The sequence below is a fragment of the Chiloscyllium punctatum genome, chromosome 12, assembly GCF_047496795.1.
Source record: "Chiloscyllium punctatum isolate Juve2018m chromosome 12, sChiPun1.3, whole genome shotgun sequence".
Lineage (NCBI taxonomy): Eukaryota > Metazoa > Chordata > Chondrichthyes > Orectolobiformes > Hemiscylliidae > Chiloscyllium > Chiloscyllium punctatum.
In genome coordinates, this window is record NC_092750.1 from 68,370,842 (window position 1) to 68,515,020 (window position 144,179).

The 144,179-nt window shown below is 43.0% G+C and overlaps 1 protein-coding gene and 1 non-coding gene across 4 annotated transcripts; one reads left to right on the forward strand and one right to left on the reverse strand.

The window, feature by feature from the left end:
* The first annotated feature begins 8,397 nt into the window (after positions 1 to 8,397).
* Positions 8,398 to 113,311, forward strand: dag1 (dystroglycan 1). Of its 3 annotated transcripts, none has more exons than XM_072582707.1 (3): positions 8,398 to 8,416; positions 73,560 to 73,994; positions 109,105 to 113,311. In XM_072582707.1, the coding sequence occupies exons 2-3, from the start codon at positions 73,734 to 73,736 to the stop codon at positions 111,499 to 111,501; spliced, it is 2,658 nt and encodes an 885-aa protein (XP_072438808.1). In that variant the 5' UTR covers positions 8,398 to 8,416; positions 73,560 to 73,733; the 3' UTR covers positions 111,502 to 113,311. The 3 variants fall into 3 exon arrangements, with proteins under 3 accessions (XP_072438808.1, XP_072438806.1, XP_072438807.1); XM_072582705.1 differs by lacking the exon at positions 8,398 to 8,416 and adding an exon at positions 8,536 to 8,683; XM_072582706.1 differs by lacking the exon at positions 8,398 to 8,416 and adding an exon at positions 46,123 to 46,238.
* Positions 113,312 to 140,450: 27,139 nt separating this feature from the next.
* trnat-ugu (transfer RNA threonine (anticodon UGU)) lies at positions 140,451 to 140,523 on the reverse strand. Its single transcript has one exon. It is a non-coding gene; the product is annotated as a tRNA-Thr (tRNA).
* Between the last annotated feature and the right edge of the window lie 3,656 nt (positions 140,524 to 144,179).

A 144,179-nucleotide genomic window follows, 5' to 3' on the forward strand; every position in this document is an offset into this window, starting at 1 on the left:
GCCTTAGTTTGAATTCAACTCCTGGCCTTAGCGTGGATTCAACTCCCGGCCTTAGCATGGATTCAATTCCCGGCCTTAGTGTGGATTCAACTCCCAGTTTTAGCGTGAAATCAACTCCTGGCCTTAGCATGAATTCAACTCCCGGCCTTAGCATGAATTCAACACCCGGCCTTAGTGTGAATTCAACTCTCGGCCTTAGTGTGAAATCAACTCCCGGCCTTAGCATGAATTCAACTCCCAGCATTAGTGGTCTCTGACTCCTGGCCTTAGTGTGGATTCAACTCTCAGCTTTAGTGTGGATTCAACTCCTGGCCTTAGTGTGAATTCAACTCCCAGCCTTAGTGTGGATTCAACTCCCGGCATTAGTATGAATTAAACTCCCAGCCTTCATGTGGACTCAGACCCCTGGCCTTAGTGTGGATTCAACTCCTGGCCTTAGTGTGGATTCACCTCCCGGCCTTAGTGTGAATTCAACTCCCAGCCTTAGTGTCGATTCAACTACCGGGTTAGTATGAATTCAACTCCCAGCCTTAGTGTGAATTCAACTCCCAGTTTTAGCGTGAAATCAACTCCTGGCCTTAGCCTGAATTCAACTCCCAGTCTTAGTGTGAATTCAACTCCCGGCCTTAGTGTGGATTCAACTCCCGGCCTTAGTGTGGATTCAACTCCCGGCCTTCGTGTGGATTCAACTCCCGGCCTTCGTGTGGATTCAACTCCCGGCCTTAGTGTGGATTCAACTCCCGGCCTTAGTGTGGATTCAACTCCCGGCCTTAGCGTGGATTCAACTCCCGGCCCTAGTGTGAATTCAACACCCGGCCTTAGTGTGAATTCAACGTGCGGCCTTAGTGTGAATTCAACGCGCGGCCTTAGCCTGGATTCAACTCCCGGCCTTAGCGTGGATTCAACTCCCGGCCTTAGCGTGGATTCAACTCCCGGCCTTAACGTGGATTCAACTCCCGGCCTTAGCGTGGATTCAACACCCGGCTTTAGTGTGAATTCAACTCCCAGCCTTAGTATGAATTCAACTCCCGGCCTTATCGTGAATTCAACTCCCGGCCTTAGTGTGAATTCAACTCCCGGCCCTAGTGTGAATTCAACACCCGGCCTTAGTGTGAATTCAACGTGCGGCCTTAGTGTGAATTCAACGCGCGGCCTTAGCGTGAATTCAACTCCCAGCCTTAGTGTGAATTCAACTCCCGGCCTTAGTGTGAATTCAACTCCCGGCCTTAGTGTGAATTCAACTCCCGGCCTTAGTGTGAATTCAACTCCCGGCCCTAGTGTGAATTCAACTTCCGGCCTTAGTGTGAATTCAACACCCGGCCCTAGTGTGAATTCAACTCCCGGCCTTAGTGTGAATTCAACTCCCGGCCCTAGTGTGAATTCAACACCCGGCCTTAGTGTGAATTCAACGCGCGGCCTTAGCATGAATTCAACTCCCGGCTTTAGTGTGGATTCAACTCCCGGCCTTAGTGTGAATTCAACACCCAGCCCTAGTGTGAATTCAACTCCTGGCCTTAGAGTGAATTCAACTCCCAGCCTTCGTGTGTATTCAACTCCCTACCTTACTATGAATTCAACTCCCAGCCTTAGTGTGGACTCTGACTCCGGGCCTTAGCGTGGATTCAACACCCGGCTTTAGTGTGGATTCAACACCCGGCCTTAGCCTGAATTCAACTCCCGACCTTAGTGTGAATTCCACTCCAGGCCTTAGTGTGAATTCAACTCCCGGCCTTATCGTGAATTCAACTCCCGGCCTTAGTGTGAATTCAACTCCCGGCCCTAGTGTGAATTCAACACCCGGCCTTAGCGTGAATTCAACACGCGGCCTTAGTGTGAATTCAACGCGCGGCCTTAGCGTGAATTCAACTCCCAGCCTTAGTGTGAATTCAACTCCCGGCCTTAGTGTGAATTCAACTCCCGGCCTTAGTGTGAATTCAACTCCCGGCCTTAGCATGGATTCAACTCATGGACTTAGTGTGGGCTCTGACTTCTGGCCTTAGTGTTGACTCGACTCCCAGCCTCAAGGTGAAGCCTGGCGTGGTCTGGGTTGGAAGGGCTTGTATTCTGAACTCTTGATTTGTCCATTTTTCTAATTTATTGCCAGACTTCCTTTTTCTAATTCTTTCCCTAGGAATTTATACTTGAGAATCTGTATCTAGATACCTTAGACCTAAGTTGGCATTGTAAGTGGAGACTTGTAAACGTCTCACTGTACTCACGAGAGTACAAATGACAATAAAGCTAATTCTAATTCTAACTTGCAAGATACTCTCTAAGCCACTGACTATCATGTATATCGCCACTTCTTCACTGTTCTTAAGTTAAAATCCTAGAACTCCCTCACTAACTGTGGATGGCCCTCATGCAACGAGAACTACAGAGGTTCAAGAAAGAAATTTAGCACTAGGTTTTTCACGGCATTTAGGGATGCCTAATAAATGCTGGCCCAGTCAGCATTGCACACATCACATGAATGATAGGGGTGAGGTCAATTCTACAACTACAGACCTCTTAAGCTAGTACCCCTCATGTACAAACTCTTGGTATCCAAAATCAAACCTGTCAGCATTTCAACATGCATTGGTTCAGCAAACAGCCAGTTTGGATTTGTTCATGCCAAATCATGCCAGACAGATCTGAGATACAGTTTTGAAAAAATACTGACAGGGAAACATTAAAAATAAAATGTATATTGATTTTCAGATATTCTGTCAGGTTGCAGACAGGAGATTTAAGTTTGGGGTTGAGTATAGTTTTTGGATTGAAGAAAGGTTGGAGGTGGTGCATCCCATGGGTAAGTGCTGGGACTACTTTGCCATAAATTGTCAATATTGGCATCTGCTGTGATTACAGATATATGGTAATTAGAGAACAGTAAAAAGGGATTACAGAAGATATGAATGAAACAGAGACAGATTAGTGGAATGGGCAGACAGCCTGATACAATTTAAAGCTAATAAAGTTGAAGTCACGCATTTTGCCATGAAGGAAGAAAGGAGAACATAAGTTCAATAAAAAGGTGAAGAGAGTGTGGGAAAGAGAAGAATCTTTGGGTTCAAATAAATAATTTACTGAAAGTGAGATACAAGTAAACTCACTAAAAATGGTCAATTTCATTTTGGATGTTGCAAATAGGCTGAGAATAATAAAAATGATAGACTGTAAAATGCAATAGAGTCGAAGAGTGTGGTGCTGGAAAAGCACAGCAGGGGAAGGTGCCGGGAGTGGACCCTCCGCGACTCCGTTGTTAGATCCACACCCCCTACCAACCCTTTCCCTGGCACCACAAGAATTGCAAATCCTGCGCCCACACCTCTCCTCGCACCTCCATCCAAGGCCCTATAGGATCCTTCCTCATCCGACATAGATATACCTGTGCTTCCACACACGTCATCTACTGAGTCCGTTTCCCTCAATGTGGTCTCCTCTACAATGGGGAGACAGGACATCAAATTGTGGAACGTTTCAGAGAACATCTCTGGGACACACGCACTAAACAACCCCATTGCCCTGTGGCCGAACACTTTAACTCCCTAGCCCACTCCGCCAAGGAATGCAAGTCCTGGGCCTCCTCCACTGCCAAACTCTAGCCACCCGACAACTAGAGGAAGAACACCTCATCTTCCACCTTGAGACCCTCCAACCACATGGGATCAATGTGGGTTTCGCCAGTTTCCCCCATTTTCCCTCCCCCCCACCTTATTCCAGAATCAAACTTCCAACTGTCCATCTTCCTTCCCACCTATCTGCTCCATCTTCCTTTCCTACCTATCACCTTCATCTACTTATCGCATTCCCAACTACCCTCCCCCTCAGCCCCACCACCCCTTCCATTTACATCTCTCAACCTCTTCGGCAATACCCAACCACCCCTCTGCCCCCCCCCCCCCCCCCCCCCAATTCCTACGAAGAACTTCTGCTTGAAACGCCGATTCTCCAGCTCCTCAGATGTTGCCTGACCGGCTGTGCTTTTCCAGCATCTGCAGTCCTCACTTTCTTCCTATAAAATGCAATAGGCATAGTTAGGGTAGTGTAAGTAGTTTGGATGTCTTAATACAAAACTGGACATTACAGCGTAGGCTCAGCAGGGATAACAGGGTAAAAACGAGGACTACAGATGCTGGAAACCCGAGTCTGGATTAGAGTGCTGGAAAAGCACAGCATGTCAGGCAGCATCCAAGGAGCAGGAAAATTGACGTTTCGGGCAAAAGCCCTTCATCAGGAATAGAGGCAGGGAGCCTGTAGGGTGGAGAGATAAATGAGAGGGGGGTGGTGCCTGTCAGCAGGGATGACAAATCAGTGATGAGAGTCCTGATTACTGATGTTCCTACTTGATTGCACAAGCTTCTTTTGTTGGCACATTCTATCCAAAGCCAGTGAAGGCAATGGTAAAATAAAACAGAGAACTGCAGATGCTGGAGATCTGAAACGAGAAATGAAAATGCTAGCACTAACCCAGAGTGAAGTAAATGCTGAATGGGTGCTAATGCGAAGTGTAAATAATGTTAAATGGGTTGGCTGTGCTGGGAGCAACAGCACAGGACCTGTGGGTGTGGGGGATGTAATGAACATGGAGGAGGGTGCTCAAGCTCTGAAATTGTTAAACTCAATGCTGAGTCCTGAGGGCAGAAGATGAGGTGTTCCACCTTGCGTTGACCCTCACAGGAAGATATTTGAAACTTTGGGCTGAGTGGAGAGCAGGAAAGTGAAACGTGTTCATATTCATCGAGACACAATCAGAGGTGGTGGCCACTTCCTGCACTGTAAGTCCTTGTTTTAACCAGCACTTTATGAACCAGCATTCTCGATAAACTGGCAAGAATTATATACCTGAAACTTGACACTAAGCCAGTGTTATAGTGAAGAACTGATTCCTCATTTACCCTCTCTGTTTAAATATTAAGGCCTCTTTTGGTGTACTGATAGTATCCCTACCTATGGACCAGGAGTCCCAGGTTCCAAAGGTGTGTAGTAACATCACTGAACAGATTGAAAAGAAAATATCTTTTGTTAATTGCAGATCATGTGTGACGCCCATCATATTTTTCTCTTGCAATATAGAATATACTACACCAATAGACCAACAGCAACTCAAACTATTTTATCTGGTTCACTTACACATTTGATAAACACTTGCCAAATAATACAATGATACAGAATCAGTACAATACTTCGGAAAGATAAAATGAGAATTAGTCCTTGTGGAATTAATATGTCCTTTAGAGAACAAACCTTTTGTGGTGGGTGCAGCACTTTTTCAATGAATTAGCTCATTTGTCTATTGATAGACTTTAAAGAAATGATGATCATGCACAGTACAAAACTCATTCAAAGAATTCAGATTTTCTGTCAGAACTAAAAGTTCCAGTTAAGCTTTTATACTGATCTTAGCAGGGTGCTAGTACTCCTGGCTCCTAACTCACAGATCTCATGCAGCTGCTGGCAACACAAACTAAATTTGTCAGATTCATCAAGGTCAATTGTTAAAGAACCCACTAAGCTTGTTATTATGGGAAATTTTATCCAATCACAAGGTCTCAAGTCAGACCTGTCATTCCACTATAATGAAGACACAATGGTTGAACTACTCCACAGAATGTAATATATGGATTCTCACATAGTCTCTGGTTTCTAAGCGCTTGTCGATTTTTTAATTGAACAAAACAATCTTGAATATTATGTAATATCTTTCACATTCCAAAGTGCTTTACACCCAAAATACAGTTACTGTTCTTGTAAACACATTAAGTAGACGAGTAAGCAGTTAATTTGTTTCGATAGTGTTTGGTTGAAAAATGAATGTTGCTCAGGACGTTGGAAGAACTCCGAGCTCCTCTTTGAATAATGCCATGGGATCCTTTATGTTGTTTGAATGGACTGTAATTTGATTTAATGTTTCATCCAAAAGACAGCACTGTCAACAATGTAGCCTTCCACAACACTGCACTGCAGGTTCAAACGAAAGAAAGAAAGAAAAAGCTTGCATACATATATATTCATTAACTTTCATTAATGCAGGATGTCCCGAAGCACTTCACAGCCAATGAAGTACTTATGAAACATATTCATTGTGGTGATAATGTAAATACAGCAACCAATTTACATTCAGCAAACTCCCACAAACAAGGAGAAAGTGAGGACTGCAGATACTGGAGATCAGAGTCGAAGAATGTGGTGCTCGAAAAGCACAGCAGGTCAGGCACTATCTGAGGAGCAGGAGAATCAACGTTTCGGGCATTTCAATTCACCAGGAATCCCACAAGCAAGGTCAAAGAATTCATGTGATGTTAATTGTTGGATAAATATCTGTATGGACTTTGGGATTAATTTACGTACTTCCCCCTTCACAGAAATGCAGAGCATCCACTTCGGCTTCCAACAGTTTAAGTCCTGATTTTGTTCTCATGTTCTAGAATTAGAACTGGAATCCAGGGATAAGAGTACTACAAATCAGCCACTTCAGTTACCAAATCTCTGGGCCTTGGAGCGTGAAATAAACATACATTATTCAGACCCAAAGCTCAGTGAAACAACCAATAACTTAATTAACACGCAGAACCTGAACAATTTCCAGATAAACAACCTGATCTTGTACATGATTACTCTCTAGGCTTTAGTTCTGAAATTTTGTAATGGAAGAAATACTTCTATTTTTAACACTGTTTCAAAACAAATGCAACAACATGCAGATAAAGATTTCAAAACTGCAGGATGGACAATAGTTAAAGATTTGCAGTCCATAAAACCCTGGCTGTCCACTGGCAGAAACTGAAGATGGCTCTTTGACAAGGTCTCAACAGGCAAGACCCACTTTTAAAAAGAGAAACAGCATTTCCTGTGCCCAACAAGGCTGATCCAACCTGATCAGCTCGCACCAAAGATAGAGAGAGAAGCCAGAATGTAACTATGCAGAAATGCCCAAATGATGGTTTCTGTCACTGTTTAACAACAATTTACATTTAAAAAGCACAGCTAACCTGGTAAAATATCCTAAAGTATTTCACAAAAGCATTAATGAGGAAAAATTGACACCTAGCCACATAAAGAGATATTAAGTTTCAATAAACATGTTAAAAGAGGAGAGAGAGGCAGCAAGATAGGGAATACAACAATCTAAGGCCTTTTAAGGTTGTCGGCATGACAAAGCAAGGAAAATTTTGAGTACACAAAGGGGCAGACATGGAAGAACACAGACGTTTGGATGGGTGTCACAGCTCATGGAGATCATATAAACGTGCAGGGGCAAATATGTGGAGGAATTTGAAAACAAAGAAGATAGTTATTCCAAATTGCTAAGGCTTATATGGACCAGGAGACAGTTTCAGCCAGTAAGCACAGATGGACCAAACTGCCTCAGGTAAAAGATAAAATATAGGCAATGATATGGAGATGCCGGTGTTGGACTGCAGTGTAGAAAGTTAAAAATCACACAACACCAGGTTATAGTCCAGGTTATAGGTTTAATTGGAAGCACTAGCTTTCAGAGCGCTGCTCCTTCATCAGGTGGTTGTGGAGTACTACTGTTGGACAACCAGGACAACCTGGTGTTGTGTGATTTTTGACTTTATTGTGGCAAGTGGAGGTTGAGTGCTTGCACCAACTAGCAGAGTGTGCAGGTGTGGGGAGGTAGGAGATGGTCTTGTGGCAGGGGATGCGAGCAACCATGGCTGTGTAGGGAAAGCACAGCTGGAAACCGACACAGAAGAGGTCTCCAGGGTCGGTTTGGGAGAAGGGGCTGGACTGTGCTCATTGCCTTGGCACCTAAACCCCCGGTTTAACATTCACATTCTGGCTCCTTCTTCGGGGTTTAGTGCTCTAAATCCCTGCCCCCTCCTCACCCCCAACCGGCATACTCAACTCAGACCGACAAATAAAATGGGGGGGAGGGCGGGGGGAGCCAGTAATTTCTCAACACCATCAGGCAGAACCTGTGGGGAAACACAACTCGGCCGATGAAGGGTGAGGGACAGAGGCCGACACTCACCGAGCGGGAACACCGACAGGTGATCCACGCCAGATACCTCCCCCCCCGACTCGCCTGTCATTGGTCGCCCGGCTGTGAGTGACAGCGCAGGGTTAGCGAATGGCGATAGAGGGTCCCCGCACGCGCCTGGAATGACGGGATCAGTTGGAATGGACCTGGTTTGATTGACGCGCGGGTGGGCGGTTCACCGCCGCGGTTCTGGATTGGGATTGGTCGGTTGGGCTTGTGGGCAGGGCGGCGATCCTCCATTGGATCTCGCCGTCCTTTTGTGGACGGCGGCGGGCCCCTCAGCGATAGAAGATCCAGTGTGATTGACAGCGGAGGGCGGCCATGATCGCTGGGTCGGCTTGAATGACAAGCGAGTGGGTGGGGGCGGGACGGAGGCGGTCCCAAGGCTCTGCATTGCGATTGGCGGCTCATTGCGATTGACGGGTAGGTGGGCGGGGCGTGCGTCGAGCAACCCGTGCCGCGATTGGCGGAGCGCCGTGACTGACCGTCGGGTGGGCGGCGCACTTTGCGGGAGGCCGGCGGTGATTGGTGGGCCGCGCGGGAGGTGGAGGGTGTCGGTGTCGGGCCGCAGCTGCAGTCGGCGCAGTCGCGGCTGCGAGGGGAATGGATGTAGCGGCCGGGTCGGCAGGGAGACAGCGCTCGGTGGCCGGCGAGAGACACCCGCGGAGGCCCGGGGCAGCGTCCTACAAGGTAGCGGCGGGCTGTGCGGGTAGGAGGGGTGGGGAAGAAAGCAGAGGAAAGGCCCAGGCTGTGGGGCCTGACCTGGCCTGTGAGTCTCTTTCTGGGATCCGGCTTTTCCCTTTAAATCTGAGCCCGGGGCTGCCTGCTCCCTCCCTCCCTCAGCCCTTGGCCGGCAGCCAGCGGCACCCACCGCTCGGGTTTTCCGCTGTCGTTCAGCTGCCGCCCCCATCCCTCCCGGGGCGTCAGTTTTCAAATCAACTGCTTGTTTTCTGTCGCGACCGAGTTTTAAACCCCCCCCCCCCCCCCAACCACCACCACATCAATCCCCACCGCCACCCAACCTCCTCCCGTTTCAAAGTGACCTCCAGCCGGTACAAGTTTTGTCAAGTGCCCGCGATTGAAGGGGAGCCGGGCCGTATCACCCAGAGTGGCGGTACTCCTGCTCTCTCCCTACACGGAGAGTTTAACACTCCCGGGCAAGCCCAGCCCCAACACCGCAAACTTGGATTTGTATCGGGAGGGAGCTGCTGGGGAGGGGGGGAAAGAGTGTGGGAGGGCATGGTGGACGCTGTCCCCCTGCTTGGCAGAGGCTGGAGGGTGGTGTCTACCCTCCCACTAGGGTGGGACACTGGTGTGTAGCGAGGGGTGATGGCCATTCCTGGGCAGTGGGATAGAAGAGGGTGGGAAGTGTGGGCTGTTCGTGCTGGGGGTGTGGTGCCTCCGGGGTGGCGGGCGGGGTGGTTGGGTGAGTGAAAGGAGCGAAGGTCCCTGTGTCTCTGGGGAGGGGTGTTCGCGGCTCTCTGAGATTGTAAAGGGGTGGGGTGTGCTTCTGTGCCTGGCGATGAGGAGGGGTAAAGGGTAGCTGTGTCTGACTTCAGGTGTTTGATGTCTGTGTCTGAAAGCAGAGAGGGTTTTGGTGTCTTTTGCTAGGTGATAGAATATTAAGTAGATTGTGTCTGACACAAGAAAAGGGGCCCATTAACATTGGTTGTGTATTTGGTTGCCTCTGTTGTATTGGTATCAGTGTTCAAAGGAAGCCCAGTGAACAACTGTGTTAGGTAAGGAATATATTTACTGCTTAACTGATCCCCTAAAGATTACTTGGTTAATTAATTATCGATCTATTTCTCTCTCTTAATGAGCACTTGTGCAAATGTGGAACTTTTTGAAAGTGTTTCATCAAAGGCTTGTATTGAAGGTTTTGTTTGAGTTTATTTGGGGGGGGGTGTCTTGATCGACAAGATTAAACTGAGTTTCATGCTTCTTGCTGTAGCTTTTCTGTTTGAAGCTGCATGGTCATTTTTTTTTTCTTAGTCTTGACATTGAACCATTTGATCAACCAATGTTAAAGCAGAGATCTGTGATAGAGTTAGCAAAGTAGTGATCATGAAGTGTGAAATAACAAGGAGGTCACAGCAGCCTCTTAAACTATCCCACGATCAGAACCATTTAAAGTAACATAAAGACCAAGTTACCAGAAGTGATGAGGATTCTTTGTGTCTCTTTAAGCAATAAAGGGTTTGAAACGCATCAAAATGTGTGGTGGTGGGCATGTGAAGCAAAAATAGAAATTGCCAAATACTTATGCCAGTCAGTATCCGAACAGAATCATTGCTTCAGCAGGCTGTGGTTCTACCCCTGAAAAGTTCACTTTCCACAGATGCTGCTGACTGACCATCTAAGTGTTCTCAGCATTCGTTGTAGAAGTTACCAAGGTGACTTGGTAAGGAAATAAAATTGTTTTAACGTGGGTCATGATTTTCCTTCTAGGAAAAGAGAGACTCTTTGCAATTATCATTCTAGACTTGCTGTATTGTACCTTTGAGCAATCTATCTCCATTTGATGAACATATTTTATTTGTTTTTTAAAGTTGTTTCAGTAGGCAAAGTGAAGTGGCTATTTCAAAGTTTTTTTTGTAATTGTTTTAAAATAAACCCATGTATTCGCATCCTGGCCATCTAGTGCCAAAAAGATGGAATTCCTAAGAATCAGAGTTCTGGATCTCCGGTCCTGGCTGATGCTGAAGAGCCAAATAATAGCAAGAGTCTGGCTTGGAGGTGCAATGAAACCTTGCCTACCTCCTAGAAAGAGTGACCTTTGTAGTACCTTCATAATCTCAGGACATTCCAAACTGTTTCGCATTATTTAAATGCAGCACCAAATACAGTATATGCACCAGTCCCTGCAACCATAATGTACTAGTAACTGGGAAATCTAGTCGAGGGATAGAAATTGGCCAGGGGGATGCACCCCGCCCCCATTCTTTGAATAGTATATTGGATCTTTATCACCACCTGAGAAGTCATTCATCTGAAAGACAGCACCTCAAACACTGCAGTACTGCCCCTTATAGTGTGGTTGAGATGTAACTGAGCTGCAACAAACACTACTTTAATTGAATCTGTTGGTGGACTCCCAATATTGGAAGTGTCTGAACTGACCTGATTGTGTCAGTCACACAGAAAACAATCTTTTTCAGCTTCCTGTTTCCACCCGCAACCTCCAGCACTACCTAAGTGTGTGTGACTAGCCTTTTCTTGAACATTGTATGGGGAGTGGGTAGAGATCAGCAATGCTAGCTCATGTGTCGTACCTGTTACATGATGGACTGCAAGTAGAAGGTTTGGTGCAAAAAATGATGTATGAGTTGTGTGCTAGTGCAGTTTGGAGCCTGGCTGTGCTTAGCTCCCGGTGTTGCATGTTAATCTTACCATTTATGATACTGCATATCTGTCTTTGCAATTGTTGCTGTCAGTCTCCATTTAAAATCCTTGGATATTTTTTCAGTAGTAGTTCAGAGGAAATTAAAATTTTGAAACTTTGTTCAGTTAAGCACTAAACTCTTCTTTCTCAACCCTCCAAAAACGAAGTTATCCAATTTTGGTAGCTTGCTTCCCCTTTCTCAGTGACTCCATTTGTAGCAATACTTTCAGCTGTCTCCATGCTAGACCCCTACACCTGTCTCCCTTTTTAAGATACTCTTGAAGAACAACTTCTTTAACTAACATCTTGGTTACTTTCAGTTCAGATACATTATTGGGCTTCGTGGTGTCAGACTTTGGCTGTCCCCTGTGCAAGTGTTAGAGGATGATTCAGAATAAATTTGAATCATCGATACTAGGAGTATCTCTCCTTTTGAGTATGATATCTCTCAGTTTTTGTTTTGACTTGGAGAGAGGTTAACCAGGGGCAAAGTATAAACCTCCCTAGAGTTAGCAATGATGAAAGCTTTATAATCAAAATGTACATCTTAAAGTGCTGACGGAAAGTCAGCACACCTGCTTTCTGTCTGATTCCTATCATGCTCTTCTCTAGTAGAGAAATTAGTTTATGGAAAAATGAACCGCTATCTTGAGACAGTGTCAGAAGCCTGTACTTGAGCAGATGCTATTGGATTGGTCCTCTGCAAATTGGTGACACTTACATTTGGTCAGTTCTGTGGGCACAAGGGTATTTACACAATATATGAACAGAATATGAACACCAGTATCTGCCAATACCTTCCTATTGCGTTTTCTCCTTCCAGTTTTGTTTGACTTGTATCTGTAAAGTGCTTTGAGCTGAGGCACATAGGCTGAAGTATGGGTGGATATTGTGGAGTGGATGAATAATTTGAGATGCTCTCCAACGAAAAAAAATTCTCTCTAATGGAAGCAAGTTTGAGATTTCCACAGCCATGTGGAAGAACTATATTCTGATTTCAATCCTAAATGTTAGCTCTGGTTTTAAAATTGTGCCTTGTTCTTGGTTCCCCACCATAGTAAGTAATTTCACCATATCTACTGAATCAAATTCTTTTCTAATTTTAACAATCTTGATCTAATCTCTTTTAAACTCTAGCAAATACAGTCAAGTTTATGTAGCCTGTCTTCATGATTCATCCCCTTTTTAATCTTTGGCATCTACATGGTAAATATGCTACAGGTGACTTCCTGTCTCAGCTTGGTTCTTGAGAAAGCGAGTCGATCTTTCAACTGTAGCCAGTCTTTCTGTAAACAAGAATAAAAACACAAAATATTGCAATTACAAGGCAAATCAGGCTGGATCTGTGAAGAGAGAAACTGAATTAATATTGCAAGTTACCTTTTTGTCAGAAATGGAAAATATTGCAGATACAGCAGGTTTTAAGCCAGTACAAAGGCAGCAAAGGAATAACTGGAGAAGAAAGATTGAAAGGGAAGTTCTGTGGCAGAGTGTTGGTAGGGCTGATGATGCAAGACAAAAGTGAGTGGTATTGGGACAAGTAAAGACACAATTTGAGCCTGGGGAGGGTGTGAATTGCAACAGTCGAACTGTAACCGACACCTTTACTGTCTGAGAGCAACAATTACACGCTCTGTTTTGTTAATTTTGATTTGATTATCTAATCGGGAAGGCTATACTTTGCCTACTTGAAAGACGTGTGTTGTCCCTTCCATTGAGCTTCACTGAAACTGTTACAAGTAGAAGGCAAGAGTGGGATGGAGAATTTAAAATGGCACTTCACAGTAGCACCCAGTTGGGCTTATGGACTTGACTGTAAACTGCTGTCATTATAGCTGTTTGCGTGTATGTAGAGCAATCATGTCATTTTGGCCAGAGTGTTCAGGCAAAGCAGGCACGAGACAAGAGCAATGAGCCTTGCTCATTGTCATAGTAATACATTATAGTTGTTCAAGGAAGGACAACTGGGTGGAGAGGGGTCAGAAAACCTGTGGGAGGATAAGCAAGTGTTCTTGGGTTATCAGCGCTACACTCAGCTCCAAGCTAGAGAAGGCCGATCTTTTTCAAAGAACCAACACAGGCATGCTGGGTTGGTTTTCTAGCCACCTTGTGTTGTATCATTTTATCTGAAGCCACCTCAATTGGAAAATTCCTCTTCTTTATGTTCGCACCTTTCTCCTCCCACATAAAGTTGGTTTCCTACAAGAATTGCAACACACTTTAAATTGTCATGGAAACTGTGCAAATGACAAGTTCAAGGAAAAAGCAAAATGAAATAACTGGCTTAATTCCACCAAAGATGTAATTATATTATTTTATTAAAGAAAATTCAAGGCACTTCCAGCAAGGGCCTGCTTCTCTGTCTGATCTTTGGTATATTGGCAAATCCATAAATGTTTGAGTCTGTCTCATCATTTTTCCTCTGCTCACAAAGGATGGTGTCATCATTGAGAGCAATGGCTATAGCTCAGGACAGAAACAAGTTGAAACCAGATCGAAAGAAGTTGCGTGAGTTGGTGTTTAGGTGTAGGGATTTTTCAAAAGTCCGACATTATGGGAGATAAAGAATTCCAGAGTTTTGGTGTACTGAGGAGAAAGTGAACCTGCAAACAAAGTAACATCCCAAATGGTCTCACAAGGATACTGCATGATTTGAGCTTTGGTTTAATTTACCTTTGTCAGAAATGAAAGCTGACAGGAAAGCTAGCTCTTGTGTGTAGTTATAGAGTATAACATCTCTGAATAATTTGATTAGAAAGCATCTTATAGCATAGAAAAGAGTAAAAGGGCCATTTTGGTGCATGGTAGTGCCCTAACTCTGAGCCAGGAGACCTGAGTTGCTCCAGAGGTGTCATATCATCTCTGAACAGGTTGATTAGGAAAAGTATCCAACAGCATTGAAAGAGGCCCTTCAGTCTATCAAGTTTGTAGCAGTCATCAAAAACTTATCCACTCTCTAAGCCCCAGTACCAACACTTGGTCTATAGCCTTGGTTAGGTTACTGCAGATGTCAATTCATGTACCTTGTTTCCATCCATCTCTAACCATTAGGTGTCTCAACTGAGTATTTGGCCTCTAGTGGTTGAACTAAAGGCATTCAATGAATCCTTTGTAAAAAGCCTGTAACTGAAGTGGGAGTTTCATTTTCCACAAAAGCAATAGGCATAGGTGATGACTACTATAATCGCTCGTGGCCCCTGAATCATGGCCATAAGGGCAAGATGACAGTGGCTTGTTAGATTGTGGGTGCAATAGGAGTGGGGTAGATCATAGCCAAAGAGGTGCAGGTTAGGTGAATTGATCATGCTAAATTGCCCATAGTATTCATAGATGTGTAGGTAGGTTAGGTGCATTAGTCAGGGGTAAATGTAGAGTAATAAGGTAGGGGAATGGGGCTGGGTGGGATACTCTTCAGAGGGTCAGTGTGGACTTGGGCTGAAGGGCCTGTTTCCACACTGTAGGGATTCTAGGGATGTGTCACGGTGGCACAGTGGTTAGCACTGCTGCCTCACAGCGCCAGAGATCCGGGTTCAATTCCCGCCTCAGGCGACTCTCTGTGGAGTTTGCACGTTCTCCCCGTGTCTGCGTGGGTTTCCTCCGGGTGCTCCGGTTTCCTCCCACACTCCAAAGATGTGCAGGTCAGGTGGATTGGCCATACTAAGTTGCCCGTAGTGTTAGGTAAGGGGTAGATGTAGGGGTATGGGAGGGTTGCGCTTCGGCGGGTGCGGTGTGGGCTTGTTGGGCCGAAGGGCCTGTTTCCACACTGTAAGTAATCTAATCTAATCTAATCTAGTCAGTGTGCTGTTGTTTGAGACTTATTCTCTCAAGGTTGCGACAGCTCGAGGTGTGAGGAAGACTGAGCATTAAAGATTAAGGTGTGATCTAATTGAAGTGTTTAAGATGATCAAAAGAAATTAATAGTGTAATCTAGAGAGACGCTTTTACACTGGTGGGAAAAATCTTCAAATTAGAGCTAAGGCATTAGGAGGAAGTTTTAGGAAGCATTTCCTCTTTCCCAGCAGTGAAAACCTAGAACGCTTTCCACCAAAAAGCTAAAGTTGCTGGATCTATTTGAAGTTTTCAATACTGACTGATAGACTTTGTTGGGTAAACATGTCGAGATATGAGCAAAGGTGGATTAATTAATCAAGTCGAAATCTAGGTGAGCAGTGATAGAATAGAAAAGTGGGGCCAAATGGCCACCTTCAATTCCTTTGTTCCTGTCAATAGATGAAATCTTGTCAACTTTAGCTTCCAGGGTTACCTTACTTTTTTTTACGAGGCAATTTTTCATAATCCATTAACTACATAACAACAGGTACTTTTCAAGGACTCTTGCAAAGAGATTGGCTGGATAATGAAAGCAAAAAATGAAGAATGAGCTTCAGTCATGCTCGTTTGTTATTTCCCAAAAGCAAATATGGCTGACATTTTCTTGGCAAGCATTGAGAGTGGACTGAAGAGCAGTTCGTTTGACCTTTAGGATAAATGATAGAGCTGCAATTCCTCTTGTGCTACAATTACACTTGTGTAACCCAATGCGTAACTATAGAGAGCTTTATTGTATCTGGTTTATATCTCTTGAATGAGCTGTGTTAAGTCAAGGCAAATTATTTCCTCAGGTTTGCATGGTCTGTCGTCATCCCTCACTATAATGGTATAACACTTATCAAGACGGTGCAACAGAATGTTACATTACCCTCAAATGAAATAATGGTGACCCTTCTGGGGCGGCATGGTGGCACAGTGGTTAGCACTGCTGCCTCACAGCACCATAGACCCGGGTTCAATTCCTGTCTCAGGCGACTGTGTGGAGTTTGCACATTCTACCTTTGTCTGCGTGGGTTTCCTCCGGGTTCTCCGGTTTCCTCCCACAATCCAAAAATGTGCAGGTTAGGTGAATTGGCCATGCTAAATTGCCTGTAGTGTTAGGTGAAGGGGTAAATGTAGGGGAATGGGTCTGGGTGGGTTGCGGCGGGTCAGTGTGGACTTGTTGGGCTGAAGGGCCTGTTTCCACACTAAGTAATCTAATCTAATCTTCTACATGGCTGTGTGAAGTGCTATTGTGCAACTCAGTGCTGAAGTAGATTGTTTTCTCCATTAGCTGGCTTGAGATTTTTAATGGTGCAAGATCATGTCCAGATAGTTACCAATTGATTTCCGTTGCACGTGGAAGCACCAAGACCTAGTGTTGTCATCTGGTGTTGTCATCTACGCACTGTATATAGATCTAATTCAGTCCCCACTTTAACAGTATATGTTTCTTTTCATATTTGATTTGCTTTATGGCAGCTTAGTAAACAGAAGAGGGACATTTTCCTTTATGGTATAAATTGGGAAGATGGGAGACACAAAACTGAGGTGCAATAGCACAAGTGATGACGTGTAATTATGCTATATGACATGTTACCCGAGATGGTTCACATTATAAGTTTCCCTCTCAATCACAAGCGTTAGACCTCGGGCAGAATTCCAGACCAGTTCTGGCACACCATTGAGCTATTATCCCAATTTAATAAATGAACTCCCTAAACATGATCACTGGCAAGGGAATACTGAGATTCTCTTAAATTAAAGGATGTTTATTTCATTTTGTGCACAAATTGGCAATGTCTGCATATGCCATCAGTTGCTAACCTGTAACTCACCTCTGACTGTAATGGAAGCTTCAACAAAATGCCATCTGAATGAGCGTCAAATATGTACTTATGAGGAAAACACATTTCCACTGGTGATTTTGTACTCGAAAGTTTCCTATGACTTATTTGCTGTAGTGTATCATACTGATGAACAATTGAGCGTCCATTCTATAGAATGGAAGCACCTTTTTCTGTCTCTTCCCTATATCTTATCTGAAGATATTGGTTCTTCAGTAAGTTTTTGCTTGACATTGACAAACCTGTCATTGCTTTTGCCAAGCGTGTTCCCTTCATGTGATCCTTAGTAGTAAGCTTCAGCCTGCTCAACAGTGTGCTAATGCAATGGAACCAATCCTATATCTATCTGTGTGCTCACATGCGTACGTTTTTAGATGTTACTGGATTGCAGTAGGGAAGCTTGGCTTGTCAAAAGACCATCACACCATTCCTCCCCACAATACTGTATATAGCACTTTTAATGTAATAAGACATTTAGCACACATGTCTTTGTTGCTCACTCCTATGAGTATAGGAGGTGGGATTTCATGACTTACCAGGATGTTGCTGGGACTGGAGGGTTTGATTTTTTTTAAAGAAGCTAGATAGGCTGGGACTTTTTTCACTGGAGCATAGGAGGTTGAGGGGTGACCTCCTAGAGAATTATAAAATCGTGAGCGCTATAGATAAGATGTTTAGCAAAGGTCTTTTCTTGAGGGTATGGGAGTTCAAAACTAGGCAGCATATTTTTAAGGCAAAAGGGAGGATTGCAGATCAGTCAAGAGTGTGTACTCAAAGCACAGCAGGTCAGGCAACATCTGAGGAGTAGGAGAATTGATGTTTCGGGCAAAAGCCCTTCATATTTTTAAGGTCAGAGGAGAAAGATTTAAAACGGACTGAAGGGCAACTTTTTTCCTCGGTGAATTGAACTGCCAGAGGAAATGATTGCAGGTAAAGTTAACAATATTTAAAAGACATTTGGAACAGGTACGTGAATAGGAAAAGTTTAGAGGGATATGGGCCAAACGAAGGCAAGTGGGACCAGTTTAAATTGGGAAACTTAGCCATCATGGGTGAGTTGGACTGAAGGGTCTCTTTCTGTGCTGTATGACTCTTGTGCACTTCATGGAGCTTTATCAAACACAATTTGACGCCTTGACACATGAAGGAATCTTGGGCAAATGATCAGAAGCTTGATCAAAGAGGTAGTTTTTAATGAATATATTAAAATAGAGCGATGGAGCCTTTCAGGACAGGGATTCATGAGGCACCAGAATTGAGGATCTTTAAGGATTGGACACATGAAGTATGGCAGGACTGAGGTCATAGAGGGATTGGGAAAATGATCAAAATTCCAAAATCAAGAAGTACATTTACCAGGAGCTATTTAATCATGAAGTGATGGATTATGAAACTTGGTGAGAGTTAGGATATGAGCTAACAGAGAGTAAAGCATAGGAATTGACAGTGAAATTATGGGAGACTTGGCTAGGAATGTATTAAGCACATAAGTTTAAGAAGGTGCAGACTTGAGTGATCTTACAGGGCTGGAAATGCTTTCTTCATGTATATGGTTGTTAGCTGAACTTGACAATCAAATATGACACCAACGTTATGACCAGTGTGGTTCAGCCACAGGCAGTTGCCAAGGAAAGGGATGGGTTTCCTACCTAAGGAATTGAGTTTTTTGGAGGGAGTAAAACCATTATTCAGGTTGCAGGAAGTTTCTGCTAGCCCAATATTGAATATCAGACTACCAATCATACTTTGACTTCATCAATACAAATCTGAGATTTTCTGCAGCCCTGACAAGTGAACCTCCAGTCTCTCAAACTTTGAATGCAAGAGAACAGAAGGGTGATAGAATTCGTGCTAATTAAAGTGAGCAGTAGAAAGCATGGTCGAGAGGCTTGGATAATCTGTTTTTGGGTGGGGGTGGGGCTAGGCAATGAGAGGTTTTAAAGTAGCTGTGTTCAGTGATTAAAAGTATTCCAGGAAATTCATAGTGCTGATATTTTTAGAGTGGGCAGCTTGTAGTAAAGGAGCAGGTTTAAGCTACCTTATTTAAGTTACTCATTAATGCTAATGTATAAGGTTGGTATTCTCAGTGTCTTTGTGGTGATTTATTTATTCCTTTCTGTTTAACATTGAATAAAGCCTGAGAAACCACTTTAATTCTCCCACTTTCAAGGTTGCTAGTGTTTTGAGTTGAGTTGAATAGTTTAGTCTGGAACATGAAGGTGGATGGCCATAGTTAATAACTGCAGTTGATGCCACCTCAAATGATGCAGGTTGCCTTGGGGCCATCCCTCAGGGAGCTGAGTCCCCTCCATGTTAACTGCTGAGAGAAATTGTGATTATGCTTTCCTTTTCTACCTCCCCATTTATAAGACCCTCCCTCAAATCTACCACTGAAATGTTTGCTTATTCGCTTGGATTAGATTTTTATGATTTGGGGTCAAACTACGCTCCCATGAAATGCCTTGGGACACTGCATAAATGCAAGTTGTTGTCCACTGTGCTTTACTATCCCTATTAAATAATTATTTAATTTGTTAATTGAGGATGGGCTTAAAGGGAAAAAGGATCACAGTTGGTGAATATGATTTAGAGCTATCTGCTCATGTGGAGAGGGTTAATATGAACTTGGAATTGCTAACTTGCATGTTCTTTCCCCTCAAACTTCAATGTCTTTGCTTTGCGTCTAACACTGATATGGGGACTGCGATAGGATTAGGGTGACAACTGGTGTTTAACTGGAATTCTGAACATTTCTGCTCAAATGTGTTGTGGCACTGGGAGCAATTAGAAGCTGGGTTTAAGTGTTTAAAGTAGAGTTATTGTTATTATAAAGTATACATGGCATTAATTTGCTTCCCTATCCCTAACTACTGAAACACTTGTACATTGGTGTTTCTAAGTTTGTGAGAAGATTTGTAGCTCGGGTGCTCGTTGTTGTGGTTCTGTTTGCCGAGTTGGGAATTTGTGTTGCAGACGTTTCGTCCCCTGTCTAGGTGACATCCTCAGTGCTTGGGAGCCTCCTGTGAAGCGCTTCTGTGTTGTTTCCTCCGGCATTTATAGTGGTTTGAATCTGCTGGTTCCGGTTGTCAACCGGAAGCGGCAGATTCGAACCACTACAAATGGCGGAGGAAAGATCACAGAAGCGCTTCACAGGCTCCCAAGCACTGAGGATGTCACCTAGACAGGGGACGAAACGTCTGCAACACAAATTCCCAGCTCGGCAAACAGAACCACAACAATTGGTGTTGCTGTTTTTGTTTGAGCTAGAAGGCAATGGTGTGGAATTTGATTTGGAATGGTCAAAAAGTAATTTTGTGACAGTTGTGGTATTATTGTACGTGTCTCCTGCTCACTTGAAAGATGACCGCTTTGGTGCTGTGCAGTTCATGATGGTGCTGATAATGCCGTGTTCTCAGTGCACATTGGGCTATTCAGCTGAAGAATTGGACACTCCTATTAATGTCATACCTGTTCTGTGTCTATACTTGTAATCTGTATGTACAACACTTTACCTGCTTACATAGAGCTTATCCTGTGTGATCCTCCAGATCCTGCTAGATCTGGGGTTCCCGATCACCAGTGGCACACAGAGGTCACCATTTCTGATAGCGAGCAGCCCCCTTCTGATGTAATTTCTTCTGCAAATGCCTCAATCAGGGCAGCTTAGACTCACTGGATCAATGCCATCAAACAGAACAAGGCAAATAATGACCCCAAATTGCTTCTAAATTTCAGACATTTCAAGCAGTGTAAATGAGTAGGCTTGGGATGTTTGTGTACTGACAGCCACATGTGGAGTGTAGGAAAAACCATCTCAGCTGTACAGCTTCCTGGGAAGACAAATGGCAATTTCAAACCTTAAGATGCCTCTGTGCCTTCCTGTCTGCCTCGCAGGTTCTGCCAGCTGGGCAGGAAGTTCAGACGGGCACCTGTGTGAATGAGTATTTGTTTGGGAATGGGTGGATGGGAAGCGGGCTAAGTGGTGGGAGGGGGTGGTGGGAGAGAGTGAAGAGTCCGCTTCCAGTGTGTGCATGAGATGAGTGGGAGTGGCTTCACTGACCCTTCTGTTTTCAAGGAACATGGAGAGTTTGAAAACCCACACTGATTCATAAAATAACAATTCCACAAATGCTTTAAAGCCCCAGATTTTCAAATTGATCTATTATATGCTACACCGAGTGGTGCTATGTTTGGGTGAGACAATAAAACCGATGTTGTGTCTGCCTTCTAAAGTACATGTAATAGGTCCCTGGCACTCTTTTTGAAGAATCAGGAACATTTTTCAGGTATCCATGCCATTATTTATCCCCCAACCAAATTGGCAAAACAACTTAATTTAGTCTACCAGATAACTGCTATACCTAAATTTTCTGCCATGTTTCCTTACAGTATCTCAACAGTACATCACTGCCAGTAAAGTGCTTTGAGACGCCCTAGACATATGAAAGATGCTAGATAAATGCAAGAAAATACTTTCTTTCCTCTTACGCAGTTGTATATGGTCCTGAACTTTAACCATTGCCTTTGCTTTGTTTACCTTGACTTTGCTTTTTACCTCCACTGGGATCTTTAGATTAGATTCCCTACAGTGTGGAAACAGGTCCTTCGGCCCAACCTGTCCACAGCGACCCTCCGAAGAGAAACCCACCCAGACCCATTTCCCTCTGACTCGTGCACTTAACACTACCGGCAATTTAGCATGGCCAATCCACCTGACCTCCACATCTTTGGACTGTGGGAGGAAACCTACACAGACACCGGGAGAATGTGTGTGGAGTTTGCACAGTCACCCAAGGTTGGAACCGAACCTGGACCCTGGCGCTGTGAGGCAGCAGTGCTAACCACTGAGCTACTGTGCCTCCACAGTTTGATCTGATAGTGAGAGAAACAATCACTTGACTGCCTTGATTTAACTGCAAGTGTCGCATGAAGCCTGGCCAGCATGTTTCAATAGACAATAGTTGCAGGAGTAGGCCATTCTGCCTTTCGAGCCTGCACCACCATTCAATATGATCATGGCTGATCATCCTCAATCAGTATCCTGTTCCTGCCTTATTTCCATAACCCTTGATTCCACTACCCTTGAGAGCTCTGTCCAACTCTTTCTTAAACAAATCCAGAGACTGGGCCTCCACTGCCTTCTGGGGCAGAGCATTCCACACACCCACTACTCTCTGGGTGAAGAAGTTTCTCCTCATCTCTGTCCTAAATGGCCGACCCCTTATTTTTAAGCTGCGTCCTCTGGTTCGGCACTCGCCCATCAGCGGAAACATGTTTCCTGTCTCCAGAGTGTCCAATCCTTTAATAATCTTGTGTCTCAATGAGATCCCCTCTGTCTTCTAAACTCAAGAGTATGCAAGCTCAGTCGCTCCAATCTTTCAGTGTAAGATAGTCCTGCTATTCCAGAAATTGACCTTGAGAACCTACACTGCACTCCTTTGATAGCCAGAATGTCTTTCCTCAAATTTGGAGACCGGAACTGCACACAATATTCCAGGTGCGGTCTCACCAGGGCCCTGTACAGCTGCAGAAGAACCTCTTTGCTTCTATACTCCATTCCTCTTGTTCTGAAGGCCAGCGTGCTATTAGCTGCCTTCACTACCTGCTGTACCTGCATGCTTGCTTTCATTGACTGATGTATAAGAACACCTAGATCTCGTTGTACTGCCCCTTTACCTAACTTGACTCCATTTAGGTAGTAATCTGCCTTCATGTTCTTGCCACCAAAGTGGATAACCATACATTTATCCACATTAAACTGCATCTGTCCACTCACCTAACCTATCCAGGTCGCCCTGTAATCTCCTAACATCGTTCTCACATTTCACCCTGCCACCCAGCTTTGTATCATCAGCAAATTTGCTAATGTTACTATTAATACCACCTTCTATATCATTAATATATATTGTAAAAAGCTGCGGTCCCAGCACTGATCCCTGCGGTACCCCACTGATCACCGTCTGTCATTCCGAAAGGGAGCTGATTATCACTACTCTTTGTTTCCTGTCAGCCAACCAAATTTCAATCCAAGTCAGTACTTTGCCCCCAATACCATGCACCCTAATTTTGCTCACTAACCTCTGATTTGGGACTTTATCAAAAGCTTTCTGAAAGTCCAGGTGCACTACATCTCCACTGGATCTCCCTTGTCCATCTTCAGAGTTACATCCTCAAAAAATTCCAGAAGATTAGTCAAGCATGATTTTCCCTTCATAAATCCATGCTGACTCTGACCTATTCTGTTACTGCTATCCAGATGTCATAATTTCATCCTTTATAATAGACTCCAGCATCTTTCCCACTACTGAGGTCAGACTAACTGGTCTATAATTTCCTGCTTTCTTTCTCGCTCCTTTCTTAAAAAGTGGTACAACATTAGCCACCCTCCAATCCGCAGGAACTGATCCGGAATCTATCGAACTCTGGAAAATAATCACCAACGCATCCATGATTTCTCGAGCCACCTCCTTCAGTACCCTGGGATGTAGACCATCAGGCCCCAGGGACTTATCCACCTTCAGACCTAACAGTCTCTCCAATACCAATTCCTGGCAAATGTAAATTCCCTTAAATTCAGGTCCTTCAGCCACTGTTACCTCAGGGAGATTGCTTGTGTCTTCCCCAGTGAACACAGATCTGAAGTACCAATTCAACTCTTCTACCATTTCTTTGTTCCCCATAATATATTCCCCTGTTTCTGTCTTCAAGGGCCCAATTTTAGTCTTAACCATTTTTTTCCCTTTCACATACCTAAAAAAAGCTTTTACTATCCTCCTTTTATATTTTTGGCCAGTTTACCTTCGTACCTCTTTTTTTCTCTGCATATTTCCTTATTAGTAATCCTCTGTTCTTTAAAAGCTTCCCAGTCCTCCGTTTTCTCACTCATCTTTGCTATGTTATACTTTTTGTCTTTTGACTTTATATCTTTCTTAACTTCCCTCGTCAGCCATGGCCACCCCTGCCTCCTCATAGAATCTTCTTCCTTTTTGGAATGAACTGATCCTGCATCTTCTGCATTATACCCAGAAATACCTGACATTGTTCCTCCACTGTCATCCCTGCTAAGATATTGCACCATTGAACTTTGGCCAGCTCCTCCCTCATAGCTCCATAGTTCCCTTTTTATTCAACTGAAATATAGGGAAGGGCAGTGTTACGACCAAACAAGGGACTGTTCTACTTGCTGTTTTCTGCTGGTGTAAGTAGGTAACTTGAGTAACACTGATAACAGTGCCTCTCTTGCAGGGTTAGATTCTGAAGGTTTCAGCTGGGAGGGTGAGAACTGCTGCAGATTTACCTAACTGCCTTTGGTGGTTGGGAAATCTGTTCATAGATGCTTGCTTATTGAAGTGAAACTGCCAGCACACTGCTGTCTCACTCATTGTTATCAGCTGCTAGCCCCAGACATGGATCTATTGGTGTTAGCAAGAATTGCCTTTGTAACTAGAAACTGGGCCAACTGATAGCAGTAAGGTCAGTATTTGATGGCAGGACCTGGACATAGCAATGTTCATGCAGTCTTCATGAGATAGTGGGACTTGAGCCTAATCTCGTGTGTTGTCTACATTTGGTGCTAGAACCAGTGTCTAGAAGAGGAAAGGTCGTTGATGGGCTTGTTTAGTGTTTTGAGGATGTGAAAAAAAATCAGCTTTGGAGGGATATGGGCAGGGTGTTGGCAAGTGGGACTAGATTAGGTTGGGCTATCCGGTCAGCATGGATGAGTTGGACTGAAGCATCTGTTTCCGTACTGTACATCTCGATGACTTGCAGGTTGGGAAAAGACGTGAGTGAAAATGGTATTTGTGAGCAGGCAGGAAGAGTGCAGCTCTGGTATCTTAAATGATTGCATGCCAGATGAGCTTCTACTTGTGATCCTGCTGCAGGTGTCTCACTCCTCTATGTTGAGAGGCCCGCCAGCAGTGGGTGAAGCAATGCCATCATCCCCCTCCTACATACCCCAATATTTAGATTGGTTTAAGTTGGTGTTCAGGAAAGAGGACATTTGCAGCTCTGAGCATTAGTCTCAATGTGCATTCGTGCAGTGCCTTTGGAATTTTAAAATTCCAATGTGATAACAAGCAGCATGAATTTGTTCAACAGGTAACAAGTATCATTTAAGGAACATCAAGGTCTCCTCCTCCTCCTCCTCCTCCTCCTCCTCCTCCTCCTCCTCCTCCTCCTCCTCCTGATCTGCTCACATGGATCACAAAGACAACTCTAGCCACAACTCCGGCAACATTTGCCTCTGTAGGAGCTCTTTAGAATTGCATCATCCAGTTTCTCCTCCTTCATTCACATCTGTTAATCGTTTTCTCTTGCTTCCTTTTTGGTTTTTGGGCATGGTCATGTTTTTATGCCAATCTCTCATAGCCAGTGCAATCACTTCTATAGCTGAACCACTTCAAAGCTTAAGTCAACTGCATTGGGTGGGGACAGGGTAGAGTCATTCAGGTTGGATAGCTTCCATAATTATTTTTTCTCTCCCGTGCAACTGATATATCTCCTAGCTTGCATTGCTGTGAATTTAACATGGTCTTAGGGATACGCAACCAACACCATGACTAAATTGTAACATGCGTTGGGACATAGGGCTGCTGACTTCGGAATGTATTCCTGCACTCCTTGCCCTGACATCAGTGTCCATGGATGTTGCATGTGTTGCAAAAATAGACTCCACTTATTCAGCAGGAAAATCTTAATGATCAATCAAACATTCTTTTTCATCAATTTCTGATGTTTTTGTAGTGTTCATGTCATCTTTAAAAAAAATCACTTTATAAAGATCCAGGCAAAGTTTGTCTGATTATCACTGGTATAAACCTAGCCAAGGGTGGGGGACTTATTGTGTAGGGAGCACAATGAGCAAACCTTTGTGTGTTTGCTGGCACACTTTGTGAGGAGAGGGATGGGCCCTACATTCAAAGGCATCAACTGAAAGATCTGGCATCGAAAAGGTAAAGGGTGATGTCCTTCAGCCAGCGTTCCCAATATTCAGCTGTCGTTTGTTCCCTCCTTGATCCATATCGGTCTGTGAAGCACTGGTAGGTTCTGCTCATCCTCCAGCTAGCAGTGAGCTGTAGGATTTTAGCATCATCTAGACCAACTCCGGAGCATTACACTGTCAGGGGTGCTTGCTTTTGAAGAGACATTAAACTGAAGTTCAGTCTTCTCTTCCATTGTTGGTTGTGAAAGCTTGCAACGTACATTATTTGCTGCCACATTGCCGACTGGCTTATGTAGTTTGGGGTGCTGTCAAAATTTTTACTATAAATGCTTGTTCTCTTTGCTTCCTCCTTTATGGTGGTGATGCCTTTTGTTATCTCACCTGGGATCCCTGTAAACTTGGTTTACTATCGGCAGTATCTAGGAGATGCATCTGTAGCCTCAAGAGTAATCCTTGATCAGTTTGAGTTCTACCAGAGGGCTAGAGCCCAGGTCTGCACTGCAGTCTGCATCTACATTGTGCAGGACTGGCACTGGCTTACAATGAATCTCAGTTAGGAATAAAGCTGTAAAAACAATAACTGCAGATGCTGGAAATCAGATTCTGGATTAGTGGTGCTGGAAGAGCACAGCAGTTCAGGCAGCATCCAAGTAGCTTCGAAATCGACATTTCGGGCAAAAGCCCTTCATCAGGAATAAAGGCAGTGAGCCTGAAGCGTGGCGAGATAAGCTAGAGGAGGGTGGGGGTGGAGAGAAAGTAGCAGAGAGTACAATGGGTGAGTGGGGGAGAGAATGAAGGTGATAGGTCAAGGAGGAGAGGGTGGAGTGGATAGGTGGAAAAGAAGATAGGCAGGTAGGACAAGTCATGGGGACAGTTACTGAGCTGGAAGTTTGGAACTAGGGTGAGGTGGGGGAAGGGGAAATGAGGAAACTGTTGAAGTCCACATCGATGCCCTGGGTTTGAAGTGTTCCGAGGCGGAAGATGAGGCGTTCTTCCTCCAGGCGTCTGGTGGTGAGGGAGCAGCGGTGAAGGAGGCCCAGGACCTCCATGTCCTCGGCAAAGTGGGAGAGGGAGTTGAAATGTTGGGCCACGGGGCGGTGTGGTTGATTGGTGCGGGTGTCCCGGAAACGTTCCCTAAAGCGCTCTGCTAGGAGGCGCCCAGTCTCCCCAATGTAGAGAAGACCGCATCAGGAGCAACGGATACAATAAATGATATTAGTGGATGTGCAAGTAAAACTTTGGACATGGAAGGCTCCTTTAGGGCCTTGGATAGAGGTGAGGTAGGAGGTGTGGGCGCAGGTTTTATAGTTCCTGCAGTGGCAGGGGAAAGTGCCAGGATTGGAGGATGGGTTGCTTGGGGACGTGGACCTGACCAGGTAGTCGTAGAGGGAACGGTCTTTGCGGGAGATGGAAAGGGGTGGAGCGGGAAATATATCCCTGGTAGTGGGGTCTGTTTGGAGGTGGCGGAAATCCATGTGAAGAACTGGCTACCCAGCCTTGACAATTGTCAGGTTTAATCTTGAAATGAAGGAACAAAGAGGTTGCATTTCCATAGCACCTATCATCACCTCAGGATGTCCCAAAGTGCTTAACTACTTTTAGAAAATAACCACTTTTTATATAGTAAACAAATCAGACTTTCAAAAGCAGCTGAGAGTCAGTGGCCAGAGAATCAATGCAGTAATGTCAGTTGAGGCACGATAGCTACTTGAACATTTTTCAGATGTCATGATATACCTCCTGGAGCAGATAAACTTGAACTTCAAATAACACTAGGCTACAGAAGGCACAGACAGGTAGGTGAACCAGGGATATTAATATAGCGCTGGATTTGCTACAAGTAGCTAATTTCTTGAGAAGGCATCTCTGGCACTGTTTTGTATGGTAGTGCTGTACTGTGAGAGTTAGTCTAGTGTAGTTCCGGTGATTGTAAAACAAAATAAAATGGCCAAGAAATTACTGAAAAGGTTAATGTGCATGCTCAGTGCAGCCCCTCTGCCTGAAAACAATATCTCGATTGTTTTTGTTCAAGCTGTAACATTTGCAGTCCTTGTTTGTGAAGTAATACTTTTTCCCATAGTGTAAACAATTTAAATGGTGTTCCACAGAGAATTCCTGTGGTGTTAGATGTGGGTGTGTTCTTTCCACTGACTTTAAATATAGACATTAAAAGATCAGTTGCAGCTTATTGACTGAGAGAAAGCATCCCTAGGTGCTCCATCCAAGTGGAATCAAACAGCAATTCACATTAAGCCACCAAAGGTGATATTGGGAACGGTGCTTAAAAATCCAGTCAATGGTGGGTTTTAAGAAAGGGAGAGAGGGAAATGCGAGCTTTGGACTTTAGTTGCAGGCGCACCCTCCCTCTGTGGAGCAAAGGTAGTGGACTGTGTATCGGGCTGGAGTTGGAGGGTGGCTGAGTTTCACGAGTGCAATATGACTGCTAGTGGACTTTTATTTTATAAACTATATTCATTCATGAGATATTGGTGTAGCTGGCTAACATTGCATTTATTGCCCATCCCTAATCGCCAGGGAGAAGGAGGCGGTGAGTTACTTTCCTGAGCTGTTACTGTGTTTGAATTTGTAGGGACACCTACAGGACTGTTACGGCACTTCCAGGATTTTGACTTAGCACTGTTGCTATATTTCTAAGTCTGAATGTTGATAGTCAGTGATTTATTGGGATTGTCATTGAAGATCATGGGGAGATTCTCTTGTTTGATATGTTCATTGCCTGGTACTGATGTGCGAATGTTATCTGTCATTTATCACCCCAAACTTGGGGTTTCAGTCTTGTAGCAAATGGCCACGATTGCTTCAGTATCTGAAGTTGCAAATGGTGCTAAATGTTGTGTAATCAGCAATGAATATTCCCATTTCTGACCTTATGGAGGATGTTCATTGTTGAGGCAACTGAAGATAGTTGACCTAGGGCACTAAACTGAGGAACTTATGGAGTGATGCCCTGTGGTAAAGTTAAGGGTCTATATCAATGCAAATTGGGTTATTAGTTGTGGCAGTGTGTGTAGACCTCTACATGAATGAGCAGGCTGTGCGTTCAAGATCCACTTGAAATCTGAGCCTAAAAGTCTATACTGATGTTGCAGTCTAGTTCCTGAGCCTGTTAGAACAGACTCTTTTTTTCAGATGCGCTGTTAAACCGAAGCCCTGCTCTCTCTGTAGACACGAAAGATCCCATGGTGCTATTGCAAAGAAAAGCAGGGAGTTTGCTGTGTGAAGATTGTCTGCTTCCTCTGTGGTGTTACAAGTTACTTGAAAATAACTTAATTAGCTGTACATTGCTTTATGGTGCAAGAACTTTTTTGTTGTGCTTTGTGCCTCTCCTGCCCAAACGTTTAAAAATATCCCTATTGTTTTACTGTTGGATTGCTCCAGTTTGCTAATTCCTGAAGGTTGTCGGACCTCTTTCTCAGGTCATAGGTTTTCTGTGTCCTGTATGAGAGCCTATTTCAGTGATGGATGCCGAGCTGGATGCAGTATGAAGGGATTCTGCACTGAGAGGTGCTATTCTTCAAATGAAAAATTGAACTGAGACCCATCTACTTTCTTGAGTGAATGTAAAAGATTCCATGGCACTATTTCATAGACAAGGAGAGAAGATATTCACATTATTGTAATTTTCCTTCAATTGACATTGTAAACTATCTGATCATTAAAGTATTGCTACTTGTAGGAGCCTGCTGATTGTGAGTGGCTGCCAGATTTCCGGTGTTACAACTGTTTATACTCCATAAAGTACTTATGAAGTGTAAATACTTTGGGGTCTTGAAATATGCTATAGCAGTGCAATTTCATCTTTTGTTTTCTATAAGTTATCTAAAGTTATGGATCCATTTGGTCCCATGACTTTTCCTTCCTTCTTCCACAAGCCTGTGGCGACTCTGTGTGGAGTTTGCACGTTCTCTCTGGGTGCTCCGATTTCTTCCCACCGTCCAAAGATGTGCAGGGTAGGTGAATTGGCCATGCTAAATTGCCCATAGTGCTAGGTGCATTAGTCAGAGGGAAATGGGTCGGGGTGGGTTACTCTTCAAAGGTTCATTGTGGATTGGTTGGGCTGAATGGCCTGTTTCCGCACTGTAGGGAATCTAATCTAATCTACTCCAACAGCCACTGAACTCTGGACCAAGAGATAGGAAGGACTGAAGATGCTGGAAGTCAGTCGATTAAAATGTAGACCTGGAAAGGCACAGCAGGTCAGGCGGCATTGGAGGAGCGGGAAAGTCGACATTTCAAGTTGGGACCCTTCTTCAGCTCTGGACCAAGCTGCGTGGCAGTAGCAATTGGTGCTGTGGAGGGAGTGAAAAAGATCTGGGCTGAGGGGAAACCTGAAAATTAATTTTGTCTTTGAGACCATCAAAAGGGAAAGCTGCCAAATGTGATATTACTGCACTGACTGGGGACAGTTGTAATTAGGGCAATTGCAAAGGTAATGCTTGCATCTCTGTTCTGGCTGTGCACTACAAAATCAGTAAGCAAAGCTCGGTCAACAGAACCCAGTCAGGTGATAATCAGCTGACCGTTCTCATAATTGTAATTTAAGGAATTGTCACTCATCCATTCATTCAATCTTTATTAACCACCCTCAGCTTGGTATCCAGCTCTGCAGGTGTCAGCCAACCCATGGTAGCTCACTCAACATTAACATGCCAACAGAGAGAAAATGAGGACTGCAAGATGCTGGAGATCAGAGTTGAGCATTTGGTGTTGGAAAAGCACAGCTGGTCAGGCAGCACCCGAGGAGCAGGAGAATTGATACCTCGAGAAAGGGCTTATGCTTGAAACATCTCCTGCTCCTCAGATGCTGTCTGACCGGCTGTGCTTTGCCAGCACCACGCTCTCGACTCATTAACATCCCTTCTAAAGGCTAGTAACTGTTATAATGTAGGAAACCTGCTAGCCAATTTGTGCATAGCAAAATACAACAAATGCAAATTTCTGGAGTATAACCCATTGATGGTGTAAGTACCGCCATTGTTGCTATCTTGAATAGATTCCAGGAAATCGACCCATCCTGTAGCAGTGGTGTCATTAGGGTTTTCAGTAAAATGTAACAAGTTGTGCATATTTCATACCATGTTTGCTTAAAGTGTGAAAACCACCCACCTGCAGCGTCTGTAGCATGTTTTCAGCTGTCAAAAAGCTTTGACATTGTGCTTGTATTGTGGGGGCCACAGTTTGTATTCACTCTTTCATAGCGACAGGACCTTTGAACTGCTGAGAAACTGGATCTTGGGTTCTGCTGTTGGTTCAAAGAAGCTGAGGTATGAATTGCACAGCTCTGTGATGGAGGGGTAATTATGGGAGCAGTTTCAGGGAATGAATTGGGATCATACAATAGAATTATTTGTTGTACTCTACACCCCACCTACACATAAACACACTAGTTTATTTGAGGTTTTGAAAGACGCTATAGCAGTGCGATAGCATTGTTCTAATACAGGGTGAAAGTGGGTACTGCAGATGCTGGGGATTAGGGTCAAGATTAAAGTAGTGTTGGAAAAGCACAGTAGGTCAGGCAGCATCGAGGGAGCAGGAATACGATGTTTCGGACAAAAACCTTCAGAGTGAAACGTCGGTTTTCCTGCTCCCTGGATGCTGCCTGACCTGTGCTTTTCCATCGCTACTGTTATCTTGATTGTTCTAACACATCTAGATCCATTCTCAGGCTGAGGATGTGGCTGACAGGGCTACTACCATTTATTGTTATTCTTACTTATCCTGCAAGAAATGAAAAGAGGATCAATCTAACCTGGCCAATTATTGGCCAAACAACTTCCTCTAAACATTAGGAAAATGAAGGAAGGAGTCATAAACCATGCCATTGACTGACACCTCATTTGTACTTAGTTGAAATTTCAACTGACTCCAGATTCACTTTGCAATTGTCAGAGGTTACGCATTAATTATCTTCCCTTGCATCAGAAACATCTGCAATCTCAAAGGGATTCCCTTTTAAACCTTGCCTTGATCAGTACATAGACTGAAGAACTGAATGTCAGGAGAGATGGGAGTAGTGGCCCTTGACCTTCAGGTAGAATTTGTGAATGTGGTACCAAGGCCCATTAGGAAATCTGAGGGTTGAAGGGAAATCCTTCTAGAGACTGTAGTCCTGTTTGAAAGAATGGAAAAGTAGTTGCAGCTATGAAAGGGTAATAGCTCCAGCTCTGCACTGCAGGCAGGGTTGATGTGCTGAATGACCACCTCCAGTTCTTCAGGAGGTGGCAGAAAATGATTTGTGGCATAGAAAAGGAAGGAGGAAGCGTGAACTCTGACTTGTGCCATCGTTCCTTTTGCCATTTTACTTTGTCCTATTGTGTTCTTTCCCTCCCACTTTTTGTGCCTCGCTTGACAGGTCATTAAACTGAAACATTAGGATTGTGCCGACAGGAAGAGTATTTCCTACTCCTTCTCTTGATAATTTCTGTTAGAAAACCTGGGCATCCAGCATACACGTAGTGATGTACTGATGTGCGAAGTGGGTGAGAAACTGGCAATTTAAAAGTTTGGAAAATTTTGCGTTTTTCTCAATCAGTACGGGGCATATTGAGAGTGGAGTCCAGTCAGGCGGTACATCTGCTTTTGATTTCTTTAAGATTTGTATGCAATTGGAGTGGAGTTACCTCAACATTAGAGAAGTATAACATGATTACAATACAGAAAGTAGATCTATTTGGCCTGTCATGTTTATGTTGTGTCTCCAGTAAAAGCAATTCGCAACTAGTCCCCACTGCTTGGCCCTTTCTTCATAGACCTCCATTTTCTTTACTTTTCAGCTGTGTATCTAATTTTGTTTTGAAAGCAACAGTTGAATCTGCCTCCAGGACACACTCGAGGAAATGTATTCCTAACCTCAACCATTCAGTGTATTAATAAGAAAGTTTCCCGTTGCTGTTGGTTCATTAGCCATTCATATTGTCCACTGGATCCTGCTCTTCTGCCAAGGAAACAATTTCTTTCCATCTACTTGTATCAAATTTCCTGTCAATCTTTTCTAAACAGAAAAACCTGTACTACTTCAGTCTGTCTACGTAACTATAACCACCTGATGAAGAGGCAGCACCTCAAAAGCTAGTGCTTCCAAATAAACCTTTTGGATTATAAACTGGTATTGGGATTTTTAACTACATAACTGAAGTCACTCATCCCTGGAACCATTCTGTTGATTTCGAAGCTACTTGGATATTGATATTGCCAGCCTATCTAAAACCTTCTGTTCCTTTTTGAAGTACAGAGTCTAGAATTTGTCCTAATGCTGCAGATTGGTTTGGACCTATGTTTTATTAATGTTCATCATAGCTCTTGTTTTAAAGCTCACGACCCCCTATGTCCTTTTACTTGCCCTTTTCGCCTTCAATGATTTGCGCACATATACCCTTTGGGTTCCTGATCCTGAACCTCTATAAGAAAGGAACATTTCTGATATATTGCCTCGTTTTCTTATCCCACATTGGAGTTTTGCCTTGAACCCCAAATTCTTTCCTTCATGAACTATAATTTCTGTTTTTCTACCCATGTGTTGAATGTTGTCATTTCTGAAACTCCTATACTGCAGTAGGCTGCTACCTCTGAGGGTCCTCATGGATCAGGGTTTCAGGAAAGGCCAAGAGCAATATCAGTGCTACTTCCCTTGAAAATGTTCAAGGAAGAATGAACATCCTTTAATTTATTATGTAGTCTTTCACTGTTTAAACTGAAGTGCTGCTGGCATCAAAAGAATAAAGACCCGGTGGAGTGTCTGAAACCAGCATATAAAGGATTTGAAGCAGTACTACCTAAAAGAGATGTTAGGTTGATTTTATACAGTGAGCAGCTGGGGCTGTTTGTAAAAAGGAAGGCAGCTGTAAGTTGATAGTTACTTAAAATTGCAAAGGGCTGAGACAGTGTAGATAGAATCAGACTGCTTTGTAATTTAAGGGTTTCTAACAGAAGCATGGAGAAAAGATCAAATGTAAGAGATTTAGGAGCAAGTTGGAGAAACTTCTGCGTAGGTTGTAAAATGTACAATCATGATCCCTGATAGTAGTGATCATGTCAGCATATTAGAAATAGTTTGAATATGTGGTTAAAGGATTGTGGGATATGAAAACGTAGAATTAGAAGTGCACCTACTTGAATTTGAAACCAGAATGAAGATGAGACAAATAATTTTCAGTAAGTGTTCATTTGCTGTTCAGATTCATCCCTTTTTGACAACAACTGTATTACAAGGTAAACCCCAACAGTGACATTTCTGGAACTTCTGACCTTTTATTGGACGACTTTTGCCATTATCTTAAGAGGAAGGCAAAACTGACTGGTGTTGTCAACACTGAATTACCTGCATTGGTGGCTGATTAGTGTTGTCTGTCTTATGATTTGGTCTCCAGATGCGGTGTCCTGAACTATGTTATAGCAAGGTGTCAATGTACCAAATGGTATCACTTCTCACATCTTTGAATTCAGCTCCTTTTGTTATGCTTTCTGCTAGCATGTTTATATTCTCTTGAGGCTCATTCTTCTGTTCAAAATATTTCCAAGTGTTTTCTCCTGCAAATTAAGAATCTGGACTGTGCGCCCTAGTCTTAAATCATTATGATAGATTAACAAGAGCAGGGTCCATGACCCAAATCCACTTCTCATCTGTTCCCACTGTGACTAAACAATTTTTGACCCTCAACACAGGGTCACAGTAGGTTAGGGAAGCACTGAGATTCACTGACAAAGCCTTTTGGAGCAGTTTGATTGAATTTGGTGTATAGGTCATCTCAGAATGCAGTTCAGAGTAAACCACATGACTGTGATCTGGAGTCAAATGTAGGCCAGACTGGCTAAGAATGGTAGATTTCCTCTCAAAAGATGGGAGTAAAGTAAGTGACTTTTTTTACAACAAATTCTACAACTGAATGATCACTATAAACTGAATTTAAATTTTTACCACCAGCTGCTGTGTTGAAGATTGAACTTGTTTCTGGAGCATTCTTCCTGGCCTCTGGATTTAGTCCAGCAACATTACCACTGTATTACCATTCCCTAACAATTCACTAAAGTTGCTGTAAAAATGGCCAATTTGTGTGAAAAGATAAATACTGGGAGATGAGCCTGTGGAAAGAGTAATGAGGTAAAATGTCCAAATTTATCCTTGTTGAGCTTTTTGCAAGGTTATTAATAGTATTGATTTACATGATGGAGTTGATTTAAAATATTCAGAAATGGATTGTGTTGGGCTCAAAAGCTAGATTGTGGTGGCATTGGCGCAGAAAGGAAGTGTTGACTGTTCAGTTTGACCTTTCATTGGATGTTCCAAAAGACTAGTGACCTGAACAATAAATGTGTTAACATGCAGTATTGTTCAGAAAGATACCCTTCTGTCAATGCTTGGCAGATTAAAAAAATGAAATGCTATCTCTGTGTGATTTTGCTGTAACATGGTTTCAGTGTGTTAACAAGCTTTAACACTTTTCTCCATTCCATTTCAATGTTCACCTGAAGTTGGGATACCATCCCTTGGTTCATGATTCTGCTAGCAGACCCATACCTGTTGAGGGACCATCCTTTGCTCCTTGAAGACAGTGATTCATGTTTGTAGTAATTCTAATACCAGTAATTTAAACAAAGAGGCTCACAATGTTAAGTAGTAATAATAAGAGAATTTCAGAAAAAGGGCGTAAACTAGCAAGAAACAAAAACAGATTGTTAAAGCTTCAGAAGATATGTAAAAAGCAAAAGATTAACAAAAAGTGAGACTGTTAGCAGCGATAGATCAGTGATGGGTCCACTACTTTTCATCATTTGTATAAATGATTTGGATGTGAGCATAAGAGGTATAGTTAGTAAGTTTGCAAATGATATCAAAATTGGAGGTGTAGTGAACAGCGAAGGACGTTACCTCAGATTACAACAGGATCTTGATCAGATGGGCCAATGGGCTGAGAAGTGGCAGATGGAGTTTAATTTAGATAAATGTGATTGAATGCATTTTGGAAAGGCAAATCTTAGCAGGACTTATACACTTAATGGTAAGGTCCTAGGGAGTGTTGCTGAACAAAGACCTTGGAGTGCAGGTTTAAAGCTCCTTGAAAGTGGAGTCGCAGGTAGATAGGATAGTGAAGAAGGTGTTTAGTATCCTTTCCTTTATTGGTCAGAGTATTGAGTACAGGAGTTGGGAAGTCATGTCCTGTACAGCCGCAACATTGGTTACACCACTGTTGGAATATTGCGTGCAGTTCTGGTCGCCTTCCTATCGGAAGTATGTTGTGAAACTTGAAAGGGTTCAAAAAAGATTTACCAGGATGTTGCCAGGGTTGGAGAATTTGAGCTATAGGGATAGGTAGTCATCCTGGACAAAGCAGAATACATCCAGAAAGTGCAACAACTACTTGTAGATACCAACACTTACCAAAAGAGGGAGTTTGGCCCCACCCTACAGCTCACCAATAGGATAAACAACACTGGGGAACCTGCAAAAAAAGGACAGATAACCAGGTCTGACCTACAGAGAATGAAACCTGAAAGCAAAGCACCCCCAGATTCTATGGACTACCTAAAGTGCACAAACCAGACATCCCACTCAGACCCATAGTATCACTACCAGGGACATCATCTCACAAACAGGCTAAAGAACTACAACAGAAACTGAAACACCTGATCACTGGATCCAGACACACTATACAGTCAACACAGGAATTCTTGGACATCACCAGAAATATACACAGACCAGGAAGAAACTATGGTCTCATTCGATGTAACGGCACTATTCACCTCTATCGACAAAACCCTAGCCAGAGAAACAATAGCCAACCTACTGGACATACAGAACAGACAACATGACGGGAAACCTATCCGCAAAGACTGCATACTCAAACTACTGGACCTGTGCCCCTTAACACACTTCACATTCAACAACCAAATATATGAACAAATCAACGGCACACCCATGGGCTCACCCATCTCTGGACTCATAGCAGAAGTGGTAATGCAAAGATTAGAACAAACAGTCTTACCACAAATGCAACCCAAACTCTGGGTCAGATATGTGGACAACACCTTTTGTAATCATTAAAAACACAGAAGTAGAAAACACACCGGATCATCAATGCCACACTTGCAGGAATCCGATTCACTAGAGAGGAAGAAAAGGACAACCAACTCCCATTCCTAGACATGGTACAGAGAACACCAAATGGCGAATTCACCACAAAGGTATACAGGAAAGCCACACACAGACCAAGTCCTAAACTGCGAAAGCAACCACCCCAACACAAACGAGACGTTGCATCAAGACACTGTTCAAAAGGGCCACAACACACTGCAGCATACCTGAACTGCAAAAAGAGGAAGAAGACCTATACAATGTATTCGCCAAAAACAGCTACCTGCGCAATTTCATCAACAGATGCCTAAGGGAAAGACAACCGAATGAGGACATGCCACAACCCAAAGGACTAGTCACACTACCATACATCAAAAACATTTCTGAACTGACAGCCAGACTACTGCGACCACTAGGACTCATAACAGCACACAAACCAACAGCCACTCTCCGACAACAACTCACCAGGACGAAGGACCTGATACTCAGCATGAGCAAAATCAATGTAATGTACAAAATCCCATGCAAGGACTGTACAAAACACTACATAGGACAAACAGGAAGACCACTAACTGTCCGCATCCATGAACACCAACTAGTCACTAAACGACATGCCTGGCTATCCTTAGTAGCCACGCATGCAGATGACAAGCAACATGAGTTCGACTGGGACAACACTTATCAGACAAGTCAAACAGAACAGCCAGGAAATTCCTAGAGGCATGGCACTCATCCACAGATTCTATCAACAAACACATCGACCTGGACCCAATATACCGGCCACTGCAGCGGACAGCTGGAACTGACAACCGGAAGCGGCAGAGACAAACCACTAAATGCTGGAGGAAGCAACACAGAAATGCTTCTCAGGAGGCTCCCAAGCACTGAGGATGTCCCTTAGACAGGGGACGAAACATCTGCAGCACAAATTCCCAGCTCGGCGAACAGACCACGAGCACCTGAGCTACAAATCTTCTCTCAAACTTTGAAGAGGTAGAATAAGCTGGGGCTGTTTTCTCTAGTGCGTTGGAGGCTGAGGGGTCACGTTATGGAGGTTTATAAAATCGTGAGGGGCATGGATAGGATAAATAGACTCTTTCCTTGGGTCAGGGAGTCCAGAACTAGAGGGCATAGGTTTTTAGGGTGAGGGGAAAGATATAAAAGAGACCTAAGGGGCAACGTTTTCACTCAGAGGGTGGTATGTGTATGGAATGAGCTGCCAGAGGAAGTGGTGGAGGCTTGTACAATTGCAACATTTGAAAGGCCTCTGGATGGGTATATGAATAGAAAGGGTATGGAAGGATATGGGCCGGGTGCTGGCAGGTGGGCCTAGATTGGTTGGGATATCTGGTCAGCATGGACAGGTTGGACCATAGGGTCTGTTTCTGTGCTGTACATCTCTCTGACTCAAGAAATGGCAGAGACATTAAACAAATACTTTTCTATCTTCACAACAAAAATCCAAAAATAATGGATTATCAACTGGCTTCAGAATAAGAAATCTTTAAAAGAAATTAATCTCAGTAAAGTAGTGGTATGGGAAAAATTTTAATTGAATGTAAAGTCAACAAATCCCTACATCTAATGTCCTACATGCAAAGGTTTTGTCTCTGCAATAAAAGGAAGGGGGAGAAGGAAAGTGGGGATCTCAGACCAGTCAGCAGTAGAAAAACTTCTGCATTCTTTTCGTTAAGAACGTAGTAATAGGCAACTTGGAAAATCTGAAAATCATTACGCCAACTCCATGATGATGATTTACTGAAAAGATTTACCAGAATGTTTGAGACTGGAGGAATTGCGCTATATGGATAGTCTGGGACTACTTTTATTGGAGCAGAGTAGGCTGAGGGGTGACCTTTTATAGAGGATTATAAAATCATGAGGGGCACAGATAAGGTGAATAGCAGAGGTCTTTCCCTAGGTTGGGTGAGTTTGAAAATAGAGGGCAAATTTTTAAGGTGAAAGGAGAAAGATTTAAAAGGGACCTGAGGGGCAATTCTTTTACACGAGTGGTTTGTGTGGGGAATTAACTACCAGAGGAAGTAGTAGATACAGGTACAGTTACAACAATTTAAAAGTCATTTGAATAGGGACATGAATAGGAAAGGTTGAGATGGGTATGGCCAAATGCTGGCAAGGGGTCTAGTTTGGGAAACTTGGTCGCATGGGCAAGTTGGACCAAAGGGTCTGTTTCTGTGCTGTATGACTGCGTGACTCTTAAGTGGAGTTTAGAATTTTGAGATTTGTGTCTAGCAGAGCAGATGAGCCAATGGATGTAGTACAGTTGGATTTCAAAGACTGCCAGGTGCCATGACAGAGGCTAATACAGGTTGTTCTACTATAACACACATTTTGTTAACACGCATTCACTGTAAAGCGATTGAATTGGGGACACTGTGTTTCTAAAGAGTAAGCTTTTAAAATGTGTTGGCTGTAACACAATAACGTCGCCAACACTAAGTACTGTTTCTAAAGCGTGGTTTTCCTATAATGCAGGGTTGCACAAGAACGCAAGTGTTCTTCTGGAAGAGCAACCAATACTCAAAATTACAGCTGGTGGAATTGAAATTGATGTTACTGTGGAATGGTTAATGGACAGGATTCAAAGTTACATGGGATGTAAGCTGAGATGTATGGAGTCCACAAAGTCCACAAGGCAGGTTGAAGTTTTCTTGCTATGTGAGCCATCAGTATAATCAGCTGCCCCTCAGTTCTAGGGTGACATGTAATCAGGCTTGCAAGCTTGTACTGCGAATCATCAAATAACTGATAAGACCAATTCAAAACTGCAGCTCCTTCGACACACTGGCGAAGCCATCTCACAAGGTTGTGTGACTCCAGGTGCAGAATGGATCCTTTTCTTTCCTCCTCTGGCTCATCATTTAAAAGTTTGTGACTCAGTGTGAAGCAGCTTGACATGCAAGTTGCCATCTTGAATGACTTGTATCATGCTCCTATTTGTCATTAAAATCAAATAGAGCATTGTGTCTTTGTAGCATTTTCTTTATTCGTGGAATGTAGGCTTTTTGAGGGTTGAGAAAAGGGGACCTGGCAGGGTAGACGTTTTCACTGAGTCTGTTGATAGTCTTGCAGAACTAGCTTCAAGGAGGACACTGTTTGTTCAATAATCCTCCCATTGAATCAAGTGTGGCAGAGGTAGCGCTGGAATTTCTGTAGTGCTGTTCTGTTGCTGATGCACGGCACAGCCCAAGAATGTGGTGATGACAACTGCTGTACATCTGAGGATATTTGTTGACTTGTAGAAATGTTTGTTGTCTAAAGCTTGTTGCCATGTTTTGTAAGCGTGTGCGACATTATAGGATTGTATTGTAGTGGTGGTCTTTTTGAGTGAGGTCACTACCAGAGAATACAGTGCCCAGCATTTTCCAAAGTGTTTCCTCCAACCAATATGGGAACTGACCATGCCGGAGTTCATCCAGTCGTTCATCCAAGGGAAGCAGGCCATTCAGCCCAACAAGTCCACATAGTCCCTCTGCAAAGTATCCCATCCAGTCCCATTCCCCTGCCACTCTACACTTCCAATGACTAATGCATCTAACCCACATATTCCTAAACATCATGGGCAATTTAGTAGGGCCATTCCAGCTAACCTGCGCATCCTTGGACTGGGGGAGGAGACCGGAGCACCTGGAGAAAACTGACGCGGATATGAGGAGAATGTGCCAACTCCACACACAGTCGCCCGAGGCTCGAGTTGACCCTGGATCCCTGGCACTGAGGCAGCAGTGCTAACCACTGAGCCATTATGGTGCCTTTGTTGATAAGAAATTTTGAGGATACTTGGCAACATTTACCTTTTGAGAAGATGATAGTGAGCTGCTGCAGTCAGCAGGTATAGGTGCACCCACTGTAATATTAGGGGAATTCCAGGTTTTATTTGACGCAGTGAATGGACAGCAATACAGTTGAGGTATGATTCAGCTGAACTGGACTGTGGGTCAGCTCTCCCAATTTTGTTATGTCCTAGATGCGAGTATGAAGGACTTTTCTGTCGACTTGGCAGGGTGTGCTGGTGTTGCTTCTGGCTCCTTGGTCAGTAGTAGGTGGACAGTCTGGTTTTATTCCTTCCAAGTATTCTGTAATGCTTTGGTGCAACTGGCTAGCTAGGCCCATTCAGAGGGCAGTTAGGAATCAACTGCGTGTTTTGCAGGTCTGGCGTCACATATATAGGCCACAGCAGGTAATGATGGAAGATTTCCTTCTCTAAAAGACACACATGGCAATCAGTTGTTCATGGGCTGTATGTAGCTTTTTATTTTAATCTTTCTTCAGAGTAAATTGAATTTAAAGCCAATCAGGCGCTGTAGTGGGATTTGTATGTGTCCCCGGAGCCCGAAATCCAGTATCATTGCCAACTCATTACTAGAGTACCAAATGGAATATAATCTCGGAAAGTGAAGGTAAGCATATTGGAAGGAGAAAAGAAAGATTTTGTAAATGGTAAAAGATTGGTAAATCCAGAAGGGCTGGAGAATCTTTGTATGTAATACAGCATGTTATCATTCACCTGTAGTAGGAAATTAGAGTCAAGTGGTATGCTGGCCTTTATAATAAAGTGATTAAAGAACCTGATAAAGATGTCTTAAGCCACAAATATAGAGCTATGGTGAAAATCGCCTCATGCGATTTTGATACATGTAAGAAAGGAAATGTTTTACCCAAAGGAAATGCAACAAAAGTTCTGTGTTCCAAAACAATCCAAGTACATTAGGCAGGATGAAAGAATTGACAGCTAAGTTCTGCTAAATACTGATAAAACAAGGAGATGGTGTACATGATCAATATGTTAAACTCCAGATACCATTGTTTATGGTTGGGGGGGGGGGGGGGGAGAGAAGAGAGGTCGGAGGGAAGGAATCCCTTTCTGATGCGCTGTTCAAGCCCTCATTCTATTGCTTCAGGCTTGTTTTCTAATACAGAGCTATTAACACACCCTTCATTGTCATGTGCATTATGGATGGCATGGAGATGGTCTTTGTTGGGGAAGATTGCTGTGAGGTGTTTGTGTTTTGGGGGGGGGGGGGGGGGGGGGTGGCTGCAGTGGGTGGTGAAGGTGGTTGCTTTTTTGTAAATGTAGCTATGTTTTTCATAACTGTTCAATCTGGTGATTTCCTTGCCCTTACCATGGTAGCACTGAACTTAACTTTTGGGTCAAGTATTTATACAATCATAAAGATGTACAGCATGAAAACAGACCCTTCGGCCCCACTCGTCCAGACTGACCAGATATCCCAACTCCATCTAGTCCCACCTGCCAGCATCTGTTCCATATCTCTCCAAAACCTTCCTATTCATATACCCAACCAAATGCCTTTTAAATGGTGGTGGCGGCTGTCGTCGTCTCCACCACTTCCTCTGGCAGCTCATTCCATACATATACCACTCTCTGTGAAAAAGTTGCCCCTTTGGTGTCTCGCATCTTTCTCCTCACACCCTAAACCTCTAGTTCTGGACTCCCCCCACCCCAGGGAAAGGACTTTGTCTATTTATCCTATCCATGCCCCTCATGATTTTATGAACCCTTATATAACACTACATTTTTTTTAAACAAAAACAAAACTGCACATACAAAAAGATAAGTTGCTGGAAAAACTCAGCAGGTCTGACCACATCTGTGAAGCACAATCAGCATTTATGTTTTGAGTCTGGTGACCCTTAGAACTGCAAATGCTGGAAATCCGAAACAAAACAGAGTTGCTGGGAAAACTCCGGTCTGGCAGCATCTGTGGAGGGAAAGGAGAGTTGATGTTTCAGGACGAGTGACCCTTCTGCAGATAGTTCTGAGTGACCTTTCACCAGACTCCATGTTAACTGCTTTTTCTCCATAGATGCCAGCAGATCTGAGTTTTCCCACCAAACTTTGTTTTTGCTGTTTTGTTTATTATGCACATTTTGACACAGTAAAGTGCTACAAAAATGAATATTGAGGCACAGCAGAAAATGTTGGGATAGCTGGGGCACCACAGTGACTCAGTGGTTAGTACTGCTTCAGCGCCAAGGACCCGGGTTCAATTCCAGCCTCTGGCAACTGTGTGGAGTTTACACACTTTCCCCCTGTTTGCGTAGTTTCCTCTGGGTGCTCCAGTTCCCCCTCACAGTCCAAAGATGTGCAACTTGGGTCAATTGGCCAAACTAAAATTGCCCATAGTGTCTACGGATAGGTTAACAATGGAGGAGAAAGTGAGGACTGCAGATGCTGGAGATCAGGGCTGATAATGTGTTACTGGAAAAGCGCAGCAGGTCAGGCAGCATCCAAGGAGCAGGAGAATCGACGTTTCAGGCATAAGCCTTTCTTCAGGAATGAGGAAAGTGTGTCCACCAGGCTAAGGTAACAGGTAGGGAGGAGGGACTTATGGGAGGGGCATTGGAAATGCGATAGGTGGAAGGAGGTCAAGGTGAGGGTGATAGGCTGGAGTGGTGTGGGGGCGGAGAGGTCAGGAAGAAGATTGCAGGTTAGGAAGGCGGTGCTGAGTTCGAGGGATTTGACTGAGACAAGTTGGGGGGAGGGGAAATGAGGAAACTGGAGAAATCTGAGTTCATCCCTTGTGGTTGGAGGGTTTCTAGGCGGAGGATGAGGCGCTCTTCCTCCAACCGTCGTGTTGCTATGGTCTGGCGATGGAGGAGTCCAAGGACCTGCATGTCCTTGGTGGAGGGGGAGTTGGTGTTGAGCTATGGGGTGGTTGGGTTGGTTGGTCCGGGTGTCCCAGAGGGGTTCTCTGAAACGTTCCGCAAGTAGGCGGCCTGTCTCCCCAATATAGAGGAGGCCACATCGGGTGCAGCCGATGCAATAGATGTGTGTGGCGGTGCAGGTGAATTTGTGGCGGATATGGAAGGATCCCTTGGGGCCTTGGAGGGAAGTAAGGGGGGAAGGTGTGGGCGCAAGTTTTGCATTTCTTGCGGTTGCAGGGGAAGGTGCCTGGAGTGGAGGTTGGGTTGGTGGGGGGTGTGGACCTGACGAGGGAGTCACTGAGGAAGTGGTCTTTTCGGAACGCTGATAGGGGAGGGAAATATATCCCTGGTGGTGGGGTCTGTTTTGGAGGTGGCGGAAATGACGGCGGATGATACGCTGTACATGGAGGTTGGTGGGGTGGTAGGTGAGGACCAGTGGCGTTCTGTCCTGGTGGCGATTGGAGGGGCGAGGCTCAAGGGCGGAGGAGCGGGAAGTGGAAGAAATGCGGTGGAGGGCATCATCGACCACGTCTGAGGGGGAATTGCGGTCCTTGAAGAAGGAGGCCATCTGGGTTGTATGGTTTTGGAACTGGTCCTCCTGGGAGCAGATTCGGCAGAGATGAAGGAATTGGAAGTATGGGATGGCATTTTTACAGGGGGCAAGGTGGGAGGAGGTGTAGTCTAGGTAGCTGTGGGAGTCGGTCGGTTTATAGTAAATGTCCGTGTTGATTCGGTCACCCGAAATAGAAATGGAAAGGTCTAGGAAGGGGAGGGAGGAGTCTGAGACGGTCCAGGTGAATTTGAGGTCGGGGTGGAAGGTGTTGGTAAAGTGGATGAACTGTTCAATCTCCTCGTGGGAGCACGAGGCAGCGCCGATACAGTCATCGATGTAGCTGAGGAAAAGGTGGGGGGGTTAACAATGGGAAATGTGGGATTGTAAGGATAGTGTGGGGGGGGTGGATCTGGGGGCTGCTCTTTGTGGGTTGGTGCGGACTCCAATGGCCTGCTTCCACGTTGTAGGGATTCTATGATCTTATCTTTATGTCATGGCTTTAAATGGTCCAGAGATTTATTAGAATGATAACTCAAACTAATTTTGATAGAGATGTTATTAATCATGAAGGGTTTTGAATAAGGAGAAAGTTTCCAGTGGCCGAACAGTTGATAACTCTCAAAAATATGACGATTTAGTCATTTTCAAGAAAACCTTCTTAAAAAGAGTGCTTGAAGTGTAAAGGATTGTGTGCATATAGAAAAAAGCGAGCGAGTGGGACTAATTGGACCTAACCTTCAAAGAGGTACAGTATCTCCGACTAGAGGAGTTAGTTGGCCTCCGGTCATCTGGTCAGAAGTATGTTTTAAGGAGCCTTCAAATGGGGAATTCTAGAGCTTGGGGCTTAGATTGGCAAAACTGTGGATAAAGCAAGTGTAGAATATACAAGAGGCCAGTTTTAGGACTCTGGGAAGCTCCCTTGTATATTGTGTGCTGGGTCTTGCTATAGGTGGCAGAAAAGTGGGCCCTGAAAATATCTTGGCTATATTTTGGGGAGGTTTTTGCTTGGTTGGTAAAGAAACGCTGCACAAGAGCCATGGTAAAGTGAGGCAATGTTAACATTGTAGCGTCGTCTGCCTCCAAAATCTGAGTCCGATTGTTGATAATCAACACTGATAGTTAAGGGGTACAAGATTATGAAGCCCTGATATTTCAAAGTAAGCTTATACTACATGGATTGACTAATCTGTCATAGGCACTGTAGCTACTAGGTAGAGAAATTGTTTTTAAAAAAAATATCAAGACTTGAATTGGGCACAGGCACATGTTCTCATTCTCTTTTTGTTCCTTGTTTTGTTTGTCATGATGGCTGTGGACAAAATGAGGTAGGTGACTGGGGGAAGGGAGAGCTGCAGGACAGCAAACTGCAGGCATTTCTAACGTTCTTCCCACACTCAGCCCACCGTTTGTCAAGTTTTAGGAAACTTTCGTAAGGATGTGTATTGTAACTAACGTACTGTACAAAATGAGGCATTAGAGCTGGCGAGTCCAGTACCTTCTGTTTAAAATCCTGCCCTGCAAAAGGCACAATCTCCCTGGAGTTACAGCGCAAACTTTTTAAGAAAACAGGGCTTTGTTTGGTTACCATAGGAACAGGATGTTGAGGAATTGACTTTTTTTTTCCATGGAGGGACAGGGTCAGGAAGGTTTGTGCTTAGCTATTCTTTGTTCAGCTGTACAAGGGCCTTTTTCTCTGGCCGTGGCTGATCAGAGATGCTGAAATCCTCCCCCCAATTGAATGTAAATTAGCTCCATTCAGAAGTTTCAAATAACCTGCTTTCAGGGTGGAGGTGACACAGACAAACAGAGCTGCAGCTTTGCAGAGTTCCAGCATGAAGGAGTTTGAGCCGCTGAGGAGAAGTGTTTCAAGCAGAGAGTGAGACTGAGGCCGCTCCCCAGCATAAGTGACATTTTTATACCCAAGGTCAGTGTGTTGCAGGAGTGTGTAGTGACGGTTGCTTAGATTAAAAGCTAAGTGATCAGCATGTATAATCCTCTCACCTTTTTTTTCTCTTTCAGATCCAGGCTGAGGGTCTGTCTCCATCTCATTCTTTCCATCTGTCACACTATACTTTTTAACCTGTTCCACCTAGTTCACCCTTTAGTGTGTCATCTCTCACCTGCCCTATTTGCTTCCTTTGCATACTATCTCACTGTCTACACCACCGTCTCTCTACCCACCGCCATCACCACACCCAGGCATCTTTTTGTCTTTTCCACTCTCCTCCCCTGACAGTATAAGCTTGCTTTTTGCCACCAACAATTGCAAGGCAGGGTATCTGCTCTGGGGCAGTGGCTGGCCAGAGAAAACTGGTAGGGTATGTAGAGTTCCTGTTGAAGGGCTTTTCCCCGAAAGGTCGATTTCGCTGCTCGTTGGATGCTGCCTGAACTGCTGTGCTCTTCCAGCACAACTAATTCAGTGTGTAGAGTTAGTGCCTGATGTGGGAAACTGAGTGGTGGGGAGTTAGGTTAAGTCTGGGAGTTTGTATCAAAATCTCAAACCAAGAAGTGTTTTTTTTTGAGTGGGATATGGAATTTAAAATCCTTTCGCATATGAGAGCGTTTGGTGCCCATTGAATTGGGAAAACTGTTGAAACCATTTAGATGTTATGCCTTGTTACTTTGGAGCAGAACAACAATGGTGTTTTAATGTATGTTCATGGAGCAATTGTTTTCCCAATTGACCCAGACTTTTGTTTGAATGTTGTCAAAGTGTACGTGTTGGGTGGAAGAAAGATTTTGGCTGAGTTAATCCCCCTTCTCTGATCGCATAGCTAGCACTATTGTCTCAGCATGAGTAATGATTGTGTGGGTGATTTAACAGACAAGTATTGTAACTTGGTGAGAGTCAGCACCTTCAGGAGAGGCAAAAGTTGGAAACACAAAAAAAAATGAAAAGTGACCCCTCAAATATTGTTTTTTGTCCTCTGCTCTGTTTTACATCAGCTTCATGTGGCAGATTGGCTCACAGATCAGCTGCCCACCAATGTCTCTTTCTAGGTCCTGTGATAAAGATTATTTTAGTTTTGCTGTAGCAGGTTGAATTTGTATCCATGGCATTGTTGAAGCGGAACCCTGAACAAGTGTGGATCTTGATAAAGATCAAGTGTAGGAAGCTCGAGCACATTACACAGACTTTTTTCAATTTCCAGGATTACTGAAACACTGCCTTTGTTGTAATACCCAGTAACAGAGGAATCCATTGTAGTCCCAGCCTGGGGAAAAGTTGCACTTCATGATGCTGTGTTCAAATCATATATTTGTCAGTGTATAATTCAGTATTGTGCAGACAAGAACAACAGGGGTGTGGTTCTTATTTGTACGTTGTCGTATGCCAGCCCAAGTTTTAATTTGAGTTGCAATGCTTTTGTTTGGCCTTTTTGTGAAGCATAATAATAGGCGTTCAGAATTTTCAATATGTGTCTTAATATGTATGAAATGTAATTGCACTGAGCCTTTTATAAGCTGCGTAATACTAGGGTGAAGCAGTACCGTTATACTTGTTTTTGTAATTCATGTGGTGGCATTCAGGTGCAAACTTGTCTTATTTTGCTTGCTAAATCCAGCTCCTGTATTCTAGTTTCAGCAAGTTAATTAAGAGGAATCTGAATGCAGTGGGCTACCTAGCTCTGAGTCAAATGCTAAATATGAAAATTTACTTCATGATGTTTATTAGAGTGGAAGAAGAATTAAGTCGTATGGCCAACCCGTTTCCCACACTTTTGGCCTCTCCCCTGCATTCCTCACCCACAACAATAAGGTCCCTCTGATCCTTTCTTTCCACCCTACCAATCTCTGCATCCAAAAGACCATAACCTGCCACTTCCAGCAGATTCCCCTCCCCTCCTTTGTCAAAATTCCACATGGATCATTCCCTCTGGGACATCATGGTCCACTCCTCTTCTGAACATCTCCCCACACCTACACAGTATTGTCCCATGTAATTGCAGAAAGTTTACCACTTGCCCGTACATCTCCTCCCTCCTCACTATACAAGGCCCCAGACACCCCACCCAGTCTAGTCCAGTATATATTTGCTGCTCGCCATGTGGTCCCCTCATCCTTGGGGAAAAATGAAATGCGGACTGAATGACCATTTGCTACTTCAATAATATCTGTCACAGACCTGCTGTATTGCTCCAGTCAGGCTCAAACCAAGCCGAAGAAAGACATCCTCCCTTCTGCCTGTGTACTTTACTGCCCTCGACTCAACATTTGAATTTAACAATTTGAGTGAGTGCATTCTTCCATGTCCATTATGTCCCCCACGCCCCAGCTCCTGTTGCTTCCAGCACAGCCAACCAATTTTCAGTCATTTGCACTTAGCCATTGTATCTCCATAAATACCCCACTGTCCCACAGCCTCTTTTGGTACCAATGTAGGTTCATGGAGTTGAAATGTTAACTGTTTTTCTCTCTACCGTTGCTGTCACATGAGTTTCTCCACTGTGTGGTTTTGTTTCATTCTTTTTCATTAAGGTGATGGTGACTTGACAACATCAAAAGACGGGTATCCATCAACTTGAAAGGGCACTAGACCTAGTGAGATCATGTTTTGTGTTATGACGTGCTAGTAGACCTAATGAAGCAAGCTATGTTTAGGATTATTTGTACTTTTAACAATAAGTTGAAACATCTTTGCTTTAATTTGACAAAGGCAGAAGGTCGGCAGAGCAATGTATCCAATCATTGCCCTAAATCTAATACTGAACGCTGAGCAGCTAGGTTTACGAATGTATTTTTGACCTCGTTTTGTTTTGTTCTGCCAAATAGTAGCTATAACCTCACGATGAGGGGGGGAAACCTATTTTGGTGGCTGTAATATTGTTCAATCTGTAATCTAGCAGTGCTGAATTGGGTACTGTAATATTGGAGGTGCCATTTTTGGATAAGACATTAAATCAGGCCCATGAAAGATTCCACAACTATTCTAATAAAAACCAAGTTCTCCCTAGCGTCCTTGCCAATATTTACGTATCAGCCAGCATCACTAAAGCTAATCTTTATTACCTCATTACTGTTTGTGTTTCCAGCATCGTAAGTACAAAATTAACTATATATCTGAGATGTTGCAAGACTGCAAATGATTCAAAATAAATCCATGTTCTCTCTCTTTTTTTTGTTTCAGTTTTTAGAAATGTGACCTAACTGTTTTATATGTTTCGGCTACAGTTTGAGAATTTTATTTCTTAACATTTCAAAACAAAAAAACCTCCCATTTCTGCTGGTGTGTTTAACTGATGGTATCTCTGCCTCTGTTGTAATAAACTTATTGTGTGTTTCCTAAGGTCATTGCAAAATAGTGTCGTAGGAAGGGACATAGAATTTGAAACACTATCCCCAAACAAAACAAAAACTGCCTTGGTCCCTCTTACTTTGGACTTTGGAGAAAAAAATCTACTTCTTGGACGTGGGCATCGCCTCAAGGCTAGCAGTTATTACCCAGCTTCTTTTCACCTCCAAGGTGGTGAGGAGTTGCTCTCTTGAATTGCTGCACTCTGTGTTATGCAGGTGCTTCACTACTGCTGTTTTAATATACTGTAGTTTGTGTACATACAGCCTCCCGTGTTTTATAAGGTGCTGGATAGATAGGCTGTTGACCTGCTTTGTCCATTCAGCTGCTTTTGTTGCAGCTGAGCCCCTCCACCCCAAGTAAGTGATAAGTATTCTATTGTCTCTTGTATGTACCTTGGAGGTAATGACAAGACTTTAGGGAGTCAGGAGCCACATGCTGCAGAATATCCAGCCCTGGCAGTCGCAGGTTTTGTGCAGCTGACTTATAGAATCATAGAATCTCTACAGTGTGGAAACAGGCCCTTCGGCCCAACGAGTCCACACTAACCCTCTGAAAAATATCCTACCTAAGTCCATTCCCCATTATTCTACATTTACCCCTGACACTGCTTTCACCAACTTAGTGTATGTTTCCCAAACTGTGACATCTTTTACGTCCACCTCAGGGTAGCTGGAATCTGAGCTGACTGTCTCACCCAACTCTGAATTTGCTCTGTACTGCACTGGGTGTATCTGCCTGTACTGTTGAGCTCAATTCCTGGAGTGCAGCTGTTTTCATGACACAGGCAAGAGTATTCCAACTGAGTCCCGAGTAAAGAGGATACCCTGGTAGTCCTATATGAAAATGGGACAAATTCAGTATCTGGAGAAGTGTGGTGCTTCATTGAGGAATGGCGTGTACTCTGCTAAGGAGGTCTGAAGGTGAAGTTCCCAGATGGATCCTGTTAGCTTTAATAAAAAGTTGAGTAACAATCGCAAAAGATTGAAGACTGTGCTTATGAAAAATTGTTCTTATTCCTTTCATTCCCTTTAAAGATGTTTTAAAGCAAACATTGCGGGTCAGTGTGTGACGACAGGTAATCAACCTTCCTGATTCCATTGGAGGGCGGTCAGTCCAGCTGCTGGCCAAGATCCTGAATGTTTGGGGTCAATAGCCTCTGCTGCCTCATTTAAAGAACTATGAAAGTATTTTGTATCCCACCAGGGAAGGTAGTCTAGTCTGATTTGATATATAGCAATAAGAGGAACTCAAGTAAGAGTTGTGGTTCTGTTTGCCGAGCTGGGAATTTGTGTTGCAGACGTTTCGTCCCCTGTCTAGGTGACATCCTCAGTGCTTGGGAGCCTCCTGTGAAGTGCTTCTGTGATGTTTCCTCCGGTATTTATAGTGATTGCTTTTGCTTATGCTGGGTATCGGGTCCTTCATCCTGAGTTGTCGGAGAGTGGCTGTTGGTTTGTGTGCTGTTGAGTTCTAGTCGTCGCAGTAGTCTGGCTGTCAGTTCAGAAATGTTGTTGATGTATCGTAACGTGGCTAGTCCTTTGGGTTGTGGCATGTCCTCATTCTGTTGTCTTTCCCTTAGGCATCTGTTGATGAAATTGCAAGGGTATCCGTTTTTGGCGAATACATTGTGGTCGTCTTCCTCTTTTTGCAGTTCAGGTGTGCTGCAGTGTGTTGTGGCCCTTTTGAACAGTGTCTTGTTCACAGCTGGTCTCAGACACGGAAAGAACAATACTGGCCAAGGAACTCTCAAACAACTACAGGGACGCCAAGACAGCAGACTTCCTAGCAGTACTAGAATGCACACTCAAACAATGGACTGACAAGAGCCACAACAAAGTGAGACAAAGTATCATACCCCTGATAACAAGGGATAGACAAACACATAACATCAACACCAAGGAGAGGGAAGCACTAAAATCACTAAAACGATAAGAACATAATCATACTACCAGCAGATAAAGGCAGAATGACGGTCATCCTGGACAAAGCAGAATACATCCAAAAAGCACAACAACTACTTGCAGATACCAACACCTACCAAAAGAGGGAGTTTGACCCCACCCCTCAGCTCACCAATAGGATAAACAACACACTGGGGAACCTACAAAGAAATGGACAGATAACCAGATTTGACCTACAGAGAATGAAACCTGAAAGCAAAACACCCCCAGATTCTATGGATACCTAAAGTGCACAAACCAGACATCCCACTCAGACCCATAGTATCACTAACAGGGACATCATCTCACAAACTGGCTAAAGAACTACAGCAGGAACAGAAACACCTGATCACCGGATCCAGACACTGTATACAGTCACAGGAATTCTTGGACATCAGAAATATACACATAGACAAGGAAGAAACTATGGTCTCATTCGATGTAACGGCACTATTCACCTCTATCGACAAAACCCTAGCCAGAGAAACAATAGTCAACCTGCTGGACGTACAGAACAGACAACATGACGGGAATACTGGATTAGTGGTGCTGGAAGAGCACAGCAATTCAGGCAACATCCAACGAGCAGCGAAATCGACGTTTCGGGCAAAAGCCCTTTTTACCTCATTGATTTTACAACATGACGGGAAACCTATCCGCAAAGACTGCATACTCAAACTACTGGACCTGTGCCTCACAACACACTTCACATTCAACAACCAAGTATATGAACAAATCAACGGCACACCCATGGGCTCACCCATCTCTGGACTCCTAGCAGAAGTGGTATTGCAGAGGTTAGAACAAACCGTCTTACTGCAAATTCAACCCAAACTCTGGGTCAGATAAGTAGATACCTTTGTAATCATTAAAAACACAGAAATAGAGAACACACCGGATCATCAATGCCACACTTGCAGGAATCCGATTCACTAGAGAGGAAGAAAAGGACAACCAACTCCCATTCCTAGACATGGTACAGAGAACACCAAATGGCGAATTCACCACAAAGGTATACAGGAAAGCCACACACAGACCAAGTCCTAAACTGCGAAAGCAACCACCCCAACACAAACGAGACGTTGCATCAAGACACTGTTCAAAAGGGCCACAACACACTGCAGCATACCTGAACTGCAAAAAGAGGAAGAAGACCTATACAATGTATTCGCCAAAAACGGCTACCTGCGCAATTTCATCAACAGATGCCTAAGGGAAAGACAATAGAATGAGGACATGCCACAACCCAAAGGACTTGCCACACTACCATACATCAAAAACATTTCTGAACTGACAGCCAGACTACTGCGACCACTAGGACTCATAACAGCACACACACCAACAGCCACTCTCAGACAACAACTCACCAGGATGAAGGACCCAATACCCAGCATGAGCAAAATCAATGTAATGTACAAAATCCCATGCAAGACTGCACAGAACAGTACATAGGACAAACAGGAAGACAGCTAACGGTCCGCATCCATGAACACCAACTAGCCATGAAACTACATGACCAGCTATCCTTAGTAGCCACGCACTTCGATGACAAGCAACATTAATTTGACTGGGACAACACTACTATTATAGGACAAGCCAAACAGAACAGCCAGGGAATTCCTAGAGGCATGGCACTCATCCACAGATTCAATCAATAAGCACATCGACCTAGACCCAATATACTGACCACTGCAGCATATAGGTGGAACTGACAACCTGAAGCAGCAGGTACAAATCACTATAAATGCCTGAGGAAACAACACAGAAGCGCTTCACAGGAGGCTCCCAAGCACTGAGGATGTCACCTAGACAACACATTCCCAGCTTGGTGAACAGAACCACAACAACGAGCACCCGAGCTACAAATCTTCTCGCATGTGAACTCCAGTAAGAGGTTGAGGGAATGTGAGCCACAAGAACAATGATACATTAATCCTCTCAAATCAGACTTCCTCTGTTATTTTCCCAGTTCTTTCCCCTCATATTGGTGTACAGTTTCAAGGAGGTAGAACATCTCCACTGTTCTTCACACTAATGCCAAGCCGGTGCTAGCAGGCTATTCAGGCCCAGCAAATGGTATCCTTGTGTAATGTTCATGCTTTCTAGTGGGACATGCTAGAATGGTAATCATTACTGAGAACTCTGGTTTAATTTGAGATTTTTCACCTTGTTTCACTTTTAAAATGCAGTTGGAGAAATGTAGCTGTGAATGGGTTTAACAAGGGTGTTTCAACATAAAGAAAAATCATGAATGAACAGTTGTATTCACTGGTTTTGGAGTTTGACTGAGGTGGTTAGAGTCAAATGCACAAAAGGATTGATTTGATGAGGAAGGGTAGGTACTTCCCTAAGCTGTGGAATTCCCTCTTAAAACGTTTCTATCTCTTTTTTTCTCCTGCTTTTAAGACAGTCCTTGATGTGATTGTACTTTTGGCGTTAGGACCAAATATTTCCTTATTTGGCTTTGTATTTGGTTTATGCTCCTTTGAAGTGCCCTGGGTCCCCTTTTAGTATGTTGGAAACACTATATAAAGTACACATTGTAATTCTTGTAAGTGAATTTCTGATGCAGATCAGCCATGATCTAATGGAATATCATACACACTCTGAAAGGCTGAATGGTCTCCTTCTGTTTCTCAATGGCCAGACTCTTGATGAAGAATGGATAACCCTTGAGAGCGTCCAGGGTCAGTTTCTTACTGGGCTAGGGTGTGGCCAATTTACTTTCTGTCCAGTCAAGGTCTGCATTCAATGACCTTCACACAAGTGAATTCAGACGTGGTTTTGGATGTTTTATTGGACCCATTGGATAATGTTCCTGCTTTCAGCTGTGCTCTTCCACCAAGCGTGCAGTGTTTGGTATGTAGCCTTGCACCACTGCCAACAACTTAAAGTATTTTGCTGGCTTGGCAAACCTTTTTCAGAACAGCTTCTGTTGAGAGGCTGGTGATATGGCTGTGATTTTCAGCCATTATGCTGAAATCTTGGATCTTGCTGTTAATTGGTCTAAGAAGTAAAATGCATGTCTGGAAAAGAGTCCATCACTGGACCAGAGAGCATGCACATTGGCAGGTTTTAACTGTTCCCAGGAAGAAGAAAGTGTTTCACTGGCAAATGCTTCCTGTCCCAGCCTAATCCCTGCCTCCAGGTTTATCTGTGAATAATTGTATACAGAAATTTAATGAGCGTGAACATTTGCAGGGGGAGAGGCGGCAGTCTGATGGATTTAAATCGGTTTCTGTACTTGTGCGCAGTTATTTAGTGTTTGAGGGGAGAACTGGCTGAGTTTTTGTTTTTTTTTTGCTGGTTGCTGTGCTCCCAATAAATGGAACAAATTATCCAACAAGTCCACAAAGAGGGATGTCTCAGCTAGAGAACTATAACAAAACACCCCTGCTCATTTACTCCCCTGGGTTTCTGTGTTGCAATGACTTATTGAAGGGCGGTAAGTAGTACATTGTTATAAATAGACTGATTTGCAGGAGTGTTTTCTTTTTGATCTTGCTGTTAACGTGACTTAGTTGATTACATTCTGACTAGAATCGGAAGATTGGTTGTGTCTGTCTGCAGACTAGTTCATGCTCACTGCCAGTTTGAGGGAGCTTTACAGAGTCAAGGTACTGGCTTTCAACTGAGATTTTAAATAGTGTCTGCCCTTTCAGCTGGGTCCCATAGCAATGTGCTTGAAGTAGAGCAGAATTCTTACTGGTGCTTTGACTGTCCTTTCTCCCTCTGGCAACATGACCAACAATAGACTAGCTGCTGCTGCGTCTCACTGCAAGTAGAAACTTGCCGAATACAATCTCAACATATCAACAAGGAGGGCACGTCAAAGTGTTTCATTACTTATGACTGCTACAGGCTCTGAAGAAGTGCAATATAGGTACAGTAGTATTTGCTCTTTCCAGTTTATGACTACTGACAATTCTTTGCAATCTTGGCCCCGCTTTTCATTCTTCAGCATCGTAGCATTCAGTGCTTTCAGAAAGTTACTTGTGTGCACTCTCCTTTTCATTGACTATCATTGGCGGTGTCCGGAATCAGGAATTCAGTGCCAACAGTTCATCCGTGTTACGATCAGCTAAGTGCGCACGTGTCAAACTTCCTTGTCCATTCACTTTGTGCTGTACGAAGTATGGATAGTACCCTTATGCATTCAGTTTACATGGAAGCCATTTCCCAATTTCTCCGGTGAGGAATGTGTGTCAGGACCCTGAGGTAGTCACCATCCTTCACTCTCCTGTTCCTCAATTTTCTTCCCTCCTTTCACCAATACCCACGCTAGTACTGGGGATGATTCCACTGGGTGTATGTTCGTCGTGGAGACCTCTCCTAGATACTTGTCACTCTGCATTTATAAACAATGCAGACTATTCCACTATGAAAGGTACCACCGGTAGGAGCTTCTACCTGTGGCCCCTTTTTTGACAAGGGGTTGGTGGACAAGGATCCTGGGATTGGGTTCCTATTTGTCTGTCAGTGGTGAGCAGGATTATCCTACAATTTTAGGGTCGAGTCAAAAGGTCAGTGGACTCTTTGAATTTTGTTCCAATTTTCAAAGCACTGTCTGATTAAGTCCCATAACATTTGTTCTTTAAAAAGCCGTATGCATTTTTTGCTTTTGAAATGTGTCCAGTTTGGATTTGTTTGAGTATATTCCTACTATTGGATGGAGGGGTGTGATGAAGAGGGAAGCAAGAAATTTGCTTTACTTAACATCATGGTGGAGTGTTGAGTTTTCCCAGTGTATATGGAGATGAAATAATTGTGGGAATTGTTGGCCAGAGTTGGACTAACCTGATCTTTTACTTTGTTTAATCTGAAGTGTTTTTAATAATACGTGTATATAAATAGGCAGTAAGGTCCTGGGAAAATGTCATTTGGGTCAGCATATATACATGGAGATAGTTGCTGTGACAGGCACAGCCTCGGTTATTTCTGTCCCTGCTGGGGCTCGTGCTCATCTTGGCTTGTTCCCCAGCAGCTGTTGGATGGGGCCCAGTTGTCTGGGAACTGCCTCTCCTTTGCATTGATGTTCAAACCAGCCTTGAGAAAGTTCAGGGAATCTATCTTTTGAAAGTCGTTTCAACCTTTCAGTTTCTCTTTAATTGAGTTTGTAGAGTTAATTAAATAAATGTGCGTCCAACACCACTAGTGATGTGATTTACTGGATTGTTTTCTGATGTGACTGTATAAATATAAATAGCATGTCAGTGTAACTTCAGATCACATCTAACCACTTTGTATTTCTCCATTGACTTTCCTTCAGTCTGAATGGTTGGTGTTTGTGCCCCTTTCTCCTCTGTGTGGAAACACTAATTTGATCACGATTTGGACAAGCCAGTGTTGGACTGGAGTGTACAAAGTTTAAAAATCTCTCAACACCAGGTTAGAGTCCAACAGGTTTATTTGGAAGCACTAGCTTTCGGAGCGCTGCTCTTTCAGGTCGGTTTGTACTGTCAGACATTTGTATTCAAATTAACTGCAAATATTTAGGCGTATAATCTAAGCTGGTTTGTTATTCTGGTGGTCATTTCTATTTTTGTTATCCATACAATCTTTATTACTAAGGACCTTAACTGTGTGGGGTTAGATAGAGTAAACTACACTGTCCCCATCAAGCACGAATAGAACCAGGTCAGCACAGGGTTAGATACAAAGTAAAGTTCCCCCACACTGCCAGTGAACGTGGCTCCTCACTGTCCTGGCCAAGAGGTGTCACATGTTCCCCATGCAACAGTGAAAAATGAGGGTGTCCTTTTGAACTGAGAGATGTGCCATTTATTGCTCATCCATAATTCCTCTTGAAGGTGCTTGATGAGCTGCCTGCCAGAATGAATGTGGTGTAGGTCCACCTATAATGCTGCTAAGGAGGAAAGACCAACAATTTAACTCTGATAAGAAAGTAATGGTGATTTATATATTCCAAGTGAGAGGTTTGGCAGGGACCTTGCAGGTGGTGATGTTCCCATACTCTTCCTGACTTTGTCCTTCTAGGCGGATCTTTGTGCAGTACTGTGGTCATGTTGCACGTGTTATCTTTTGAAAGAGAAACTTAATTGAAGTCCTGTATGTGCATACAATAAAACATGTTGATTTCATTTGGATACAGAGCTGGCTCAAAGGTAGAAGACAGAGGGTGGTGGTGGAGAGCTGTTTTTCAGACTGGGAGGCCTGTGACCAGTGGAGTGCCCCAAGGATTGGTGCTGGGCCCACTTCTTTTTGTCATTTACATAAATGATTTGGGTGTGAGCATAAGAGGTACAGTTAGTAAGTTTGCAAATGACACCAAAATTGGAGGTGACATGGACAGCGAAGAAGGTTACCTCAGATTACAACAGGATCTGGACCAAATGGGCTGAGAAGTGGCAGATGGAGTTTAATTTGGATAAATCTGAGATGCTGCATTTTGGGAAAGCAAATCTTAGCAGGGCCTATACACTTAATGGTAAGGTCCTAGGGAGTGTTACTGAACAAAGAGACCTTGTTATTGAACAAAGAACCTTGCAGGTTCATAGCTCCTTGAAAGTGGAGTCGCAGGTAGATAGGATCATGAAGGAGGTGTTTGGTATGCTTTTATTGTTCAGAATATTGAGTACAGGAGTTGGGAGGTCATGTGGCTCTACAGGATATTGGTGAGACCACTGTTGGAATATTGTGTGCAATTCTGGTCTCCCTCCTGTTGGAAAGATGCTGTGAAACTTGCAAGGATTTACAAAAAGATTTACAAGATGTTGCCGGGTTGGAGGATTTGAGCTATAGGGAGAGGCTGAACAGACTGGGGCTGTTTTCCCTGGTGCGTCAGAGGCTGAGGGGTGACCTTTATAGAGGCTTACTAAATTGAGGGGCATGGATAGAATAAATAGACAGTGTCTTTTTCCTGGGGTGGGGGAGTCCAGAACTAGAGGGCATAGGTTTAGGGTGAGGAGGGGAAAGATATAGAAGAGACCTAAGGGGCAACTTTTTCATGCAGAGGGTGGTACGTGAATGGAGTGAGCTGTCAGAGGAAGTGGTGGAGGCTGGTACAATTGCAACATTTAAAAGGCAATTGGATGGGTATATGAATAGGAAGGGTTTGGAGGGATATGGGCCAGGTGCTGGGAGGTGGGACTAGATTGGGGTATCTGGTCGGCATAGACTGGTTGTACCAAAGGGTCTGTTTCCATGCTGTACATCTGACTCCAAGTGGATGCTGGGAATCTGTAATAAAAGCAGGTCTAGCAAAGTTAATGTTTTGAGACCAGTGACACTTCAGAACTGATAGCAGCTAGATAAAGGTAGTATATGTTGGCCGCTTGGGTGGGGGGGTGAAGGAGTGAGGGGGTCAGTGGATATGGAACCCAGAGGAAGAGAGAATGACAAGTAGGCAAAGGGGCAGATGATATATTAGGGAGAAAAGAAAACTGATAAAGACCATCTGTAGATGAAAATGGATTGGGTGTGCTGAAAGTAGCCTATGCTAGGTTCTAAAATAATTGAACTTGGTATTGAGTCCTAAAGGCTGTAGGGTCCGTAAGTGGCAAATGATTTACTGTTCTTCCACTTGTGCTGAACCTTGCTGGAGTATTGCAGCAGGTCCAAGAAATGTTGACCAGGGAGTGTGGTGGTGTGTTGTAGTGGCAACTGGAAGCTTGGTCAGTTTAAAGTGAGGGAAGATCGTTGAAGTTGAGAACTCTGTAGGGATGTCCTGGAGATGAGGTGAGTAACATCCAACAACCTCAGCTATCTTATGTACCATGTATGGCTGCAATCAATTCCCATTGTCTCCAGTTTTGCTACAGCTCCTAATGTAGCACACTGTCAAATGCACCCTGAAAATAGACTAATGGGGTGGTAACTGACCAGGTTGGATTTGTCCTGCTTTGTGTGTACAGTATAAACCTGGGCAGTTTTTAACCTTTTCAGGTAGATGCCGCAGTTTGTAACTGTCCTGGAACAACTTGGCTATGGATGTGGCAAGTTCTGGAACACAAGTCTTCAGTAACATTGCTGGAATGTTGTCAGGGCCCAAACCTTTCCAATGTCCAGTGCCTCCTAACTGTTTCTTGAAATTACATGGTGTGAATTAGATTATTTAAAGACTGGCATCTGTGATGGTAGGGTCCATGCAGAACTTCTGAAAATTTGTGTGCTTCAGACTAATCTTTTACATTGGTGAAATATTTTTGGAGCTTCCTCCTCGAGTGAGTTGTTTGATTCACCACTGGATGTGGCAGGACTGCAGAGTTTGGATCAGACTTGGTTGTAGGATCACTTAGCTCTGTCTATTACTTTTAACATCTACTGTTTGGTGTGCATGTACTCCTGCTTTGTTGCTTCAGCAAGTTGACCCCACATATTTGGGTATGCCTTGTATCGTTCCTGCCATGCCCTTCTACGCTGTTCTTTACCATCCAGCCAGAGGATCAGACTGATTTAATGATTGAGTGGGGGATATGCTGGGTCTTGAGGTTGCAGATTGTGGGTTAGTATGATTCTGCTGATGCCCCACAGTGTCTCATGGGTGCTCAGTCTTAAGTTTAAATCTGTTTGAAGTCTGTCCCATCTAGCACAGTGATTGTCTTTTGTGGCACTATATAAAGTATTATTAGTGTGGAGGCAGGACTTTGTCTCCACAAGGACTGTGTGAAGGTCACTCTTTCTTAATACTGTCGCTGACAGATGCATCTGTGGCTGGCAAATTGGTAGGGATAAGGTCAAGTATGTTTCTCCCTCTTGTTTTCCCCCTCCATCTTCTTCTGCAGACCTGTCTAGCAACATTGTCCTTTTGAGACCTAATGGGGTTGATTGGCAGTGTGGCTGTCGAACCGTTCCTGGTGATAGATGTTGTTTATCCCCATCCAGAGTACATTCTGTGTGCTTGCCACCCTCAGTGCTTCCACCATGTGCTGTTCAACATGGAGGAGCAGAGAGAGCGTTATCAACTGAGGGAAGACAGTGTCGAAATCAGCAGGCGGTTTCCTTGCCCATGTTTGACCTGATGCTATGAAAGTTGGAGTTCAAGGTCAATGTTGGTGACTCCCAGGGCAACTCTGTACCAGCTCTGTTTAGCCTGTGCTGCTGGTGGGACAGGAGCCATCCAAATGTGGTGTCTGGGACATTCTAGGAGTATGATTATGTAAGGCTGTTACTTGTATTAACTTCTGTTGCAATAGGGACTGCAATATTATTAAAAAGTTATTAATTGGCAAAAAAGCACCATGGGGCGTACTGTGGAAAGAAAATTTTGGGCTGATATTCACAAGCTAACAATTTGCAGACTCCTTGTTGATTTGTTGTTAGTCCAAGTAGTGTTTCATTCCCACAGGTTTTCTAACCTTTGTCCCTTCCACCTCTATATTTCATAGTCGACTGAGGTTTAGGCGCAGTTACAGCCAAGGTTGTCTTGGACTTAATTTGTGAAGAGGTTCGTACGGATCAGAAGTATGGTCTCTAGCATCTTCATTAAATAACCACGTCTGTGTATTCCCAATTTTATGAAACCAGCCAGGATTTTGTTTTAGGCCAGTTATGGCATTGTGTGTAACAAGAGTTTTATGCCATGGTGATTTGAGGTGATAAACATCCAAATAATACAGCTATGGATTTTGCCCTTCAAAGGTTGAGATTGGAAAATGCTCTTTCTCTTGATGTGTTGATACATTTCTGTAGCAGTGGTCAGAATCCAACTCTACTGTTCTTTTTTGTGTTTGTGATCCTGCTACTGTGATCAGGAAGCCAGTTCAAAGCATAATGTGAAACTTGCACACAAGATGCTGATATCTTGAGTCATAGAGGCACCCAGCAACAAAATGTCACACTTGGTGATTTGTTGGTGGTTACACATCGCTTACTTATTGGTTCTTTGAGGGCTATTTGAAAGCTTTTCACAGCATAGTTTTTTTTAAAAGTTGGCTTGCGTGTGCAATTTTTCTTAATAATTAGTGAGCACATAGTTGAAAGGGACTCAAAACTAGCATCTGCAATTCGCCAAATGAGGAATTTAAGATTAAAACTCGGCAGATGTTGGTCAAATGCATCAGGACAGAGAGGGACTGACATTTCAGCGGAATGAATACTTATCAGAATTTTAAACTTAAATTTTTTTCACTGATAATTTTTGCTTATTTCCTTGTTTTTTTTTGTAGTGTAATATTTTGTTGGCAAAATAAGAAAGCTCTTTGAAAACTTATTTCAAGAGACCATTTAGTAATCTGGACTCACCTGCACTTTTATAGACAAGTCAAATTGCAGTCTTTCGCCTTTGGGAGCAGTTGAGATCTTGGAATACTGCAGCACAGGCATGAATGCTGCCACCAGTAACAGAAATGTTGTGGCATGATCAAGGTGAGAATCGCTTCGTTGCACTATCGTCTCTCACTTATGGCATTGAATGTGGAGCCAGCTTGCTTCCATATAACATTCATGTTCCCTAGACATCCCCAAAAGTAACAGTTAATTACTTTTAGTGTGTGCGTGTGCCACAGTTGTTTTGGAAGCAAAGAACACTGCTGGTACTGGTATGCACACAGGATGACCTCAAACGGTAAATGGTGTGCTTTTGTGGTGGCACAGATAGGTGTTGAATAGGATACTGGAAGGAGTTTGTGCATTATCAACTCTAATAGCCCTCCTGATCATAGTCCAATACCTCTTTATCTCTACCAAAACCAGACAAGTATTTTGGATGTTGAGTAGAGAGTCGGTGGCCAAGTTTTAATTCCTGCTCTGAACAAAGGACATGGATACGTCGAAGCTGACAAAAACTAAGCATTTACAGGATGACTTAATTAGGGAGGAAAGAAATGCCTGGTTTGTAATAGAAAAGCAAAATGTGTATTGCATCAGGAATATTTGAGGGGCCCACTCAGCATTTTGTGGAATGTTAAAATGCTGATTGCATATGCATTGGGTGGGACGTCTTCAGGGAGAAAGATAGTGTGCTGCCTATTTAATGATGGAGAGAGTTGTCTTTCTTTTCAGTTGTTGAGTTGAGATATTTTAGTCCTTTTGTAAGCAAATAGTTAGAATTTTTGATTGGAAGTTGTTTAAGATTGTATTCCTGCCCGAAGGTCTCACTGCCAGCGTGCCAAGTTTGAGTAAATCATCCCTTGATTATCTTGTGCAGCATGATTATTGGAGTTAAACTCCTGGGTTAATTAATGACTAGTCCTCACTGCTCTAGAGACTGCAACAAAAACAGTTCCAGTTCACTCCTCAATCTTGCCGAAGTTATTTGACACTAAGCCACTTGAACTCAATTCGGGTCCAGTTTCATTTGAGGTTGCTGGATGGAGGGCATGCCTCTGAATAGAATTCTCTTCGAGTTCAATTGGGTCGGGGTTTGACTTATTATCTGTTTGGTTCTGGTGTGACTTTGTATGTGGGTTTTGCAATTATATGCAATTTGTTTGACTAGTGGTGTGTTTTGAGGCAGAAATTTTTAACTTTATTAATTAGTGGGATTTTTCCATCCCTACTGCCCTCAAGGGTTGTGGTAGTTGCCTGCTTGAATCACTGTGATCTGTGTGCCTTGTGGTTTGCATGTCCATTACAGAGAACAGGTTAATTATTAACCACATCTGAGTCATACATAGGCCAGACCAGGCAAAGAGGATAGGTTTCCTTTGTTAAAGGATAGCCACGAAGCAAGGGGGTTGGTAGTTCATAATTTAAGTGACTGATACTAGTTCTTCATTCCCGATTCATTTGGAAGGGGTCTTTACCATGAGCTCCAAACCCACCAGCACGGCCCCCCTCCCCCCAAATTCCAGTCCATTCCAGGGGTCCCACTCCAGGGCAACCATCTCAGCTGTGCCAAACTGAGAAAACTATAATAACTGAACTCCCACTCTAATATGTCACTGCTTTATCAGCTCTCCCTGAGGGTCTGTGGCAGTTGAAGTCTAAGTGGGGTTACAGAGCAAATAAGTTTTTAGGAAGTACTGGCTTAAAAGTTTATTGGAACACTAGTACAATTCCAGATTTTGGGTCATGTCTGACAATGTTTTGAACCGCATAAGCGCAATGACTCTTTAACAGGTATTTCATAGAATTTTCATAGATTCCCTACAGAGTGGAAACAGGCCATTTGGCCCAACAAATCTACACCGGTCTGAAGAGTATCCCACCCAGACCCATTCCCATACTGTATTACTCTATATTTCCCCTGTCTAATGTACCTAGCCTACACATTATGGGCAATTTAGCATGGCTAGTTGACCGAACCTACACTGTAGGAGGAAACCGGAACACCCAAGCAGAAACCCATGCAGACATGGGCAGCTCAGTGGTTAGCACTGCTGCCTCAGCGCTAGGGATTCCAGCCTCTGGCAATTGTCTGTGTGGAGTTTGCACAATCTCCCCGTGTCAGCATGGGTTTCCTCTGGGTGCTCCGGTTTCCCCCATAGTCCAAAGATGTGCAGGTCAGGTGAATTGGCCACGCTAAATTGCCCATAGTGTTCAGGGATGTGTAGGTTAGGTGCATTAGTCAGGGGTAAATGTAGAATAATAGGGGAATGAATATGGGTGGGATACTCTTTTGGAGGGTCATTGTGAACTTGCTGAGCTGAAGGGTTGTTTCCACACTCTAGGGATTCTATGATCGCTGATGGGGAGAACGTGCAAACTCCACACAGTCACCCGAGGCTGGAATCAAACCTGGGTCCCTGGCACTCTAAGGCAGCAATGCTAACCACTGAGCCAGCCAAGATACTTTTATGTGGATTAGTTAAATATTGCGCAAAAGTTAGATATTATGCAACTCTAGCTCTGTTACCCTCTGAAATTCCTGCACTCCTTCAGTTCTGGTTTCTGAACGATTCTGGTTTTGAATTGCTCCACGAATGGTAGCTGTATCTTCAGGCATTTTGCTTGGTGATAAGCACCATGTAAATACAGGTTGCTGAATTAAACTATGTTGCTCACAATCTTTACAGGAAAACCCCTCTTTTACATAGGAACCTTAAGGCTCAATATGTCCAATGAACTAACCTGGCAACTCTGAAGGTGATTATGCTGTCCCTAGGAGATTTTAATCCTCAAACTGATGAATCATGAATGGTGTTATCATTTAGTGGAATGCATCCTGACAGCCCCTTTTGTTGTTAGGCTGCAGGATTCTACTTTGAAGAGAAGGTTAGCAGGCTAAGCAAATTGAAAAGTCTGATTTTTAGTTTCTGATTATACTTCAGGTCAAATAAGCCAAGGTTTCGAGCTATTGGATGCTTCTGTATGTTTGCTGTATTTTGCATCTGATTGGTTCTGGGCTGTTTTAATTATCCTCTTGGTTAAGGAGCTCATATTTAAAGCAAGGACCATATTTTGCAATGACCAGCTGTGATGTGCATTTGCTGTATGCCAAACTCCCTCTGTCCTCCCCCAGGGGTCCCCATGGTTTGTCTTTCAGTTGTGTGACTGAACAACCCTGTGAAGTACATTTTGAGAGGCTTTGAGGCCAGCTTGGTGGTGGCCTGCCTTTTGAGTTCTGAGTGGTTTGCAGCTGATGAGGCAACACCCATTGACTATATCCAGACCCGTGTATCCAAGTAAACTTGAAATGGCTTCCTTTTGTGTTCTGGTCCAGTGAGCTGGATTGATTTTGATTTGAGAGTGCAGTTAGTGCTGCACTCCGGGTCCAGGTGTGATGCAGGCTGGCAGCTCAATCCAATATTGTCTGTTTGTTACTGTCAGTGTTTCTATTCATCAGACAGCCACATTTAAAGCATGCTGCCAGTGCAGAGAGATACCCTTCAATGTTCCAGTCCTATTGCAAAGAGTAGAGTGCATATTCTAGGTTGACAATACAGAACTGCTTCTATACTGTCAGAGTCGCCATCTTTTGGATTGGACTTTAAGCACTGGCCCTTTTTTGATTTCTGTGGTGCCTGACAGTACTGGGGGATCTCTTACAATTTCAAAGAGGAACAGAGGTGGCCAATGTTTATCTTTCAAACTGTGACACTGCAGTAAATTATTCGATCATTACTTTATTGCTGTGGTGGGTACTTGTAGCTTCCAAATTAAGCATAACAATTCTTGCAGTCCAAAGTCATCCATTTCAGCCAAGTCTAGGTAGTTTTCTTTCTTCCTTAAGCACATGAATTTGTGCCACAGAGATTGACACTAAGGCTAATTGTCCCTCTGCTATTCTCTAAAATGTGCTACTTTGGTCCTGAATTTAAGAAACCTCCTTTCCGATTAAAGGACCTCCATGTCATTGATCTGCTGAGGTGGCTGCAGATGGCAAGTAATCAACAATTCCCAGCAACATGATCTGCTTTTCCTCAATGTTTGTAAAAGATGTTTTTTGACTCTCTGCAGTAAAGCATGGCACATGTAGAGAGTTATTTCTCTATATTGCATTGCATTCTCTATAGTGAAACTAAATGCTCAGTATTGAGGGTACAGCTCCTGTACCTCCCCAATCATTAACTTGATGCAGGTAGGGTATAAATTTGTGTCCCCAGAGTGTGAAAGGGTGCAATGTTGGATTGAGTTCAATGCTTTGGAATTAGGGAAAACAATCTAGCAAATCTTATCAATCTAATGCTATTTGGCCCCAAAAACACACCCTTCTTTCAGGAATTGACCCTGCCTTAATACTTCGGTCTTTAATTGCATCTGGTTTTGAGCATTCTATCTGTTTTGATTTCTTGAGAAATTGTTCTACAGTCCATTTGTGCTCTCATGGAAATAAAGGTTCCACCAAATTCTATTATCATGTTCAACTGCCCAATTTTTAAATTCTTCCCCATCAAACTACAAGTCCAACAGAATTGCCTATTAAAAATCAAGGTGTTTTCAGATGACCGAGCTATCTTGAGTAAACGGGCAAGTTGTAGTTCTAGTATTTAAGGTTGACCTTTATTCCAATCCATGGACAGTATAGTTTCTTGGTGACAGAGGCTTAATTCGGGAGTTTTAAACAGCAACCTTGGTTCTAGGTTGAGTCACTTGCTCACAATTTGGAGATGCTGGTGTTGGACTGGGGTGTACACAGTCAAAAGTCACAACACCCAGGTTATGATTAGATTAGATTCCCTACAGTGTGGAAACCAAGCCCTTCAGCCCAACAAGTCCACACTGACCCTCCAAAGAGCAACCCAACCAGGCCCATTCCCCTACACCTAACACTCTGGGCAATTTAGCATGGCCAATTCACAATTGACACAACCACCTGATAAGGAGCAGTGCTCTGAAAGCTAGTGCTTCCAAATAAACCTGTTGGACTGTAACCTGGTGTTATTATTTAACCTTGTTCACAATGTACTAGTTGGTACAATGAGTTAGGGATGGCCTTGTCCAATCTGCGTCTCTGGAACTTTGTGGCCCTGCAACCCTACGAGAACTCTGCATTCCTCTTACGCTGACCTTTTGTTTAATCCCACTAGCATTGACTGTCATGCTTCCGATAATCGGAAATCCAAAATCTAAAATTCTGTCTCTAAACTACTTCGCCTCTTGATCACCCTGCCTTTCAAGCTTTATCACCGGTCCTGGTGCCATGTCCTTTGGCTTAATGTGAAGCACCTTTTGTGTGTTTAGTGATGTTAAAGATGTACATTAATGCAAATTGCAGTTCTTTTGACTTATACAGTATGGCTGAAATTAGTTGAGGTGACTGGAATATGATTTCCCATCTCTACTGCTTTTTGAGGATCTTTTAGCTGATGCAGTAGAAAGTGCTTATCTGAGATTAGAATAATATTTATTGTTGGGATAGTATGGATAATGTGAACGTTTAACAGTGAAACCTCATCACCTGCTGGATAATGGAAGTTAACAGGTAATTGGAAGCACCCGAGTTTTGTTCTTGCAATATGACTGCCAGATTTGCAGGTGCAGAGTTGGAGAGAGAGAAAATACAACATGGACTGAATTTAATATTTCATAGGCAGCAAGGTTGATTTGTCAGCTGGGAAGGAATTGGTGTTAGTGAGCTGTGCAGTGAGGCAAAGTGTCAAGTACAGATTTGAACAGTCTGGCAAGTAATTGAGAAAGGGGATAATAGGAGCATGGATAATGGAGGTTTCATTGCATTATGCTCTAACTTGGGAGTAGCTGGAGTGACAGGGAGCAAGTCTATATCTAACTATACTGTTGCAATCTTTGAGAGCACTTTGTCTGTTGGCTTTCAGGTTTCTACCACCTTCATTAACATCCCTTGCCTTAGGCACTATATTATTCCTCATAACTTTTCTCTGGTTTAAGTGACTTTTATGATGGGCCATGATTATTACAGGTATGGAAGACCCAACTGAAGTCACGTGTGAGTGTTATGACTCCTAAGATGTAGGTTTTCATCAACACCACACTGGATCAATACTGATGAAGGAAGGTAGGAGCCTAGCATTTGTACTGCTGAGCTTTTATTTTCTGGAGATAATTTCGGAATAAGAAACCTAAATATGAGGTCATTGCATCTGATGTTTTGACAAAGAGTGAGTAGTCTTGACTCAAAAACAAAAATTGCTGGAATAAGTAATCAGTCTTTTCTTCTGAAGAAGGATCACTGAACCTGAACGTTAGCTCTGATTTCTCTCCTCAAATGCTGCCAGACCTAACCTTTTTCTTGCAACTTGTTTTTTCTGATTTCCAGCATCTGCAGTTCTTCAGCTTTCTTTTTAAAGCAGTCTTGACTAGCTGACCCAGTGGTCAGCACTGCTGCCTTCCAGTGGCTGGGACACTGGTTCAATTCCACCCTCAGCAGCTGTGTAGAGTTTGCACATTCTCCCTGTGTCTATATGGGTTTCCTCCCATAGTCCAAAGATGTGCAGGGGGTTAGGTGGATTGGCCAGTGTGTCCAGGGTTGTTTAGGTTAAGTGGGTTAGCCATGGGAAATATAGGATTAGAGGGATTGGGAAGTGGGTCAGGGTGGGTTGCTTGCTCTGCAGAGGGTTGGTGTGGACTCGATGGGCTGAATGGCCTGCCCACCCTCACCCCCCGTACTGTAGGAATTATGATTGTCATGGGAAGGAAGACCAAGGGAGGTTAGGAAGTTCCAGAATGTAAGATCTTGTGAAAAAATATGCTGAGTTGAGAATGATCCAGGGAATTTTGATTTCAGCTGGGGATGCCAAGGTTAGGAAGGCTGGGGAAGATAGGTAGTTGACCAAATAGTGAATCGTGCCAATCCCAAGATGTCACCTCCCAGATTGTGGTAGGAAATTGCATGAAACTTTCTCATTCTTCGACCATCTGAAATATTTGTGCTTTTTCTGGTGTTTTTTTAAACTTTGGAACCAACGGAACCATTGATTGTGGGAAAGGCCAAGTATAGCAGATTGTGGTTACTTTCCAAAGTGATTTGTAGGAGGGTCGGATGTAATTCAAACAGGAAATGGGTTTTCTAACTTAAAATAGAGAACTGAAAAATTGAAAGACCTTTCAGAAAAGTGTTTTGAAGTAGAGATTGTGAGCGTCTAGAAAGAGGAGTGACAAGCAGGCCTCATCTATAGTTTCAGAGACTTGGATGCAAGTCTACTTTGAGGTTGAGGGTAGAGTTGAAGTGCTTTAAAGTTTTTTTGTATGTAATGTGTGTAAAATCGTTTATACAAGATCACATAATCCATTTGAGCTGAAAGAATGGTCCTGAAAAAGGTTGTGAAGAATTTGAGGCTTCACTTTGAAACTCAGGAATTTTTTTCTCCAACCTTCAAAGCACCTAATTCAAAATGAAAGCTATCTTTCCATATTTGGAAAATGCAAACTGAGAATTAGCAGCCTATCGCCCATTTAATTTGTGCTTAAACCAACAATGGGCGTGTGCTGGCTCACAATGTGCCCTGTATGAGCTGTTTTTCTTTATTTTTAAAGAAAACATAATTAAATGTAACTCCACATACCAGCAAATCAAGTCCCACGAAAGACTTGAAGGATTCAGAGGCATCAATTCAGAACATAGGCAGCAGAAGTGAGTAGGTGAAGTTACAGGCTCGGAGTCATCAGTAACCAGAGGGTGTACAGATTTAAGGTATTTGGCAAAAGAGCTAGGAGGGACCTGTTTTTTTTAAAACTGAACATTACTATTTGGAATGCACTGCCTGGAAGGGTAGTAGAAACCGATTCAATAATTTTAACAATATTTTGTAAATGGAATTGAACTTGGATGGGGAGAGGGTTTGGGGGGGGGATGTAAGGTGGGAGTATGTGGCGACGACACCAGTCACGTCCTCTGTTGGCATGTAAGGATCCATAGTGGCCAGAAATGTGTTCAGACAGTTTTTATAGTATATTGGCTAATTCCTAGGATGTTTGAGTTAAGTGGGATTGTGCCTGTGACTCATTTCACTGTGTGACGTGGCAGACACACCTCTTTGGAAATATATTTATGCACATCTAGGTGGTGTATATATTTTGTGCTGTCATGTTATTGGGCATGGCATAAAGTGCTTGTCAATTGTTCATTACCTTCTGCTGCAGGAATGTGTTTAGATGCATAATTTCAAGGCCCCAGGAGAATCTTGAATTAAATGGCTATTTGGTGCCAAGTCAAGTGAAGGTTTCAACTGAAGGTGTAATGTGATTTATTCTGCATTTCAAACTTGTCAGCAGCACTGAACTTTTTCAAATAATTAACTGAGGAATTTTGTGTGCTCCCTGGCGATTCATTCAGAACATGCAACTATCCAAAATTGCTAGGTTCTGCCCTGGGCGAGAGCAGTAACTGAACATTTACAATTGGGCTTAGTGACTTTCAGAGTAGGAGGGGTCAATCCCAGGGCTATTGCTGCTGATTGTTTATCACTGAAGGATTTGCTGCTTTTGAAGGCACTACATAAATATCTACTGCTATCTTGTCATAGTCATAGAGACATGGAGATGTACAGCATGGAAACAGACCCTTTGGTCCAACCCGTCATGCCGACCAGATATCCTAACCCAATCTAATCCCACCTGCCAGCACCCGGCCCATATACCTCCAAACTCTTCCTATTCATATAACCATCCAAATGCCTCTTAAATGTTGCAATTGTACCAGCCTCCTCCACTTCCTCTGGCAGCTCATTCCATACACATACCACCCTCTGTGTGAAAAAGTTGCCCCTTAGGTCTCTTTTATGTCTTTCCCCTCTCACCCTAAACCTATGCCCTCTAGTTCTGGACTCCCTGACCCCAGGGAAAAGACTTTGTCTATTTATCCTATCCATGCCCCTCATACCTTTGTAAACCTCTATAAGGTCACCCCTCAGCCTCCGATGCTCCAGGGAAAACAGCCCCAGCCTGTTCAGCCTTTCCCTGTAGCTCGGATCCTCCAACCCTGGCAACGTTCTTGTAAATCTTTACGAACCCTTTCAAGTTTCACAACATCTTTCCGATAGGAAGGAGAACAGAATTGTATGCAATATTGCAACAGTGGCCTAACCAATGTCCTGTACGGCCGCAACATGACCCCCCAACTTCTTCTGTACTCAATACTCTTGACCAATAAAGGAAAGCATACCAAACGCCGCCTTCACTATCCTATCTACCTGTGACTCCACTTTCAAGGAGCTATGAACCTGCACTCCATGATCTCTTTGTTCAGCAACACTCCCTAGGACCTTACCATTAAGTATATAAGTCCTGCTAAGATTTGTTTTCCCAAAATGCAGCACCTCGCATTTTTCTGAATTAAACTCCATCTGCCACTTCTCAGCCCATTGGCCCATCTGGTCAAGAACCTGTTGTAATCTGAGGTTTTCACTTTCCACTACATCCCCAATTTTGGTGTAATCTGCAAAATTTACTAACTGTACCTCATATGCTCGCATCCAAATCATTTATGTAATTGCATTTGCTGAAGACTGTTCGAGTGATTAAAATATCAATACCTTCTTTCTATACTGTTGATGGGCTTCCCAGTTTTGACCCTATTATTCTGTTCTAAGGGTGGGAGTTGTGGAATTGGAATGTTAATCACCTGTTGATCGTGTATGGTGTAATCACACTTGTGTTTCATTTGGAGACTGCAAAAACGGCAGCCAACTGAAACCTCTGCTTCACGCAAAACAGTATGTAGACTTGTTTACCAATCAATGTCAAAACTACATGTGGCACCTTTTAACAGCACACCAGGAAAACTCCCTGTGCATAGAGTATATTTGAAGTGTACTTGCTCTTTCTAGTTGGGTTATTGCTGGTAATGGGATTGTTCAAACTCGTGCCCAGTTCTGATATCCCACTTGGCTATGTCCAAGTGACCGTTCACGGGAACTTTGACTGGGAACCCAGGGAGCATTGCCCAATTATGCCTTTCTGAAGCCCAAGCAAACTGAGGCTGCTGTCTTCCTGTCCTGAGATCAGCTACCTTAACCATGAAAGCTAGTTAGAAATTGTATAACTGTCTTAACCTAATTGAATAATGAAACATGAGTTTCTGAAGTCATTTAAATGAAAAATCTAGAAATTTAGTCTTAAGATCCGTTCATTTTGCCGCCTTCCATATCGATAGTTCAACTGCTATCGGGCACTGATCCCAACATGAAGTGAAGATAATCTTCGTGTGTAGGGGGACTTTAGAGCCAATTGTTCAAAATCATTTGTTACTTCCAAGCGTACTACACTTCCACTTTATTGAAATAGTTACTTGAAGCCTTAACAGCTTATTGAAAAGTGTGTTTTTGTCATACTGAGTTCAGAGGGTAATGTTCAGGAAGTATTTAATTAAACATCTCATGGAGGAGATCTGTAGATCAAGTAGGCATTCGCACTGGTAAGTCATTGTATCTTTTTAAAATGCAAACCAGGAATTCTTGGTTAGCCTCCAGTCCTGCACATGAGAGCATTTGTACTCTTCATAGCAATGGTTAACTAACGGGTAATGTCTTCCTTTTTAAAAAAAAGTGTTATTCTTTTACTGGTGGTCATTGAATTTTATTCCAGAGGGTAGATCAGAATTGATGTCTCAAATTTTGAGATTTCAAAAGGATGAAAGGACAAAAAAAAATTGAATGAAATCAATTGAGTTCTGTTATATGTGAGGAAGCAGCAAACAATGCCTGTAAATTGAGTGTCGCACGCATTGGAATTTGATTACTGAGCCATTCTTTCTTTGGTGTTTCATTGCCAGCTGTTCACACCTGACTCAGTGTGCACTATTTAGATGGCATCCTCTTTAACAATTGAACAATTTTGGGGAATTACATTAGAATTAGGCTTTATTGTCACATGTACTCAAGCACAGGGCTACATGAGAACAGCAAAGTGTACAAAGACACCATTTCTGGCACCATCTTAAGTGTGAAGACACTTCGTACACAATCTTAGGTATAAATTAGAAAAATGAAGTAAAGATGAAAGTTCAACATTACAGGCTTTCTAAAGCAGGGCCTTCACCTCACCTGCAAGTCCACACTGGACGGTGAAGTCTTGAAATATTATAATGCTGCTCAGTAACCTTGCTGTAGTTAATGCCCATCCCAATAAACATGAGATTTACTGAGGCCAACTGACATGCAGGATTGTTATTTTATTTTTTAAAAAGTCATCCCTTGCTGAAAATCTGCATTCCTTCACCGAAGCTAATCCAGCTCTGATGAGCATGCCGCATGCATTACCCCACTGTTTGAGATCTTGCCTCATTGCACATTCCTCACATGCTGCCACTTGTGCCAAGGCTTGGGGCTGGGCTGCACCATTCTAGTGTAAATGCCAGATGGTTGGCATCCTATGAGCTGACATTTATGAACTGTGAAAGCAACCCAGACACCCAAGTTCAGTTGTTTTGCAACAATACAATTGTCCTTATTAGTTAATTCTCAGTAGAAAGCACATTGTACTGTGGAAGGAGGTCGTTCAGCTCCTCAGAACTTTTTTCGCTGTTCACTTTGATCATTGGTGGTCTTTATATTCCCATGTTGGATCCATTCCCCTTAATATAATTTCCTAACAAATACGTCTTTCGCAGTTTCAAGGTTTTCAATTTATCCCCTGCCTTTCTACATTTGAACAGCCTTGTATTAATTTTAAGATTTAAGCTCCCTTGTGCTGGTCGTCTCTGCCAGAGGAATTTCTCTAAATAATGTATTTGTTCTTTCTCCTTTATTTGCAGGTTGTTGTCAGACACCAACCACAGAGGAAAAATGATAGGATTGCAGCTGGTGTGACTTTAAAATAAGACTATCGCCGCAGTGTTGGGTTTTCTCTCCCTGCAGCTGCTACTACCTGATCAGCACTGTCTCTACATTTCGGTTCTATTTTAAATTGCCTCTTCTGGCTTTGGAGAATGTTCCTGCTGCACGAATTGGGGAGGACTCTGTTGTTACTTGAGCTTCTGGAGGCGGCAGTGCTGGCACACTGGCAGAATGAGCCAGTTCAGATCGTCAAAGACTTGGACAGCCAGATCGAGGCCTCCATGCATTCGGTGCTACTGGAATCGGATGCCCCCGCTGTGTCCTTCAGCATCCCAGACAGCTCTGCGTACATTAGCCGGGCCTTTACGATGCGGATCCCATCAGAGGTGCTACCTGCCCATGTGACGCTCAAGGTAATAGTGTGTCTCACCTTTCGCTGACTCACCGTAACCTTTATATGAAAGCACAATAACTCCATACTGGCCATGTTCTATTGCAAAGGCTTGTTCACTACTACCCAGTTTTCACAATGTATTAAATTATGGCCAGAATTCTGTAAAGGAGGCCATTCGGCCCATTGTGCCTGACTCTCCAAAAAAGCAATTCATCCCCTCACCACCTCCCCGTAAATCCTGCACATTCTTTAAGATAATCCAATTTCCTTGAGTGCCAAGGTGAACTAGCCTACGTATGTTTTCATGATGTTTTTTTCTGAAGTCCAGTATGTGGAGTGAAAGGGACGGACTGGGGCATGAACTTGTTAGACCAATGGTGTTTTTCAATGACTTGCACAAAGCTTATAACCAAAATGTGACCATTTTAATAGTGAGAAATCTGCACCTTCTATTAGAGTCATAAAGATGTACAGCATGGAAACAGACCCTTTGGTCCAACATGTCCATGCCGACCAGATATCCCAACCCAATCTAGTCCCACCTACCAGCACCTGGCCCATATCCCTCCAAACCCTTCCTATTCATATACACATCCAAATGCCTCTTAAATGTTGCAATTGTACCAGCCTCCACCGCTTCCTCTGGCAGCTCACTCCATACATGTACCACCCTCTGCATGAAAAAGTTGCCCCTTAGAAATTTTTTTTTATATCTTTCCCCTCTCACCCTAAACCTATGCCCTCTAGTTCTGTACTCCCTGACCCCAGGGAAAAGACTTTGTCTATTTATCCTATCCATGCCCCTCATAATTTTGTAAACCTCTAAGGTCACCTCTCAGCCTCCAACGCTCCAGGGAAAACATCCCCTTCCTGTAGCTCAGATCCTCCAACCCTGGAAACATCCTTGTAAATCTTTTCTGAACCTTTCAAGTTTCACAACATCTTTCCAATAGGAAGGAGACAAGAATTGCATGCAATATTCCAACAGTGGCCTAACCAATGTCCTGTACCGCCGCAACATGACCTCCCAACTCCTGTACTCAATGCTCTGACCAATAAAGAAAGGCATACCAAACACCGCTTTCACTATCCTATCTACCTGCGGCTCCACTTTCAAGGAGCTGTGAACCTGCACTCCAAGGTCTTTGTTCAGCAACACTCCCTAGGACCTTACCATTAAGTGTATAAGTCCTGCTAAGATTGGCTTTCCCAAAATGCAGCACCTCACATTTACCTGAATTAAACCACATCTGTCACTTCTCAGACCATTAGCCCATCTGGTCCAGATCCTGTTGTAATCTGAGGTAACCTTCTTGGCTGTTGACTACACCTCCAATTTTGGTGTCATCTGCAAACTTACTAACTGTACCTCTTATGCTTGCATCCCAATCATTTATTTACACCTAATGTACACATTTTATATTTATGGCCTGCACAGAATGCTCTCTGCTGTCTGGACTGGTGATGCTGCATTAACACAAGCTCCATATTGTCATCCATATGAAAGCAGCCCATTTGACTGGTACCATACTGCTATCTCTGTCAATTCCAGCTAGTGGTAGAGTGTACTGTCTGCAGGATTTACTGCTGTGATCCACCAGATTCCTCCCCAGCCTGCATCCACTGCCACCCAGATGGGGGTGGGGATAGCAGATGCTTGGGAATCACTTGCCATCCAGGCTCCACACAACCTGACTTGGAACAATATCACCAATCCATCTGTTGCTGTAGCACGGTTCTTGCACTCCCTGTCAAACAGTACTTTGGGTCTCCTGAATTGCAAAGACCGCAGTGGTTAACCTTAAGAAATAAGAAATAGGAACAGAAGTAGTCTATTTGACCCCTGAAGTCTACTCCACTGGTTCAAGGCAGCAGTTGTATACCACTTTCTCAATGGTAGTTAGGGGAGGTGATGGCCTAGTGATATTATCGCTGGACTTTTAATCCGAGGGCTTGGTAATGTTCTAGGGGACCTGGATACGAATCCTGCCTTGGGAAATGATGTAAATTGAATTCAATAAATATCTCTGGAATAAGGCATCTAGTGATAGTGACGCCATTGTCAATTGTTAGAAAAACCCATCAGGTTCATTCATTACCTTTTAGGGAAGGAAGCTACTGTCCTAACTTGGTCTGGTCTACATGTGACTCCAAACTTTCAACCCAACTGCCCTCTGGGAAATTCAGAGCAGATAATGGATGCTACATTGGACATGGGCATCATCTAGCCAATGAATGAAATTTTTAAAAATAGTTGTGATTTGCAGTAAATAGCAAACTAGTCAGCAGTGCCTACCTCATGTCAACAAATTTCAAAGAACTGTTCCCAGTTAATGGTAGTGCCCTGGGAAGTGTTGAGAACAGCGTGATCATAGGTGCACATTCATAGTTTCTTGAAAGCGGCATTGGAGGTAGACAGGGTGTGAAGGAATTTGGCACCCTTGCCTTCCATTGGTCAGAGCATTTAGTGCAGGATATATGTTGCAGATATGAGATATCGGTGAAGCCACTTCCAGAATACCACATCCAATTCTGGTCACCTTGCTGTAGGAAGGATGTTTAACTAGAAAGGGTACAGAAATTTACAAGGATGTCGTTGGGACTTGGAGAGTTTGAGTTATAATGAGAAGCTGGATAGATTGGGACTTTTTTTTTGCTGGAGCATCAGTGGCCCAGAGGCGACCTCAGAGGCCTATAAAATCATGACTGATGTAAATAAGGTGAATAGCCAAGGTCTTTCTCCCAAGGATAGGGGAGCCAACGCTAGAGGACTTAAATTTAAGGTGAGAGGGAAAAAATTTAAAAGGGACCTGAAGGGCAACAACTTTGCACAGGGTGATGTGGATATGGAATGAATTGTCAGAGGTGGTGATAGCGGTGAGTGCAATTACAGCATTTAAAAGACATTTGGACAGGTACATAAATAGGTTGAGAGAGAGATATAGGCCAAGCACAGGCAAATGGGACTAGTTCAGTTTAGGATATCTGGTTGGCGTGGGTGAGTTGGACTGGAGGGTCTTTCCATACTGTATGACTCTCTAGGGACCCTGATTGTGGCTTGTGTAACTAGGAGCACCAGACCGTATCAGTCATGAGGGGAGGCTCCAGCTGTCCCTTTACTTGCCCCACCCTGGCCAGATGGGAGCCTGAATTCGCTTAGTCCCTGTCCAAAATGAGTGGTAGCATCCTTGATCCCTTCACTGATCCTTCTAAATTCATTCCCTGGTCTGTGCTGCATGAACTAATCCTCCTGGACACAGTGAAGTTTGCATTGAAAACTTGAGTCTTTGTGAATTGATAAATTGAAGCGTTTGCCTGTTGTTCCAGATGATTTGTGCAGTCTTAAGATCTGGATTACATTCTGAGCAGTTCCAGCTGAAAATCTATAGACTGCTTTATTCAGTGGCCCACAGCTGTCTGGCCAGATTGTAGAGCTTTAACTTTCTGCAGATGTGGCAGAATTTTAACAACTGTGCAAATTTACTTTAGTAATTTCTCACATTTTGAATTTCTAAACAAATCCATGAGAGACTAACATATCAGGGCAGTTTATCTCTGGAATCTGAGGAATTTGTAGCTTGTTCTGACTACTTGTTATGAATGAGCTTTTTATTTTTAAATTCACCATTGTATCTTCCCTCTTCTGTGCTTGGGTTGTGTTCCAAGGGGCATGAGCCAGTCCGCTGTACTGCATACAAGTGCCTTGGCCCTTTGTGAACCCAGATACTCGGTCTCAATGTTAGCACCCAGTATCTTTACTTCACAAAATAATCCACAGGATTAATATTGAGTTTTAATAAATTCATAGCTAAAAACCTGTACATTTATTGTCTTCCTCAGTTGCCTTTAAAAAGGTTATGGTTGTCTAGCTTTAGTTCATAAAGACCTGTGTGGCAAAGGTGCTTCTGTGCTGTAGGGAGTTCCAGCAGTTTGACTCCTGGAATGCTGATGGAATGGTGCTGTCGTATATCTCTGTCAGGATTGGATGAGTCTAGGAGCTGATGGTGTTCCTTCACATCTGTGCTATTCCCCATCATAGATGTTAGAGGTCACTGCTTTGGGAAGTGACTCCTACTTCCTACCAGTTCCCACTGACCAGAATTCAGGAGCAAAAATATGTCTTCCCATTCCCAGGAACACTGATGTATATGCGCTGACTCACTTGCACAATAACATGCACACAGGGGCAAGTGCAAGCATGCACATTGGCATACTCCACTTCTCTTTATCTCTTCTTCTCCCCCCCCCCCCCCCCCCCCCGCCTTGTTGCTTACAGGTGGTGTTCAGGTTTCTAAATAGCCCACTAATCCTCCCACCACTTGTATACAATCTTATCTCAAAGGCTGCTTACAAATATGTGAACGTGGTGGACATGCTTTACAAGTTCACCTCTAAGCGCATTAAGGACAGGTGAGAAAAAGCTTGGACTCAGTTTGAGTAGCACCTTAAAGAAGAAAGGAGAAGTGGAGAAATTTCAGAACTTGGGGCCTTAGCAGCCAGAGGTAGAGCCAATTGTGATGGAATGATTAAATTCAGAGCGGTTAATGAGTTGAGAATTGGAGGAGCACAGATCTTGTAAAACTGTGGTACTGGAGGAAATTAGAGGTGTAATGGCCTGGAGAGAATTTGGAACAAAGCTGAGTGAGACTTGTAAAGCTATTGTAAACAAGGAGCCAGTGCAGCTCGTTGAACACGGGTAATGGGTGAACAGTACTTGGTGCAATTTAGGACCTCCAATTCATGGAAGGAGTCTGATTTAGGAGTATATTGGAATGGTCAAGTTGAGAGCTAACGTAGGCATGGATGAATGTTTCAGCAACACCGTATGACACAGGCAGTGTCTGGCAAAGTTATTGAGGTAGAAATAGGTGGTTTTAATAACCATGAAAATATATGGTGTAAAGGTTGCCTTGAACTCAAATAGGACATCAAAATTGTCAACAGACTGCCTCAACTAATTGTTGGGAAAACAGATGGAGAGTGATCAGAGAACAGAGTTTCTGTCACAAATCTAAAGTAATCTCTTCGGTTTTCCGAATATTTAGTTGGCAGTAATTTCCTTCCGTCCAGGTTTGGTTATCAGGTAAGCTCTTCTGAAATAATGATTGGTCAAGGAGTTGAAATAGAGCTAGCTGCTATCAGCGTACATATGAAAAATCAAACTTGCTTTTGAATAATACGTTCAGACAAATAAGAGAACAAGGACAGCGTTGTTTAGAGTTTGTCAGAGTTACACTGTCATTTTGCGATTTTTGGTCAGAATGTTTGTTATAGTGACCACAGTGGAACCTTGACTAGAGGAAAGACTGCAGCAATTAGGGAGGTGACACGTGTTCAAGAGCTTTCAAAATAAAGGGGAGGTTGGAGGTGGGGTAATGGTTTGCAAGGGCAGAAAGGTCAAAAGTTGTTTTTGAAGAGTGTGTTTTGATAGTAATTTTGAAGGGGGAATACAGGGGAGAGTAAACCGATAACTATCAGCTGAATGGAAACAAGATGGACGTTAGATGGCCAACAGTGTTGTGGGAATAGTTTCGAGGGAGTAGGAGATGGTCTCATGAACAAGATAAGCTGACATGGGTGTGCAGGATGATAGTTGAGAAATACCAGATTGATGTGGGGTTCAGGCTAGGGCAGGGGGTCATCCGAGAGGGCATTTGGCCTGGTGAACTAAAAGGAGGAAGGAGAACCACAACTGATCAGATGATTTTGATCTTGGTGACAAAGATGTCCATAAAGCTGCTACTCCTTATTGGAGGTGAGGCTTAGGGAAAATTAATTTGTTCTTTCTGAAATGAAAATATTTTGCTTTTGACTCTGTTAGTGGAGTCCAGCCCTTCTAATTGTAGTAAACTGTTAGAAGTTGCAAAGTCACTATATCTTAAATCATGGAAAACGCTGCCTCTGAAGTAACTTATGAAAGTGAGGAAAATCAGCTGGATAGTAACCAGTATAAACCAACTTCAGCCGTGCAGCTGAGATCCATGTGGCTCATTTCCAACTTTGAACATTCCACTTAGAAGGAAAGATTTAAGGATGTTGAATCTTGAAAGAAGTCAATATAGCTGTACATTTGTTGTCCATCTCTAATTACTTTCATGAAAAGGTATGAACTGCCTTGAACTGTTTCATGCCTTGAGGTAAATGTTTTGAGTTCTGGGATTTTGACCCACTGACAGTGATGGGATGGCAATATAATTCCAAGTCAGGATGATGTGTAGCTTGAACGGAACTTGCAGCTGGTGTTGTTCTTGCACATCCACTGTCCTTGTGGCCAGAGAATTCATGGGATTTGGAAGGTTTTGTTGAAGGAGCCTTGGTGAGAAACTGCAGCAATCTTCCATGTGCCAAACACCCTCTGTTTTGAAAGAAGTAAATATTTTAATTTGAAGATTAGAGCTGGGCTACTTTACCTGGATGCCATCGAGCTGCTTGTGTTGTTGGAGCTGCACTCATCCAAACAAATGGGAAGCATTCCATCACATTCCTCGTTTGAGCCTTGCAGTTGGTGGATTTCAGAAGTCAGGTAATGAATTACTTAGCTTAGATTTCCCAATCTCTGACCTCCTGTTGTAGCCACAGTATTGGTGTAGTTAAGTCCAGTTCCATTTCTGGTAAATAGGAACCTGTTCGATGTTAATAGTAGCAAATTCAGTGGTAATGCAATTGAATATCCACAGGAGATGGACTGTTGGAGATGGTGATTATTTGAAGGGAATGTTATTTGTCAATTATAAACCCAAACCTGAATGTTCAGTTTGGATATGGATATGGATGTGGATTGCTTCAGTATCTATCTGAAGAATAGTGAATGAACATTTGGAAGGTGTATAAATAGTTAATCTAGAATATTACTTCAGTTTGAACTCTAATCTCAGGCTATTTCAACATAGACCATTTGGTTCTGCTGTTCAATTAGTCCCACACTCTGCTCTTGTCCCATTTCCCTGTTAGAGTTTGAAATTAGAAACTATACCAGTAAATCTAGTGAACACTGGTTCAAACTAGTGGGCGTTCACAAAATGTGAAGAATAAACTTCCTGATAAAGTAGTAGAGGTTAAAAGCCTGGAATTGTGCAAGCAGTTGCATGCTGCAGTTGTAAGGGGGAGGTGGGAAGCCTTGGGATCCTTCTGGATAGATGGTTGAATGAAAAGGAACAAAGTGTATTTTTCTGTAATTCTCATATGCACAATCCTGAGCTATGCTGGGGCATGGAAAGGTCAAGTCATGAGATAAACGGAGCCCATTAAAGCATTAATTTTGGATTTATTTTCTATGGCAGGAGAAAAACATCTCCTGAGTCATGTTAATGAAATCCAACAAGCTCTACACTGCAACGCCATCTAGGTCTGTGTGCAGTTTGCCTTTTAAATGTAGCCTAACCTGTGAAACAGACTTTCTTGTTTCAGAGCAAGGAAGGAAAGGGCAGATTTGATGCCATCCAGCTTTTGAACTGTAGCATTGTTGAGCTGGATTTTGTTTTTAAAATATCATCAATGTTGTTGTACAGCTTCTGTTCACTTGAGTTTTTTTTTAGTTGAATGGTCATTACTCCTGTCTTTTGGTTGCCACGAAGTACAGTTCAGGAGTTGGCAACACATGTATTCTGTTTTAAGATGATACCTGTCATCAAGAAAAGAGTCAGCTCAGGATTTTAGGATTGTGCAGGATTTGTGCTTACTTACAGAAGCTACCAACTTCAAAGCTGCCCAGTACAGCAATCTCTGCTTTTCCAAACATCACTAAATCTAAGCAGAAATTCTTGGAGCAGCAGCACCTTTTTAAAATTTTTTTTTTCAAATCTCTCCATGTCTTTGCACCCCTGTCTTTATAGACACCTCCAGCTGTCCAACCCAGAGACCTTCACACACTTCTCCATATAGTTGGATGAGATGGCACAGATAGCAAAGTGGCCACAGAATCTGTCTCCCTTCTTCTCTCTTCCACCTCCCTCCCAAGTTGTTTCAGAGCATTGAACAACTGGCAACTTTGGGACCTGAGCTTGCTAATAGTCCATCATTTTGCCTCTATATTGTCCCAGTCAATCAGTTCACCAGTGTGCATGTATCAGGCAGTATCTAACAGATCTATCTCATTTGCATTCCTTTTAGAAATCCTGTTTTATTTTGCATAGTTCAAAACCTGGGTGCTATTTGACCTCCATAGTTAGGAGTTTACTTTGAGTAAAGTAGCTAAAGACTTGTTTGAATGCTCCCCCATGTTCACAGGCTGGATACAGCTGTGGTTTTATGGATCAGTGCAGAGTAATTAAATTAGATTAGAAGTGTAATAAAAAGCAGCCAGAGGGGAAGAGTCCCAGTGATTGAATGCAGTATTATCTCTAAACACCAAGAGTCAAGGCTGCAGATACGTTCATCTCCAATGAACCTGCCTTTGGTTTTCTTTTGTCAATTTTCTGGTCTCTTGCTCTCTGCTAGGGTCTGCTAACCTCTCCACAGCACACTGCCCCATTGGGCATTCATGAGCTTAAATAGTGAGGCCCAATTTACAAATGAAAAACTGAGCCATAGAGATTGAGGTTTGAAGCCCTACTCCAGGTGGTCTGAGTTCAACGTATGGGCTGTCTTTCTAATGGAATGTTAAACTGGGGCTCTTCTTTCTCAGGTGGCTATAAAAGAAATATAAATATAAATATACACACAAGAGTACTCTCTGTTCTGGCAATATCTATCCCTTAATCAAAATCGCTGAAGCAGATTATGTGGGAATTATCACATTACTGCGTGCAAGACTTTGCTGAGCTTAATTAGCTGCCTTTAGTCCATTGGATGAGCTGATACACTTAACAAAGAACTGAATGTTGACAGAATATTTGAGGTAATAAAGCTTTACAGTAGGGAAAGGAATGTGTTAGGGTGATTGTTGGAGAGTAGGGTGTGACTTTAAGTGGAAAACCAAGAAAAAGAATGGTAGTAGTTCTGAAGGATGAAGACACATGTCCACAAGCATTGTAAATGAGGATGTTAATGATATTTGATAGGGAGTGAATGCTAAGATGCATGGGCAAAATTTGCTTGCTGAAAGAGTGGATGTGAAGTTACACGGTGAAGGGCTCAGTTGGGCAAAAGATGTGTGAGGAGCTAAGCGTTCAGAATCCTATTGGGTGGACAGTGAAAGCCTTTTTCTGAGGATGGTGACGGATAGCACGAGGGGGCATAGCTTCTAATTGAAGGGGGATAGATATAGGGCAGATGTCAGTTTCTCTACTCAGTAGGGTCATGGAACCCATTGCCTGGAACAGTTGAAGACTTGCCAACTTTACAGGCATTTAAATGGTCATTAGATAGGCATACGGGTGAGAATGGAATAGTGTAGGTTAGATGGGCTTCAGACGTGTTTCACAGGGTGGTGCAACATCGAGGGTCAAAGGGCCAGTACTGCGCTGTGATGCTCTATGTTTGAGGCTACTTTGCTGCTCTGGGGAAGTGGGGATAGCAGTAGCTGGTGAAGTACATGTTTGTAGATCTCAGGACAGCTAAAGGTTCCAAAATGTGTCATCTTGGTACCCCTTGGCTGACTAGCCCATCTGTAACACCCATTACCTGGCACAAAGTGCCACACTCATGGGCAGTAGCTAGGAGAATTTTTTTCTTTAAATTATTTTTGGGGCAGGAGATTGGAATTGACCTAAATTTCAATGTTATTAGTGCAAAGTTAATGCAGGCTAGAAACATACGGTGACCTCTTCATGTAAATGGTGGTGGTAATGTGAAACTGAGTGAGAGAAACATAGCACAGTAGTGAGCAAGGGTGCAACTGATGTAGGCAGCAGATGTTTGGCAGTGGGCTTTGAATCTTTCTGTCCCCACCCTGGTCCCACAGGAACAAGTTGATTCTTGTGAGCTCCATCCTTTTCAGATGCATTTTTTTAGCAGCATCTAACTTTATATATTTTTCTTTTGTGCCTTTTACATTGATCTTATCTCCTTTACAATCTGACTGCATCTCTTCCCAACCTGACCTCTTTGCAATTACTCTGTCCAATTTGAAATCCAGCGTCCACAGCCCCACCTTGACTTCCTGTTCTCTCATTCTCTCTTCTCTTTTATCCCCCTCTCTATTTCCCTCTTCCTATCTGTCTTTTTTTCTCTTTGCCTCGTGCGTTGTCTCCCACTTGCTCTTTCTTCCTGTGTTCTCTCTCTGTCTACACCACCACTACTTTAATCCCAGGGAGAGATTGTGCTGTGAACAGCTACAAACCCCAACACTTTTTTCCAAACTTATGTAACACACGCAGGGTGCTTTTGTTGTGCTACACAGAGCCTTCGTGTGCATACGGAAAATCCTGACTCTGCATTTGTTTTGGAGTGGCCAGCATAATTTAACATGAGTGCGGGGAAGCATTGAGGTTAATGAGGGAGAGAAATTCTCGCAAAGTATTCAGATCAAACTTCAACTTTCTACTTACACCACATTATATATCAAACCAGGTTGCTAAGTTTGTCAAACTTTTCCAAACATCCCATGTTTTTTTAAAACAAACTATCATGCAATAGTTTAGCAAATACCCTTCAGCCTCCAAATGAAACAACGTCTGCATCCCAAACTGTTTCACATTCTGCTTTGTCTCACTTGTTTTTTAAAAAAATTTCTCTCCTTTTGACCTTCACTGCCAACAGATTTTATTACAGGTGATGTATTTGTTAGTTTCCACGTGAACTGGCAGCAGTTCACCTCAAACGACAGTTGCTTTTCAAGTCTGAAATTTGTGTTGCTTTCAATTATGTGGGGCTTCATAGCCTAGACTTGTCCTCCTTTCACCACATGACCAACTTAACTAACTCTACTGAGGAGCACTGGGTGCTGACTGAATGGGGAAGTGGTGTTGAGCTCTTCTCGCTCTAGCCCCAGTAAGCTAATCTGAAATGGGGCACACTTACTCTGCTGTACAGGGTCTGATTGGATCAGTCAAATAAATGGCACAGTATTTTAAAGAGTACCTGCAGCAACTTGTGGAGGTGATAACACCATGTAAATTGGGGTGGAAATGTTAAGAGGAACATAGCATGGCTGTGAACGAAGATGTTATTGTTGTAGACAGCAGATGTTTGGCAATGGGATTTACATCTTTCTGACCACACCCTGTTCCATCAGACCAAGCTAATGCCTGTGAGCTCCATTTTTGGAGTGAATGGAACAGCTCTTTTTGTCAGATGCTGCTGCTGAGGGCACTTAAAAACCTTTATTATCCTTTGTGTCATGTGTCTCACTGATCTGTGTATACATCGCAATGTGGCACATCTCCCTGCACTCCCTTTCTCCTGATGAAATATTTCTGAACTATAGTCACTATTGTAATGTCGGAAACATTCCAGCACTGTCAGCTCACTGAATCATAAGAATTATTTTGGTGCGGAAACCCATTGTCTTCACTGGCTCTGAGCAAATCGCCTTGTGTCATTATCCCACTTTCTCCTATAACATTCTTCCTTTTCAAAAAATATTCTGGTTTCCTTTGCCACGGTTTGAGCTTGCGTCCACCACATTCCCAGACAGTGTTTTAGACAATAATCACTTGGTGTTTAAAATGTTTCCCTCATGTCACTTACTCACTTTGCCAATTCCATGCCCTCTTGCTCTTCTGCTCAGACAATAGTGTGATACCAATATAGGAACAAGAGTAGGTCATTCAGCCCCTCAGGCTTGTTCCACTACTTACCATGTCGGTTTCAGTGATGTTGGTTAAGGGGTGAATATTGATCAGGACAGAGGAGAGAACTCTTCTGTGGTTCTTCAATTTGCTTTCCTGCGGGCTGTTGTATCCATCCAGACAGGGCTATGTTTAATGTCTCATCTGAAGGACAGCACTGTATCAGTAATGTGCTGAAATGTTGGCCTAAATTAATGTCCCACAATCTAGTGTGCATCTTGAGATCTACACCAACTTCTGGGCACATGAGCCATATCAGGCACTCTGTACAAATTGTGGGATTGAAGGTGACATCATCCTTCTGTTTAGTGAAGTACCACATGGCGAAGTATATTTAACCTTGGAGCTATCTTTGTGCTTGTGTTAAATGTGACTTGTCTATTGGGCTTTGCAGTACTGCTGATCAGGTAAATGTTGGCAGTGGCTCCTGTTTGTGAAGTTGACTGAAGATCTAACTATAACTTTTTCCTCATAAGGGCTGCCACTACGATCACTGCTGCCAGTTACTGTATTTAAAAACATTTGACATCTAGCAGATTAGTGCTGAGCACTGGTTGGCATGCTGAGCAGTACAAAGTGATTTAAAGTGAATTCCTTTTGAGAATGGAAGGCCCAGGTGGAGTATCTCTCAACCTGGTGAATCCCCTTCACCACCACCACCCCCAAAATCCCTCCCCCACTCTGTCTGAGCTTTGGATAGGGTCAGTGTTGGACTTGCTGTGAATTCCTGCAAGTACGGTCTATAGCTTCCTGCCCAGGTGACCAGGAGAGGTAGAACTGGATCCTGAGAGAATGACACTGCACTGCAACTCGATAGGAGTTGACTAAAAACAACACATGCTGGAAATCAGTGGGTCACGCAACATCCATGGAGAGAGAGCAAGCAAATGTTTCAAGTGTAGATGATTCTTCAGAGTTGAAGTGAAGTGTGGATGGGGCAGCATTTATGGTATAGTTGGGCGTGGTGGGTGTAGGCTCGGGTAGAAAAGATGTTGAAAACCTATCAACATGTTTTCTAAGTCAATGCTCTACACCCCCCCCCAACTGATTAGCATAAATGCTGGCCCCTCCTCAATTCACTTCAGCTCTGAAGAGTAATCTAGACTTAATGTTTGCTTGCTGTCTTTCTCTCCATGGATGCTGCCTGACCTGCTGTGATCTCCACCATCTGCAGTAATTTCCTCCTTCAGTAAGAATTGACATCATTCTGGGAAGGAGAAAGAGAGGGGAACAGTGATGCTGTGAGAGGAGGCACTCCTAATAGTAATTATGAATTAGTATCCTTCCCATTAGGACAGGGGGTGATGCCATAGGAAGGAATCCTGTATGGATATGCTACAAATTCTGAAGGACAATCTAAAAGTCAAAGAATATACACTTCATTATAATCTATTCCTGCCATAACCAATTGTAACTATAAAATGTGCTGTCTGTTAGAATCTGTACTACTAGTAATTCTATCTTGCCTAGTTTTGGATCCATCGAAGTGGATGTTTTTAGACTGGGTTGAAATAACCACTGCAACTGGAAGATCCATGATAAACAATGGTAAATTAAATTGAAAACAGTTAATTAGGTGTGAAGTGCTGCACATGGATGTCGAAGTAGTTTTGAAGTTGAGGGAGAGGTGTCTGTAAGATATTGAGCTACACATGTCCAACTATTGTAATAAAGGTGTATTAGATTATAAACTAGTCGTGTTGAATCATACACAAAAATCTGCGCAGTTTAGTCATGCATTTAATTTGTATTCAGACTAATACCAGCAGTTGGTCTAAACCTAATCAACAGTAGTGGCTACTGTCAACCGTTGTCTACCTTTTTCTCTTTTAGCTCTAATCTCTGAAGATGGCTTCAGTATTTAGTTGCAACTGCAACAACATTGGTATGGCAATACTGTAATTATTGGAATCTTCCACCAGTGAAGGAGAACCTCCAGTGCACCATGCCAGTGGTGAACAAGCTAATTTAGTCCTATAATCCTTTGCTGAATCTATAATCCTACAAACAGCTCCTTTTTTGTTTTCAGGAATCTACCCAATGAGATTTTGAAAGCTTCTATTGAATTTTGTTCCACTGCCATGTGACAATGTGTGATCGCAATAAGCAATCATTAACTTTGATTTCTCTTCACAGATGCTGCCAGGCCTGCTGAGCTTTTCTAGCAACTTCTGTTTTTGATTCCAATTTACAACATCTGCAGTTCTTTCGGTTTATAGTTTTTGAAAGGGTTCAGTTGCCACACCATAGAGAAATGAGTAGAAAAACAACTATTGTTCTAAGAACCTTTTTGCAAAATGCAGAAATGTTCATGGCTGCATTTTGACCCCTTTCAACACCCAGTCTTAAACAGTTCAACTTCACTTCCTTTGTGCACATTTATTAAAGAGCACTTAATCTTATGTAATGTTTCCATTTATGAAAGGTTAAGGTCGCACCATTGAATTTCGTCAAATGGCGATTGTATGTTTGTAGCTTTTCAGGATTTCTTATACTGCTTTACAACCAGTGATGTAGCTTTTATGTATATTCACTATTGTAATGGGTCTAGTGATTTGAGGTGGCTTGTGTAAATAGCTAAAAACATGAAGAAAAGAATATGTTGCCAGGGTTGAAAGTTGAGGGTTGTAAAATCGTGTACCATATATGCTGTAGGCTGCATGGCTGATTCTCAGCTATAAAGTGTTACAAGTCATGGAAATCCTCAATCACAAGGTTAAATGTATTCACTTTTGTGATCCTGAAACTCATCAGACGAATGATGTGGCGGTGCTGGTGTTGGACTGGGTGGACAAAGTTAGAAGTTACACAACACCAGGTTATAGCCCAACAGGTTCATTTAGAAGTACAAGCTTTTGGAGCGCTGCTCCTTCGTCAGGTAGCTAGATGAAGTCGGACAAGACTCCAATGTTAACTTCTCTCTCTCTCCACAGAAGCTACCAGACCTATTGAGTTTCTCTAGCACTTCGTTTTTATTTCAGATTTCCAGCTAGAAATCTAGGCTGCAGAGGTTCAAGGGCAGGTCCCTGCCAGCTTCTCTGGGGAACTAGAGGTATAGACAATAAACGCTGACCCACCCCTGTAGTAGTCACTGGAAATGAATTAAGATAAAGTTCACAGTATTTTGCTTTTATTTTGTTTATATTTGCACTGTTCCCATTGCACTATAAATGCACTTTACAAATATGGCATCTTCAACATAAAAGGAATGTGAATGGGCCATGTAAGGTTGACATCCTTCTTTTTCCCCCCCCCCCCCCCGCCCCCCCCTCAAAGTCAAAGCAAAATGCTCAGACATAGTATGGTTTTACCTCCTTCATCTTTATTCTGGGCCATGGAGAGATAGAGAGAGAGAGAGAGAATGATCGCCCATGTGCACAGAGACATGAATTCTCAGTCTTCTCTGGAAGAGTAGTTTCTTAATGAATTATATAGTCATTTTACAGGGGGAAGCCTCCAGATAAGGCAACATATGTATTGGTTGGGTGACCGTTTCAATCAGAGTGTGTCAACAGTAAAGCTTAAACCATCTGCTGTAAACAATGAATGTTCTTAACTTTAACTGGCTTCACATAATGAATACTTTTCACCTTGTTAAACTGACCTTACATACTGAATTCTTCCAATATTGTTAAATGGCTTTACATGATGCTTTTCCACGTTGTTAACCCATTACCCTTACCTCCGGCAGTCCATTGTTAACTGTAAGCTCTTATCTGATCGGAGTCATGCTCAGCTGAACCTCTTGTTTCACAAAACTCAAAACTTTTCCTGTACCTGCTTATACCTTAGACACTTTCTCATTCCCTCTTTATCATTTCATGACCACCATCTAGTTGGCTCTACCAGCTTTCCATAAGATTCTGACAGCCAGTATTTAAGCAAAGTATTGGCACACAGCATACATTGACTGCAACAAAAAAAAACAGTCCATCACAGTAAGCAGAATTTGAAGAATCCTCCCATGTGGGGGAAAAAAATTCACCAATAAAGTTCTTAAATCAGCAGTCCTTAGTGACCACTCCATCCCCTCCAAGTCGAATGGAAATGAACTAGTTTAGTAAAGTCCAACCTGAGATCAAAATTCAGTCTGTTCTTGCATCATTCCTCTGGAATCTGATTCCTTGGATAAGGGCAGATAAATGCTTAACAAAACTGACAAGACTTCAATCCTTCTGGAGATGCTTCAGATGGAGGATACCAGCACATCTGAGTGTACAGTGTAGCAGGTTAGGCGAGGTGAATACAGCATTCTTTGCTGCTTCTGCTTCCACTCTGCTGTTATATGTAATAAAGCCAACTGGCTTGTGATGTTAGCTTGATCAGAGAACCTTCATATCCCTTAAATGATTGAAAGACCAGGTTAAAGCTCACTCTTCATACTTGTGACTGACCCAACTCTCTCTTTAAACCGGCATTGTAGAATTTGAAACAAATCAGGGGCTCAAGGCACTCGATTTGTTTTAAGGTTACAAGTTTGATAATTTAAAAAAGCACAATGTTGTACAATTTCAATGTAAAAACAAAATCTGCTCCATTACATAGCCCACAAAACACATTGAATGGAGATCCTAATTCAAACAAGGCAAAACAGTAACTGTATCTCCAAGCTCAGTGCCCCATGACACTTTACAACAGAAATGTTGGATTAGGCTATTTGACCCATCAAGCCTGCTCTGTCATTCAATATGATCATTGCTGATAATCCACCCCCATGCCCTGATTCCACTTTCTCCCCATACCCTTTGATCCCTCTAACCCTAAGAGCTATACCTAACTCATTTAAAAACGTTTAATGTCTCGGCCTCAACAGTTTTGTGGCAGAGAATTCCCCAGACTCACCGCTCTCTGGATGGAGGCATTTGTCATTATCTCAATCCTAAATGGCCCACCCCATATCCTTAAACTATTAAATTAACTGCAGAAAGTCAATTTTAGTTGAAGAAAGAATTACATTTGTGTAGGGCATTTTGTCACCTTTGGACATCTAAGGTATCGACAAGATCTTCTGCAACCACTTTTTTTGAAGTCAAGTGAGGCTTTCAGTATCTCGTTGCGTTGGCTTTGAATCCTGCATTTGGTTAAATGCACTTTTTAAAAAAAAATAATTCAGAGTATTGGTGTTGCTGGCTAGGCCAGTATTTGTTGACTTGCCCATAATTGCCCCAATTGCAGTTAAGAGTCTTCCACATACCAGTTGTGAAGAGATTTCAGTGGCCTTAGTTTACTGGAGAGGGCTGAGTAAGATTAATTTTGTGAAGTGTGTTACAGCTGGAGGACAGTGTGAGCTAGACTTATTTTTACAATTGACTAGGAGACCAAAATCCAGAAGTTTCCCAATTCTGACAACAACAAATTGCCTTTAAAAAGAATTATGCAGTGACAGTACCCAGAGCAGTGCAGGAACCCACTTCAGGAAATAGCTTGGTTCTTTTTCTAAAAGGGAAAACAGCCCATTCACCCCAACTAGTCAGTGTTGGACTTTAACCTTCTTGTAAGTTCGGACCGGTTTCCATATCTCTCTCTTCTACTTGTGTTTTATTATTTATTAATCTTGTTAACATAGTCTCTGCTTTAATCACTAACTCTGGTACTGTTTTCCACAACCTCTCATTCCTCTGCATGAAAAGAGAAATATTTGTCCCAGATTTCTCTCATTTAATCTTGTGCCTTTTGTCCCTGCATTCAAGACTCCTTATTTACTGGAAATTGTCTCCTCTCGTGTAACCTGTCCCACCCTGTTTCTGGATGCCAGTGAGTTAGTAGTTCTCAGTCTGTCTAAACAAACCAGCAGTGCAAATTGCCCATTTGCTAGGCTGCATCTTCCTAGAGAGATGGAAGGGAGGAGACCAGCAGCTATTCCTCCATTTGTGTGCCTGTGAAATTAATTGCCACAGAGTGCAGTGGAGGCCAGGATGTTAAATGTTTTCATGGCAGAGATTGATAAATTCTTTAATCTTGCAAGGAATTCAGGGATACGGGGTAAGTGGCGTTGAAATGCCTATCAGCCATGATTAAATGGCGAAATGGACTTGATGGGCCAAATGGCCTTACTTTCACTCCTATTTCTTAAAGTCTTATGGTCTCTTAATAGCTTGGTCCCAACCAAGTGTTTATTAACTAAATCATTTGGAGGAGTACCCTGCCGTTTCTTCTTTCAGGTTGGGTTTTTTGCAAGCCAACAGGTATTTCTGCAGTGTTGGAGCTTCAGATTGAAAGGTTAAATCTAGTTCAACAATAAGATTACTTGAATTTTGTTTTATTATTATTTTATTCCATTTTAGATTCTTCTATAATTTTTTAAAAAAGGCTAAAGTTAAACAACTGCAAGAAAATTGAATATATCTGAACCAAAAATTACTGCAGCGTTTTCTAAAGCCATTTGGCATACATTTATATTCAGTTTGTTACTTTAAACTAGAGACTTAATAATAATGTTTCGATAGTCTCACATAAAGAAGGCTATCCTGAAAACTCTACCCTACAACCCATGACTGTAAAATGTCAGATTAGAGATCTGGAGTGGATACCAAGTTGTCGAATGCCAAAACCTTTAGGATAAAGTACAGCTGATAACAGTTACATGGAGTAAGATCAGAACCATGGCGAAGGAAGGTCTCTAACATCAGTGTAAACTCAATTTAACTCTAGTTGAGTTAGAAATATGAATTGCCCCTCTGGCATGCACTGTTCCTTGTTGATCTCCCATGTTTTAAGACCCTTCAACTTAGTTTGCTTTGAATCCTTGTAATTGTTGTTTATGTAGTGTTTGACTTGCACTCTCCGCAAGAATCTAGAAAAGGGCAATGAAAAACAGTGTTCTCTGTTCTGTAGGGTTAGGCCTAATGCTGCAGCACTGTATGTTGTATTGCCCTTCCTTCATCAATTGGTCAAAGTCCTGGACTTGCTCTCTGAAAGTACTGGGGGAGGACGTGCTGCACATGGATTGCTGTTGTTTATGACCAAGGATCATCGCCACCACCTCAAGAACAACAAGAGGGTTGTAAATCCACTGAGTCCCATTTCCCTAAAATTAAAACCTTTTTTAAGTCATTGCTATCCTTTACCGCCGTTTTCTTTTCTGTGCCTTGTATGCAATAATCAAATACCAATAAGTTATAGTCCTCTCAACAAGGAGGATTTGGAGCTTCACATTCACATTTGTTGTGGGAAATTAGGCCACTATGGGGTGCAGTGAGTTAATACAGTGCCCATTTACGTCAGGAAATATTGGCTTGAATTTAAATCCAACTGAGGGATCAATGTTTCATGGCATTACTGATTGACGACATGGTCATAATTCAATCAAACTGCAATCATTTTTGAGATATTCTACTCTTCCCTTTCTCCCTGCCTATCATGTAGCCATACAGCAGATGTTTAAAAGTATGGACTGATCACTGACCGTTCTTTTAAGATGCAGTATTTCTTGCATCTGCAATTCTCTTCCCTTCAATAAAGCTTTGTTAGGTAAAGGTATTGGGATATGAAATGGTGCTAGGAACGTGTATTTGATTTGCAGATTGACCATAACCTAGTTGTATGGTGGGCCATTCTTGACTATTTTTGTATAGGAAGGTGATACAAGTAAAGAAATCTGCAATTCACATATAAACCTTTTTAAATTCATGTTTGCTTTAGTTAACTTCCATCCCAGAAATTTTAGTGCTGCACTGAAACTTCCTAGATGTATTGTGAAAGTTTTGCAAGTAATAGGCTCTGTCCACTATTTATACTTGTTCATGAGCTTATTTGTCATGTTTTAAAATCCCTTGCAGAACTGGTTCCTCTGTCACAAATCTGCTTGCTGTACCACATGTGTTTGAATAAATAAAATCTTGACCCTTCTGTAGCACCACAAAGCTTGCTGTTAAACCTGTTCTCACATGCAGGCCAAAGTATGCAACTATTAACCTGTTTGTACAGGTGTTTTGGCTGTGATATTGGTGTTCTCAAATGATGCTTCAAAGGCCAAGTGTCAATATTACTGTTTGGAAGATATTGGGTTGCTTTATTCCCCTGTCACTAGCCTGTCGTTGACACCTTTTGATTCAATGAGAAATAGTGCTCAAGGAGTGAGAAAATAAATAAAGTAGGCAACTGGAGGAGTTGTTTGATTTTTTTTCTCTCTGGCTACCTCCTTGCACCAGATGTGCAATGTCTGCACTGCAGTGGACTTTAGCTAAGCAGTTTATCTCCTGAGAGAAGTAGACTAACCTTGGGTGGCACTTCCATGAAAGTAAATCATTGCAAATTGACTTGTGATCCCTGAGGTAATAAGTGCAACCCCTGGTAATCTAATTAACATTGCAATCTACAATAAGTGTTGCCACTTTCAAATCACACTTGCACATTTATATTTTGACAGGAACCTCAGTCTCTTGTACTTTTTTTTGAGTTTCAGATTGGTTCAGTTAGCATCATTCTGCCTTCTTCAAGGGGTGATATGGTAGGGTCAGTGGTTAGCACTGCTGGCTCACAGTACAAGGGAGCATCTAATGCAGATTGACCTTGCTGTGCAGTACTGAGGGAGTTCTGCACTATTTGAAAGGGTTCAGAAAAGATTTACAAGGATGTTGCCAGGGTTGGAGGATCTGAGCTACAAGGAAAGGCTGAACAGGGTGGGGCTGTCTTCCCTGGAGCATCGGAGGCTGAGGGGTGACCTTGTAGAAGTTTACAAAATTGAGGGGCATGGATAGGGTAAATAGGCAAAGTCTTTTCCCTGGGGTTGGGGAGTCCAGAACGAGAGGGCATAGGTCTCAGGTGAGAGGGGAAAGATATGAGAGACCTAAGGGGCAACCTTTTCATGCAGAGGGTGGTATGTATATGGAAGTGGTGGCGGCTGGTACAATTGCAACATTTAAAAGGCATTTGGATGGGTATATGAATAGGAAGGGTTTAGAGGGATATGGGCCGGGTGCTGGCAGGTGGGGCTAGTTTGGGTTGGGATATCTGGTCGGCATGGACAGGTTGGACCGAAGGGTCTGTTTCCATGCTGTACATCTCTATGACTCTATTTGCAGATGCTGGAAATCGAACAGAAGACTCTGGAAAAACTCAGCATAACTAGAATCCCTGCAGTGCGGAAGCAGGCTATTCAGCCCATTTAGTTCTCTCAACCTCCAAAGAGCATCTTCCCCCCTCTTCCCTATCCCTGTAACCCTGCATTTCCCATAGCTAATTCACCTAGCCTGCACATCCCTGGTTGGGCAATTTAGCATAGCCAATCCAACTAACCAGCATGTCTTTGCAGGAAAACCATACAGACACTGGGAGAATGTGCAAACTCCACTCTGGAGGATGGAATTGAGCCATGATCTCTGGTGCTTTAGAGACAACAGTGCCTAACCACTGAGCCACCATGCTACCCTCTGGCCTGGCAACACCAGAGAGAGAGAGAGAAAAAAATAGATTTAATGTTTCGAGCCAAGTATCATTCTCCAAAATGTTCTGGACAGTCCAATTAGACTTGCTGTTGGTTCTATTTCTCTCTTTATAGTATACCAGGTGTGGTCCCATCACAACTCTAAACAAATGCCATCAGGCGTGTTTACTTTCTCAGTCTTTATTACAAATGGATTGAAAGTCTAGACTACTGTTTTATTTCCTAATTACTTGATGTACTTGCATGTTCGCCATGTCTGAGAGCACCCAGATCCCTCTGAGAAATGACATTCCTCAGTCTGTCCGTATTTAAAAAATATTGTATGTTTTTGTTTTTCCTGCCATAGTGTTAACATCAGATTCCTTCACATTAAATTCCATGTTTCACTTGCCCACTTACTTAATCTGTAACATCCTGAAGACAAGCAAAAATTGAACTGGAACAGCTGCTAAAATGCTACTGCTACTAGAGCAGGTATAAAAGATAGATCTGACTTAGACACAAGTGGGGAGTATGATGGAATACAGTTCATTTGCCCTTTGAAACAACAGGAGTACAACTCAAGCTCAGCATCTTCTAGGCCAAAGCAACCCAACAAAGCAGCATCCCATTTGCTGGCTTAAATGTCCATTCCTTCACCCTCACTATAGCTATGGAGTGTGGGCAGTCCACAGGATGAACTTCAGAAAGTGCACCACCGCAAATCTGTGACCTCCAACACCTCAAAGGACAAGATCTGAGGTGGAGGGAGCGTCAGCACCTCCAAGCTCCCAACTAAGACTTTCTCACTGACCTGGGGCATGTAATTCCATTCCTTATCAGAATCACAGACTGAAGCAGTTCAAAACGAGCTACCATACCTTATTAAAGAGCAACAAAAGACAGCTTTCCAGACTTGCCAGTGATACCCACACCCCAAAAAAGCTTTAAAAGGGCATTGATCTCTGCTTCAGGCATCTTAAGAAATCCAGTTAATGTGAAATACTTATTAAATTGGGGAAAAAAAAAGTTAAGAATCTAATTATCAGGATGTAGGAATGGTTCACCTGTTACTCAGCTGAGGTAGGGTGCTAAAAACAATCATGTGCAGCAGCATTAGGAACATGAGATCAATGGTTTCAATGCAGACTGGGAATTGATCATAATATCATCTGATTTGTATGCCTTATACCACACTAGACCGTGTGTTGAACTAAGCCAGGGCCAGAACTCCTTTCTTCAATCCAGTAAAAACAAGTTCCATTCTGGCACTTGTCTTCACAATCTGGAGTTTTTCCCTTGGTCTCTGAATCAATTTTGCTGCATTAGCCTGAACTTGTGCCAGTGCCTCTGCCCTTCAGAAGGTGGTAAATTCCAAACTATGCAATGTTCTAAATCCATTCTTACCAAAAAGGGATCTAAAACGCCCTGAATTTTGGTTGGATTGTTTGGCCTTGCCTATGACTGGATTTGATGAGTGATCAGTTATCACACCTAAATTAATTTCTGCTTTTGCAAAGTAGTACCCACCTATTTATACCCACATTTCCTTCTGGCATTAGAACACTCTATTCCTCTGGCTGAGTGACGAAGTGTCAACTCAAAAGTTAGATCCACTAACGGCCAAGGCAAGGAGTGATGTGTGATAATTAACCACAGGATCTAAAGGCTCAGGAAGGGGAGCATTAGATGGGGTCACTAAAGCTATTTTGTTGCCTTGTCTGCACTTCTGTTTGCCCTCTCTCATCCGTTCTGATCTCTCCTCTTCTTCTCCGCCCCCCCCCCCCCCCGTCAACCACCACAAGAAGAAGATCATTGCATACTTTTGTGGAGGTTTACATGGCCTTGTTCAAAAGAATTTGCTGATCTTGTTCTCCCAAAAATGCTGTGGCAAAGAAACTTCAAGTTGCTACAGAGCATTGTTTAGGTAGAACATAACCGCTTTAGCTGCATTGCCTTGGAGGTGTTGTGTTGAGCTACATCTTCCCAGAATTGGGAACTTATCCTATTTGTTTGAAGGCATGTCAAGTCTGCCTCTGACTGATCAGTTAGTGTTCCCTGGAAAATGGTGTCGGCACAGCCATTGATGACCATTAGCTGCTGCCGTGATCCTGAGAAAGCAATAATAGCTTTTATGTGGATTCCATTTTATGAAGTAAATTTTAGGGGATAGAAATTTATGGAATAGTTGAAAAGATGAATCTTGAAGCTACCGTTGAAAGGGGGGAGGGGGAAAGAATGATCCTGTCAAAGATGCAGACAGGTGTATTATCCTTGTCTTTTTGAAGAATGGGAACTACCAGGTTATCTGGAGCGGAGAGTGGAAGTGGTCATGTGATGCTGGCAAGAAATATACAGATGGGACAGGGCAAGTCTACCATCTGCAATGAAGGCCTGGCTAAGGATACTGATGGATATAACCGAGAAATAAGCCAGTCCTGGTGATCAGGATGTTTCATAAACATAGCACATAAACAAGTTGGTGCAGTTTAGGCAGGATCTATCCATGCTGTTCATAGCCATCACTGAGACCATCTGCTTCCACCTCCATAATGTTTTAGCTGAGACTGAAACACTTTGCCCATGTTTTTGTTATTTTTAGACCATCGCTTCCAGGGCTCTCCTAGCTGGGCAGCCTCCCATGTCTCGCCTTTTCATAACACTTGGCATATCCAAAATTCTGCTGCTTGTACACTGATCTACACCCAAGTATTGCTTCACTCAACACCCTGATACCCACTGACCTACACTGATTCCCAGTCCAGCGACATGTTGAACTTAGAATTGCCTTTGTATTCTGTTGCATCCAAGGCCTCATCCATCCTTATTTTTATGAGCTCCTAAAGCTCGAATGCCGAAATGTCCCTCCACCTCAGGCTTCTTATCTATCAGCAACTTTTTCTACCTAAACATTGAGTGCGTCCTCAGTCACCTGGACTCCAAGCTCCAGAGTACTTTCCTAAACCACCCCCCCCCCCCCCCCCAACTTCTTTTCCACCTACCTTTCCTTTTTTTAAAAAAAAACTCCTTTTATAAATTACCTCTGGCTGAGGTTTGATGACCAACCAATGTTTCCTCCTTTGACTTGGTTTCAACCTTTGTCTCATCATGCTTCTGTGCTTGCAAATAATGTGCACTGATGCAGATGAGCTTCATTCAAATCAGTATTAAGCTTGAGAATGTTACTATCTGTTCAGCTCTTCATGTCAGCCTGTGCCCTGTGTATGTAGAAACATGCAGGATTATTATTTATTCGCAGGCATTTCCTCCTCTACCTTCCAATAACCAATTTGTGTGGCAGCTATGTTCCAAGTCTTGGGGCTCCAAAAGTAGTGAAGCTGCTAGTGCCAGATGCTATGTCCACTGGCCGCCTCTACTTTAAGCTGTGTTCTATGTAGATGCATAGATAGAACTTGTTATTGCTGAATTATTCTTGCCATTTGCTGGACAGTTCTCCAAACCCATGTTGCAGTCCTGTAGAGTGTAAGATGTTTCAAAGCAGTGCTTTAAATCTCTGTTGACCTTGACTGCCCTCCCCAGCCATTTTTTTTTTCGTGGTGGGGCAATCGTTCTGTAACTGTTAATCTTACTGAGGGGTGGGGGGGGGGAAAAAACCAGCTTGAGGAGAAGTTGAGGGGGATGGGTTAAAAGTGCTGCTGTCAGCATGTTGGATGGTAACTGTTAGGCAGTATTCCTAGCAGATGTTAAATACTTTATTAGCTGTCTTTCTTGCACAGTCCTTGTGGAATTAAAGTAGACCTAGCTGCAATGAAAAGTGGGTCATCCCCTGTGTACAAAGGGCCATTTGTAAAAGATGTAGAGTTTGTTGCCAAGATCATATTTGGTTCCTGCGATCTCGCACGATTTTACATTACTTGTGTCCTGACTGAATGGAGCTGGTGCTGAGCCTTTGTCCTGCTTATAACTATCTTTTTATTAACTGAGCCACTCGTATGGGTTAAAGCGACCAATCTGTCGTCTCTGATACTCCACTTCAGATCTCGCTCAGATTAATGGGGTTGAGGTGAATTTGGGTTGCCTCAATCTGCCTCCTATTGGACAGGAGCCCACAGTATGAAGTTGCCCTGGACTGTCACTCAGTTGTCATTCTCATAATGAAAGGCCATAGAATGGTTGTCAGAGGAGCTTAAATAACATCGCACTGATGTGTTTGAGACTATGGCAGAATATAGAAAGGCTTTCTTTGTATCTCCCCACTGTGTACCCGAACTTAGGAGCATTTGGATGCTGACATTGGGACATCGGGAATGAGGAAGTATTCCGCTCTCCAGCACAGCTATCTGCCACTTTGATAAACAAAACTGTTTGCAGTAGCATAGAACATTACATTACAGCACAGAACAGGCCCTTCGGCCCTCGATGTTGCACTGACCTGTGAAACTAGTCTGAAGTCCATCTATCCTATGCTTTTCCATTTTCATCTGTATGTCTATGCGATGGCCATTTAAATGCCCTTAAAGTTGGCAAATCTACTACTGTTGCAGGCAGTGTTTCATGCCCCTACTACTGAGTAAAGAAATTGCCTCTGAAATCTATCCTGTATCTAGCACCCCTCAATTTAAAGCTATGTCCCGTTGTACTAGCCATTGCCATCTGAGAAAAAGGCTCTCGCTGTCCACCCTATCTAACTCTCTGATTATCTTGTATTCTCAATTAAGTCAACTCTCAACCACCTTCTCACAAACAAAAATAGCCTCAAGTCCCTCAGCCTTTCCTCATAAGATCTTCCCACCATACCAGGCAGCATCCTAGTTAATCTCCTCTGAGCTGTCTCTAAAGCTTCCACATCCTTTCTACAATGCAGTGACCAGAACTGTACTCCACACTCCAAGTGCGACTGCACCAGAGTTTTGAACAGCTGCAGCATGACCTTGTAGCTCCGAAACTCAATCCCTCTACCAATAAAAGCTAACACACCATATGTCTCCTTAAGGATCCTATCTATCTGGGTGGCAACTTTTAGGGATCTATGGACAAGGACACTCTGATCTCTCAGCTCATCTACACCACCAAGGATCTTACCATTAGCCTAGTACTCGTTGTTTCCTGTCGCTCCTTCCAAAGTAAATCATCTCTCACTTTTCCTCATTACACTCCATTTGCCATCCCTCAGCCCCGCTCTGCAGCTCATCTATGCCCCTCTGTAACCTGCAACATCCTTCCGCACTGACCACAACTCCACCGACCTTAGCATCATCTGCAAATTTACCACCCCATCCTTCTATGCCCTCATCTTGGTAATTTAGGCCCCAAACAGATCCTTGTGATACCCCACTAGTAACTGAACTCCAGGATGAATGTTCCCCATCAACCACCACCCTCTGTCTTTCAGCTAGCCAATTTCTGATCCAAACTGCTAAATCACCCTCTATCCCATGCCTCTGTATTTTTCGCAATCGGCTACAGTGGGGAACCTTATCAAACACCTCACTGAAATCTATATACACTACATCAATCACTTTATCCTCATCCACCTGTTTGGTCACCATCTCAAAGAGTTCAATAAGCTTTGTAAGGCACGATCTATCCTTCACAAAACAGAAGTTGATTAGGGATAGTCAACAATTCCTCTAGATGATTATAAATCCTATCTCTTAACCTTTTCCAACACTTTACCCACAACTGCAGTAAGGGGGCAAATAAGAGGAAGAGGCTTACCCTTGTGTTCTCTTCATAGATGACACAAAGCCCTTTACAGCCAGAGAAGTACTTTTGAGTTGTAGACACACCTGTAAAGTAGGAAATGTAGCAGCCAATTTGCCCGCAGTAAGCTCCCACTGTCGGCAGTGAAATAAGTGACCGGGGATCAAATTTTTTTTGTTGTTGTTGTTGTCATGTTGATTGAGGAATAAATAGTGGCCAGTACGTGCTGGAAAAACTCATGTTCCTCTTCAAAACAGTTCATTGAAATGGTGTATTTCCAGCAGAGGAGACCAGTTGGGCCACTATTTAACTGATCATGTAGCATTCTCTTAGTATCATGGTATGTCAGCCTAAAATAATAATATCTAATTAAACATCCTTCGATAACTGTGGAGCTCAGTCTCTGTCTCATTCACATTTTCCTCTCTTGCTCTTGTGCCAAAACACCCAATTTTAGTGTACGCTTTCGTTTACATAGCTTTCATAAATATAAATCAACATCCATGATAAAAGGGATCTTAAACATTTAAAACATTTTTTAAAAGGAGGATGGTGCATGATTTGAGGGGCTACAAGGGAAAATTACCTGAGTTAAACAGATCTTTCCTAAACTGACCCTTTGGGGGGTGGGGTTGCGGTTTGCTGATGAAGAAATACCGGAGTATGGGCTGTTTGTGTGCTAAACTGTCCTATGATTGCCTCAGCAAGTTCAAGTTCATCCATTAAGCAGAAGTTTTTGTACAACACATTCCCTCCCTGCTCTGGTGGTTTAGTTGTCCAAACAGAACTCAGGGCACTGCAATCACTCCTGAGAGCGAGGGGTCAGATGATGTTTGCATTCCTACTCAATCCAGAAGAGGTTCACTCGGGTTTGTGGAACTTCTTTCACCGCACACGTCCAGTGTTTTTAGGTTAGGGAAAGGGGGAAAACTAAGTTTGACATTGATATTTCCTTAATGCAGAGATCTACTACCTGTGGTCCTGGAACCCTGTCAACTCGGGAACATTTTGAATTTGTATTTCTCATTTAGTTTATTTTGGTTGAATGCTTGTACCAGGAGGTTTGAAAAGTTCCATTTGTAGTTGCTTTTAGGCAGGTAGAGTCTAAACCAGATGCTCCCAGCATCACCTTGACAGCAATGTGTTCGGCTCTGTAAATTGATGGGACATGGCTTTTTAAGCATTTCGTTGACTGAGGAGCAGTTGGTGGCTATTCAGCTCAGACTGTTGTGACTGATTTGTACTTTTATCTCCATATACTCACCTGGCTAACATCCCCTTTAATGCCCTCCCCTAACAAAGATCAATCTCTGGTGGAATTGACCAAGCATCCACAATATTTCAGGGCAAACTCCCTGAATATGCATGTATGCAGCCCATTCACACAAATCTTAGGCAATGACATCCTTATTAATGGCTACATTTATGGTACTGTTTAACGACATTCAGAGTTTCTCATTGTGATGATGCTGTCACTTTAGCAAGGTTATTTTGTCCTTGGGTTGGTTGTTTGAGTGGTCGTAAAGGCAGGGGTCTGAGAAGAGCCTAGTTTAACGATGCCAGGGGAGTGGCCAGTTCTCCTAGTTCAGGTTTTTTTCTAGTTTGGTTTAGCTGTGGCAGTCTCAAGATGCTGGAGTCCAAAAAGGTGGTAAGCTTCAGCAAATGATTCCTGACTGACTTTCTCTCTGAAATCTCTTTGAGTGTTGTTCCCTCCTGCTGTAAGAGTCTGTGTTTCAATTTACCTTTCTGCCAAGATGTTTGTTAATGGGATGTTACTGGATTGGAACAGTTCTCTAGTTAAGTTGCTGTATTGGTCAGTTAAGTTTTCCAGTAGTTAACTTACTCTAAGTTCCATTTTCTTTTGTTCATGTTTCAACTGTAGTGTTCAAATAAATTCTATTTTGGTAAAAGCCGAGTGGTCACAGTTATATGGCCTTTAGTGAGGGATGAACAACATAGCTCCATCTATTTATAGTGAGGTACTTGATTCACTACCTGGGTCAGTCCCACTATTATCAAACATCAAACTAACATTCTGAAGTGCTGAGACAAACTTCATCACATCCAGTCACCCACAACATAATGTTACGGACCAGGCCGGACTTTCTCAATATTTTAAGGTAGCCTACTCCCTAACATTTTCCTATTTTAAAGGCAGATGTGAAGTGGATATTCCAGGTGTGGTGCAGCTGGTCAAACCACTCGGCGGAAGTCCGGCCTGGTCCGTAACATTATGTTGTGGGTGACTGGATGTGATGAAGTTTGTCTCAGCACTTCAGAATGTTAGTTTGATGTTTGATAATAGTGGGACTGACCCAGGTAGTGAATCAAGTACCTCACTATAAATAGATGGAGCTATGTTGTTCATCCCTCACTGAAGGCCATATAACTGTGACAAATTGCAGTATCCGCTTTGTTGAAAGACTGAGGATAATATTGTTCCGCAATATGCTGGACTGGACAATCCTGCTGGTTGGCAACTGTAAAGAGAAATAACGTACTGAGGATAAAGAGGGAACTAAGTGGATATAGGAGGAGAAAGTGAGGACTGCAGATACTGGAGATCAGAGCTGAAAATGTGTTGCTGGAAAAGCGCAGCAGGTCAGGCAGCATCCAAGGAACAGGAGAATCGACGTTTCAGGAAAGAAGGGCTTATGCCTGAAATGTCGATTCTCCTGTTCCTTGGACGCTGCCTGACCTGCTGCGCTTTTCCAGCAACACATTTTCAACTAAATGGATATAGTAAACTTGAATTTTCTGAAGATATTTTGATAAGGAATCAGATGAAAGGTTATTGTGATAAAGAAAAGCTCATGTTTTACTAAACTAATACCTGGAATGGCTGGGTTGCCTTTAGGAAAAGTTGGGCAGGATAGATGTGTACATAAGAACTAGGACCAGGAGTAGGCCATCTGGCCCTTTGAGCCTGCTCTGCCATTCGATACATCATGGTTGATCTTTTCATGACATCAGCTCCACTTGCCCCCTCACCCATAACCCTTAATTCCTTTACAGTTCAAAAAATTATCTTAGTTTTAAAAGCATTCAATGAGGAACCCTCAAACAACTACACTGGCAAGGGAATTCACAACCCTCTGGGTGAAGAAGTACCTTCTCAATTCAGTCATAAATCTGCTCCCCCTAATTTTGAGGCTTTGCCGCCTTGTCCTAGTTTCACCTGCCAATGGAAACATCCTGTCTACTTCTGGGTTATGTATTCTCTTCATAATTTTGTGTTTCTATAATTCGTGCCCCCCTCCCCCCAGCTGTTCTTCTGAATTCCATTGAATACAATCCTAGTCTACTCAGTCTCTCCTCAGAAACAATAGACAGTAGGTGCATGAGTAGGCCATTCTGCCCTTCGAGCCTGCACCGCCATTCAATATGATCATGGCTGATCATTTCTAATCAGTATCCTCTTCCTGCCTTATCTACATAACCCTTGATTCCACTATTTTTGAGAGCTCTATCCAACTATTTCTTAAATGAATCCAGAGACTGGGCCTCCACTGCCCTCTGGGGCAGAGCATTCCACACAGCCACCACTCTCTCTGGGTGAAGAAGTTTCTCCTCATCTCTGTCCTAAATGATCTACCCCATATTTTTAAGCTGTGTCCTCTGGTTCGGCACTCACCCATCAGCGGAAACATGTTTCCTGCTGCCAGAGTGTCCAATCCTTTCATAATCTTATGTCTCGATCAGATCCCCCCTCAGTCTTCTAAACTCAAGGGTATACAAGCCCAGTCGCTTCAGTCTTTCCATGTAAGGTAATCCAGCCATTCCAGGAATTGACCTCGTGAACTTACGCTGCACTCCCTCAATTGCCAGAATGTCTTTCCTCAAATTTGGAGACCAGAACTGCACACAGTATCAAATTTGGAGACCAGAACTGCACACAGTAAAAACCAACCCCCTCAACTCCCAAGTCAACCAAGTGAACCTCTTCTGCAACCCCTCTAGTGCCAACGCATCCTTTCTCAAGTAAGCAGACCAAAACTGCACACAATACTCCAGTTGTGGCCTAAACAGCTGCAACATAACCTCCCTGCTTTTAAACTCAATCCCTTTACCAATGAAGGACAAAATTCCATTTGCCGTTTTAATTACCTGTTGCATCTGCTGGTGGAGTAAAAAATGTGTCTGGATTGAAGTGTGCAAACTCTTAAGGGGTTTTGACAAAGTGGATTTGGACGGGATGTTTCCTCATAGGAAAAATCTAGAACTAGGGATTGCTGATTAAAAATTGGAGATCGCTCATGTAAACCAAGACATTTGGATGTTATTTTTGTCTGACTGTCGTGAGTCTTTGCGTCTCTCTTCCTGAGTTGGTGGTGGAGTCAAAATTGATTATTTTTAAGGCAGAGTTAGGCCGATCCTTATGGTGTGGAAAGATAGGCTGTAATGTGGAGTTGAGATTGAAATCAGATCAGCCATGATCTTATTGAATGATGGAGCAGGCTCAAGGCGCTGAATTGTCCCAGTTTATAGATTCATAAAGTGATGCAAAAGCTCCCCCCATCTCTCCCACTTTGGGAAAATTGCAGGTTTTCATTTTATAGCCTCTTTTTCTTTCGGAGAATTCTTGAATGCATCCGTTAAAATATCATCATCTGCGTAGTAGCTAATTTCAGGGTTGTCTGTGTGAGTGCAACATTTCATAATAAACTCCACAGAGCAGTAGATCCAGTCAAGAAGCTTGCTGCCCAATGTTGATGTACATTGTGTCCTAGAAAGTTAAAAATCACACAACACCAGGTTATAGTCCAACAGGTTTAATTGGAAGCACATTAGCTTTCGGAGCAATGCTCCTTCATCAGGTGATTGTCACCTGATGAAGGAGCGTCGCTCCAAAAACTAGCGTGCTTCCAATTAAACCTGTTGGACTATAACCTGGTGTTGTGTGATTTTTAACTTTGTACACCCAGTCCAACACCGGCATCTCCAAATCATGTGTCCTAGAAGGCATTGAAATACCTAATTGAAGCTATGCTATGGAATTTTCTGATGGAGCCTTTGAAAAATGGCTCTGTTAAGGAAATAAGCAACAGGGCTACAATACAGAAATAACTTTAATCTCTAAAATAGCTTTCAACACCCTTGAGTATCCCAGGTTACAAAACTATAATATTGATTTGAGTGTTGATTGAGTGATAAATACCAGAAGTCTCTGGTGACCTCTCTTACTCTTTAAACTAATGCCATGAGAACTTGCCCATTGAATGAGAGTTGACATTCATCTGGAAAAAGTGAGGACTGCAGATGCTGGAGATCAGAGCTGAAAAATGTGTTGCTGGAAAAGCGCAGCAGGTCAGGCAGCATCCAAGGAACAGGAGAATCGACGTTGCGGGCATAAGTCTTCATTCCTGAAGAAGGGCTCATGCCCGAAACATCGATTCTCCTGCTCCTTGGATGCTGCCTGACCTGCTGCGCTTTTCCAGCAACACATTTTTCAGCAGCATTCATCTGGAAAACACCACGACTAGCAATGCAGCACTCCCTCAGTCTCTGCAATGAAGCAACAGATTGGAGTATTTTTCCTCTGGTCCCTGAAGTGGGACTTGAGCCCACAATCAGCTGACTTTGAAGTGAAAGTGCTATCAGCTAACTTAGAATAATTTGGTTATATGCTTGCAGTAGCCGATTATGCTAAAAAGAAAATATATACGACCTCACTGCCAGGCTGTTTTATATAGTAATCTTCCTATAATCTGATACCAGGAACACTGGCCAGTTCTAGCAGCTCTTTGGAATTCCAAACAAATTTCAATAATTTAAACAGTCCATACCTTAAATTGTCTTTACCTCAATGATTTTCAATTTCTACAACTGTCAGCTAAACTCAAATCCAAATTACATCGCCAAGCAAACAACATGTTTTTTTTTAATGTGGTTTGGCAGCTCCCTCAAGCTTGTGGTCTCTGAGGCAACTAAACAAATCTCTGCCCAAGTTTGGGTTGAATTAAGCTGGTGGTGGGGCATGATTTTGAATGCTACTGGCTTTTAAACATTGCTTTTGTATTACAATTGAATTAATAGCCACTAGTCCAATACTACATATTATACATCATTTCTATCACTGATTGAATGAAAGGGACAGGTGCTTTATATCCTAGTATTCTGGATGAGACAGAGAATGAGATTTTCAGGGTAACAGTTACTGTAGGTAATAACAGGCACTACCTAGCAAGCAAAGAATTGGAAACAAGAAAATATATCTGTATTTTAAAAAGGGTAGCAGGTTTGATCCTGATGTCCACAGACCCATTCATTAGTCTTACATTTTTAACAGAAAATAATGCAGCATATAGGATGAAGGTCTATCCAAAAAATAACATAAATACAAAATATTACAGCATAAATTTGGAAGAGGAAGATTCTGCTCAATAAAATTTTATTTCATTGAACATATTATAGTGAAAATATAAAGTTGCTTTTCCATTAGCATCATTAAGCTTTCAGACGACTTTTGGCAAAAGTTCTGCGTGAAAGACTTCTAATTAAGCAAAATGAATTCCATTTTTGATTTTCTAATGACAGAACTGCTCTACAAGCTGAAGGCTCTGACTGAATTGCATTAAATTTCAGGAAAAGGCTGAAAATACTGTCACAAAAAGGCAGGTTTTACAGTTTCAAGTATCCTATAGAATCAGTTTCTGCTAATCTGTTTCCACAAACTTATTTTTTTTTAGTGCAGCCTTGGTTACATGCTGCTATGTTTGAGACTTGAATGCATAATGTGGGGTGGCAGTCCATTGCAGCACTGGGAGAGTGTTACAGGTGTCATCATCCAGATGAGACTGCTTTTATCTGAATTTCTCAGTTGGAGATAAAAGATCCTGTGACATGGCACAATCTTGAAAAGTGGGGAATTCTGTCTCTGGCTCGCTCCTCCCTTTGTCTGTTTCCTCTGCTTTCCCCCTCAACTTCCCTACCCATCCCTGCGCCAAATATTTTGTCTTTGTCTGTCTCTCACGGCCCCATTCCCCTGGCACAGATCCTATTTGTTACACATATCTCTGGCGGAAAGCAGGCTGTAATTATTCAGATTTGTAAATTGATAATTTGATTGGTGAGGAGCTGTAATAGCTCCCGTACAAAAGTCTTAGGTCGGAAAATGGGAAATTATTGCATGTGAAGTGCCAGCCAAGTTGGGTTTTGAAATATTGACCTGTATCCTACAAACTCATTACAGGGTACTGCATTTGATAGATATATTAGAGATTTATATATTCAAACTACAGTGAGTTTATCAGATGTATTGACAATGCTATAATAAGGACCACAGTTTAAAGTATATTGTTTTTCCTTTTTGAATTGTCAAACATTCATCAAATGAAATTTGATAATAAATGAAAGCACTGTACAATGTTTAATGATGTCAGTTAAAATAAATAGAACTGAATTGTCATGAGGAAGGTTGGTTAGGAGCATAGGACCACGCTGTGTAATTGTCCCTTTCCATGCCATAGCAACCCTGTGATGTGGAAACAGGCCATTCAGCCCATCAAATCCACACCAACCCTCCCAAAGACTATCCCACCTAACCCCACCCCTCTTACCCTGTATACCTGCATTTTCCATGGCTAATCCACCTAGCCTGCACATCCCTGGACACTATAGGCAATTTAGTATGGCCAATCCACATAACCTGCATATCATTGGACTGTGGGAGGAAACTGGAGCACCGAGAGGAGTGGCGGTGTCAGGGGAAGACTGGGGTATGGGAGGGGTGGTCTTGAGGGAGGTCTGGAGTCTAGCACTACCTGTAGCCTCACCAATCGGGAAGGCCCAGTTTGGGTAATGGCTTTTGTGAGTAAAAGTGTGCAGTGTTATCTTAAACCTTTGCTCACTCATGTCAGTTGTCTTATACCAGTTTAAATATGGTGGTGTCTTGGAAGTCAGTGCATTCCTCGTTTGTTGCAGTTTCAATTTTGAAGAAAAGTTGATCAGTTTTGAGGATTTTGGTGAATTCTTCTAATTCTGCTGTTGAGTGTAAATGCTAACTACTAAAAACCAAGAACAGAAAGTGTCTTGTTGGAATGACCTCACCATTTGAGAGAGTGTGGTATAGCACTTGAAAATCCATAAAGCAATTCTGAAGGAGTCTTCAGGGGAGTAGGGATGTGCCCTGGTAGCTGTGAAAATTTTTAATATTTATAAAGCTGGTTTTTGGAATTAATAACATCTGTTGTTTGTTGAGTAAATATCTCCACGGCTGTTCATTGATACCATAGAAAGCAGTTTGAACCATATGTCACTAAATGGTGCCTTCTGCCAAATTGGGAGAGTGGGAAAAATGAATCAGGCCTCTTGATTACATCTGTTTAGAACCACGAGAAAGTAATGAATGGGCTTTTATCCCTGCAGGCTGAGATTTGATATGAAAATGCTGTGCGAAAGACAGTAAATCCGTATCTTTCTTCTCTTCCTAGATTACAGAGTCTGGGAAGGAGACACTGCCCTCATGGCTGCATTGGGACCCAGTGAATCATTCACTTCAGGGGCTCCCATTGGACACAGACAGAGGGGTCCATTATATCTCAGCCACTGCCCTGGAGGTGGCTGCCAATGGAAGCTTTGTGCCTTTTGCTGAAGATGTCTTCTCCATTGAAGTTCTTCCAGATGACCCATTAGACAGCGCTCCCCTCACTGTGGCATCGCAGTTGGTCAATGAGGTTACGCCATCTGTCTGTGGGCCTGAGGAACCCCTCACCATTTTAACTGTGATCCTCGATGCTGACCTCACTAAGATGACAGCCAAGCAACGGATTGGGCTGTTGGAACAAATGCAGAAGTTTGCAGAGGTGGGACTCCATCAAATGAAGCTCGTTCCAGTTGTCAACAACCGTTTGTTCGACATGTCTGCCTTTATGGCTGGACCTGGGAATGCAAAGAAGGTCGTGGAGAACGGGGCTTTGGTGTCCTGGAAGATTGGATGTTTCTTAAATCAGAACAATGTCCCTAATATCAGCAGCGTGGAGATCCCAGCCAAGGAGGGCACCATGTCTGCTCAGCTTGGCTACCCTGTCGTAGGGTGGCACATTGCCAACAAGAAACTACAGGTGACTAAGAGAGTGCGAAGGCAAATAAATCTCACTCCAACGCCTGTCATTGTTGCACTGCCACCGACAACCGCTGTTAGGGAACCTCCCAGTCATATAGTCCCAACACCAACCTCCCCAATTATTGCACCAACCACAGACAGAGTGGCACCACCAATCAGGAAACCATTGATAAGTAGGCCAGTTAAAACAGTCAGACCAAAAGATACAATCACTCACACGCCCACTTTGGGTCCTGTGCAACCAACCAGGGTGTTGGAAAAATCAAGTACAACGATCCCTGGCCAAATTGAGCCGACTGTGACCAGGCCTGGTTATGTTGAGCCCACTGCTGTGCTGCCTCCTCACACGACTAAGAAACCACGGGTTACCACTTTGAAACCACAAGTTACAACTCCAACGACAGTTACCACCAGCACTGGTAAGCCAAAGGGACAAACCAAGGCTCCACGGGTCACAAGCAAGCCATCCACCAAGCTGCGTACCACCTCACCACCCACCAGGCGTACAACCAGCCCTGTCCATGCCACCAAGCCCTTCCGGCCACCTGTTGGCGACAATCAGCCACCCAAGCTTACAAACCACATTGACCGTGTGGACTCGTGGGTGGGAACTTACTTCGAGGTCAAGATCCCATCTGACACTTTCTATGACGATGAGGATGGCACCACTGACAAGCTGCAACTGACCCTCAAGCTCAGGGAGCAGCAGGCACTGCCCGAGAACTCATGGGTCAAGTTCAATGGCACCAGCCAGCTGCTATACGGCTTGCCTAACACTGGGCACGAAGGCAAGCACGAGTACTTCATGCATGCTGCTGACAAGGGTGGCCTGACGGCTGTGGATGCTTTTGAGGTCCACGTGCATAGCCGGCCTCACAATGGCAAGTCGAGCGCCAAATTTGCTGCCCGGTTTCATGGAGATCACACGAAGGTGGCCAACGATGTCAACAAAAAAATCCAGCTGATCAAGAAGCTGGCCTATGCGTTTGGCGACCGTAACAGCAGCACCATTACCCTGCACAGCATCTCGAAGGGCTCCATTGTGGTCGAATGGACTAACAACACGCTGCCCCTCGAGCCCTGTCCCAAGGAGCAGATTCAGTCCTTGAGCAGGCGCATTGCAGACGATGACGGCAAGCCTAACCAGGTCTTCACGGCAACCATGGAGCCGGAGTTCTCCCCCATCAATGTGTCTGTCACGGGCACAGGTAGCTGCAAGAATATCCAGTTTGTGCCAGCGGTTCCGTTCTCTGAGCCTCCCATCCAGCCCACCGTGTTGGTAGCTGCTGGTGAGGGGCCGTCCAGGACCAGCAACGATGATGTTTACTTGCACACTGTCATCCCGGCAGTGGTGGTGGCTGCCATTCTGCTCATTGCGGGCATCATCGCCATGATCTGCTACCGCAAGAAGCGGAAAGGGAAGCTCACCATCGAGGACCAAGCCACCTTCATCAAGAAAGGTGTTCCTATCATTTTTGCAGATGAACTCGATGACTCCAAGCCCCCTCCTTCGTCCAGCGTCCCACTCATCCTTCAGGAGGAGAAGCCTCCTCTTCCTCCTCCGGAGTATCCCAGCCAGTCCAGCCACGAGGCCATCCCCTTGGGCCAGGATCTGATTGGTGAATACACTCCTCTGAGAGAGGAGGATCCCAATGCACCGCCCTACCAGCCCCCACCACCCTTCACAGCGCCAATGGAAGGTAAAGGCTGCCGTCCAAAGAACATGACCCCGTACAGATCCCCACCACCTTACGTCCCCCCCTAATACTTGAAGGAGCCTGGAAGCCCCATGCCCCCACCCCACCCCCCTTTCCACACCAGTGCTGTCTGTAGGGAATGGAAGCCTGCCATCATTTTTAATTTTCTGAGCACTGGGTTTGTCGGTTTGGAAGTAAATAATGCTGATGTTTCACTGCAGCCCTTAGTGCTGCTGTTCACCTCCCTGAATTGACGGGACGGTCTCCCAGTCAGCATTGTTACTTTGATCGTTTCTGTACATTGTTATCGCAGGCTTCAGAACATTTGTTTTAAAATGCTAAAGAGACCACGGGCAGCACTGGGGGGATGTTTGATACGGTTTGCCTTTAACACTAATTGTACTGTTTTCTATTCACGTGTCTAGCAACGGAAGTATAACAAAACAGTAGCCTAATGTAAATGTCAGAGACTGTACTGAAATCGGTTTGTTTTACATTTAATCCACTGTACCTAAACTTATACTTCTAGTTTTGGCCATGTTAATTATTTTGAGGTAGAACTTTTCTCTGCTCTGGCTTTTGGGACACCTTGTCAACTTTCATTTTGCTTGTTATCATTTCTTGCTGTCTGGCCTCCTTCACTGGTTCGCTAACTACATTTCCTTTAAGGTCACCGGTTCTTTCATGCTGTTCAGTGCCGAGCGCTTACAAAGTTGTCCGGTGCATCACTGGACTGTGAGATGGTGCTGCACATCTCTCTCACCTCACGTGCTGTCTCTTCATGCTCACATTTGGCATTCTGTCCACCTCAGCTGCCTCTCCTCTGCCTTGCACGTTTTTTAACTCTCTGGGTTCTCTGTTTCTTCCCTTTTCCTTGTGCATCCCATTTCTTGCTCTCTCATACACCCTTTCCCCCTCTAATTTGTGCAGTTTATATAAAGTTACTTGCCTGTTGGGTCCTGCTCCTCCCATTTCAGCTTGCCTGCCGACGTACAGGGGTCTTATGGTAGATTATATTCTAGTCAGCCAGAAATGATTAAAATAAAAAATTCAATCTAATTTTTTTACTAAATTTTTGATACAGCCTCAATCCTTTTATTAAAAGCATACTGCAATTTGTAAACGCTTGGCTTGTTAGGAATTGTTGAAATGAAATTGGGTTTGATTTTTTTCTTTTTCTTTCCCATTCTTCACCCCACCCCCCCAACTCTTTCTTTCCTTTCTCTCTCTCTCTTTCCTTTCTCTCTCTCTCTCTCTCTCTCTCTCTCTCTCTTCCTCTCTCTCTCTTCCTCTCTCCTCTCTCTCTCTCTCTCCTCTCTCTCTCTCCTCTCTCCACTCTCTCTGCTCTTTCCTCTCGCGTGCTCTCTCTCTCTTGCTCGCTCTTGCGCTCTCTCTCCCCCTCCCTCTCTCAGATCACCTTAAACTTTAGTTTTAGAGGGGTTTTTAAGAAAATTTTACTGCTTTTATTTTTAAAGATGATTATTCTCACAGGATATCACGTAGGTGTGATGTCTGCCGCACACTTTACTGGACTGAACCACAAAGAGATGGTATTTGGAACTTGGACTCGCAAAAAAACCATTGCAATAAACGTGTGTTGCGCTAGCATGGGTGGTCAAGCTCTAGAGCTGGCTTAATGCACACGCCATGGGATCTTGAAGCCATAATAGAACATGGCGCACATACCCTGTGTGCGCTTCGATCTGCAATGGCCAGGAGAGAACTGATTCACCTATCACCACGGTGATTGGCAGGCAAATCAAAACAGAATAATGCATTATTAGCGATTTTACTTTTTACAGTTATTAGTAAACATTTTATTTATGCCACTAGGCACTGTATGTTGGAAGTCTTGTATTAAAATGTGTTTTCACCAAACTGATTTTTGTTTTCTTGTAATTTTTGCCTTGTGTCATGTGCATGTTCATAATCATATGTAATGTGGTGTTGGGCAATTCATATGCAAGGCATTGGCTTCCCCTCTTGAGGAATTGAACCTAGCCAAGACTGTGTGAAATTTTCTTCTGTACTAAGCCACTGCGCTGCTTATTATCACTATCAGTTGGAGGTAGAGCAGGACTGCAGCAGACAGGTTGTTTAAACAACACAATACATGAACTACAGCAAACAAGACTCATCACTAATATATATAAATCAGGAGATTGCTGTAGTAAGAAAAAAGCAGGGATACATGACCAGAAATGTACAGTGAGTGGAGACTAGGTTCACCGTATGCTTACAAGTCAATGCCAGTGTGATCACAAGGTGTAATCAATGGAAATTATCCAATCATTTTCATCCTGACTGAGACACTAACATATATAGTCATGTTATATCAGATGGGACCTAAGGTCAAATAAATATATTGGACATATCAACCTGGTGTGTAGTGCACAGCAATGCCGTACATTTCGACATGCTCATCCAATGAAAGCTTTTTTCGGGTATAATGTAAATATCCCACCTTATTAAAGTAAATACATTGACTGGCACACACCACACTGATTTAGAGAAAAGCCAAAAATATTTTCCCCCATTTGTCATTGCCTGTGAATTTATCATATGATCATTAGTGGTGTATCCCTGTCAGGACCTTTTTATGTGTATATGTGAAGATGATTTTATTTTATTTCTTTTTACCTTCCTAATTTTTAACCATTTTCCAAACATTTTCATATTTCCTGTTATGCTTAATGTGCAATCTTTTTCTTTAGTTGCTATGTTACCCTTCTTTCTTTCTTCAGCTGTAGTCTGCCATTATTACTGGGATTAATGCTGGGTTAGGATAGGGATTGTCATAGAATCCCTACAGTGTGGAAACTGGCTATTTGGCCCAACAGGTCCCCACTGACCCTCCAAAGAGTATCCAACCCAGACCCACCCTCCTACCCTATCTCAGTAACTCTAAATTTTCCATAGCCAATCCACCTCACCATCACATCTTTGTACTGTGGGAGGATACTCAAGCAGATGAAGGGAGAATGTGTAAACTCCACACAGACAGTTGCCCAAGGGTGGAATCGAGCCCAGGTGCCTAGTGCTTGAGGCAGCAGTGCTAGCCACTGAGCCACCGTGCTGGGTGCGATGCTCTTCAGAGGGTCGATGTGGACACTAATGGCCTGCTTCCACACTGTAGGGATCCCATGATTACTGGCTAATTTTATCTTGCTTTCACAAAGTTCCAATGGACTCATGATTTCTGTTTTAAATGGTGTTCCATTGCTGTTCTGTTCCTTTTGTTGACACCAGCCTCCTCCTTGTCTATCTTGGATTCCAGCATCTAAATTTTCTTTTGTCTCTAACTGTTCTGTTTCTTTTGTCAGTAATTATGCTAATCTATTTTCCCTGGCACATCTGCTTTTTCTATTCTTCTTTTCTTGATCTTTGTCTTATATCTGCTTTATGACTTTAAACTTTATTCTGTTGTGATCAATATTGTCTGGATGTTTCCCAGCGATTTACTACTTATGTGCTCTGGCTCATTTGCCTTTACGAGATTTGTCATTGCTCTCTCCTCAAATAAGCAAATGTCCTGTATGTACTGGTTTTTAAAAAAACTCTTCTTCAGCCCCTGCCAGATCCAAAGTTGAACAAAGTACTCCAGTTCATCTCTGCTCAGCTGCAGAACAGTGTCCATACCTTTTTCCTATCGCATTAGTAATTTGTTTTGTGCCTATGCACCATCTATTAGCAATTTCTTAATTTTTAGAGAAAGTGGTCAGAAGTTAAAATCACTATTTCAAAAAATTGCTTTGTTTGGTTGGGGGGGGGGGGGGGGGAGGTGGTGGGATTCAATTTTTCACCTCAATTTCCCCACACTAAGCTCCATCTGATGGTTTGTACACTCAATTAGTCTATGTTGCTTTCCTTTTTTTTGCTCCCATTTAACTATTTACTGGAACACCTTAAATAAGGAATGTCCATAAACCTGGATACAATTCGCCTTATTTTATGGTGTAGAGAGGTCCCATGCTCTGACCAGTTCTGCTGCTTAATTGGAAACATGTTTTCCACTGCCATCACAAATTCATATACTGTTCAAAATAAGGACATAATGTGGAACTTTTTCACATGGGTTTTGGTTGCTTCTTCATGTAACCTGTTCCACTTAACAGTTAATCTAATTCTGCATGCAATAAATCAGAAGGTGGACCAGTGTATGAATAAAATACGGGTTGAGTTATTTAAATGAAATAAACATCACTTAGTCATAGAGAGGTACAGCATGGAAAACAGACCCTTAGCATCAACCTGTCCACGTCGATGAGATATCCCAACCCAATCTAGCCCCACCTGCCAGCACCTGGCCCATGTCCCTCCAAACCCTTCCCAGTCATATACCCATCCAAATGCCTTTTAAACATTGCAATTGTTCCAGCCTCCACCACTTCCTCTGGCAGCTCATTCCATACTTGTACCACCCTCTGTGTGAAAACGTTGCCCCTTAGGTCTCTTTTATATCTTTCCCCTCTCACCCTAAACCTATGCCCTCTAGTTCTGGACTGCCTGACCCCAGGGAAAAGTCACTGTCTATTTACCCTATCCATGCCCCTCATAATTTTGTAAATCTCTATAAGGTCACCCCTCAGCCTCTGACCCTCCAGGGAAAACAGCCCCAGCCCGTTCAGCCTCTCCCTATAGCTCAAATCCTCCAACCCTGGCAACATCCTTGTAAATCTTTTCTGAATCCTTGCAATCTTCACATCTTTCCGATAGGAAGGAGACCAGAATTGCACGCAATATTCCAACAGTGGCCTAACCAATGTCCTGTACAGCGGCAACATTGTGTACTCAATACTCTGACCAATGAAGGAAAACATACCAAATGCCGCCTTTACTATCCTATCTACCTGTGACTCCACTTTCAATGAGCTATGAACCTGTACTCCAAGGTCTCTTTGTTCAGCAACACTCCCTTGGACCTTACCATTAAGTGTATAAACCCTGCTAAGATTTGCTTTCCCAAAATGCAGCACCTCTCATTTATCTGAATTAAACTCCATTTGCCACTTCTCAGCCCATTGGCCCATCTGGTCTAGATCCTGTTGTAATCTGAGGTGACCTTCTTCGCTGTCCACTACACCACCATTTTTGGTGTCATCTGCAAACTAACTTACTGTACCTCTTATGCTCTCATCCAAATCATTTATGTAAATGACATAAAGTAGAGAACCCAGCTCCAATCCTTGTGGCACTCCACTGGTCACAGGCTTCCAGTCTGGAAAAACAACCCTCCACCAGCACCCTCTGTCTCTACTTTTGAGCCAGTTCTGTATCCAAATGGCTGGTTCTCCCTGTATTCCGTGAGATCTAACCTTGCTAATCAGTCTCCCGTGGGGAACCTTGTCGAAAGCCTTACTGAAGTCCATATAGATCACATCTTCTGCTCTGCCCTCATCAATCCTCTTTGTTACTTCAAAAACCTCAATCAAGTTTATAAGACCTGATTTTCCACGCACAAAGCCATGTTGACTATCCCGAATCAGTCCTTGCCTTTCCAAATACATGTACATCCTGTCCGTCAGGATTCCCTCCAACAACTTGCCAACCACCGAGGTCAGGCTCACTGGTTTATAGTTCCCTGGCTGCTCCTAACCACCCTTTTTAAACAGTGGCACCACATTAGCCAACCTCCAGTCTTCCGGCACCTCACCTGTGACTATTGATGATACAAATAGCAAGAGGCCCAGCAATTCACTTCTCTAGCTTCCTACAGAGTTCTAGGGTACACCTGATCAGGTACTGGGGATTTATCCACCTTTACGCATTTCAAGACATCCAGTACTTCCTCCTCTGTAATATTGACATTTTGCAAGATATCGCCATCTATTTCCCTACAGTCTATATCTTCCATATCCTTTTCCACACACTGATGCAAAATACTCCTTTAGTATCTCCCCCATTTTCTGTGGCTCCACACAAAGGCTGCCTTGCTGATCTTTGAGGGGCCCTGTTCTCTCCCTAGTTACCCTTTTGTCCTTAATGTATTTGTAAAATCCTTTGGATTATCCTTAATTCTACTTTTCAAAGCTATCTCAAGTCCCCTTTTTGCCCTCCTGATTTCCCTCAAATATACTCCTCTTAAGTATACTCCTACTGCCTTTATCCTCTTCTAAGGATTCACTCAATCTATCCTGTCTATACCTTTCATATGCTTCCTTTTTCTTAACTAAACCCTCAATTTCTTTAGTCATCCAGCATTCCCTCTCCCTACCAGCCTTTCTTTTCACCCTAACAGGAATATACTTTCTCTGGATTCTTATCTCATTTCTGAAGGTTTCCCATTTTTCAGCCGTCCTTTTACCTATGAACATCTGCCCCCAATCAGCTTTCGAAAGTACTTGCCTAATACCATAAAAATTGGCCTTTGTCCAATTTAGAACTTCAACTTTTAGATCTGGTCTATCCTTTTCCATCAGTATTTTAAATCTAATAGAATTATGGTCGCTGGCCCCAAAGTGCTCCCCCACTGACACCTCAGTCACCTGCCCTGCCTTATTTCCCAAGAGTAGGTCAAGTTTTGCATCTTCTCTAGTAGGTACATCCACATACTGAACCAGAAAATTGTCTTGTACGCACTTAACAAATTCCTCTCCATCTAAACCTCAAACACTATGGCAGTCGCAGTCTGTTTGGAAAGTTAAAATCCCTGGCCAGAACCACCCTATTATTCTTACAGATAGCTGAGATCTCCTTACAAGTTTGTTTCTCAATTTCCCTCTTGACTATTAGGGGTCTATAATACAATCCCAATAAGGTGATCATCCCTTTCTTATTTCTCAGATCCACCCAAATAACTTCCCTGGATGTATTTCTGGAAATATCCTCCCTCAGTACAGCGGTAATGCTATCCCTTATCAAAAACGCCACTCCCCCTCCTCTCTTGCCACTCTTTTCTATCCTTCCTGTAGCATTTGTATCCTGGAATATTAAGCTGCCAGTCCTGTCCATACCTGAGCCATGTTTCTGTATTGCTGTGATATTCCAGTCCCATGTTCCTAACCATGCCCTGAGTTCATCTGCCTTCCCTGTTAGGCCACTTGCATTGAAATAAATGCAGTTTAGTTCATTAGTCCTATCTTGTCCCTGCCTGTCCTGACTGTTTGACTCACTTCTGTTCTCAGCTGTACCCGTCTCAGATCGATCTCTTTCCTCATTATCTCCCTGGGTCCCACCCCCCCACCTTACTCGTTTAAATCCTCCTAACAGTTCTAGCAAATTTCCCTGCCAGTATATTTGTCCCTTTCCAATTTAGGTGCAATCCATCCTTCTTGTACAGGTCACTTCTACCCCAAAAGAGATTCCAATGATCCAAAAATGTGAATCCTTCTCCCATATACCAGCTCCTCAGCCATGCATTCATCTGCTCTATCCTCCTGTTCCTACCCTTACTAGCTCATAGCACTGGGAGTAATCCAGATATTACTGCTCTCGAGGACCTTTTTAAATTTCTGCCTAACTCTCTGTAATCTCCCTTCAGAATCTCAAACTTTTTCCCTTCCTATGTCGTTGGTTCCAATGTGGACAATGACCTCTTGCTGGCCCCTCTCGCCCGTCAGAAAGTTCTACACCCTTTCTGAGACATCCTTGATCCTGGCACCAGGGAAGTCACGCACCAGGGAAGTCACACACCATTCTGCTTTTTTGTTGCTGGCCACAGAAACATCTGTCTGTACCTCTGACTAGAGAATCCCCTCACGCAATTGATCTCTTGGAAGCCAAAATACCCCTCGTTGCATTAGAGTCCGTCTCAATACCAGAAACTTGGCTGTTCGTGCTACGTTCCCCTGAGAATCCATCACCCCCACATTTTCCAAAACAGCATACCTGTTTGAAATGGATATAGCCACAAAAGACTCCTGCACTAGCTGGGTGGCACAGTGGTTAGCACTGCTGCCTCACAGCGCCAGAGACCTGCCTCAGGTGACTGTGGAGTTTGCACGTTCTCCCCGTGTCTGCGTGGGTTCCCTCCGGGTGCTCCGGTTTCCTCCCACAGTCCAAAGATGTGCGGGTCAGGTGAATTAGCCGTGCTAAATTGCCCATAGTGTTAGGTAAGGGGTAAAAGTAGGGGTGTGTGTGGGTTGTGCTTTGGCGGGTCGGTGTGGACTTGTTGGGCTGAAGGGCCTGTTTCTACACTAAGTAATCTAATCTCTCTTACCTTTCCTGGAGTTAACCCATCTATGTGACTGTATCTGAGACTTTTCCCCCTTCCTATAACTGCCATCCATCACATATTGTTGCTGTTGTAAATTCCTCATTGCTTCTAACTGTGAATCCAATCGATCCATTCGATCTGATAAGATTTGCAACCAACAGCATTTATGGCAGATATAATCCGCAGTAACCCTTAAACTCTCTTTAAACTCCCACGTCTGACAAGAAGTACGTATCACTCTACTAAAGGCCATTTTTGCTCCTTCACAATCTACATACCCAGAAAATAACACCGTCTTGTTCTTCTACAAACACTGCCTCAGGTTAAATTAATAGTTATGGCTTATATTTTAAGTTTAATCAAGAGACATATCTCCAAAAACAAGAAAGAACCAACTCTACTCACTACTGCAAACTTTCTGTAGGCCACACTTAAAACAATGATTAACTTATCTGCTTCTGTGCTGTGAACTTGGCCCAACAGTTCCTCCAAGGTTAGTTGTGAATTTCACCGTTGATTAATTTTCCCAGATGCACTCCCATGTCCAGCGATACACGAATTCAAACAGCAAAGGCAGTAACTGTGGTGTCAGTTTCTTTCTCTCTCTCTCCTGCACTGACCTCACCATGTGCTTTCTTTGTCTGTTCTTCTCCCTTTTAAAACTGCTGTTGTATTGACTTTTTTTTCCCCCAAGGTTCCAAAACAATGCAACAGCATATAAAACAGTAATTGCTGCTCCTGGAAGACGAGGAAATCACCTCCAGCACCTAAAATACCTCAAAAAAAGGAGCAGTTGTTACAGCCAGTAATTTTCCCGTCCTCCATCTTGGCTTACTCAGAATCCATTTATCGCATGTTTGGAGACTTTTTACATTAAGCTTGATCACAGAATAGCAAAGTATGATGTCCTGGTATTTCTAGAGTCCCTATGCATAATTGACTGTAGATACATTTGTCCTGCTCATGTTCCAAACAGTCATAGCTGGTGAATGTGCTAAGGTTGCTCTCTGCCTTGACTGACGTAATGTTTCTTCCCCTAATATAAAGGGGCTGGGAAGTAACAGCCACTTGAAGTCCATGATAGTATGTGTGCTACAAAAATAAGTTGCACCTGGAGACGGTTGAGTAAGTAAAGACGAAATAGTGTTTTAAAAAAAACCCAGCAGGACTACGGGCCTTAAGAGGCTGAAGTAGGGCTATCGAGTCTACTCCACCATTCAATAAGGTCATATCTGATCTGATAATCCTCAATTCCATTTTCCTGCGTTTTCCATACAGCCTTATCATCCTCAACACTTGCCTTCCTATTTTTGTCATCTACAAACTTGACAATTGTAACTTTGCTTTCCTCATCAAAGTCATAAATATACATATTGTAAATCATTGTGACCCCAGCACTGATCCCTGCGACATCCACTAGTTACAGGATGCCATCCTGAAAATGCACCATCTCTGTCATCTATTAGCCAATCCTCTATGTATGACAATATACTACCTCCAACACACTGAGCTCTTATTAGCTAACCTAATGTGTTATACCTTATCAAACACCTGAGAATCCTAATGTATAGCATCAGCTTCTATCCTGCTTATGACATCCTGTAAGAATTCTGATAAACTTGACAGGAATGAATTGTCCTCCAATAAGCCATGCTGACTGCTTGACCATATTAGCTCAGTGTTAAATTAACTCAGCAGATGTTTAGGCTTCAAAATTCAAAAGACCTAAAGTGATCTAGGACAGAGTTTTATTCAAAAAGAAATGAATAATTTTATGGACTTTTGGAACAGGTTGAGGTCTAACAGCTTTGAAGTGAAAGTGAATTCATAAAAAATGCATGGTGTGATTGATGACTGTGGGCTGCAGAGCAAATAGCCATGTGAGAATATACATCTGAAATGGGCAGAAATAAGCTGTTGATGGCCCCTTCAGTTTGTTCTGCCATTCAATTAAATTGTGACTGATTAGTTTGTGCTTTATATTCCATGTTGCCATCTACCCCTGCTCAGCTTTGGTTCCCTTGCCTAACAAAAATGTTTTCACCTTTGCTTTAAAGATATTAATTGACTCTGCTCCCTCTGCCTTCTGAGGTAACGTTCTGAAACTGCACTGCTCTCTGAAAGAAGCAAAGTCTCAGTTCTAAAAGGATGGCCCCTAAATTTGAAAAAGTGTCTCAAAGATATTCTGAACCGATCAGCATGAGGAAACATTTCAACACCCATCTTGTCAACACCATTTAGAATCTACTGCACTTCAATCAAGTCACCTCTTACTCTTCTAAACTTCAGAGTAAACCAGCCCAGCCTATCCAACCTTTCCTCATAAGGCAATACACTTATTCCACATGTCAATCGAATAAAGTTCCTCTGAACTATCTCCAACACGTTCACATCCTCCTTTAAATCAGGAGACTAAAACTGCACATAGTATTTGAGATGTGGTCTTACCAATGCCCAGTATAACTAAAGTATAACACACTTCGTTTTATATGAATTTCCTCTTACATTAAAAAACAGCATCCCATTAGCCGCCTTGGTGATTTATAACTACGTGCTAGCATTTTATAAATTGAGCACTGCAACACTAAGGTCCTTCTACACCATAGAATTTCAGCCATTCGCCATTTAAGAAATACGGCTTTTTCATGTTTGCTGTCAATAACCTTTTGTGTGGCACCTTGTCAAGTGCTGTCTGGATATCCAAGTACAGTATATCAACCCCTCTTTATCCACAGCATCTTCCTCCTTCAAAAGTGACTCATAAATTGGTTAAACTTGATTTTCTTGTCACAAAACTCTGCTGACTCTTCCTGATTACCTCATATGTTACCTAATATATTTCTAAATGCCCAGGGATGATGTCTCTAATGCTAATTTTTACTCCCTTCCCCATGACAGATGTCAAGTTAAATGGCTGATAGTTTCCTGTTTTCTGCCTCCTTCCTTTCTTGAATACAGGTTAATTTTTGCTACTTTACAGTCTCATAGAACCGTTTTTGAATCTGGATTTTAGAAATGAACATCAATTTATCTGCTATCTCATTAGCAATTTCTTTTAAGACCCTAGGATGAAGTCTTATCTGGACCCAGAGACTCGTCAATCCGCAGTTCCATCAATTTGATCAATACCACTTTCCCCGTGATTGTAATTTCGCCAAGTTCCTCTCTCCCTTCCACCTCCTGGTTACAGTATTACTGAGATGTTTCTCACATTCTCTTCAGTGAAGACAGAAGAAAGATATTTGTTCATTTGATCCACTATTTCCTTATTATCCGTGACTATCTCTCCAGTGAAGACTCGGTTAGTTTACTCTTTTCCTTTTTAAATACCAGCAGAAGCTCTTGCTGGTACTTTCTACATTCCTGGGTAGCTTCCTCGCAAATTATAATTTCCTCTCATTAACCTTTTAGTCTGTCTCTATATTCTGACCAAACATCTGACCTGCCATTTGTCATTGCACAGCTTGACCTAATTTCATTAGATGGGTCATCCAATTAGAGCTTTACTTTGTAATACTAACATAGGTTTATGACACGTTGACTATAGCCAAATCCTGGCTGAAAACAGGCAGCATTAGATTCTTATTATTCTTAAATACAAGCCATTCAGGAAAGAAAGGGAAGGAAAATAAGTCAGTGAAATAGTGAATTTGATTAAGAATATTAGAATGCAAGCAAGTAACAAGCTTTAAAAAGTCAAAGAAGAATAAGTTTAGTTGGTTTGGGTCAAAAGATGAAAAGAGCAGCATGGACTATGACGATTGAGGGAGACTGGAGGGACTGTATTCAGGAGAACTTTCTTGATCAGTACGTTCACTTTCTAATGAGAAAAGAAGCATTGCTAAATTTGATCTGGTGGAATGACGTGGGTCAAGTAGAGATTGACGCAGTGGGGAACATCTCAGGAATAAACATCGTTGCAACTTAATGTCTAAGGTACGGAGAAGAATGAGCAGAAATTCTTCCACATCACTTACTTTAATTTTACCAACCCCTCATTTTGAGGTTAAGCCCTCTAATTATAGACTCGCCCACCAGGGAAACAACCCTTCCCATCTACCCTGTCATGTCTCCTAAGAATCGTGTACGGTTCAATAAAGGCCCAACTTAAGCAACCTCTCCCCATAAGAGTTCCTCCACACCAAGTATCAGCCTAGTGAACCTTCTGCCTCCAATGCCAGTTCATCTTGCCTTAGATAAGGGACGCAAAAATTGGTCCACAATATTCCAGCTGCAGTCTGACCAGTGCCTTGTAGAGTTGTAGCAAAACCTCCCCACTTTAGTACTCTGTTCTTTCAAAATAAGGGCCAACATTCCATTTGCCTTCTCTATTATCCACTGAAACTGGAAGCTAGCTTTTCGTGATTCATGAATGAGGACTTCCAAATCCCTCTAATGTCGCTTTCTGCAGTGTTTTTTTCCATTTGACTAATTTTTAGCTCCTCTGTTCTTCCTGCCAAAGTGCATACCTTATATTTCCCCAAATTATGTCCCATCTGCCAAGTTTTTACCCATTCACTTGTCTGTATTTCTCTGCTTAGGTGTAGGGAATGCTGGATGATGAGAGTAATTGAGGTTTTAATCAAGAAAAAGAAGGAAGCATTTATCAGGTATAAATAGCAGAGATCAAGTGAATCCTTAGAAGAGTATAAAGGCAGTAGGACTACACTTAAGAGGGAAATCAGGAAGTCAAAAAGGGGACATGAGACAGCTTTGGCAAATAGGGTTAAGGAGAATCCAAAGAGTTTTATAAATACATTGAGGACAAAAGGGTAACGAGGGAGAGAATAAGGCCCCTCAAAGATCAACAAGGCAGCCTTTGTGTGGAACCGCAGGTGATAGGGGAGATACTAAATGAGTATTTTGTATCCATGTTTACTGTGGAGAAGGATGTGAAAGACACAGAATGTGGGGAAATAGATGGTGACATCTTGAAAAATGTCCATATTACAGAGGAGGAAGTGTTGGATGTCTTGAAATGCATAAAAGTGGATAAATCCCCAGGATCTGATCAGGTGTACCCTAGAACTCTGTGAGAAGCTGGGGAAGTGATTGCTGGGCTCCTTGCTGAGATATTTGCATCATCAATAGTCACAGGTGAAAGACTAGGGGTTGGCTAACTTGGTGCCACTGTTTGAGAAGGTAGTAAGGAAAAGCCAGGGAACTACACACTGGTGAGTCTGACGTTGGTGGTGGGAAAATTGTTGGAGGGAATCCTGAGGGACAGGATTTACATGATTGGGGATAGGAGGAGAAAGTGAGGACTGCAGATGCTGGAGATCAGAGCTGAAAATGTGTTGCTGGAAAAGCGCAGCAGGTCAGGCAGCATGATTGGGGATACTCAATATGACTTTGTGCGTGGGAAATCACGTCTCACTAACTTGACTGAGCTTATTGAAGAAGTAACGAAGAGGATTGATGAGGGCAGAGTGGTGGACACGATCTATATGGACTTCAGTAAGGCATTTGACAATGTTCCTCATGGGACACTGGTTAGCAAGGTTACGTGGAATACAGGGAAAAGTTCTGGAAACGTGCAGGAGTAACAGAATTGGTGTCATGGGTGACTTCAACTTCCCTAATATTGATTGGAATCTCCGTAGTGCGCATAGTATTGATGGACCAGACTTTGTCAGGTGTGTCCAGGAAGGATTCCTGACTCAATATGTCAATAGACGGACTGGAGGGGAGGCCATATTGGATTTGGTGCTTGGCAACAACCAGGTCAGGTGTCAGATCTCTCGGTGGGAGAGCATTTCAGTAGAAGTCATCACAACTCTTTGACCTTTACTATAGTCATGGAGAGGAATAGGAGCAGACAGAATAGGAAAATATTTAGTTGGGCGAGGGAGAATTACAGTGTTATTAGACAGGAATTGTGGAGCATAAATTGGGAGCACATGTTATCAGGGAAATGCATGACAGAAATGTAGAGGTTGTTTAGAGAGCACTTGCTGCACGTGCTGGATAGGATTGTCCTACTGAGGCAAGGAAGGGATGGTAGGGGGAAGGAACCTTGGATTGCAAAAGATGTGGAACATCTAGTCAAGAGGAAGAAGGAAGCTTACTTAAGGTTGAGGAAACAAGGATCAGACAGGGCTCTAGAGGGTTACAAGGTAGCCAAAAAGGAACTGAAAAATGGACTCAGGAGAGGTAGAAGGGGGCATGAAAAACCCTTGCCAGGTAGGATTAAGGAAAACCCCAAGGCTTTCTACACTTATGTGAGGAACAAGAGGATGGCCAGAGTGAGGGTAGGACCAATCAGGGAGAGTGAAGGGAACTTCTGCCGGGAGTCGGAGGAGATAGAGGAGGTCCTTGATGAATATTTTTCTTCAGTATTCACTAGTGAGAGGGACCTTGTTGTTTGTGAGGACAGAGTGAAACAGGCTGATATGCTCAAACAGGTTGATGTGAAGAAAAAGGATGTGCTGGAAATTTTGAAAATCATGAGGATAGTTAAGTTCCCTGGGCCAGACAGTACATACCCAAGATTACTACAGGAAGCAAGGGAAGAGATTTCTGCGCCTTTGCCTCTTCACTGTCCTCTGGAGTAGTACCAGATGATTGGAGGGTGGCAAATCCTTGTTCAAGGAAGGGAATAGAGATAATCCTGGGAATTACAGACCAGTCAGTCTTACATTGATGGAGGGCAAATTATTGGAGAGGATTTTGAGAGACAGGATTTATGACTATTTGGAAGAGCATAGCTTGATTAGAGGTACTCTGTGAGGGGCAGGTCATGTCTCACAAGCCTTGGTGAATTCTTTGAGGATGTGACAAGATACATTGACGAAGGTAGAGCAGTGGATGTAGTGTACATGGATTTTAGCAAGGCACTTGATAAGGTTCCTCATGGTAGGCTCATTCAGAACGAAAGGAAGCATAGGATATGGGGAAATTTGTCTACCTGGATACAGAATTGGCTGGCCCAAAGAAGACAGAGGGAGGTGGTAGATGGAAAGTATTCAGCCTGGAGCTCAGTGACCAGTGGTGTTCCGTAGAGATCTGTTCTGAGACCTCTGCTCTTTGTGATTTTTATAAATGACTTGGATGAGGAAGTGGACGGATGGGTTAGTAAGTTTGCTGATGACACAAAGGTTGGTGGAGTTGTGTACAGTGTGGAGGGCTGTTATAAGTTGCAACAGGACATTGGCGGGATGCAGAGGTGAGCTGGGATGTAGCAGATGGAGTTCAACCTGGAAAAGCGTGAAGTGATTCATTTTGGAAGGTCGAATGTGAATGAAGATTACAGGGTTAAAGGCAGGGCTCCTGGCAGTGTGGAGGAACAGAGGGATCTTGGGGTCCACGACCATAGATCCCTCAAAGTTGCCATTCACGTTGATAGGGTCGTTAAGAAGGCTTTCATTAGCAAGGAGATTGAGTTTAAGAGTCACAAGGTTATACTGTAGCTCTATAAAGCCCTGCTTAGATCACACTTGGAATATTGTGTTCCGTTCTGGTCGCCTCATTATAAGAAGGATGTAGAAGCTTTAGAGAGTGTGCAAAGGAGATTTACCAGCATGCTGCTTGGATTGAAGGGTTTGTCTTATGAAGAAAGGCTGAGGGAGCTAAGGCTTTTTTCATTGGAGCAAAGAAGGATGAGAGGTGATTTGATAGAGGTGTACAAGATGATGAGAGGCATAGATAGGGTGGATAGCCAAGACATTTTTCCCAAGGGGGGAAATGGTTATCATGGGCAGAAGGGGCATAATATTAGCGTGATTGGAGGAAGGTTGATGGGAGATGTCAGAGGTAGTTCTCTACACAGAGAGTGGTGGGTGCGTGGAATGCACTACCAGCAGTGGTAGTAGAGTCAGATACATTAGGGACATCTAAGTGACTCTTGAATAGGCACATGGGTGAGTGTAAAATGTTGGGTATATAGGTTAGTTTGATCTTAGAGTAGGATAAAAGATTGGCACAAAATCGAGGGATGAAGAGCCTGTACTATGCTGTACTGTTCTATGTTCTGTGTTCTATATTCTGACTAGCCATTTGGATACAGAACTGGCTTAAAGGTAGAAGACAAGATGGTGGTGGAGGAGGGTTGCTTTTCAGACTGGATACCTGTGACCAGTGATGTGCCACAAGGATTGGTGCTGGGTCCACTGCTTTTCATCATTTATACAAATGATTTGGTAAGTTTGCAGATGATACCAAAATTGGAGGTGTCGTGGACAGCGAAGAAGGTTACCTGAGAGTACAACGGGATCTTGATCAGAAGTGCCAATGGACTGAGGAGTGGCAGGTGAAGTTTAATTTAGATAAATGCTAGGTGCTGCATTTTGGAAAGGCAAATCAGGACAGGATTTATGCACTTAACGATAAAGTCCTAGGGAGTGTTGCTGAACAAAGGATTATAGGTTCATAGTTCTTGAAAGTGAAGTCTCAGGTAGATAGGAAAGTGAAGAAGGCATTTATTGCAATAAAGGCTTTCCTTTATTGGTCAGATCATTGAGTATAGGAGTTGGGAGGTCATGATGTGTCTTCACGGGACATTGGTTAGGCCACTTTTGGAATACTGTGTGCAATTCTGGTCTGTTTCCTATCGGAAGGATATTGTGAAACTTGAAAGGCTTCAGAAAAGATTTACAAGGATGTTGCCAGGGCTGGAGGATTTGAGCTTTAGGGAGAAGCTGAACAGGCTGGGGCTATTTTCCCCAGAGCATCGGAAGCTGAGGGGTGACCTTATAGAGGTTTACAAAATTTTGAGGGGCATGGATAGGGTCAATAGACAGAGTCTTTTCCCTGGGGTGGGGGAGTCCAGAACTAGAGGGCTTAGGTTTAGGGTGAGAGGGGAAAGATTTAAAAGGTTCCTAAGGGGCAACGTTTTCACACAGAGGGTGGTGCATGTTTGGAATGAGGTGCCGGGGAAGTGGTGGAGGCTGGTACAATTACAACATGTAAAAGGCATCTGGATGGGTATATGAATAGGAAGCGTTTAGAGGGATATGGACCAAAGTGTTGGTAAATGGGACTAGATTGGGTTGGGATATCTGGTCAGCATGGAAGGGTTGGACTGAAGGGTCTGTTTCCATGCTGTACTTCTCTACGACTCTCCAGATGCTTTGTGTTATCCTCACTACTTGTCTTCTCGCCCATTTTCTGTGCCATCTGAAAACTTGTTTATAATCTATTCACTTTTCTCATCCAGGTCATGAATATATATTATAAATAATTGTGCTCCTAGCAGTGACCACTGTGACATTCCACCAGTTACAGGTTGCCATCCTGAAAATGACCCCCTTATCCCAAATCTCTGTCTTCTATGAGATAGCCAATCCTCTGACCCTACAAATATAGTCCGTCCAACAACACGCTCCTACCTTTGTAACTTAATATGTAGTACCTTATCAAACATCTTCTGAAAGGCTAAGTATACTACATCCACTGTCTTCCCTGTATATGTCCTGTTTGATACATCATCAAAGAATGCTGGTGTCAGCTTGATAACACAAGGGTGAATCTGGCTGAACACAACTTGTGGAGAGACAAGACATAAAAGGGGTTGAGGGGCAAGTTGACGCTATCACAGTAGATTGTAAACTAACATAAAAGGCGTATCCAAATTTTTTATAAGCACATGAATCATTTTATAAAACGTAATCAAAGTAGTGTTGGGTCCTTTTGATAACCAAACTGAAGACCTTCCAGCAAAGCTAGGGAGCAGGCAAATGTACTAATTGGGTATTTTGTATCACTGACATTTTGGAAAAAAATGTGGTTAACATGGAGGTCACTGGGTGAGGTAAAAGGAAATTTTCCTTTAAATTAGAGATGCCATGCATAACTAATACCCTGAGAAATCTGCACGTGGGAATCTTTCCTAATCTCGTTATCTGATTTCGGATTTTGAAGGTAGTTTTCTTTCCCCTCCTGAGATTATGGCGCCACAGGTTTATGTCTTCAACAGACAGTACATTATTTTGCTTCTTGCATCGTTTAATTCCACATTTAATTATTTCCATTACATGCATGGATATTGTATTTTATTTTGTTTGTTTTCACTTCAAATTAGTACTTTTTAAGGATGATTGGGCCCTATTTTCTAACTAACATGACCTGGAAGGTATTTTCTATTCAATATAAATTGGATTTAGACATTCTAATGGTATAGATAGCTATTAGTTTTTTTTATTAGATGTATGTAATAGTTTGTGTGTTGCGTGTTATAATATGCTGTTATAAGCCTTATTACCCACTGTATCTCCCTGCAGTCTCTGACATATTTGATCATGTCATTTGCCTCTAGAATCTCTATTATTTCCCCTCTGGGTAGGACTGCATCCACTTCCATTCTCACCTACTGTATACAGTTGTAGCCCAAATCAGCTTCACTTCCCATTCCTAATCAGTTACTTCTGGAGTCTGCCTTGCTTCCCTTCCATTTTTAAAAAATAATCTATATGCTGCCTCTCAGTGACATTATTTGACACTCCCCAACCCTCCCACACAATTCGTTCCGACCTCTTGATTCCAGACTGCTGACTGGACATCCAGTTTTGGATAAGCAAAATTTCCTCCATTAAAATATTGGGAACAGTGAATGTATCACTACGGTACCAGCCACAAAGACTCTGTTCCCTGGGCATCGAGTAAGTCTTGTCCCTTGGCAACTGTCTGTGCCTAAACCAAAATGTTCAGGTCCTTTATCTTTAAACTATTCCAATTCCGACCCTCTTGCAATCCCTGATTTTCATTACTCCAACACTGGTGCCTTCAAGTGCCCAGCCTTGAATCTCGAGAATACCCTCCCTAAACCTCTGTTTTCTTCTGTAAGTAATTCTTAAACTTGTCTCTTTGTCCATGCTGTTGTTCAGCTGTCTTAATACTTTGTTCTAGCTCCATGCTATATTTTACTAATTGTGCTTCTGCGAAATGCCCTGGATGATGGCAGTAGATATTAGTTAAATTCAAGTTGTTTGTGTAGTTCCCCTTGAGTTCACCCTGGGCCATACCGCATGAGATCCCGACTCCAAGCAGTTCCAGTAAGTGGTGGCTTGATTTTCAGCTCTGTCTCTAGGTTGACATCCAACAAGGTACTGGATTAGTGGTGCTGGAAGAGCACAGCAGTTCAGGCAGCATCCAATGAGCAGCGAAATTGACGTTTCGGGCAAAAGCCCTTCATCAGGAATAAAGGCAGTGAGCCTGAAGCATGGAGAGATAAGCTAGAGGAGGGTGGGGGTGGGGAGAGAGTAGCATAGAGTACAATGGGTTGAGTGGGGGAGGAGATGAAGGTGATAGGTCAAGGAGGAGAGGATGGAGTGAATAGGTGGAAAAGATGCTAGGCAGGTCGGAAAAGTCCGGACAAGTCAAGGAGACAGTGCTGAGCTGGAAGTTTACTCAGCCTGCAAATGCAGATTCACTACCTCATTGGAAAGGATGTGAGAATCTATAAAATCATCCACAATACAGGATTCCCACTGAGTAATGATTATAATGACAGTTACAAACATGGAAAGAATCTGTTGGGCTTAATCCCTTGATGACATCCATGGGAAGAATGCAAAGATACAAGAAGTATTTCATGATGTTTCTCTTCTCTTTCCCATGTTGGAGTGATCACTTTTGTTTTGGATCTGCTAAGATTAAATTATTCTCACTCGGGCAGGTCACATGAATAAATACCACCAAAATAATACTGGACCAGTACAGTTTGAATACAACAATTTCACATAACTAACATTGATGAGAAAAATTGGTATCTAACCCTGTGCTGTGTCTGTCCTAAAAGTGTTTGATGGGGTCAGTGTTGAGGAAGCCTTATGTTCTTAGACTCATAGAGATGTCCAGCATTGAAACCGACCCTTTGGTCCAACTTATCCATGCCGACCAGATATCCTAAATTAATCTCGTCCCATTTGCCAGCACTCAGCCCAAATCCTTCTAAACCCTTCCTCTTCTTATACCCATCCAAATGCAGGGAGTTTTACTCTGAATCTCACCCTGTGCTGTCCCTACCCTAGGCCCAGATCAGTGGAGAGGGAGGTTTACCCCATAATCTAACTCAAAGCCTGGAGTGCTTTGTGTTTGGTGCCCAAAGTAGAAACTAGGTGCTATTTCTCATCCTCACGAACACACAATTTTATCATCAAAAAGGACAGAGAAAAGCAACATTCAATGGGCAAGATGACCTGTTTATGCAATAATCTAAGATTTCAAAAGTATACACTTTGTAAAAGGCTTCAGACCGTCCCAAAGCAATGGCAGGTGTGATATCAATGCAGATCTTTCTTTCTTTCAAATTAATTCTGGTTTAAGATCTCTGATCAGAATACAACCCTTAAGTTTAAATCCAGCATTAACCTCAGGTACTCTCTGTTACACATAACTGACTGTCCTGGGTCCTAACAGTGACTATTGGGACAGTTTCAAAATCTCTTCTTTCTCAGGAACACAAACCATATATAAAACATATTTGCAATTTTGTGATGTCCAAGTTTCAGCAATAAATTTTGTTCAGAATATCAGACAAGTCAGTCAAAACTATCTGCTCAGTATTATGTTGGTACAGTGATGAGCTCATTCATTTGTTTCAGCAACAGATTTATGATCATAAGAGATCCCAAAAGATCACAGGATTCCAAATGAGAGAGCCGTGAGTGAGTGAGAACTCTGAGAGAAATTGTGGATGTTTTCAGAAGCTTCCAACCCACAAGGGTTACTCGCCTAACTTGGCATATTTGCTAATTGAACAGTCCATTGCCAAATGGGCATAAGGAAAAGCAGGCTTCCTAAAGGACAAATCTGCCTTTACAGAGGGCTGGGGAATGAGAGCCAGGCACCTATGGTGTGTGCTACAAATTACAGCTGCACTTTTCATTCATTCACAGATCGTCTCTTCCAGGTGCCAGTTATCACAACCAGACCCTGAGAGAGGTTCGCCAAGTTCTTACAGTTCCAGGCAGCATACCTCAAAATGTCAATATCCCGAGTGAAGAAGGGTGAATTGGCTACCCTTTCTTTATTCACCTGCCACCCTCCACTGGTCACCACAAGGCAAATTTAGAAAGGATCCTATTCTTTGGGAATCACTTTCTCCCAAACCAAATGAATTTATGTTTTAAAAAAATTTATGTTTTATGCACGGTGGCACAGTGGTTAGCACTGCTGCCTCACAGCGCCAGAGACCAGGGTTCAATTCCCGCCTCAGGCGACTGACAGTGTGGAGTTTGCACGTTCTCCCGGTGTCTGCGTGGGTTTCCTCCGGGTGCTCCGGTTTCCTCCCACAGTCCAAAGATGTGCAGGTCAGGTGAATTGGCCATGCTAAATTGCCCATAGTGTTAGGTAAGGGGTAGATGTAGGGGTATGGGTGGGTTACGCTTCGGCGGGGCGGTGTGGACTTGTTGGGCCGAAGGGCCTGTTTCCACACTGTAAGTAATCTAATCTAATCTAATCTAATAGCCAATTGTACTAGTCCACACATTAGGATGTTATGCCTATACCACACACAGACTAGGGTTGAATTTCTCTTTTAAATCCTATATTGAACATGGAAAATATGAATATATCTCTTGCCCAGACTTCTTTTTTGAACCATTATATTCAGAGTCTGAGATACTCACAGGGGACCACAGTTCAGTTTGTACTTCTCCCTTTGAACTTTGATTGACACCTTCAGGTGTAGATTAGAGTAGTGCTGGAAAAGCACAGCAGGTCAGGCAGCATCCAAGGAGCAGGCAAATCGACGTTTTGGGCAAAAGGTGTGACATTCCAGAATTCTCCAGGAATTGGACTGTATCAGTTTTTGATGTGTTGTTAGGTGATCCCAGATAATGGTTTGGAGGTCCCATGCACAACTCATACCTAGACTGAAATGATGGCTGAAAGATCCAGATTTGTGTTTCAAGATTCATGGTCTCTCTTTGGAATTGAAATAAGATGGAGCTGTAAGAAGTTTGAAGCAAGGGAAATGATGGGCAAGAGCAAAAGGATGGTCCATCGTAGAGTGGAAGATGGGCAATAATAAATGATTCAAGGGATGATCATGCAAGTTAGATGGAGAAAGTAATGGGATGGATAAAGAAACAAATGGTGCATCTAAGGGAGGTGTGAATGGAAAACCAACAGCTGCCAAATGAAAACAGAAACAAAATATTGGAGATTGGGATTAAAAGTGAAACTTGTTGATCTTTGAGAATGGAGAGTTTTTGAATGCTCAGTGGAAGGATAAGGTGTTATTTCTTGAACTTACATTGAACCTCATTGGAGTACTGCAGCTGGCCAAGGACAGAGAGGACAGAATGGGAGAAAGATGGAGAATTAAAATGACTGGCATCCAGAGCCATGCAGCCACCCTTGTTCAAAGTTATCAGCCAGCCCAACTTGGACCTCTCCAGAGTGGAGCAGACTGCACTGTGAGCGATGATTACAATAGCCTAAGTAGAAAGAATTGTTTAATTGGGAAGAAGTTTTTGGGGCCTTAAATGGTGAGTGGGAGAAGGCAAAAGAGTAGGTGTTATACCTCCTGCATTTGGAGGGACAGGATATATCAGCGGTGCTTGAGGAATGGACTAGGATATTGAGAAGCAGAATTGGAATGCTAGAAGAGGAGAGGGGGAGCTTGTTTGATGGTGGAATCCCACTAGAATTGGCCAAAATGGAAGAGAATGATCTGCTGAATGCGAAGGCCGGTCAGTCGGAGGGTGAGGTCCCATCATGTTTCTGGGAAAGAGGTGAGAGAAAAGAAAAGGTGTGAGAAGAACAGCACAGTGGCTCAGTGGTTAGCATTGCTGCCTTACAGTGCCAGGGACCCAGGTTCGATTCCAGCCTTGGGTGACTGTGTGGAGTTTGCACATTCCCCAGTGTCTGCGTGGGTTTCCTTTGGGTGCTCTGGTTTCCTCGCCCAGTCCAAAGATGTGCAGGTTAGGCGTGTTGGCCATGCTAAATTGCCCGTAGTGGTCAGGGATTGTAGGCTAGGTGCTTTAGACAGGGGAAATGTAGGTAATAAGGTAGGAGAACAAATCTGGGGGATACTCTTTAGAGGGTCAGTGTGGATGTGTTGGGTCTCTTTTCTATCCTGTAGGGATTCTGTGAAATATGGGAAATGGCATTGTTTGTCCTAGTCATCTCCCAAAAGGAGGAAGGCAGGCTGCCATCATTCTCAAGATGATTTCACCACAAACTGATGCTTTCATCAAATTTATCAAAGGCTGATCATATCTTTAAAAAATCTTTAATTAAAAGAATTGAGAGCCAGTTAGCATTTTTTTAAACCATTCATTGAATGAGGGCATCACTGTTAGATAAGCATTCATTGCCCATTCCTAATAACCCGAGACAAGATGGTAGTGAGCTGCCTTCTTGAGCTGTTGCATTCCTCAGGATGTAGGGGCACCCACAGTGGTGTTAGAGAGGGAGTTCCAGGGTTTGTGCCCAGCAACTATGAAATGATATTGCTCCAAATCCGAATGGCATCTGACTTTGAGGGGAACATGCCAGTAGTGATGTACCCATATATCAGCTGCCCTTGTCCTTCTAAATGGTAGAAGCTGCAGGCTTGGAAGGTGCATTGAAGAAGCCTTGATGATTTTCTGCAATGCATGTTGTAGATGGTGCACACTGATGCTACTTACTGATGGTGGAGGGGGTGAATGTGGATATGGTGCCAGTTAAGTGGAATTCTTTATCCTAGACAGTGTCAAGCTTTTTGAGTGTTGTTGGAGCTGCACTCATCCAGGCATATCACACTCCTGACTTGTACCTTACCGCACAGGGCAGTCAGAAACTGAGTTAGTTGCTGTAGGATTCCTAGTGTCTGACCTACTCTTGTAACCTTTGTATTTATATGGCTTTTCCAGTTTAATTTCTGGTCACTGACAACCCCCCAGGATGTTGGCAGTGATGGATTAGTGATGGCAATGCCATTGAATTTTCTTTTGTCCGAAATGGTCATTACCTGGCACTTGCATGGTGTGAACGTTGCATATGAACTCTTATCTGTGAATACTTCAGTATCTGATACTCTGAATTTTCAAGCTCACTTTCTCAATTTCACCCTACCTGCTTCTCAATCTCCTGGTAATTACTGCCAGGACCCAGATTGATACATCATTCTAAATCATCAGCGCACAATAGTGAAGTTTGAGAGTAAGAAGCTCGAGGTGAAATTGGGATCAATAAATTCAGGTATCCTCCCATTCCAAATGAAGAGTAACTACAGTCTACTCAAACTGTCCTCACTACTTATCCTTGGATGAAGGCCAAGGTGTCAATGTTGTATTGAAGTGGACAAGAGTGGGCTCATCGACCTGGGGTTGCTGCACAATACACAGGAGACTATCTTCAGACAATGCGTCCCGTCAACTGATCTTGAAGCTGTTGTTGAATTCACACAGAAAACACACACACAGTGTAGAAGGAAGGTTTCTAGGGTAACGGGAATACTAGTCGGAATTATAGAAGAGTTTCAGTGGATTATTCTACAGCATGAATGTGGCATGAATTTCCCTCAGGGAGGGGCCTCAGTGCCTCCCAGATTTAACATTAACCTTGAGATCCCAAAGGGAACCCTCCCACAGTCACTGTGGAGACTTCAAGAATATTAATGTCTGACTCTGAGCAGTGAAGGAGCGTTGGAAGAGTTCTGTGCTTTTGCCATTCTCTTCACTTTAATCTTATTTTACACAGAAGACAAAAGCAATGATGTATAAGATCTCAGTTCAGCTTGTAGCAATCTGCTTGTAGCAAAAGAACACTGGAGTATTGTGTCCATTTCATGACTCACGTTTCAGGAAGGACATGACAGCTTTAGCAGACATTTCTGATAATTGTTTCAAGGATGAGGGATGACGATAGATTGGAGAAGTGGGTGCTGATCTTCTTGGAGAAGCAAAGGTAAAGTGGATATTTGATAGGGGTGTTCACAATCATGAGTGGTTTGGAAAACTAGGCAGAGAGAAAATGTTGGGTTTAGCAAAAGCACCACGGCCCACAGGGCGTCGATTTGAGGTAAACTGGCAAAAGCAGCAATGGTGGCGTGAGGTATATACTTTTTTCACAAGCAAATATTTAAGAACTGGAATGTGCTACCAGGAAATTAGAGGAGGTTCAACCCTGGACTTCAGATTGGATTTCGTTAGTTGTCTGAAGAGAGAGGAATTGTGGAGCTATGGGAAAGGCTGGAGGTTTGGGACGAGTTGAATTTCCCTCACAGAGAGCTAGCATGGATATGACAGGTTGAATGGTCTCCTTCTAATCTGTAACCATTTTATGATTCAATAATAGCATTCAGGATTTCTTTTAAATGTTTCTTTTACTGGACCTTATATAGAGGTTTATAAAATCATGAAGGGCATGGATAGGATAAATAGACAAAATCTTTTCCCTGGGGTGGGGGAGTCCAGAACTAGAGGGCATAGGTTTAGCGTAAGAGGGAAAAAAATGTAAAAGGGACCTAAGGGGCAACTTTTTCACGCAGAGGGTGGTGTGTGTATGGAATGAGCTGCCAGAGGGAGTGGTGGAGACTGGTATAATTACAACATTTAAAAGGCATCTGGATGGGCGTATGAACAGGAAGGGATATGGCAAATGGGACCAGATTAACTTAGGATATCTGGTCGGCATGGATGAGTTGGACCAAAGGTTGTGTTTCCATTCTGTACAAGTCTATGACTATTTGGAGGCAGCTGATAAGCCTCCAGGAATATGTAGAGTTGGCAGCCCTAGTGAGGGTTCGGCATGCTTCAATCATTAGTTATGTTGGCCTCACCCTGCCCACCTGATGTTTACAATCTGCTTGTAGCAAAAGAACACTGATTCCGCAACGGTGCAGCCCCTGATCAGCCTCGAACAGGGATTTCTCGAGGCGTTTGGGAGGTCCAGCACAGCAGAGGGAACAGTATTGGTGATATTCTTGCTAACATTTAATTAAAGCCAATCTGCTTAGAGTCCAAGGCTCCTCATGGAGATTGAATAGTGGATCAGCTGCACTGAACAATCTGTCTGGATGTTGAGGGACAACATTCCCCCGTTTTTGTAAGTGAGAGAGCAGAAGGAATCAGTGAGGTTACAGGGATGCAGCATTTTCCAATTGTTGTGCACTCACGTCCAGCCCTAAAATCTGATGTGTATTGGAAAACTGAGCTTTGGCCATTGTGATACATTGTAGATCATACTCTATTTCTCTTTCCCCGAAGGTGAGGAACAAGGGAAATTGGCACCTGTTTTCAGCACTGGCATAGATTCTATGCCATATGTTGACTGTCTGGGCAAGGAATTCAGTTGGACCAGACTTAAGGTAGAGATTGTAGAAGAATTGAAAGAGGCACGATTTACATTCCCCGGTACTCCACTGGGCTGTCAGACCAGGTTCTGTGTTCAGTTCTCTGGAGTGGAACTTGAAACGATGACCTCCTGACTCAGAGACAAGCAAAAAGTCAGCACTGATAGCTGATGTAGCACAATATCTGTCCCAAGATTGAACACCCAAAATACAGCAACATCTGTCCTCAAAGATGAAACGGCTGAATATGATGAAGTAGGAGAGGGGTTGTCGTGATATCATTTGAAGATTGATATCCCTTTAAGAATCTTGACATTCAGAGAAGCTAAACTCCTGGTCATTATCACTTGGACAGACCCACAGCTATTCTGCATTGTAGTATTCGAGGCAAAGCATGTGTCTCGGCATTAATCAGTGCTGTCTGCAATCACTTAGCTGTAAATAAATTCAATGGTGAGCCAATTGTGTTCAGATCCAAAGGCTATTTCAAGCTCCAGCCAATATAGAGTGGGAAACTTTACTTTAGTAATTTGGGATGACAAAATTCAGCAGCTACCTGGTCATAAGCTGTAGAAACCGATCACATGCCATGGGAGATAAACTGGTGCAAACCACCAATAAGTGCAATGCAATGACTACAGCGACTCCTTAAAAATACATGGGCCTGGCTTTGATATCTGCTGAAAATCTGATACCAAAATGGTCCTCTTGGAATTGCTGAACAGATTGCTAAACCTGAGCAATGATGATGCAATTCCACTGGATATACTGGATAGCCATCGAGGTGAAGATATATTCAAAGTTGATCTGTTGCACTGTAATCAGCATAAAGGTGATCGACTTCAATCAGAAAGTGTTACCATCCCACACCGAAGGCATTGTGATAACTTATCATTGAAAGGTGGTTTGAGATGATAAAGACATGCCAGAATCTCTGAGATGCTTTTGGCCTTACAGCAAAGAGAGGGTGATATATTTCCAGTCAGGATAGTGAGTGGCTTGGAGGAGAGCCTGCAGGTCCTGGTATCTGCTGCCCTTGCCTTTCTAGGCAATAGAGGTCACAGATTTAGAAGATGTTAAAGGAACCTTGGAGAGTTATTCATCATATCGTGTAAATGGTACATGCTATTGTTGCTGTTCATCGATAGTGTAGCAGTGGATTCAACGATAGTCAAATGGACTGCTTTGTCTTGGATGGTTTTGTATTCCTTGAATGTTATTGGAGTTGTGCTCATCCAGGCAAGTGGGGAATATTCCATCGCACTGACTTGTGCCTTGTAGATGATGGACAAGCTTTTGAGAGGCCGAACGTGAGTTGCTCACTGCAGAATAGCCAGGCTTTGACCTACCATGGTATTTATAAAGCTGACCCAGTTACATACTTGATTAATCAGATAATCTGTTGCACACACTACTTGATGTCATAGTAGCAGAAGACATAAGCTAGGTTTGGAACAGTCTCAGCACAGCAACAGGAGTCAATTAGTTTGACATTAGTTCTAACTCAAGAGAATCATCAGTAACTTAAACAGTACACCAGAGTGTGGTAGTGTCCCTACTTCTGAGTCAGAAAACCTGAGTTGAAGCCCCATCTGCTCCATCACATCTCTGAACAGGTTGATTACAAAAGGTCTTTACCCTGAGAGTAACTAAACTTATTAATTGCTATCTGTCCTTTATGACTTTCCACCCAGTGTTTCCTAGGTTACAACATGGGTCACCCCATTGGTATAACTGAGAGAATTCTGCTCATGCCTGTTGGAATTTTGGCTTTCACTCCAATGCTTCAGCCTAACATTTTACACAAAGCATCAAGTCAGTCCAACGCTATTCATTATGAACAGATGTATGAGTCCAGTAAATCATTCACTCAGAAATTCAAGTGCTAGAATTGATTAACAACATTGAGCTGTTACATGGCAGTGAAAGTTCCCACCTATAATGTGGGTTGTGGGTGGCGTTTATACCCACAAAACTGGGGACAAGTGCTGTCACTGGACAGTAACCGAATGTTGAGACCCTGGGTTTCAGTCTGTGCTCACTGCAGCCCTCTGGACTGGGACCAGAAACCGAGCCCCATGACATCAGCAAAAGGCCGTTCCCTCAGGACTGAGGTCTGCTGAACACAGCACTGCAGAAGCCCAGTGTTTACTGTAATCTCCACTTGCCAAAGCTTCAGACTCAAAGTCAGCACTCTGGGCAGCCAGTCAACAGCTCACTCCTGCTCCCAGCTGAAAGATGATGTCCTTCCCCCTGTCAACATCCTGCAAGTTCAGCATCAGAACCCTTTATAGAATTATAGAATCTCTACAGTGTGTAAACAGGCCATTGGCCCAACAAGTCCACACCGACCCTTTTAAGCATAACCCACCCAGACCTGTTCCCCTCCCCTATTACTGTAAATGTGCCCCTGACTAATGTACCTAACCTACACATCCCTGCACAGTATGGACAATTTAGCATGGCTAATTCACCTAACCTACATCCTAATCCTAATCTTCGGATTGTGGGAGGAAACCCATGCAGATACGGGGAGAATGTGCAAATGTCACACAGACAGTCACCTGAGGCTGGATTTGAACCCGGGTCCCTGGCGCTGTGCTAACCACTGAGCCACCATGCCACCACAAAATTAACACAGGCTCCAGCAAGACTCAAACTCACAACCCCTGGTTTACAAGGCCAGTGCTCTAACCACTGAGCTACAGAGCCATTGAGTGTGCTGTCCCTCGTTCAGCCTTTTCTGATTCTGCTAAGAGGTGCTAGCTGGTTTCAAGTAGCCTCCTTGACCATCAACTTCAGTTGACCCTGAGAAGTGTACTGATGGTGAACAGCACAACTAATGCTGGCTGACCTTACAAATAATGGTAAGTAATAAGTATCAGCTGGCACGGGTCATATCTTCCATGTACAAATATAATTTCCAGATCATTCTTTAGTATGCCATAACCCCTCAGGAATTGTTAGTCACAAACTCATCAGGTGATATTAGCACTACTTTGTAACAGTCAAAATTCTCCTGTATGTACTGCAGGTAAGCCCATACTTCCCAAATAAAACTGGCCCTCCCTGTCAATATCTGGGGCATTGGCAAGGGAGAAGGTTAAAGCCATGACCAGCCAGGCTGCCACTGGTAGTGGATAAACCTCCAGACATCATCATGGGAGATCCACTGGCAGGCAGGAAGTAAAGAAAGAACACCATAATGTGGGAGATCCACTGACAGGCAGGAGTTAGAGAAGAACACCATAATGTGGGAGATCCACTGACAGGCAGGAGTTAGAGAATAACATCATAATGTGGGAGATCCACTGACCAGGCAGGAGTTAGAGAAAGAACACCATAATGTGGGAGATCCACTGACAGGCAGGAGTTAGAGAAAGAACACCATAATGTGGGAGATCCACTGACAGGCACGATGTAGTGAAGGACAATATGCACTCGTTTGTAAACGATGAGTCATAGCTGCCAAACTGAAGGGTATTTTTTGAGGAAATTGCGAACATCGTTAAAATTCCTCGGACTTTCAGTAGGTTTCCTTCTGTTACTTGGGAAAGAGACTGGGGGACCAGTTATGAAAATGTTGGAGATTGTGGAAAGGCCCATGGAGTAGATTTGTGTTTCATGGCCACTGAGGTCACCAGGCCTGTGCCAGGTATGGTCAGCAAGTCCTGACTGGGTAACTGGCAACTAGAGTCTTATCCTGGGGTACTGCTCATCAGACATTTCCAGATAACTCTCCTTGGAAGGTTGTGCCTGGAGCACACATCACTGCTGGGAGAACTGCCCCTTCTATCCCACCTTTGCCATTGTTCACCCTTTTGTGTAAAGCATGGTGCAAGAGGGACAGTGGAACCAAGTCCCAGTCTCAGTAATGTACTTGTTAAACCAGCCTTCTTCCTCTCACTGTAGCAGACTGAACTGCCACCATGTAGCCTTCATAAAGGGACATAAGGACAGGAGGAGGTCATTCTGTGCCTCAGTCTAGTTTCACCATTCAACAAAATCAGGATGTGTTTTAACCTGATTTAGCCACCTTGATTCAGTAACTCAAACCTGGAAGCTCTATTGGACTCAGTATCCACAGACTTTGGGGGAAAAGATATCCATAACTTGTTACATGGAAAAGTGGCTCCTATTTCACAGCTAAATAGAATAGACTCTAACTTTACAAATGACTCATCTAGTTTCGGACTGTCCCACCAGATGCAACAGTTACTCTGTATCTACCCCGTTAAATCTCTTTATTATTTTAATCAGTTCAATTAGGTCACAGCTGAATCTTTAAACTCAAGAGAATGCAAGCTGTGCTGATAATTTAACACTTTAAGCCTTAATATCATTCTTTGGTATACTTTCTTCACATCAAATATCCTGCCTGAGATGCAGTGTGAGAAACTGAACGCAGTGCCAAGAGTTTAATCGCTGCACAAAGCAGTTATCTGAAAGAGGAGTTAGCTGGGGAGCACATGCAATCCTTCATCAGCTCTTGAAAATGGGGAACTGGTGCCCCAACAGATCATAATCTCCACTAGTTATTTTACAGCCTTCAATATTGAGCAGCCATATTCTTCTCCAGCTATTTTAATGAGTTCCCAAGACAGGTATTAATTCATTCTGCACTCAATTCACTTTTAAGAATGACTGGGCTATAAGCATAAATAATGTGAACCTTAACATTCAGCTATGCCATAATCCCCTCCCAAGTCAGGAAATGTGCAGTCACATCTTCCTCAGAAGACTTCATAATGTTTTCCAGTGTTGCCTATGCTATATTATCGGTCACGCTCCATGTGTTGGATAAGGGTCTTAGCTGGGCAAGTGAGTGAGCACCAGAAATAGATGCCTTTTTTGTGAAGAGACTAAAGTGTAAACTTGAGGGATGTTGGGAATTGTAGACTGACAAGGATGGGGCAAGACATTTCAGCTTCTGAGGCAAGGAATGAGAAAGAACAGATTTCACTCATTGAGTTGGGGTGAAGTAATTCAAATATTTCACACATAAAGGAGATATATGTTGAGATTTCAGGAAGGTACTTAAAATGAATCAATTCATTATGGATTTCACATAATAGAAGTGTTAGCTATAAGTGTAGATTTCAAATATTACTTTTCCCTAAGAATCTGGCTGTTTATTCTTGTTTCTTGTTACAGGATTCCAATCAGCTGTTGTCTCATGTGAATGATGAACCCTGCTCATGGGAAACAAAGCAGAAGACATTGCCAAAGTACAAGCAAATGGAGATTACTTTAGATAAATGCGAGGTGTTGCATTTTGGTGGGTCAAACCAGGGCAGGACTTACACAGTCAATGGAAGGGCCTTGGGGAGTGTTACAGAATAAAGACATCTAGGGGTACAAGTTCACAGCTCCTTGAAAGTGGAGTCACAGGTAGGCACAGCAGTGAAGAAGGCTTTCAACATCTTCGCTTTCAGAGCATGTCAGAGCAATGAGTACAGGAGTTGGGACATCTTATTGCAGCTGTACAAGACGTTGGTGAGGCCACATTTGGAATACTGTGTGCAGTTCTGGTCACCCTATTATAGAAAGGGTATTATTGAACTAGAAAGAGTGCAGAAAAAAAATTATTAGGAAGCCATCTAGACTGGAAGGTTTGAGTTAGAAGAAGAGGTTGAATAGACTGGGCCTTTTTTCCCTGGAGTTCAGGAGACTGAAGGGTGATCTTATAGAAGTCTATAAAATCTTGAGAGGCATTGATAAGGTAGATAGCCAGCAGCTTTTCCCCATTGCAGGGCAGTCTAAAGCTAGTGGGCATACGTTGAAGGTGAGGGGGGGGGGAGAGAGATACAAAAGAGTCCAGAGGGGCAATTGTTTTCCAACCAGAGGGTGCTGAGTGTCTGGAACAGGCTGCTAAAGGTAGTGATGGAAATGGGTACAATTTCATAATTTAAGAACTATTTAAACAGTTACATGGCATGAATATGGAGGCTTAAGGTCCAAGCACAAACAAATGGGATCAGTTTAATTGTAAAAACTGGACCGAATGTGAAAGTTGGGCCAATGGCCTGTCTCCATGCTGTCGACCGCTATAATTCTATTTGCTCAAGGTCTGAAGGTTAGAAAGTAATCCTGAATACGTAGCACAGAAACTATGATGCAAGCACACAACAGAACAATAAATTGTGATGAACAATATAAGGAAAGAGATGGCAGGTTGGCTCTGCCTATTTTTCCATCTCTTGGCTTACTGAAGACGGATGTGTTCTTGAGAACAAAGCATTAATGATGGGTTTTCTTTTAAGTTTTTCGAAGTAGGGATAAATGTTTATTAGTCAATGTCCGAAATATATTCTTAACTGATTTAGACATACATAAGAAAAGATGGTGCTCGTAAAAGAGCTAGCATG

Coding starts and splice junctions, on each gene's coding strand:
- dag1 (XM_072582707.1), top strand. CDS start 73,734: ATGTTCCTGCTGCACGAATTGGGGAGGACTCTGTTGTTACTTGAGCTT. Junction 73,995..109,104: donor CTGCCCATGTGACGCTCAAG/GTAATAGTGTGT, acceptor TTCTCTTCCTAG/ATTACAGAGTCTGGGAAGGA.